The sequence below is a fragment of the Enhydra lutris genome, unplaced genomic scaffold (assembly GCF_002288905.1).
Source record: "Enhydra lutris kenyoni isolate GAN:26980312 unplaced genomic scaffold, ASM228890v2 scaffoldscaffold77, whole genome shotgun sequence".
NCBI classification, from domain to species: Eukaryota; Metazoa; Chordata; class Mammalia; order Carnivora; family Mustelidae; genus Enhydra; species Enhydra lutris.
Window position 1 is genome coordinate 3,830,126 of NW_019154161.1, and position 139,330 is coordinate 3,969,455.

The following is a 139,330-nucleotide window of genomic DNA, read 5'->3' on the forward strand; positions in this document are numbered from 1 at the left end:
CCATCTCGTTTGCTGGCAAATGAACACAGCAAAAATGTCAGCTCTTCACAGTGGTTTACACTCACATAGACCTTAGAAATCTCTTAGTATTTTAAACATGATTTCCCTGAGTGTGAGAGCAACACATGGTTGTGAGGGACAGGGATCAGAGCCTGGGCGGGGCCCTCAGGAATAACCCCCAGGATGACAGCACGGAACCCCGAGGCCACCACTGCCAGGAGCACTGGGTGCAAACACGACCAGCCCCAGTCGTGACCCTGGGGTGTCTTCTGCCACCCCGAGTCTCTGGAGGGGTCCACCTGCTGGCATTTGCTCTGCGGCCAGGGGAGGAGGTCAGGCAGGCCCACCTGGTGCCTCCACTGTGGGCAACACGGGAGGAAGCTGAGGAGGTGCAGGAACATGACAGAAGGAGGAAGAACCCCCCACGATCCACCTGCGGGGGCACAGCCTCCAGCGTCCTCCTCCGCGCACGCGTTTCCAGACAGCTACAAATTGGTCAAGGTCCTGCGGTGCTCTTGGCCCCTTGAACAGTTCTGGGAGACAGATCCTAAGTGTTTCCCCAGCTTGTTGCACTTTCGTCTGAAAGCAGACTCTTTATGAATGGCAGAGCAATGGCCTGAGTGTAGACATCCCACTAGTAAATACCCGTGTCCTGCCCTTGCATGTCTGGGCTATTTCTGTTTTTAATTTCCCAAACAGTGCAACAGCGGACACCTTTATTTGCATCAGGGGCTCTCTGTCTGCTTCTGAATTCCCGCTTTTAAAAAGGCTTTGCCCATTATGGGAAAATACGGGGAGGCTGGAAATAGAAGGGGAAAGTATCCCCCGGAATCCCCCCCACCCGAGAGACCCAGGGGGTTTGGATCCTGTTGGCTTCTTTGCACAAAGCATCTGCACAGACACAGAGGCCGCTTATCACCCATGCATCTGCCCCCTCGGTCCCCTCGGTCTGTGGCGGGGCCCGCCCGGAGCCATGAGCTGCTTCCTTCCATTCTGCACCGCACTCTACCCCCCAACATCCCTGCACACGGTGCCTCTCCCCCAGCTTCCGACTGCTTCCTTAGGGCCCTTCCCGAGAGAGCAATTAGTCGGTCAAAAGGTAAGAGCATTTGTGAGGAGTCTTTGGCACGGGCTGCAAGTTTCCACTTTAAACAAAAATTTTTTTGTTGTTTTTCCCCTAACATTGTTATAAGAGCAAACACTCAGGGAGCGCTAACTCTGTGCTCCGAACTTTCCCCGGGCGCACTCCCTTAATCCACGTCATAAGGCACAGTGAGGTATCATTATGCCCGTTTTGCAGATGGGGCCTTGGAGGCACAGAGAGGTTGAGTAACCTTCACAAGGCCACACAGCCAGGAAACCAGCTCCCACACCCAGGTTCCTGATCATTCTCCCATTTGTTGGTGTCGGGACAGTCAGAGGCAGATCGAGATTTTGCAGTGCCTGGAGCTTTCACCATTTGGGGGAACCCGCTGCAGGGAAAAGGATGTTGCAGACTGAATGCAGGTGCAGGGCCGTGGAAGGAACCCCGGGGGCGAATCCGTGGCCCTGACACTTGAGCTCCAGCATCGCGCTGAGGTGCCCCCCTCCCCGCCCAACTATGCCCTTTTCAAAACATGTCACTGTCTTTGTTTTATGAGGCATCCAGGCGTCTGTCCACTTAACCCCCCTATTGTTCTATGTGTTTCAAAGGAAGTTGCAGACCTGAGCGTGGCCTTCAGCTTGCAAATCTTCAGGAGCTCAGAGTTCAGCACTTTTTCCGCCTTTGATGTAAAATTCAGATGCGCAGTGTAATTTACGTGCAGAAAACCGCCCCCATGTATCTTTGCCACAGACCCGTGTTCCGTCCGCAGGGGAACAGACGCATTTCCCCAGGCGATGGAGCGGCGCGGGCTTCCGGAGGGCTCTGCCTGGAGTCCGGGCTGTGGGGCGCGTCCTTGAACGGCGACGACCAGCCCACCCCCAAGTCCCCTCTATTTGACACAGGAGCTGGTGGCCGTCTCTGGCCATTAAGAGTTTCCTCCCCAGAATGGGTTTCTGGGTCAGAGGCTGAGGCTTAAGGCTCCCTTCGCGGAGTGGCTCTCGTGCTCACCGCAGCGGACCGTCCCCTGCGCCCTCCCCAGCCAGGTGCGCGGACAGCCACTCTCCCATCTGCACATTTATTTTTATGAGGGAATGCGGAGCGGGAGCCGCTCCTTGAAGCCGTAACGTTCCCCAAGATGCGGAAGGAAGTGGGGAGGTGGGGGCCCCGACTTTGGTCTCTCCCTCCCACCCACTGCTTTCATAAACTGCTTGCTCGACTTTTATAAACATTGTGTCCCCGTGAAACGTCTCCAAGGGCCACAACAAAAAAAAGGGAAAGGCTAACAGAACACACTTGTCTTCTGACAGGTGATACCGGATGCAAAGTAAAAAGGCAACGGCCTGGGGGAAACATCTGGAACGTGCAGGACGGACTTCAAGAGCTGTAACAAATGGAGCTCCTCCGCTCAACAAGGTCGGTCTAGGAGGAAAATGGTCCGAAGTTTCGCGCCAGCAGGGAGTTCCGGTGAGGGATACGGACACACAGACTCAACCTCATGGACGGCCAGATGGGGTAAAATGAGAACTGGGAGATCCTACAGCCGGAGAGCTCCGAGCCAACAAGTGGGCTGCTGCGTTGCTGGTGGGTAAAAACCGGCCCGTCGTACGAGAGGATTTCACGGAACCCATCAAATGAGCTCTGCCACGTAGTTGCCCTCACAGCCCAGACATCCGCTCCCAGGTTCCCGTCCTCCGGATACATGTGGCACGGCCCAGTACGACCCTCCTTCCCGTTTCCTTAGATGGGCCAGTGGGAGCCAGAGTCATGTTGCGACACACTCACACCCTCCAGTTCCAAGCATCTGTAAGGAAGTAAGATAAAGGAGCGCCCTGCACACACACACTTCTCCCAGACACGCTGAAAAAAGCCGAATACAGACCCACTACCAGTGTGATCGTTTCCAAGACACAGAAAGGTTAAAGAGCCGTTTGTTCGATTTTTCCATGTACATGTATGGAGTTCAATGGACTTGCACACGGAACATACCAGAATCGTTGCGCCTGAACTGCAGTGACAGTTACTCCCGCAGAAGAGGGACGGGCTGGGCTGGAACACTAAGGCTCCGGGTCACACACGGTGCTGCGGTACCTCAGCACTCGGTATCAGTGACACAGCGGGAATGTGGGCCTTGGTTACTTGGAGAAAAAAGGTTTTTAAAAAAACTCCTTTTTAGGGGCGCCTGGGTGGCCCAGTGGGTTGAGCCTCTGTTCGGCTCAGGTCATGATCTCAAGGTCCTGGGATTGAGCCCCACATCGGGCTCTCTGCTCAGTGGGGAGCCTGCTTCCTCCTCTCTCTCTGCCTACTTGTGATCTCTGTCAAATAAATAAATAAAATCTTTAAAAAAAAAATCCTTTTAAAATTGGTGTAGGGAGGAGGGATCAGTGTCTTCGGATGTGCCTCAGGTCCATCACCTTTCGGACAGAGAGGACTGGCGCCCTCTTGGTGGGGGGGAATCCTCCGCTTGAAAGTACAGTAGGTTTGGGGCACCTGGTCTGAAGCTGAAGCGTTGGTCTTTGGCTCAGGTCATGACCCCGGGGTCCTGGGATCGAGTCCCAGATGGGGCTCCTTGCTTAGCGGACAGCCTGCTTCTCCCCCTGCCTGTGCTCACCCTCTCTCTAATGAATAAATAAAATCTTTAAAAAAAGGACAGCAGGTGCTCGGCGACCATCACAACCGCCCGTCGCCTGTGCAGCAGGACGGCAACCGAGACCTGCCTCTCAGTCACCCGGGCAGAGACGTGGGCCATTTCCCTCACCCCCCAGCTGTGATCTCCACTCCCCCTTCTCGGCTCCCCACCAGCCGGCGAGCCCCATCTCTTCCGCTCCCTTCCCCGAAGATCTTGCCGCGCCAGGCTCTGGTGGAGATGAATGTTCTGGTACCAGCACCCCCAAAGTGCTAGGGAGGGACAGAGAGAGACGCTGCCCCCAGGAGGGGGACAAGTCACATGTGAGCCCGAGGGGTCAGCCAGCGGTGATTTATTGTGGGGTAGGGGCTCCGGCATCCGTGGTGTCTACAACCTGGGGACAGAGGAGAGGGGGCTGAGGGTGCGGGGGCGGAGGAAGGGCCTCATGGCCTCACCCCCTCGACACGGGCCAACTCCGGTTCGTGCCCTTCCATTTCCCTCTGGGGAGCCTCCCCCACCCGGACTCTGGGCTCAAAGGCATCTAGCGTGGTGCCCCCTCCAGGTCAGACGGGGCCCCACCAGGAAGGAGGGCAGACGGCCCCTACCAGGAAGGAGGGCAGACAAGGGCCCCCACCAGGAAGGAGGGCAGACGAGGGCCCCCACCAGGAAGGAGGGCAGACAAGGGCCCCTTCTCCTCGGCAGCTCAGAGGGGTTCCTGCCGCAGCACGGAGCCCCGTCGGCCGGGCAGGGAAGGGGGCGCCACTTACTGGATCTCGCGGAACGCGCGCTTCTCCACGAGCTTCACTTTGTACTTGCGCTTGAACCTGCAGGAGGGAAGAGAGCGGTCAGTGGCCAGCAAGCCCACCAAGCGCAGGGGCGGGAGGTTTCCCGAAGCCCTCCCTCCCCGCAGCAGCCCTGGGGACCCTCACTTGGCTCTCTCCCGAGGCTCGATCATGTTTCTCTTCTGGAAGCTCTTGAAACGGTCACGGAGAATGTTGCCTTCCGGCTGTGGGACACAGAGAGGGAGGCCTCAGTTGCGGGGGCCCACCCTGGCCCTGGGCTGGTGGGGTGATGTGGAGGGACCCCTGGGCTAGGTCCGCAGCACCAGTGGGATGGAGGCTGAAGAGGCGGAGAGCGTGCCGGGCATGCGGCAGCAGCGGCACGGGCCGGGCTCAGACCAACAGGGCGCGCGGCCCCCGGATGAAGTAGAGTTGGCGGCAGCCCCGAGCCGGGCCCAAACCGCGGGGTCCACGGCCGTGGCGAGGCGCCCAAGGCCACCGAGCAGGTTCTAAGTGCGTGCAGGACAAGACCGTGCTGAGCTTTAAGGAGACCTGCCCAGCACTGAAGGGGAGAAAGGTGGGGCCGGGACCCCAGCAGCTGCTTTGGGACCCGGCTGGGAGGGCCTTCCACAGGCCATAGGCTCCAATCATACCAGTGGGCCCCGAAGACCCCGTGCCCTCAGCCCCCAGGCGTCAGCCCAACCGGCCCAACCCTGGGGCAGCCGTGATGTCGCCCATAGCCCCTGCGGGCATGGGGAGCAAGGATGGGTATCATCACTGGGCACGGGGTCTCCCCTACAGCACAACACCCCGGGCGGGCAAATACCTTCAGGGTCCTGAGCGAGTCAGACAGCTCCGAGCTGAGCTGCACGTCGATGTCGGGGGCCTGGTACCTAGAGAAAATGGGCAGGGGTGTTCAGGGGGTTGGCCTCGCCCAGGGCAGCAGGCCCTCCAGAACAGGGGGCTCTGTGGGGAAATGATCTTCTAGGAGGAGGCCAGGAGGGAACCGGGACCCCAGATTCCCGCTCCCCACCCCAAGCCAGGCCTCACTTGAGCCGCCCCAGCCTGCGGGGTCTGTCCGCCTCGGCCAGCCGCTGTGCCCGCCGCCGCTCCCGCCGCCGCGCCAGCTCTGCCAGCCGCCGCGCCACCTGGGCCTTGATCCCGCGTAGCCTGAAGAGCTCCTGGTGCCGGAGCCGGGCCGCCCGCACCTCGGCCTGCTGTACCCGCTGCAGCAGGGCCGGGTGGAGTCAGGGGCCCGGCTGAGCACCGTCCCCTGGGAGACCTCTCCCCTGCTGAAGCCCCTCCAATGCCACCTCCCCCGACTTCCCAGCTGTTTCCCGAAACCACCTTCCTTACCCGTTGGTGGTCTGTAAATCCCACACCCCCAATATAAGCATCAGGGCAGCAGGGACTCGATCTAGAACATGCCCCGTCACATCCTGAGCCCACATGCGGCGGGAGAAGCAGCAGGCTAGAGCCCACAGCGCTCACCATCTTCCGCGCAGCCTTCTCCCGCCGCCGCTGTTGCTCGGTCTTCTTCTCCGCCGCAGCCAGGCGTGTGGGTGCCGGGGAGGCCTCCACTCCTTCGGCCGGCTCCCTTCCAGTCTCGGGCCCCCTGTCCTGGCCCTCACCTGGCTCCCCCTCCCCGTCTGACTCCTCCAGCAGCCCCTGGCACAGCTCCTGGAACGCAGACTCCTGGGGTGGGGGGGTAGCGGCGTGTCAGGGACAGGGTGGGGGGAGCACAGGGAAGGCAGGGGCAGGGCAGGGCGGGCAGGTGTGGGCTCACCTGGGTGGCAGGCTGCTCCGAGGCGGGCAGCGCCAGCCGCCTTTCCAGCTTCTCCGCCTCCTTCTCCCGCTGCAGTTCAACCTCGTGGGCCGCCCGCAGCAGGGTCTGGGAGGGGAAGGGGTCAGGGCTGAGGACCCAGGGACTTACAGACAAACCCAGCCTCCCACCACTGTGCCCCAGGCCCTCGTCCACCCCACCCCACCCCTGCGCTGTCAGGGGGTGTGCCCTCCTCCCGCGCCCGTCTGCTCTGCCAGTTCTCTTAGAGGACGGCCCGATCCCTGATCTCTGCACTCGGTAGTTTTGTTCACGCAAAACGCAGAACAGGCAAACGTGTAAAGACAGGAACGACAGTGGGGGCCGCTGAGGGAAGATGGGGCAGGGGGCGGTGATGGCTGATGGGTTCCAAATTTCTTTTGAGGGGATAAAAACATTCTAACATACTGGTGAGGGCCACTCAGGCCACACAACTCTGCAGAGACGCTAAAAACCATTACATCCCACGCGGTGAGTGGGCGAGTCCTAAGGCGTGGGAGCGCTCTCTGTGACACAGTTCAAAGAAGAACAAGAGACATGGACTGATCTTCCTACGTTCTTCCCCCACAGCCAAGCCAGCCCGCAGGGGATGGCGAAGGCCTCTGCCTGTGACCGGCCTCCTCCCGCTCGGCGTCCTGGAGCCGGCTTCGCCCACACCGTGTTTCAGGCGCGGAAAACTGCTCGCTCTGCTCCGGGTCGGCTAAGGGGCCCATTCGTCATGAACAAGGCGGAAGGGCACTCGCTCGAGCGTCCCACGTCTGCTCCATGATCTCGATCTGTCTCTGGGACCTGTGCTCCCCGAGGCCAAAGAATGTCCCCTCTGCTCACGACACCCGTGCTCAACAGACATCACCGATATACAGTGACTCCCACAGCCAGGTGTCTGCTGCCGACCTAGCCTAGACCTTGGAGAAATCTCACCGGCTCAGACCACTAGCATTTCTTTGAAGCTTTTTGCATCTAAGCCCGTGGACTCCCCGAAAAGTGGCATGGTATGGTCTCATACACCCCCGGGCCTTTGTACACACTGTCTCTGGCACACGCCTGAGAACACCCATTCCCCTCGCTCCCCACAGCAAACTCCTCCTCAGACCTCTGGTCTAAGCTCTGATATCCTCTTCCTCCAGGAAGCCTCCCTGACCCCCAAGGCTACGCTTGGCGACTCCTCTGGGTTCCCTCATCCCCGCCCTCTGGGTCATCACTGTCTGGGAACAGGTCTGTCTCCCGTGCTGGACCATGAGCCCCAGGAGGGGAAGTCGGGGGTCGCCTCGGTCACTGCCGACTCCCCAGCAGCGGGCGGACACAGGAGCCCAGTGAGGCCAAGCCAACCAGGTGGCCAGGCCACAGCTGAGGAGAGGCTGCATACCTGGTGGTCCTCGAAGGACGGGTTGTAGGAGGCTCCAGCTGGTGTCACCTCCACAGCAGGGACCTGGGAAGGCTTGGTGTGCAGGTGCGGCGGCCGCTGGAGGAGGACAAGGCTCATGAAGCCTGGCAGCCCCACAACTCGAGACCGCGCACGCTCTGAAGCCGGTTCTCCAGGCGGGGCAGGTGGCAGAGGCCTCGGCAGGGCCCACGGCCTTCCAACTGGGAGGTGCCGGTGGGTCCGGCGTCTAAGACAACGGACACCTGTTACCCAGCTGCCGTGCTACCCAAGGGAGCCACAGCCCCAGGATGAGAAAGCTCCCTGCGGGGGGCTGGGGGGGCCCCTGCCTTCCTTTCCTGAGAAAAGTCCCCGTGACCCCTGCTGTGGGCACCACCGGTAAAAACACGGCTACAGGGCACCTTGACTCCAGTCCCCGTCCGTCACCCTGACACCTGCGGCGGCCCTGGCAGAGGGCGTGAGGCGGTCTCTGTCATTCAGCGTAGAGGACAGCGGACAGAGGGCTGGCAGAAGCCCCTGGCGCGGCCCGGCCCCTGCCGGAAGCTTGTGACAAATGCAGAAACCCAAGTCTAGCCGGCCCAAATCCGAATCCGATCAAGACCTGTGCCTCAACAAGACCACGGCAGGGATAGGGGGTGGTAGTGGTTGTCCCTCTGGCCTTCGCCCAGAAGCCTGGGGGTAACCCCAGAAGCCCCCGGCCCCCACCCACTCCCCACACCCAACTGCCCACCTGTCGCAGTGCTTCTGCCCCAGGGCGTCGTCTTGGGTCCCCCCCCCACCCTGGCACGTCCACCCACCGCGATCCTGACTCCTCAGAGCTGCTACCGGGACCCCACTCTTCTCCTACGCAAAATCACTAACAGGAAAACTCCAAAACCCAAGCTCCTTCCCACCAGGCCAGCCTCCTCTGAGCTGTTACTCAGCCCCGCCCTTGAACTCCCTAGTTCCCTGCCCAGAGGCCCTGTCCCGGCACAGCCCGCGTGGGGAGGACCTGTCGGCACAGGCCCCTTCTCAGGGAAGCTTTGCTCATCCCCCAAAGCACCCCACCGACCGCCGGCGCGCAGCCCTCTCCTCTGGAGGCACCAGCTCGAGGCCTGGCCCCTGCACGTGCGGTCTTGGCCCCTGGCTGAGACCGAGGCTCTAGGGCCCCAGTGTAGCGCCCACCACCCCCGCCCTGCTCTGACCAGTCGCCAAGAACCCCCTGTGCCACAGTCTCACCTTCACCCCTTTCTTCTTGGTCTGCTCCAAGAAAAAGGCATCCTGGCCAGCCAGGGGACGCTCCAGAGGGTCTGTGGAGGCAATACAGGGTGGCTGCTGGGGGCTTGCCAGTGTGGCCTGAAGGGCTCCCTCCCACCCCTCCTCCCAACAAAGACAGCACCAAAACATGGACAAGGGAAGGACGGACTCTCAGACCCCAACGGGTTTTGAACACCAGGCAAAAGAGCATACAGAAAGGTCCCAAAGCAGAAGGGAGCCAAGGCTAAGGGGCAGGGGGGAGCCCTCAGGAAAGGGAAGCCCAAGACACTGAACTCTGCTGAGGATCATCAAATTACCTGCCAACACCTCCCTCAGACCCTGTGCGCTTGTGCAGCACACAACCTGTAAAACTGTGCATGGCAGCCTTGTCCCCACCCACAAGTAACAGCAGGGGCACTCACTGTCTTTGGCCCAGAGATCATAGAAAGGCCGCTCGACGGTATCTTGGGGCCCGGGCTTGGCTTTGGTAGCAGGAGGGTTGAGAAGCCGGGCCTGTGCCCTGCGCACCTCCCGGGGCAGCTCGCCCTGCTTGGCCAGCTTCTCCCATAGCTGCTCCTTCCGCTTGAGCTTCCTGGCATTGGGGACCTGGTGGGCGAGGACGCTGGGTGGAGAAGTAGCACAGGTAGATAAAGCAGAGGCCTGAGAAAGGGCCCAGCTCCTCCCAGTCGGGCTCTGTACCCCCACTACCCAGCAGCTCCTCTGCCAAGCACCCCGTACAAGGTGCACCTCCTCTGCACTCCTCCTGCCTCTCCCACCCAGCCTCAGAGCCCACCCAGCCAGGTCTGTCTCCAGCCCGGGGCCTCTCCCCTGACCCAAGAGCCAACCACACGGGGGCCTCTGCAGGTCTCCCAGGAACCTCACACATCATTTCAAAACTGACCTCAGTTGGTCCCCACAGCCGCTCCTCCCATACCCCCATCTCAGGAGTCCACCCCATTACCCATCCAACCTCCCCTCCCTCACAGCTATCACTAAGCTAGCCTGCTGGGCCTCCTGATGGCTCCCAGCCATCCCTCCCCTCCACCCCCAAAGCTCCTGGCTGGGCCGAGGCCCTGCACTTGTCTCCTCAGCCACAACACCCCGGCCCCCACCTCATTTCCTCCAACCCACCCGCAAAGCCCCTGTCCGATCCCATCCCTCTCCTCCAAGTGACGCTCACCTGACCTGACCCCCTCCCCCCAGAAGTGAGTGGTGGCTGTTGCACAAGAGGACGAGAGACGAGATGCCAGAGCCCAGCAGGAAAGATGGGTCTGGGGGTGGGGGTTGGGGGGACACTCACTCTTTGGGGGCAGGGACCTTGGATGTGTTCTCTAGGATGAGGTCAACACGAAGGGGTTTCTTGAGAAGAAGTGATCTTTTCTGGCTTCTGGTCCTCTTGTTCAGCTCTGGGGCTGCGAGAAAGGAGAGCAGTCGAGGGCTCGGGCCTCCTCGCTTCCCAAGAGCAACTCCCCACCCCTGCGTTTCGGTCCCACGGCAGCCATCAGACCTGCATCCCAGGGCAGACAAGGAGGCCCCAGGCTGGCCCCAGGCTTCCACCTGGGGAAAGAGGTGCCCAGAGTGTCCAAGCTCTGCCCAGCCCCCCCCACCACACCCATTTCCTGGGCCACCTGGAAACAGCCCTGTGCTGGGAACAGAGAGAGGGTCAGACCCACAGCCCTGCCCTCTAAGGGCTTCCAGACAAGGCAGGAAAACCAGGAATGCTAATGAGAAAGAAGGCGACCAAGGGACACTGAGGCCCAGGGAGCTGGACTCGGGACCCAAAATGGCTGCTTCTCAACACGATGCTTTTCCACCTTCTTTCACCCGATAGTGAAAAGCAAACTCCAGGACCAAACGCACTAGGACAGAACCCACGTCCTTCCGTTTCCTAGGCTACGTCCTAAAGACTTCACTCTTCTGCACTTCCAAATGAGAACCTTACACGCCTAACTCACGGGGTTGCCTGGAAAGGTCATGACTGCAACAGCATGAGGCACCGTGATCACCTGGGAAAACCCGCAGTCACTATTACCTTTCTTCTTCCTCCCTGTGTCCCCAGGACCTGAAACTGAGAGCCACGAGTCAGTCAGTCACGTGTCCCTGGAGCTGCTATGGCACCGGAATGGAGCCCGTAAGCCACGGCCAGACTAACAGGCCACGAACAGTGCCTCTGTCTTTCTTTTTTTAAGCCAAAAACAGAATCAATCAACTGCTTCTCCTCTGTTCCCAAAGAGACTTCATACTCGCCAAGGCAGGCCTTCGGGATTACCCTACCTGTTCCCTGGGGCAGGTCCTGCCTTCCCCTTGCTGTTCACACGCCCATCGGCTCCCTTCTGTGAAAGGTGACCTCTTCAATCGTCACCTCTCACTCGCTAGCTTAGTCTCCTGCACCTCAAAGCAGGTCCTTTTCTGCTCACGGAAAGAGACCCTCTCACGTTCGTTGGAACGGACCCCTGGAATGAACCCACACTCGCTCCCTAAGGGCACCTGCTGTTCACGCAGCTTGCCAGTTGCTCATTAAAGAAGACCCTTAGCTTGGGCGCCTGGGTGGCTCAGTGGGTTAAAGCCGCTGCCTTCAGCTCAGGTCATGATCCCAGGTCCTGGGATCGAGCCCCACATCGGGCTCTCTGCTCAGCAGGGAGCCTGCTTCCTCCTCTCTCTCTCTCTGCCTGCCTCTCTGCCTACTTGTGATCTCTCTCTCTGTCAAATAAATAAAATCTTTAAAAAAAAAAAAAAAAAGACCCTTAGCTTGTTTTCTAGCTCCTGGTTAAAGCGATCGTCTATTTTTGGTCTGTTCTACTTACCCTTGGAAAACCTATTATTCACTCAAACCACCCCTAACTCACCTCTCCCGCACTGTTTCAGCAGTGCCCCGGCCCCGCCTTTCCGCAAATCAAAGAAACCAAATTAAGACCAGCTTCTTCTACTCGTTAAACTAGATCTTAGTCATACTCAAACACGTCTTACTAAAACAGGTCTCATCCTTTCCAGCTTTTCTGCAAGTTAATGAGAGGTCTGCTCATTTGCGTCTGATCTACTCACAGGCAGACCCCTGCTGGCTTCCGTGTGCCAGATGGAGACTCGATGGGAACTGCCAGATTGAAGACTGAGAGCTCGGATACCCCAAAAAGAAAATCTGACTTGTTAGTCTTTCATTCCAGATCCTTTTGTTTATAGTAAAGACCTTTCCTGGCGGATGCCTGCCACCCAAGCCCTGTCAATCATAGAGACTAAGATGGACTATACAGAAGGACCAAGGGGGCACCACCGAAAGCTCTTCCTCACCCTTTTTCTTGGAGCCGGTGTCCACGAAGAAGAGTTTCTCATCCGGGGCCTCTGATATCAAGCCACTGGGAGACAGGAAGGAGAATGTCAGCCAGAGATGTGGAGGCTGCGAGCTGCTAGGGAGGGAGGCTTAACCTCTCAGGGGGCCTGGCTTTCCTCTAGTACTATGCACATTCAAGCACCTTCTTCCCGCCATAGGATTCTACCAGGCTAAGGCCTCTCCCTTAAAATCACAGAACTCAGTACTTAACAGATCACAGCGCTTAAAATATCGTAATATTTAATTCTCAGCATTACACAAAGGTGGGTGCACGGGACGCACTTAGGCTACCATTACTAGTCACTTGCCTGAATTATAATTTAACACTGTGATTCCTGTATCTGGTAACCCAACCAAGACCCCCAACCTCACCCCAGAGGGCAGAGGTGCCCGATACAGACACGCGCAGCACCCCGGATGTCCCCGCCAAGCACGCTCGGACTCGCACCCCGCCTCGCCGAACGTGGCCCAGATCCCAGAAGTCCCGCCCCACGCACCCGCTAGTGCGCTCCTGCAGCCGCACGTCCTCCAGGAACTGGTCAACTTCCAGCCCCAGCGGCTCCTGAGCGAGCCGCCGCCAGCCTCGTTTCCTGTTTCTTGGGCCTCGCCGACGCCGCCTCAGCGCCGGGTCCACCGAAGTGGGACGGAAGCCCAGGAAGCCGGAATCGGCCTCGCTTTTCAAGCACGGCGTGCTGCCACGGCCACTGCCTCCCGGCGCCATCTTGGCAAAGGAAGCATTCGGTCGCCGGCGCCCCAAAGCCGGTTTCTGGCCTGCGCGCGCAGATTTCCCGCCCCCTCCCGTGACCTACTTCCGGTAACCGCAATCTGGGTAAAGTGACTGGAGCCGCCAAGGGGCGGGAATAAAGGGTAAATGTCTCCTCCCTCTTATGCAAATTCCCGTGGGCCTCGGGTCGTGGGTTGGCGGCTCCAGCCCTGAGCAAACACCTCTCCGCCTAGGAAAATTTTTTAAATCTGCGTATATTTTTAGTCTTTAACTTACTATTTATTATTTTTAATCCAGTTGTCTTAAAAAGGAGAATCAGAGCCGTCCGTGGCGGATTCGGCGAAAGACACGCTCCAGTCTCAGAACGTTTGTGTTTTTAGTGTTCTGATCCTAGAATCTTGGAAATCCAGGAGCTCTCCGAGGGCCGTGTTGGGAGCACAGGATCTCATATGCAAAGTGTTAGAAACATACAGGGTTGGCAGTGCAGGCTGGGAATCATGAATCCTGGACAAGCTGCATAGCTGTGCCTCACTTTCCCCATCTGTGAAATAGGGACAATAACGGTACATCAGCCTTATAAGTTTTTCAGGAGAGGAAACGAAATAATAAACCCACAACAGTGTAAGATTGTACCTGGGGCGGGGGTGTCTGAGTAGCTCAGTCGGTTAAGTGTCTGCCTTCACTGCGGTCATGATCTTGGAGTCCTGGGTTCAAGCCCCAAATTGGGCTCTCCCTCTCCCTCTAGCTCTGTGCTTTCTCTCTCTTTTTCTCTCTCAAATAAATAAGTCTTTAAAAAAAAGAAAAAAAGAATGTGCCTGGTATCCAAATGTTAGCTATTGTTACTGGCTCGCCCCCTGAGGTTTCATCTTAGAATCAACTAATCCTTGCTGTTTACAAATAAGGAAGGAAGCTTGTACGCCCTTGGGCTCTGGCAACCATTCATAGGGATCCAGGAAGCCCAGAGAGGGAGGGGGCCACGCCGGGGATCGCACAGCGGGATCCTCGCGACCCGCCCTGGAGCCCCCGAGTCGGGACTGAAATCCGGGATTCAGCGCGCAGCCCGTGCAGCTCCCGAGTGCCCGCCAGGGGGCGCTGGGAGCCGCGAAAGCTGGAGAGCGCGCGTGGGCGGCAGGAGCGCGAGGTCAGCGTGCCCCGGCCGCGGTGGGTGTGGTCGGGGCGTGGGTCCGGGGCTCAGCCCGCGGGGTCCGCAGGCCGAGGCCCCCGGGAGGGAGCGCGCATGCGTGCGCACACATGGTGGTCCCTGTGGACAGCGTCACCTCTCCTCCAGGAGTCAGCTTGTCTCCGGTGTTACGTGTCAGGGGTGGCGTCCCAGGTGGCGCACGCTGGCGGGCCGGGCGGGGGCGGGGGCGGGGGGTGTTGGCGGAGGCACGATGTGCCCGAGCCCGCGCGATCACAACCCCACGCCCCAGGGCTTGGTTCCCAGGCCCCCGCGGCGGGAGGCGGGAGAGAGGGCTGTCCCGGAGGGAGGGCCCCAGAGTGACTTTTCTTCGGAAAATATGTCGGTCTGGCCCCCAGCCCAGGCCTGAGTCATCAGACTCTGCAGCATTGAGTCATGGCCTCCAACCCCCCGCCCCACTCCTGGGACCTTGGAGGGGAGACCCCCCCCCAACCAACCTCAAGCCCTGCCCAGGGCTCTCCTTCCGGGGGAGTCAGGGGGAGAGCGATCCCCGCCCCCCCCCCACCATCCCAAGACAGCGTGACTTCCACGTGGAAAGAAGCCTTGGCTTTATTTGCTCTGTCGGAACGCTGTTCGCTGTTCGGTTCACAGGCCCCTCCTAGGCATGGGGTCGGAGCGGGGCGGGTGGGGGGGGAGCGTGCTGATGGGTGTGGGAATCCCCGAGAGCATCGTGGGGGTGGGCATCATCCCCACCTATGTCACCCTTCCCCATCTTTTCCATGGGGTCCCCCACCAGGGTCAAGCACTAGTATATGGTGAAGGCACCGAAGGGGGGAGGGCAGGACGGGAGGGGTCCCTTTAGGGAGGAGAGGGGAGGGCTGTAGCACCAAGAGCCCCTCCCCCCAACACATCCCCAGAAAGGGGACTAAAATAAAGCCCAGGCGCCTTTATATATGGTAGGGGCTCTACTTAAATTAAGGCTGTTGGCAGAAGGAGCTGTGCCTCAGTCTACAATTTAGGCCACCAGCGGTGGGGAGCCTGGGGGAGGGGGCCGCCAGGCTGGGTTTTCAAACCAGGGCCAGTGGGCAGAGGCCAAAAATACCTCAAAGTGGGCACACAGTCTCGGCAAAGCAAAGCTCCGAGGGGCTTTTCTGTCTGCTGAGAATCCTTATTAAAGAAGTGGGCAGAGGAGCTGAAGAAGGGTCCCTTTGAGGAAGTAGTGTCTCCCCTCTGAGCCCCCAGGTCCCAAGGCCTGAGAACAGGGTGGAGTTGGGGGCCGGATGGGCAAGAAGTGGGGAAGGGGGTCTTTGTGTTGGTTATTACAACCGGATGGCCACTGAACTACGGAGAGAGGCAAGGGGTCCCGCCCAGAACTGGGGCTCAGACTGGTTAGGGCCGGGTGTGTGTCTGTGTGCGTTTGTGTGACGGTGTGGGTGCTCTCTCCTGAGGATGTCAGCCCCCTGAGGGCGGATGCATGTGTCTGGGTTGCTGTCTGCTGTAAGGCCCGGGGCCCAGAACAATCCCTGCCCATCCAAACGTAGTACGTGCTCAATAAATACTTGAATGAACAATGATTGAATCGACGCCTCTGTGTGTGTGTGTGTGTGTGTGTGTGTGTGTGTGTGTGTGTGTGCGCACGCGCGTGCGCGTGTGTTAATGTCCCCGTGATGTGCCTAAGTGTACGTGAGGGTAGGGGGCATGGGCCAGGCAGAGAAGCCTTGCCCCTCCCCTGGTCCCCATGGCCTGGTGGATGGGAGTGGAGAGAGGCCCAGCCGTACAACTGAGAAGGTGGGCAGGTGGCAAGCGTGCAGGCTGGGGCGGGGGTGTGCGAGCAGCCGGCTGGCGTTCGGGGCCACAGCAGGGCAGGAGGGAGGGAGGGAGGGCCGCTGGCTCACTCTGCCGAGCCCTTGTGGCGCCGCTTGGAGGGCGGCACGAGGCGGCGGGGCAGGTTGGCGGGCAGCCCGTGGCCCTCAAGCTTGGCCTCGATGAGGTGGCTGGCCAGGGCGAACTCCTCGTCATCCAGCATGCCATCCCGGTCGACGTCACTCAGCTTCCAGATGCGGCCCAGCACCGAGTTGGGGAGCTTGGTGCCCACCATCCAGGTCTTGGCTTTGGTGCCGCTCAGCTTGCCATCGGCTGGTGCCAGGTTGTAGAAGATCTCATCGTACTTGGATTTGTCCTTGGTCACTACCCACTCGGCCTCGTCGTCCGAGCCCTCCTCGCCGTCCTCCAGGGCCTCATCGGGCCCCCGCTCCACGAATGGGCCCATGTGGGTGCCCTCGAAGGCGCCGCCCTGCACCCCCGCCTCGGTGCTCTCCAGCTCTTCCTGCCGCAGCAGTGGCATGAGCTTGGCGATGTCGTGGGTCAGCATCTCGTCCAGGGCTTCCAGCAGCTTCGGCTTCAGCGAGTGGAACTTGGTGAAGTCGTGAGCCATCAGCATCTCCTGTTGTGGGGGAGGGGGTAGGAGAGAGGAGCCCTGAGAAGTCAGGGGGCGGCAGAATCCTTGGGCGGCAGGTGTTGACGGAGAGGTGCGAACCCGTACAACCCGCCTGTCCCACTCGGACACCCACCGCTCAGAAGAGACTGGGGCAGCGGGGTCCCAGGGGCCCGCCCCCTGTGCCAGGCGCCCCCAGAATCACTGGACGGTGGGGACATGAGCGGCCCTCTGATGATTTGCCAGCTGGTAGAGAAGGATTTCAATATTCCAATATCAGTCCCAGCCCTTCCTGAGCACAGCCCTGGGTCTAGCCAGCCTCTGTGGCACCCCAGGCTGCAGCTGGCCGGCACGCCCACCCTGGTGCAAATCGAGAAAATTCCATTCCTGCCGTTAGTTCCGTCACCCCACTTCACAGAAACGGGGGAGTGTGCCTTGCTGCCAAGTTTGGAGGTTTAGCCTGGGATGGCCAGATTGTCAGGAACTTGGGGGACACCCTGCCCACAGAAGATGACTTCTTCTAGAGCAGCCATGCAGCTGGATCTGTGGTCGTGCTGCTTCTGTCCCGTGGCCCCTCTGAGTCACCTGCACCAGGAGACTCACAGCACAAACCGATCCGTTTCATGGACCACACTGATTTCCAGCACCAAGGCAGAGAAGCCCGCTGATCTGGACATAAAGGGGTGGAGGTTGGGGGGGGTCTGGACTCCAGGGCCTGCCTGCCCAGATCCCAACCCAGTTCTGCCACCTAGCAGCTGTGTGTCTGCAGGCAAGTGACATCACCTCTTTGGGCCTCGGTTTCCACACGTATGAAATGGCTCAATAACATTAGCGCTCCCCTCCCTTGAGGGGTAGGAAAGGCTAAATGAATTCATCTGGATAAAGCGTTCCAGAACCATCAGTGTAATCGTATTAGCTGCTGTTTATCTAGCCCCGTGCTTCCCAACCACAGGAGATGTTGCCCTTCCCCAGTGGACGCTTGGCAAGATCTAGAGACATTTTTGATTGTCACAGCTGGGGGACGCTACCAGCACGTAGAAGCCAGGAGAATATAAACATCCCGCAATGCCCAGGACACCCCAGACCACGAACGCTCTGACCCCAAATGTCAGTAGTGCTGAGGCTGAGAACCTTGATCTAGCCCCCCAGCTCGGTGCCACACACGGGTCTCTAGAATTGTCCTTTCCAGGAGAGGAGCTACATGTGGTTATTTAAATTTAACTGAGTTAAACTAAATAAAACCTAATGGGGCTAGCGGCTACCATACTGGAAGTCAGAGTACAGAACATCTCCATCATGGCAGAAAGTACCATTGGACAGCACCATGCTAGGAAGTGTCCTTAGAGAGACTGGACCAGTAGCTTTCCGCCCCTTCTCCCTCATCCCTTCTTGCTGGCTGGAAGGCATACAGAATGGCTGGAGTTTTGGCAGCCATTCTGTACCATGCAGGGATCTTGGAACTGGAGGCCAGGTATGGGAGGAGAACTGAGATAAAAGGGGACGCTGTCCCTGGCTCTGGAAAGCACCAAACCAGACCACCTTCTAGGACTTTATGGAGAGAAACAAACTTCCATCCTACTGAAGCCACGGTTCCCTGGGGTTCTGTCTTCATTCCCTTGTCCTAACTCACAAAACCGTGCCCTCAGGGAACCATTTGCAGGAGGTGCTTTCCAGAACCTGCCCTGCATCCCTTCTGTTTTCAAGGCCCCACCCTGAAGCCCACAGAAGCTGACCCCTTCCGCCTCCCCTGACACCCCCCACACCTCCCACCCTCGCTCCCGGGGACAACCTCCCACCTGCATCTTCTGACAGTCCGGAAAGTCGCCAGGGGATATGTGATGCTCCAGCTGGATCTTGGCAAAGATGACGGGCAGCTTGAGGATCAGCTGCTTCTTCTTGTTCTCCTTCCCAAACACGGAGGGCATCTCCTTCTTCAGGTAGCTGATGATGTATGCGTGGACCTGCGGGAGGACAGTGTCGTCACCCGGGGCCCCGCACCCAGAGCTCCTGATCTGCATGGCCCGGAGGGGGGCCTGAAAATGTGCATTCTGACCCTTCCAGGTGAGAAGCTGCTGCAAGGGCAGAAGGGCCCCTCCTCTCCCGGGCAATCCACTCCCCACCCCCCATCTACATACCAGCTGGAGCCTCTGCCTGGATTGCCTTGTCCACATTCCTGGACAGCTCCGTCTTTTGACGCCCAGCAGAATCTGGGCCCGGACCCCATCTGTTTTCACTGCTTCCCACCTCGGGGGCCAGCAACCCCATGGCCCCTGGCAGCACCGCCCGCCTGGGGAGACACAGCAGGCCCCCCACTGGTCTTCTGGCTTCCCTTGTCCCTACCATGCCTTCTCCAGGTTGCGGTTGCAGCAGCGGTTGCAGAGGTCTTTCTGATTTTTAGGAAACAACACCAGATCATGAGACACTGCTCCAAAGTCTCCATCTGCTTTTTATCCAAATACCAAATTCCGACCATAGCTGACAAGTCCCTATGGCAGCAATTCTCAAAGCATGGCCCGGGGAACCCCAGGGATTCCCTCCCCTCCCCAGCCTCTTTCAGGGGTTCACATAGTCAAAACTATTTTAATTACAATACGAAGGTGCTATGTGTCTTTTGTGCTCCCATTCCTCCTCCCTGGGTGGCGGGGCAGTGGAGTTTTTAAAGGCAACAGGATTCGTGATACTATGACTGACTGAGTGCAGGAATAGATGTGAAAATGCAGAGGTCTTCGCAGAAGCCAGACATTTAAGGGACTTGCAAAAATGTAAAACCGGGCCAACGTCCTCTGTAATTTTTTTTTTTTTTTTTTTTTGGTTTGGTTTGGAGATAATTTTCGTAAAATCTATGGGACTTAGCCCATGTCCTGGGCTTATGGTTATTTAAAAACTGATCTTCTAATATCTACTATCCCTATTAATTAATATAAATTGAACTATCATAACTCATCCATAACATTTATAATCCACTAACTGCTGCTTACTAATAGTTACATGGTTATTGTTGGTTCAGCGATAATACTAGATGAATATTAAACATTTTCTTCAGTTTTAACTTCTGGTATGGCCAATGTAGACAGATTCAACCCATGTACCTATACAGTCTTTGGGGCGCTCAATCATTTTCAGGAGTGTCATTTGCTCCTGTGACTGGAAGTTTTGAGAACTGCTGCCCTCCAGGATTTGGCTCCTAGTGTTTTATCTCATATCCTTCACCCTTCCCTGTGCCCCCATGTCAGCTTCCTCACCTGCCATCTTTGTACCAGCATGCTAATCTTTTTCTTGCCACAGGGCCTTTGCACATGCCACTGTCTGCCTACTACTCTGCTCTGATTTCCCCAAGCTGGTTCCCTCAGCATCTTTTTGATGTCACCTCCTCACAGAGGCCATCCTATGAGAAGCAGGTGCCCCAACCATCGCCATCCAATTATTTTCTACTGTCACTTCCCTGGCCTCCACGATGTTTATTGCGACCCATCCTTATTTTGCTTATCTGGTGGCTTACTTATTCTGTCTCCTTTCATCAGAATGGGAGCTCCAGGAGGGCTGGGACCTTATCTGTTCCCTCTGTTCCCAGTACCCGGCAAAATATGCACAGAAAGCACTCAAGAAATACTTGTGGAGGGCAGCAATGAACTTGGGAACCTTTGAGCCCCAATCTCCAAAGTTATCAAAAAACAAACAAGAAGGGCAGAATCATGAACATTAGCATTTTTGAGCAGGAAGCTCAGTAATTAACTGCATACGCTTAAATAAAAATAGACTATATCTGGATAAAGACACAAGAAACTCCTCATGGGGGCTGCTTCCAGGGAAGAGGCCCTGCGAGGCAGTGGGGACCATCAAGGCTGGGAGGGAGCATGTTTAACCCAGCTTAACTGCTTTACCATGAGATGGTCTTAAAGGTTCAATGGAAAACATTCGTTTGAAAGTTCTCTTAATGAATCATAGGTTTAGAATGCTAAAAATTTTGGCGGTCCCTGGCTGGTTCTAAAACCTCATGTCCTCCCAACTCCACCACTCTGCGTCCTCCAGCCACCCTGGGCTCCTCCTTCCAGGCTGTTCTGCCTCAGGGCCTTTGCACTTACTGTTCCCTCTGCCTGGTAGGGCCTACCCCAGACCTCCACTCTCCCTCCTTCAGGTCTCTACTGGGAGACCCTCCCTGACCTCCTTAAAACAGTCCCTTGCCAATCTCCTTTCCTCTGCTTCATTTTCCTTCCTGATCCTTATCACATACAATACTGTCTGATATTATAGATTCATTTGTTTAATACCCACTTCCCCAGTAAAAAGTAATTCTACAAGAAAAACAAAACAAAACAGCATTAACTCATTTGTTCCCTGCTGTAACTCCAGGGCTCAACAGAGTGCAGAAGCACGTTGTAGGTGCTTGGTAACTGTTTGTTGAATGAGTATCAGGGGCCTGCCTCAGAGAAGCTCGGTAAGAAGGTTCAGGGCATCTTGGCCTCTTTGGAATCAGACCCGCAAGATCTTGGCCTCAAGTATCGCAAAACAGTGATATCGCCCCTTTTCGCAGCTATCTCTTCAACCAAAGGGCAGAGCCGGTGACTCATCCACTCCCTATACGTACAGACGGGGAAACCGAGGCACCGAGGGGTAGCTACTCAGAGTCCAGAGCGTATGGGAAGGTAAATGGTGTGAACTATTGCTCGATGGCCAGACCAAGTGTGGCGGAATCACACGTGGGGATTGGGTGGGTGACACGGAGCAGCGGAGGGGCATAGGGAGGCTTGGTCATAGTTGGACCCTGTGTGAGGGGCACTGGGGAGCCACAGACGGGTCCGAGGGAGGGAGGGGAAGGAATGGTCCCTAGATGTCAGGGGCCAATGGGGCAGGGGCGTGGTCAGGATGGTGGGCGGGGCCTGTGAGCGCGGGCCAATTGATGTGAGGGGCGGGGCCTAAAGCGGCTCCTCGGGGACCCAGAAGAGGGAAGGCGGGAGGGCGCTGACGGCTTTTCCAGAGAGGAAGCAGGGGAAGGTGCCAGGAAGAGATAAGGTGGGAGGGCGGGCTGGGCCGGGGCGCGGGTCCCGGACTCCGGGGTTTGTCCGGGTTTCCGGAGCCGCCTCCTGCCCGGCGGGGGCACCAGGTGTCCGGCCCGGCCCCGCCCCTCTGTCTCACGGCCCTGGGCCCCAGCTCCAGCCGCTGTCTGCGTCCCCGAGGGGCCGGGGCCCAGGGGTCCGTGGGGGACCAGGGCGAACCAGAGTAGGGCCTCAAAGAGACACGGAGGAAGACAGAGAGGGAGAGAGAAGGAGAGAGCGAGGAGAGAGGGACAGAGAATGAGGGAAGGTGAAGGGAAGAGCCCAAAAGAGAGAACCAATACGAGGGAAAGAGATGGCCGCTGGGAAAGAGGTAGAAATGAGAAGAAACACCCACGGAGAGACAGAGACACAGAGACAGTCCAGAGCCTGGGTGGGGGAGGAGGGAAAGGTGGATTCCGAGGCTCAGAGCTGTCCCTGCTGGGCCGCTCCCTCCCAGGGAGGATTCCTGGGGTGGGGGTAGGCGCCCTGACTCACCCCTTCTTTGCTGCTCCTTAAACCAACACCTCGGGCTCCTCCACCCCCCATAGCCTTCTAGGCCTCCCTGCCTGCCCGGTTTCCTGCCCCACCTCCACCCTGGCAGCCTCCCCTGTGAATGTTCCATTTGGCCTCCAAAATCGCTCTCAAACCAGTGCTCTCCTCCCCCTCCCAAAGCCCTGCTCTGGATCCAGGCTCCTCTCTGTTCCTCGGTCCCCAGCCTCCTCCTTGGTCTCTAGCCTCAGTCTAACAGCCCTTAAATTCCTCTAACAGAAGGCAGCCTGAGTGAGACCCTATCCCTCCTGTAATCCGAACCCTTCCGTGGCTCCCCAGTACTCTCAGGACAAAATGCAGGTTCCAGGCCTCAGCCCTGGGTGGCCTGACTCCCACCTCACGGGGCTCAGATTCAGTTACTTGCACTGTCTACACAGGGTTCAACACTGACAATTTCCCTCTTCCTTGAACTGGCCACCCTCTCATCTCCGGCTCACACACTTGTTGGTCCCACGGTCTAGAATTCCTTCCCCTCCTCATCCTCCCTTTCCTCCACTTTGCAGCTCAGATGCCATCTCCTCCAAGAAGTCCTCCACCCCAATTCCCCCTGGGCTCCCCAGTACCAGCCCGGCCCATGCTGGGTCATCACTGTTTGGGGATGAGTCTGTCTCCTCCCCTGAATTTCCTTGGTCACTGTTGTATCCTCAATACCACCTAACACAGGCTGGGCATAGGGGAGGTTTTGTCAAATGAAGAGTGTTGGTTCAACGCCATTCATTCAATACATATTCACTGAGCACAAACTCTGTTCCAGGTGCTGGGGATACAGCAGCGAACAAATCCTGACGTCTGGTTCAGTGGCGCTTTCATGCAAGTGGAGACAGGCAGTAAACCCAGAAGCCCAGTGAATGGGCAATGTCCGGCCGGGCAGCAATGAATGCTATGAAGGAAACTACAACAAGGATAAAGCAAGACTCAGGGGCACCTGGGTGGCTCAGTGGGTTAAAGCCTCTGCCTTCGGCTCAGGTCATGATCTCAGGGTCCTGGGATCGAGTCCCACATCGGGCTCTCTGCTCAGCGGGAAGCCTGCTTCCCCGTCTCTCTCTGCCTGCCTCTCTGCCTACTTGTGATCTCTGTCTGTCAAATAAACAAATAAATAAATCTTTGGGGGGGGGGGATGGATAAAGCAAGACTCACATGATGGGAGCCGGGAGGGACTTACAGTCATAAGAAGGGAGGGCAGACAGGGAAACGTTCTGGAGCTTTTTGAGCAAAGACTTGAAGGAGGTGGGGAGTGAGCCAAGTGGGAGGGAGGCAAGGAAGGAGGTGGTTTCCAGGAAGCGGGAACAGTAAGTGCAAAGGCCCTGAGGTAGAATTGACGGGAGGCAGGGCAAGGGCAGTTCCTGCCCCCATGCTCCAGCCTTGCCCCCCCATTCCACACACACATGCACACACACACACACACACACATACACACCCCACCCCATATGCTGCTCACCCGCACCAGCCGGGCCCTCTTCACCAGGTCGTTGAGCTTGCGCAGGGCAGCGTGACGTGGTAAGCCCTGGATGTCGCGGAAGAGGTCCTGCTCCTCCAGCTCAAAGAGGCGCCGGTTGTCCGGCACCAGGAGGGGCTGGGACCAGAAGGAGCCGATGTAGACACGCAGCACCTCGGGCGTGCCCACCACCTTGCCCAGCGCCCACATGAGCGCCCCGTAGACGCGCATCAGCTGCTGGGTCTCCACCATGTCCGCCTTGTTGAGCACCACGCGGATCTTGTCTTCGTGGCCCCGCAGGGCGCCGATGGCCTCGGAGAACTCGTCGGAGATCTCCAGCTTGTGCGCATCAAAGAGCAGGATGATGAGGTCCACGCGCTCCGCGAACCAGCGCAGCACGGCCGGGAAGTCATAGCCTGGAGGTACACAGAGGAAGTGGTGGGAAGGGCTGAGGTCAGCCCTGCACCCTCCAGCCTTTCGCAAGCATTCATTCCTTTGGATGGACAGTGGACTGTACGGATGTTCAGGTTGTTAACTTTCAAAAACCTTCTCTGGGCGAAACAGCCAAGGCCCCAAGAGTATCCTGCAGCTCTGCACCCGCCCCCACACCCAGGCCCCAAAATTACCCCATCCCTCTGGCCCCAGGCCCTCAGGACATCTGGCTACAGAGGGCCATCACCTGCCCCCTTTTCATTCATTCCTCAGGCAGGTATTAGTGGCGTGCCCCCGTCTGGATGTACGGGTTGTTAAAATACTGAAGTGTTTCTTAACAGACTCCCTGTGCTCCTATGAACCTCCCCCTACCCTGGGGGTCTTCCAAGTGCCTCCATCACCCCAGCCCCTCCCTAAGGCTTCTGGATCTCCCCACAATCCAGCAACTGAAGAGTTCACATTGGCTCTGGTTCCGCTCTCGCCAGAGGAGATGGTAAATATTTTGAATTTATTTAATAATATTTACAGAGAGTCTTCTGTGTGCCAGGCCCTATCCTGGGCACCCAGAGATACCACAGAGGACACAGAGACAAGTCCTGGCCTTCATGGAGTACCTGTCTCAAGGGGCTTCATTCATTCATTCATTCATTCATTCATTCCTTGTTCATTCATTCATTCACACCCTTCACTTTTGCTGCTCACTCACGTATTCAGCAAGCGAGGCTTAGGAGAGCAGAGAGGAGCCACGGTGGGCAGAGGGGTGTGGGGGAGGACCTGACTTAGCGGTCAGGAAGTCCCGGGTTTGAATTCCACCTCTGCCCAACCCTCTACTCCCCCCAGCTGTGTGAACTTAAGCAAGTAGGAAACCTCTCTGAACTTGTTTCCTCTTCTGTAAAATGGAGGTCCTAACAGAATGTGACTTGGAGGGCTGTTGTGGAGATTAAATGAATATAAATGAGCTAATATATAATATACCAAAAAAGCTTATCTGTAAAGAGCCTAAAACAGTGCCTGTTTTAAAATGCATGAGCTTGGGGCGCCGGGATGGCTCAGTTGTTAAGCCTCTGCCTTCGGCTCCGGTCATGATGCCAGGATTCTGGGATTGAGCCCTGCATCAGGCTCCCTGCTGAGCAGGGAGCCTGCTTCTCCCTCTCCCACTCCCCCTGCTTCTGTTCCCTCTCTCGCTGTGTCTCTCTCTGTCAAATAAATAAATAAAATATTTTAAAAAATAAAATAAGTAAGAATAAATAAAATGGGTGAGCTTTAGGCTTGTCAGTTTATACCTGAATTAAACTGCTAAAACAGGGGCAGCCTGGGTGGCTCAGTGGGTTAAGCACCCCACTCTTGGCTTCTCGGGTCATGCTCTCAGGGTCACGGGATCGAGCCCCCCATCGGGCTCTGAGCTCAGTGTGGATCTGCTTGAGATTCTTTCCCTCCCCCTGCTCTCTCCCTCTCGCTCTCTCTAAAAATAAAATAAATAAATAAATAAAATCTATAAAAAAATAAACCCTTAAAACAAGGAAACACAATCTGGGAACTCGGTAAATGCTCAACAAGTTTTAGTTGTGACACATGTGGGACGCAGTGAAGGTCTCCCTTCAGGAACTGTCCCCAGAGCCATCCCGGTCCTGTTCTCTCATTCAGCTCAGGCACTGAGGACACAGACCCGTCCCCAGAGTGGTCAGGCCAGGGAGGGGGAGCCCAGAGAGATTTAGGAGCCCAGTGGGGGCACTTGACCCCCCCTTGGGGGGGTCAAGGAGGGCTTCTCAGAACAGGGGACACGGTGGTGACCTGGGGGACAAGTGCCACCTGGCAGAACAGGAATCCGCTGCTGACTCCGCTGCCATCGCTGCCTTCTCTCCCTGAATCATGGAGTTGGATCTTCAAAACACCCTCGGGAGACAGGCGCTTTTGTGATCCCCATTTTCCAGATGAGGAAACTAGGGCACAGACAGGTTGAGGGACTGACCCAAGACACACAGGTGGGAGGTGTGGAGCAGGAGACTGCATGGGTCCCTATGCTCTACTGAGGAGCGGGAGCTGGGGGCATCCTGCCGGGTGGGAGCAGGGTCCTTGTGGCCCCTGGGGACTGGATGGGGTTGGGAAGGGGGAATCTGCTTGCGGGGAGGAAGGGCCAGGGAACCAGGAGCTCCTTCCCTCCCCAGCGTACACACACACACACACACAAGCCAGAATTTGGAAAGTGTGTCTCATGCAAGGCGGGAGGAAGGGAGGGAGGTTGAGTCAGCGCGGGAGCGGGAGACGTGGCAGAGTCCCCGGGTGCACAGCTACGACACTCACAGGAACACAGTCGACCGCATACCCAGAGCACCTACTGTGTGTCGCACACCGAAGTGCTTCACAGATTTGACAATGAACGTGAACCCTCCGTGCCACCTACAAGGCTGATGCTGTTATTACCCCCCATTTACAAACGAGGAGACTGAAACAAGGAGATGAGTGGCTCGCCCAGAGCCCGTGGTTTAAAAATAGGAGAGCCCAGATTTGAACCCCGCTAGAGACGCCCCCCTTTGCTACAATCACACACAGAGAGGCAGCCAGCCACGCCTCCCACCAATGCACACAAACCTGTGCACACATCCCGACACAATCACAGCCACAGGCTCCAAGATGTGGACTCCCATACATACCCTTGTGCTCTCTCCGACCTCCCACACACTTGCACACAGACAGACCAACAGACTCTCCTCCTCTTCCTCTACCCAACCTGCCAGGGAAAGAGAGCCCGTTCCCTTCTTTCTCCTCTTCCCACAACCTTGGGCCCCTACCCGGCTTGCCTCACTGCTCTCCCCTCCCGCTCTCACAGGCCCAGCTCCAGGGTGGCGCCCCAGGAACTCCCGGCCCCTCCTTCCTGTCTTCCCCCTCGGACTGGCCGCTCGCCCTCCCATTGCTTCTGCAGCTGCCCCCTGCTTGTCTCCCAGGGGGACCCGCGCCCGCTGGGCAGCGGCCAGGGACACCATCACCCTCCAAGCTCCCGCCCTGCCCGGTGGCCCAGCCTCCTGTCCCCTCTGCCCCACAAGGCAGACTCCTTTGCCCCAGTCCCATGCTGGCCAGGCAGACACTGCAGGGTGGCTGGTGGGGGGGGGCGGGGCGGGGTGCAGATGCTGAGCGGGCTAGGCAGGGTGGGGGCCGGCTCCCCCGGAGGCCCCGCAGGAATTCACCCTCGGCCTCTCCCCCTGCACAGCTGTTTATAAATTCCAGGCCCGGTCTTGGCCTGTGCCCAGATTCCCCCTCCCAAGCCCTGCTCAGCCCCATCTGTGGCCCAGAGGTGAAGCCAGGAACATGCCCAGAGCTCAGGGCCTCCGTGCTCGGCCTCTGCCTCCTCCCTGGGTCTCCTGGGTCTCTCTAAGGCTGCCCACACTTGGGATCTCTCTCTGACTTCGCGTGTCTCCCCCGGTCTCTCTTGATCTCTCCCTGCCTCATCCTCCAGACCAGCCCAGACACAGAGCTGAGGCCTGCTCACACGTGTGCAAGCCCATGCCTCCCCTTGTCCCCTTGGCATGCACAGACACGGAGCAGCACAGCCTTCCACGGGCTCCCTTCTGCCACCCAGCCAGCTCTGCGCCAGCTGACGCAGGCCCATGTCCGAGCAGAGAGCCAGCCGCCGCCTCCCTCAGACCCAGGAGTCTGGGCCCACTCACCCCGGCTCACTCTCTGTTTGGCGCCTGACAGGATGCCTGGGGTGTCGATGATACTGATGCTCTCCAGGACCTGATTGGGGAGCTGGGCGCACATGAACCTGAGGCAGAGGGAGAGCCGCGGGTCAATGCAGGGAGAGGCAGAGGAGGACCCATAAGAAGGGAAAACCAGGATGGCACAGTGGGGGACTCAGGTACAGAGAAGGGAAGAATCTCGAAAGATCGGGACAGAGAATAAGAACCATAACCAAAATAAATAAATAAATAAGTTAATTAATTAACTCAGAGCTGATGTTTACTGAGCACTTATTCTATGCCTTGTGCTGTGCTAATAAGCACCTCATACGGAAGTGGGGACTATGGTTATCCCCATTTTCCAGTTGAGGATAAGAGAGGCACAGAGACATGAAGTCACCTGCCCAAGGCCGCCCAGGTAGAGGGCAGGTGGACTGGGGCAGGCTGGCCCCACAGGCTTCACTGCTCCCCTGGAGGAGGCAGGAAGGGGGAGGAGAGGAGGGAATTGGAGCAGGAAAGAAAGAAACAAAGGCAGGGGTCGGGGGGCAGAGGCAGGGAGATGCACCCCTGCTTCTCAAGCTGCACACCTGTTGAGGAAGGTGTTCCCAAAAGGGTTGAGCTTGCGGAATGGCTTGTCCGGGTCAACCACAAGGGCGTTCCCCGGCACGGTGCCCTCGGTGTCCCCGTGCATGACCGCCACGAAGCAGTCGGTGGTGGGCTCGGGCCCCACGCGGGAGCCTGGCACCTCCTGCTCCAGCAGGTACTGGATGAAGCTGGTCTTGCCCGTGCTGTACTGGCCGGCCACCAGGACCATGGGCTTGCCGTCGAAATCAGCGTCCTCCAGGGCCGGCGAGTGGAAGGCGCCGAATCGGTAGTGCTCCTCCAGGGGCAGCAGCTTGGTGCGGTAGAGCTCCTTGAGGGACGAGGTCACTGTGCGGATGGCCTCGGGCTGCTGGCCCCGGGCACCGCCCCGCTTCATCCAGCTGAACATGGTGGCTCCACGCTCCCCACTGGGCTCGCTGATGGAGATGGGCGCAGGTTGGGGGAGATATGCCTGCAAGAGGGACACAGGGTGTTGTTGGGGGCCTGCCTCACAGAGGAGGAGGAGGAGGAGAAGGAAGGGAGCCGGAAGGTGGGATGGGTGGAGGAGGATGGGAGAACTGGTTGGGGGTGGGGGTGGGGCAGCAGAGAGCACGGGAGGGCAGGAGGTGAGGGTTCCCGGAGGAAGACGGTGATTATTTCAGCTGGAGGAAGAGAAAGAGATGAACGGTGGGATGATGGAAGTAGCAAGACTGATGGTGGGAGACCAAGGGATGATGAGCACCAGATGAGGACACAGTAAACTGACCACGGATCAGCAAACCTTGGCCGAGCTGACTTTTGAACAGCTCCCTTCCAGGCACAGCAAGGATCCCGTGCAAGACGGGCAGAGAGGATGGTGTGTGCCAAGGCCCCGAGCTGTGAACGGCATGGAGCAGGTTGCGGGACACAGGAGGGGTGAGAAATAAGGCTGAAGGGTTGGCTGAGTGCACCCAGGTCACGAGGGGCCTCAGGTGATCCCAAGAATATGAAGATTTCTGATCACCGCATGCCCGCATGCCAGATGCTGCTCTAACTCATTTAATCTTCCTAACAATGTGGTAAGGTAGGGCTATTATTATCCCCATGTTTCTGATGCACAATGGGGGCTCACAAAGATAGCAGTAACTTGCCCAAGATCACTTGGTTAGAAGATGCTCAGTCTGGGACACCAGGCAACCTGACCTCGGGACATGTACTCCTATCGTAGGTCTGTGTTAGAAAGAGAGAATTACCAACTCAGCAGCAACAAGCACCCCCACCCAGACTGTGTTTTCAATATTCCCTTACTATCTTTTCATTCTCTGTAGGATCCGTAGTGATGTTCCCTCTTTCATTCCTGAAATCAGTCATTTGTGTCTTTTTCTTTTTTTTTTTCTTCCTTCATCAATCTAAGCAGATGCTTATAATTTACTGATCTTTCACAGAACCAGGCTTTGGTCAGCTTGGAGTCTCCAAATACCATTTTCCATTAAACAAACAAACAAAAACTGAGCTTCTTGTAGAAATGACTGATTCCAAGGCTGGAGCAGGAGAACAAATGAGCCTGATCAGGTAGTGGGAAGGTGGGCAAAGATGTAAGGGACATGCTACTGGGAAATAGGGACCAGCCTAAAGGAGCTCCCACTGGCCAAAGATGGGACGATTTGAGCATCAAAATTAACTGCATATCAAAAATGTTAAAATCCATAAAATCACAATGATACTTAAAGGAAAATAAATATATAGAGAGGAAAAGGGGTAGAGGGGAAAGAGTGTCAGAGAGGTAAAGGAGAGGCGGGAGCTGGGAACTGGGATGTTGGCAGAGAGGGGCGGGCCTGGGTGGTGTCCTGGGGAGGGAGGGGTCCGAGGGACATTTTAGAGGTAGCTGGACAGGCCATTGCGTTGGTGAAGTAGCAGAGGAGCTCTTGAGTGGGAGGAGGGGCCAAATAGGACAGAGATGGGTGAGGTCAGTAGAGGGAGACTCCAAGGAGGGGATCTCTTCTGGCTGAGAGGATGGGGAGGCGACTTGGGAGTGGGGGCAACTGAGCACGAGGGGAAGGAACAGGGAGGTCAGGGGGCATTGTCACAGGCTGGAAGGAGCTGGAGGCAGACAAGGAGGTTTCACGGAGCGGGGTGCTGGGGACACCGCTACACACTGCGGGGGGTGGGGACTGAAAGTCTTGGGGGCGGCAGGGGAATAATCAGACTTCTAGGCTCCGCGGACCGGGCGGGCTTTGGGAGGCGACAGTGGCGGTCGGGGACCACTCACCGATGGGCGCTCAGGCGGCTGCACCGGGCGGCGGGCTGGACGGGGGTCCCGCGGGGATCGGAGGCGCCCGCGGAGCTGCCTGTGCTCCAGGTCCTGTCCCGAGCCGTCTGAGCCGGGTGGGGCCCAGAGCAGGGAGGAGGGAAGGGAGGGGCGGGGGGGCGGGACCAGGCGCCCCCCCTCCCTAAAGCGGGAACCCGGCCTCTGGCGCCCCCTGGTGGACAGTGGCAGGGCGGCTTCTCGAGATGGGTGAGAGCGGGGCTTTCAATCCCGGTTCAAAATCCCGATCTCTGCCGCTCCTCTTAACCTGGGAATGCTAATATTAATACTACGACTAACAACCACAGCAGCAGCAGCAGCAGCAGCAATAATAATAATAATTTTAAAACTTACCTGACTTCATGAAATTCCTCTTCTCACAACCCATCCTGGCTTCTCTCTTGAGAACTCAAAGTAAAAGCCAAAGCCCTCAATGGGGCCCACAAGGCCCTACGCGCATCCGCCTGTTCCCTCGGCCCTCACCTCCCTCCTTTTCCCCGTGGCTCACTCTGCTCTAACCACACTGGCTTCTTTGCGGGCTCCTCAAGCACTCCAACAGCCCTCCGACCTCAGGGCCTTTGCACCTGCTGTTCCTGCCACCCAAACGGCTCTTCCCCCAGGGATGTGAACAGCTCACTCCTTCTCCTCATTCGTGTCTGCTCCAATGTCACCTCTTCACAGAATCCCTCCCTGATCTCCCTATTTAAGGCTGCCCCCTCATCCATCCACCCATTTTCACTGTTTTATTTTTCTCCGAAGTTCGGATTATTCCATATTTCTCTGCCTAAGTGACTGTCTCCCTAGCAAGAGCACAAGCCCTCCGAGGACTGGGATTTCCAACTGGGTGGTTTTCTGCCATGTCCCCAGGCTAGCACCGTGCCAGACACACCAAAAGGACTCAGTAAATATTTGTTGATTTAATCTTTCAGGATCACTGAATGCCTCCTTACATGCAGATTTATTAGTTAAGAGCATTAGCTCATTGAGTTCTTAGAATGTCCCTGAGAAGTGGCAGTCGTTATCCCCATTTTACAGATGAGATAAATGAGTCCCAGAGAAGTGAAATCAAAAAGCACAGAGAGATCATTCAGGGCTTAGAGCCACACCTGGCCCCTAGCAGATGCTTAAAAAAAATCAGGTCTTATAATCCAGGTCTGGAGCTGAGTTTTCTCTCTCAGCACGGGAGTCAGAGCATACAAAGCCTTGAGTCAAATCCCAGCCTTGCTACTTGCTTGCAAGAGAACCTCAGGGAAGAGATCTTGCCTCTCTGAGCCTCAGTTTCCCCATCTGTCTTGCTACACAGGACCATTTCCTTTGGGTCTTTGTTCAGACGGTGCCTCCTTTGTGAGTCCTACCCTGACCCCTCCAACGCCCCCCACCACCCCAGTTCCTACTTCTTTTTCCTTCCTAGCACTTAGCGCCATCAGCAGAAGAGAGATGTTTCTTATTTTTACTTCTTTCTGAGATTTTATTTTCATGTATTTATTTTCAGTGTGACTTATTTTGAATCTTTCCCTGCAGGAATGTCGGCTTCTCACAGGCAGTGGCTTGGGTCTGTTTTGTTTACTTTTGTCACCCCAGTGCCTAGAACAGGGCCCAGCACCCAGCAGGCACTCAGTTAAATATTAATTGGCTGAATTCAATAAGGTACATAATGGGGAGGGGGGCGCCTGGGTGGCTCAGTTGGTTAAGCATCTGTCTTCCTGGCTCAGTTCGTGATCTCAGGGTCCTGGGATCGAACCCCCGCATCAGACTCCCTGCTCAGCCCAGAGCCTGCTTCTCCCTCTCCCTCTGCCTGCCACCCCCCCTGCTTGTGCTCTCTCTCTCTGTGTCAAATAAATAAATAAAATCTTTTTAAAAAAGGAGTCAACTGTATTCCATAAAGAGGTATATGAATATAATACATTTTATACATAATTATAATATATAATTACAATACATGATCACATATAATGCATAACAGAATATATATTATAAATATTTAATAACAGGCCTGAGTATAGTGGTGACTAACGTTATTACAGCCAAGAGCAAGGTCCTCTTCTAGAATCTTCACATGGGGCACCTCCCTTCCCCCTCAGAGGCAACCCCTCAGTTGAGTTTCGGGAGGGTCCGTGAACTTGGACATGGAGAGAAAAATGACATCTGGATCTTTCGCTGAGATTTCACAGTTTCCATCAACCATGAACAAAACAAAGCACAATGACATCACCGGGACTTGTGTCACTGCCATGGTGGGGAATGTGGCAGTTTTCACCACATCGTGGTTGTTTTGGAGATTCCCAGTGATTGTTTATTTGCCACTGATGAGATCGCCACTAGCTCTTTCTAATTAGTGTCTTGATACAAGAGCTCTTATTACCATGTCACAGATTCATGGTGGGGGGAGCAGGGGCTTTAAATACACTGACAGCTGGATTTCAGGATAATCGGTCCCCTTATCATCTGCCCTGCCTCCTTTTATTTTTATTTTTATCAACATTTTATTTATTTATTTGAGAGAGAGAGAGAGCCCATGAGTGAGAGGGGGGAGGGGCAGAGGGAGGGGGAGAAGCAGACTCCCCGCGGATGGGAGAACCCGATGCGGGCTCAACCCCAGGACCCTGAGATCATGACCTGAGCCCAGGGCAGAGGCTTAAAGGACTGAGCCACCCACGCACCCAGGACGATCCTGACTCATTAAACAGGCTTTGAGCTCTCAGTTACTGGGGCTACTGTCTTGTGTCCCTGGGTCACTGATCTCTGAATCAGGGAGTCTCCGTGTGACAAGTCTCCCTGTGCTCTTACAGCCTCTGGAGCCCTCTTTCCAAGGCACAGGCTCACAGTTTTGTGGGTTTTCCCCCCCCAGCTCTCTCCCTCTTCAGCTGTCAAAACCTGGTGGAGAAATTCTGGCACATTCTACAACATGAAACCTTGGGGACATCGTGACGAGTGGAATAAGCCAGTCACAAAAGAACAGATACTGTCTGATCCCACTGGGGACGTGCTGAGAGCGTCAGAGCCATCAGGCCCGGATGCAGAATGGTGATGGGCAGGGCTCGAGGAGAGAGAGATGGGGTGTGTGGGGTTAGAGTTTCAAGTTCCGAGGATAGCCAGTGGTGGTGTTTGCACAACATGAAGGGAGCTACTTAATGCCACTGGGCAGTATACTCAGAAATGGTTAAAGTGGTCAATTTTATGTCGTGTGTATTCTCCCACAATCAAAGAAAAAAAAAAAAACCAGATGGAGCAAGTGGCCAGCCAGAAGTTAGGGATGAACTTTGGACGCTGTCAGTCTAGGGTTCCAATCCTGCTCTGTGCCCAGGTCTCTTTTTTCCCCCAGATGCCTCAGCTCCAGAAAAGGGGACGCCGTACGCACCCACCCAGCTGCTTCTGGGATCTGGGAGCAAGGGTCTATGAAGTTTGGTGTCCAGTTTGGTCTCCAGTGAGGGGTGGCCGGGGGTGTGGGGGGGTGGGAGGTGGGGTGGTTCTGGCTCCCTCACTGCCCTCTCAGAAAGGCCTTGTTCTTGCCCCCCCCCCCCCCCCCCCCCCGAAGCTGGGCGTGCAGAGGCCAAGATCATGGGCTTGAGGCCAGACCGACTGCGGTGCAGCCCAGCCTGCCATCGACTGCCCCGGGGCCTCAGTTTCTTCATCCGCAAGATGGAGCTATCAGTCCCCACACAGGGGACTCTGGGAGGACCAGACAAAACATCCTGGGTGAAGGGCTTGAAACAGTGCCCACGGTTAAGTGTTCCATAGCTAGTCATCGCTGATCCTCTGCTGGGGCCGCGTCGAGTCAACCTTCCGGAACCAAGACCCCAAGCCTGGAAAAATCACCCGCAAGCTTTTTTGCGCAACCACGTGGGGTGTCCCAGAGCGCGCGGGGATCCAAGGATGTTAAGAACTGCGTTTTCACGTGGGGAAGTAGATACAGAGCTAGGAAGGGGGACCGTCTCTCCCCCCAACCCCACCCCGAGACCCTACATACCAGCTTGCCCGCCACCAACACTCCCAGGGCCTGCAGAGAAACTGGGAGCATCAACCTGGTCCAGCGGCGTCACTGGGCACCTGGACCTTAGCAGGGGCCTCTTGGGCGGGGCGGGGGGGGCGGTGCTCCGCTTCCGCACTCGCCCCACCCGTTTCCCAAGCGGCCGCCGGAGGGCGCTCAGAAAACCGAGTCCGTTCCTGGGCTCGGCTTAGCACCTTCGAGGTGGTTCCCCCCACCTCCCGCCATCGCTCAGCAGAATCATCACCAAGAAGCACAGGGTCCCACACCACAGACCTGCTTTGCTCCCTCCCTCCCACTCTCATCCCCCAGCTTCCAGCCACGTTGGCCTCCTTGCTGTCCCTCAATGCTATAGGCATTCTCCTGTCTCCTTCCCCCCAAGATCTCCCAGTGGCTCCCTCCCTCACTTCATGTATGTCTCTGCTCACATGTCACCTCCTCAAAGAAGTCTTCCCTTCCCACCTGATCCCAGGTGCCTGAATGTGCAGTTACACAGGTTGTCCACTGCGCAAAGCACTCACTGAAGGGGTGAGAGGCCGCTGGAGTCCACCTCACATTCTGTCCTTCAAAACTAAGTGCCCAGAAGAAAGTGGAACTGCTTTCTAGTTCGCACAAAGGCATTCTGGTTTGGGACTAGCCTCATCCATTCTTCTACCCCTTGTTATGAATTATGTCCTCCCCCTCCCCCAAGGAGATGTGCTGATGTCCTAAACTCCAGTGCCTGTGAAGGAGATCTTATTTGGAAATAGGATCTCGGCAGATGGAAGCGAGTGAAGAGGAGAGTATACTGGAGTGGGGTAGGCTATAGTTCCATATGGCCTTTTTTTTTTTTTTTTAAAGATTTTATTTATTTATTTGTCAGAGAGAGAGGAGCGAGAGCGAGCACAGGCAGACAGAGTGGCAGGCAGAGGCAGAGGGAGAAGCAGGCTCCCCACCAAGCAAGGAGCCCGATGTGGGCCTCGATCCCAGGACACCAGCATCATGACCTGAGCTGAAGGCAGCTGCCCAACCAACTGAGCCACCCAGGAGTCCCCATATGGTCTCTTTTAAAGAAGAGAAACCAGCGCCAAAAAAGGATGTAGCCACAAACTAGGAACACCTGGAAAGTGGAAAGTCAAGGAAGGATCCCCCTGCAGCGTTTCTAGGGGGAACATGGTGCTCGTGGTGCCTCGATGTGGGATGTCCAGTCTCCAGAATGGGGAAGAATAAATCTCTGTTCTTCTTCTCTTTTTTTAAAGATGTGTTTATTTATTTATTTAGAGAGAGAGAGCAGGCACATGAAAAGGAGGGGTAGAAGGAGAGAGAGAATCTGAAGCAGACTCCCTCCTGTACGGAGTCCAAGGTGGGGCTCGATCTCACCACCAAGAGATCACTCCACAAGCTGAAACCAAGAGTAGGCGGCTTAACCAACTGCGCCATCGAAGCGCCCCAAATCTGTCCTTGGAGGCCACCCGTTTCCAAGGGCACCCACAGGAAACAGCCTGCTTTTCCTCCCTCCATCCCACATTGTTCACATTCACAGGTGATCCTCATTCTTTGTGGATGCCCTATCTGTGAACTCATCTGTTTGTTAAAATTTATTTGTAACCCTCCCCAAACTCAAAGCACCTTCATAGACTTCACTGTTTAAAGTGCCCTTGTACTGAAACGTTGTCCTGTGTGCAGAAGGGGGACAAAGCTGAGATGTGTCTTATGTAGAACATAACTGTGCTGGGGGCACTTGGGTGGTTCGGTCCGTTAAGCCTTGGCCTTCGGCTCTGATCATGATCCAAGGTCCCAGGTTCCAGCCCAGAGTCAAGCTCCCTGCTCAGCGGGGAGTCTGCTTCTCCCTCTGCCTGCCTCTCCCCCTGCTTCTCTCTCTGACAAATTAATAAATAAAATCTTAAAAAAAAACAAACCCATACGTGTTAGATGAGCTTTGTTCAGGCGTGAGTTATAGTCTGTTGGCCGTGAGCCCGATGTGCACTAATCTAGAATATATTATTAACAAGTTGTCTTTACAGAAATACATGCAACACAAGGTTATGTATGAAAACAACTTACAAAAATGTTGTGACTGGAGGTTTGTAGGAAGCTAGCCCTGTATTTCCTCCAGGAGCGATATTTCAGTATTCGTGAATTCCGAGTCCGCGGAGACCACAGAACCTTAAAGGGGAATGCTGAGAACTCCCGGTTTGGTCTCGATGTTTTCCATCTGGTTTCTCCACTAAGAAGTCAGCTCCACCCGGGGAGGGACTTCCATCTGCCGTGTTCAGTGGCACCCATGAGCCCAGACCAGGGCCTGGCACCCTGAATATGTGTTTAACAAATAATATGTGCAATGAACCCTCACAACCTCCGCCCCGCCCCCGCCCCCGCCCCCGCAGGTAGGGACCCAACCCCCAGACTTCAAACAACTCCCACCCCCTAAAGACCCAAAAGCAACGGGGCTGAGACGGAGTCAGTACAGTTTTAAAAAAAGGATCAGTTTTTAATTTACAAGAGTTCTAAATGTACAGAATTCTCCTTTAAAAAAATCGTTATACACAATAAATACAGTACAAAAAAATTTATCTTACAGTACTAGTTTTGTCTCCGAGATTTCAAAATCTGGCGCGGGTGGCTGGCGACAGGAAGAACAGAGGGAAGACTGGCTGGGGGCGGATGGCGGGGTGGGGAGGAAGACCCCGGTTTCCCGTTTTGGAGGTGCTCGGATTTCAGTCGAGGGGCCGGGAGGGTTCGAAATCTCACTCTCTCTCGCTCGCTCGAGCACACACACAGGGACGTGGGACGCGGAGCTGGACGCACACACGCAGATGGGACACAGGTGCCCGCGGGCACAGCCCTCCGAGGTGGGGGTCTGGGACGCTGGCTGACGCCCTCCCTTCCCTGCATTCCCTTTTACAGCCTGTGGGGGGCGGTAGGGAGAGGCTGAGCGAGGCTCCCAAAGGACCCTCCAGGCTTTGAGCGCCTTTGACGCGTCGATCTGTGTGGCCACACGGACAAGCCCAGTACCGGGACACGCGGGAGCAGTGGGAACGACCAGGTTACCCCCCTCCCTGGCAAACACACACGTGTGTCCCCCCCCACCCCACCTCCCCCACGGAGGGGCGGAGTGTGGCAGGAATCGGGAAGAAATAGGAAATGACACACCGGGATTACCCCCACCTTTGGCAGGGGCACATCTTACATTACAGCCTCCTCCCCTCAATCCACGACCCCCACCCAACAACCCGGCTGACGCAGGAAGTGGGGGAGGAGACCTTTGTGACTCAAATAACTTAGGCAAGAAAAATTGTCAGGGGATCCCCGGCTCGCGTCCCCGAAGAGGCTGAGGTCAGTCGCCCAGATGCCTCCCCGCCCCCCGATGTCCGCGCGCAAACACGCGCACAACTTGGGAGGCGTGTGGGGGAGTTGGGGGAGACAGGGAAGCGAAGACCAGCCCGGTGTTATCTGTTCAACGTCCTGGCGCCGAGGCCACCGTTGTGACTGGAGGGCGGGTAGGCCTCTGGCCTGTGCAGGGGCGCCGGGGAGGCAGGCGAGACGGCCGTCGGGGCGGCGTGGGGATATGGGGGTGCAGGTGTCCGCCCCGGGGCCTGCTGGAGGTTCAGGATGCTGTCGATAGCGCTCTGGAGGTGTTCCGTGAGCGTGTCGTCCTGCGGGCTATCGCTGGAGAAGCTGGCCTGGTCCACGTCAGGCGACTCGGACTTGCGCCTCTTGGCTGGGGGCGCCTCCCAGCCGGGATCCCGGCTGCCGCTGCCCTGCCCGGCACTGGCCGCGGGCTCCGGGGGCGCCCCCTTCAGCATGCGCTGGTACAGCTCGTCCTCCACGGCGGCCAGCTCGCGGATGAGCCCGCTGGTGGCCTCGTCCACTTTGGTGGGCAGCTGCGCAGGGCTGCTGCCCCGGGCCCTGCCGCTCCCGGCCCCCTCCCCGGCCCCGCCACCCAGGGCCTCCACGTTCTCGCGGTACGTCTTCCGGAGGGGCAGCCGGGGACAGTGGGGGGCCTGGGCGGCAGTGGGCTTGCGGTCAGTTGTGGCAGGCGGCGGGTGGTCCACTGTGCCGTTCATCTGGCCCGTGGCAGGGGGTGGCGCGGGGGGCCGGGGTGGGGGCTCCGCTGCCTTGAGGGCTGCAGGGGGCGGGGGCTGGTGCACGGGGTCCAGCGCGGTGTTGTGGACGACCTTGCTGAGCCCGGCTTCCTGCTTGATCTTGAGCTTGAGGCCGATGCGGCTACGGGCCTCGTAGGTCTTGATGGGAGGCCGGTTGCGGGAGGGCATGGGACCGTCCTCATCGGCATCCAAGGAGGAGGCGGCGGAGGAGGAGGAGGAGGACAGGGAGGAAGACGCCCGAGCCCAGGTCACGGAAGGGGAGCCACCCGCCCCACCGTGCCGAATCACCAGCTTGGTTGGCAGGTGCAGAGGCGGCTGGGTGGGGACCCCAGATACTGAGGACGGTGCTGGCCCGTGGCCAGGGAGCCGGTGTCCCTCGGAAGAGGCAGCGATGGAGAGGCCAAGAGAGCGCGAGGAAGACACATACTCGTCTGCAAAAAAGGGGATGGGGGCCGGGCAAAGAACAGCCACGGGGACAGGGAAAGCATGAGACGCCTGGGGGAGCACAGCTAATACGAGCCCCGGCACGATGGGCATCGACCATCTGCCAGGCCTGGGGCCAAGCCCTTGACTCATCAGACTCTCAGGACGCTTTGCTGGGTACTGCTCTACTCAGCAATCCCCAAACCCCCAAACCTGCACGCAGGAGCTCACGCCTGAGAAGGGCCCTTAAAATCTGCAAGCACCCCAGTCCTGACTCTCGTCCCCCGCTTTTCGGTCCTCCTGGGGGTGGTGGAATGTCCCAGCCAGGAGACAGCAGAATGGACACACAGGGACAGAGGAGAACCAACTCAGCTCTCTCCAGTCCCAGAGCCCAGAGGTCAGGGTAGACCTCTGCCACGGCAGGAAGGTGGGGGCGCGGGTGTCGCCCAGTGGTGGAGAAAGGTCAGGCTCAGGCACCCGTCCTCCTGCACCCAGATCAAATTCCTCAGCAGGGGCAGGAGCTGGGGACCCCTCTCCCGCCCCTCCTCTCCCCTCTCCTCTCACCGGGCTTCTCCTTGGCCAACTGTTTGTCCAAGGCAAGGGTGGTCTTCTCCTCCTGAATGAACATTCGGTCGATCATCACCATCTCCGCGGAGGGGCTCACCCTCTGAGGGGGAAGAAGGGCGGATAGGCCAGGAAGGCACGCGGGCAACCCAGAAGGATGGGAGCGGATTCCGAGCTGTCCCTCTTGGGATCAGACTTGCACCAGCCTCCTTCCCTTCCTCCCGGAGTTTTGAGGAGCAGCCCCCCCCCACCCCCACCCAAATGGGCCCTGAGCAGGGCGAGGGGCGAGGGTGGGGTCTCCCAGGGAAGGGGCCGGCGCCCTACCCGGGACTCCTCCAGGAGCAGGAGGCGGTATTTATTGAGCATGGCCTGGGTGCGTTTCAGCAGCTGCGTGGACACGGTCTCAAACTCCTCATCCACTGCGGAAGAATAGAAAAGGTCCCGAGGCACAGACACTGGGGAGTGCGGCTTATCCGGAGCCGAGGAGCCAAGGTCTAGTGGATGCACTGGGGCGGCGCACCTGCTCCCCCACCCCACCCCACGCTAGGGACCAGGGAGGGAGTCCTGGGGGAGTGGGGTGGACGGGGTGGAGGGCTCACCTTTGTGGTAGTCGCTGGGGGAGGGGAGTGCACCCTGGTAGACATGGTAGGGAAGGAGGCGATGCAGGGCGTCCTCGAAGGAGGGGAAGGCTGTCTTGTAGTCAGGGTGCAGGACGGAGCCCTGATGTTTGTGCAAATGTTCCAGGAAACTGGGGGGCAGGGTGGGGAGAGGTCACACACACACACATACACACACACACAGCTGGTGGTGAGGCCGGGAAAAACCAGACCCTGACCCCGACCTCTCCCCGGGGCCCCAACACAGACAGCAGGGAAACGTGCTAACGTGGGCCGGACGCGCTCATTCTCTCTCATGGACGCTGGCGACAACCCAAGGGACCGGGTGCTATCATCATCCCCACTCCGCAGATGGGGAAACTGAGGCCAGGCAGAGTGATGTTCCTCCACCCAAAGCACAGACAGAGTGGGGAGGAGGCTGAGGTGGGAGCCGGCAGAGCCGGAGGCCTGGGTTTGAAACTCATCCTCCTCGTGCTATACCCTCTCCCGCCACCTGGGGTCAGCACATCCTTACTCTGCCTCAAGCGGGTCACCAACCCCAGGCAAGGTGGGAAGGGACAAGGAACAGAGGGAGGGATGAAGGGAGGTTGGTCCGCTGGGTGGTACAATCCAGTTCTCTCCCAGGCTGTTTTCTACCACATCGCGGGCAGTGAGTTACGTCTCTTTATTGTGTGATTCTCTCTCTCTCCCCCCAGATATGCTCATCTCCACCCTGAGCTGAAGACTGGCACCCCCACCACACCACTGGGGCCGGAACCCTGCCTTGTTTCCAGAACCCAGCAGGGCACTGAGCATTTGATAAACACTTGCCGTAGAAGGAAAGCAGGAGAGAGAGAACGCAGGCAGGCACCCAACATGTACCCACTGCCCACCCAGACCCCATCCATCCAGATACCCCTCTCTCCACCAAGCACCCAGCCAGCCAGCCAAGCACCTACCCCAGACCCCATCCATCAAGCCTGCATCCATCCATCCAGCCAAACACCTGTCAATCCGTTTATCCAAATCCACCCATTCAACCACCCAATCTATCCAAACACCCATCTGTCCACCTAAACACCCTTCTATCCAGCCATGTACCCTCCCCAGACCCCCTCCATCCATCCACCTAGCCAAACACCCCTCCACCCCCCAGGCGCCCACAGAGACCCACATTCGTCCATGCACCTTCCCAGACTCCCCTCCACATCCACTCCCCCAAACACCCACCCATCTTACCACAGTCACAGGGGATCCGCACCTGTCACCCTATCGTCACTACTATTCTCACCCCACTCTCTAGAAGGGAAACTGGGGGTCTTTGAGGGATATTATACTGCCCCAAAGCACACAGCTAACAAGAGGCGGCTCCCAGGCCTACCAGAAGGTGCGGGGGGGGGGGGGGCGCACAGCGCTGCGACTCACCAGGCCTCTTTGCTGGGCTGCAGCGCCGGGGTTTTCTTCAGACTGCCCATCTTGCTCTCATACTGCGGGGCAGAGAGGTGAGTGAGAGACAGCACCGCTGAGAGGCCTTCCCTTGGCACCCTGACCCCCCTCCGACCCCGCCTGTGACCAACAGGAGAGCTGGCCCATGTCTCCCCAAGGGCCCCCTCTTCTATCCTGGGATGGGGTCCTGGCCCCAGCTGCCGGAGGCACTGTCTGGCACACTTTGCCTGGCTCCATGGGGCTTGGCTTCCACCTGACTCTTGGTCTGGACACCGGACAGGCTCCCTCCCTGCTCATCAGACGAAGGCCTCGGCTGACGGCCCAGCATCCGGCCCACCTGGCTGTCCAGGTTCCCTCTTTCTGCCCGACTCCATCCATCAGGCCGCTAGAGGGGATCTCACCCCGGAGGCTGCCGGCATTGGGTCCCTCCACCAGCTGTGTTCTTGTCTTTCTGCCTCCCCCTACCCATTTCCCTGCAGAAGGTCTCTGCCTCAGTTTCCCCCACACTGCTTTGTCCCCTCCATTCTGGGCCCCCCACCACATGACTTTCCAGCCCTCCCCCCTCCCCCTGCATGGTCTAGGCTCTCACCACCTCCTTTCTCTTGCCTCCCTGGGCCAATGGTCTCCCCATGTCCCTCCTCCTCCGGCCTCAAGCTCTCCCTGCTCCTGCCCCCAGTGACGGCATCAGGGACCCAGGCGAGCCACTGCTCCTCTCGTCACCCTGTGTCTTGGTGTCTGTGGGTCTCCATCTGTCTCGCTCTCTGCTGTGCGCCCACCTGGGCTGTCCTGGTGTTTGACCCACCGCCCAGTCTGCTTTCTGATAGCCTTTCAGTTGGCCTCCTCCGCCCCGCTTGGCACGTCCCCAGCTCCCCTGTGACAATGCTCTGACCCTAGGTGCCCCACCCCCATGCTGGTGGCCTCTTACCTGCAGCCCGGAGGACTTCCCTGGCCCGGCGGCAGCTGCCTTGGCCACACTCAGGGTCGGGAGGCTGCTGGCAAAAGCTTTGCCCTCGGCAGGAAGCAGGGGAGGGAGGCCTGGGGGGTGGGGTTGGGGGCAGACAGGGCTCAGGGTCACTGGCACGAAGGCCCCTCCACAATGTGACCCCCAAGCCTACACCCCGCTCTCTTCCAGTCCTCTGGCCTCAGCAGTGCCGCTAGCCCTGAATCGAGTGCCCCCCTCGGATCTGGGGCGACAGCCCTTCCTCTTCCACCTTCCCTGTCCTGTGAGGTCTGGGGGAACCCCTCGGGCTCACGCACCCACAGCTCTGCCCCAGCCCGTCCCCCTCCCCCTGCCCGCCCACCTTCAGGCCCCCCCCACTTCTCCTGCGTGGGCTACCTCTCCCCTACCTGCGGTGGCCATGGGTGCCGGGGCAGGGGGATGGCTGGGGGCGGTGGGGGTCCCAGATGGGGCCTGCCCGCTGACCAGCACAGAGGCAGTGGGGCTGGCGAGGGGCCCCAGGTTGGCGGAGGTCTGCGGGGCGGCGGGGGCCCCCCCCGGCCTTGTTCTGGAGAATGATTCCGGACGGCACCTGAGGAGGGGGACAGGTGGTTGAGGAGTAGGGGGCACATACTAGGAGGGGCGGCAGCCAGGCACCAGGGCTGGGGACGCAGAGACAACTGGACAGCTGGAGCGTGGGAGGGCCTCCCCACAGGACCAGGAGGGCAGGGCTGGCGGGGCAGGAGGAGGGCTGGTCCCCGCCTCCGATTACCTGGTGAAACCTCTCCAGAAGAGCCTTCGGCTGGGGCAGCGCCGGGAAGGGGGCGGTCACCATCTGGAAGGTCCGAGGAGGCGGTGGGGGGGGGCACGGCGGGCTCAGGGACCAGGTGGAGGGTGGAGGGGGTGTGGGGGACTTGTGGGGCCCCTGGCCAGGCGGGTACTGGAGCTGGAAGTCGGGGGGCGTAGGGGCTGGCAGCCTGGTGGCCGCCTCCGTGGAGGCCGCGACGGAGGACGTGGAGGCGGGAGGGAGGTGGGGAGCTGGGGGCAGCGGCCCCTCGGGGGGTTGGGATGGGGGGCGCAGGGGGGGCTGGGGTGGGCCCGGGGCAGCAGGGGCCGGGGTGCTGGCAGGTGGGGGGACTCCCAGCTGGTTCTGGATAACAAAGATGCCAGGCAGAGTGGGGGGTGCCTGGGGCGGGGGGCAAGGGTGCAGGGTGGGCTCTGAGGGTGGGCGGGACAAGCTCTGGGGCTGGGAGGGAGGGCGGGAGTGGGGTCGGGAGGGGGGTCGGGAGGGAGGCCTGGCGGGATGTGGGGAGGGCAGGTGGGGGCTGTCTCCCAGAGGGGCCTGGTGAGGTAGTGATGGGGACGAGGAGGGGCCTGGGCCCTTCAGTGGAGCCGCTGCCGGGATCTGGGCAGGGGAGGGAGGGAGAGGGGAGGGGCGGGGGTCAGAACCAGCCTTGGCTCCCATTGCCCCAAGACACTGGGGACCCCAGCCACACCCACCAGAAACCCTCCTTCTTAGTCACCCCTGACTTGAGAGAAAGGACCCCGCCATGGCTCTCCTTCCCACCTCTCGTTTCTGAACTCCCCACTTCACCTGTCTACCTCTGCCCCCCAATCCCACCCCGGCCCCCATCTCTGCCTCACCTCTGCACCTGTTTCCGCCTCCCCCCTCCACCTGCCCCCGCCTCATCTCCAGACATTTCCCTCTGCTCTCACCCCCCTCCCCATGTGCCCCCCCTCCTCCCCCAACCCCCAGGTGAAGGGGAGCTCTGCAGGATTTGGGGGAGCAGCAGAGGAAGCGGCGGCGGCGGCAGGGGGCACCACACCAGCTGCCCAGCGGGGAGGCAGGGGGCTGGGGAGCGCGAGCACAGCAGCGGAGGGGAAGGAGGTGGCTGGAGCGGGGGTGGGGGGCAGCATCCCGGCCACCATCCCCATGGGGCCTGACTGTCCAGGTCCCCCCTACTTCCCCCCCCCCCGAGAATGGACACCAGCACGGATGGAGCGGCTGCAGAAGGCACAGGGCGGGGGTGGGGCCGGGTCCCCCTAAGTGTCCGTGACCTCTGCCTCCCTTTGCCTATGTGGCTGTGGCTGCGACTGCAGGCCTCCCGGGTCCCCTGTGAGCATGCAGCTATAGGCACGTGTATTTGTGTGTGATCAGACTCGCACAAGACATCCGGGCACTAGCCTGTGATCCGTCCCCCGTGACCTTGCTGAAAACACACCCTAGACCTGGCACCTCCGTGCTGATCTCCCACAGAGTCCCGACCTCAGCAGCCACAGTTGTCCCAGCGACTACCAGCCAGCTGAGTCCCTGACACAGGGCGGGGTGGGTACCTTTTGAGGGTCGCCAAATCTATACCCCGGGGACAGAGGAGAAACTGAGGCCAGGGAGCAAAATGGCTGGTCCCGAGGCTCCCTGAGTCCCGAGTCTCCCTCTCGACCTCCAAATTGTCCAAGGATGACTCAGGTTCACAGGCCCAAGGCCACCAAAGCTGCCACGCTCCAAAGCTGGGGCTCTTCACTGTGAGCCCCCAAAGGGGGCCGACTCACGATATCAAGGTTACGACTTGCCTGATGCTTCCAACACCCCAAATGAACTCTGGCAATTCAGAACAAAAGCCCCCAAACCAATCCACCCACAGGCATGCCCAAAGGCCAGCCCCCTCTAAGATGAGATCGGAGGTGCCCTTGGCTCTCGGAAGGGCTGCGGAGGTTGTCGCCGGGACAGCACTCTGGTCTGCAGACCGAAAGGGTCGCATGCTGCTAGACCTGGTAACCCACCTTCTAGGATCAGCGATGAGAAGCACCACGGGGCTCCTCCACTATGGGAGCATTTACAGTCGGGAACGGAGGAAAACAACAGGTTTCGGTAAGGGGAAAGAAGACAGCTGGCCACCTCACGAAGCCCTGGGCAGCGTATGGTGTGGAGAAAGAAACGTGCCCGAAAGCTAAGAGCAATCGGGAGAGAAACGCATGACAGGATCGCAGGACGACCGCTGACATTAGACCGCGCACAGTGGATAACGGTATTGTCTCACGGCTGAATCGGCTGAACCTGATGACTGTGCCGTGGTCAACTAGGAGAATGTTCCTGTTCTCAAAGGCTGAGACGTTAAGGAGTAAAGGAGCAGAACGTCTGCAATTTACTCTGCAATGATTCTGAATAAAAATGTATACGTGTCGAGAGAACGGAAGAGAAAGTGAATTAGCCAGACATTGACGGTGGAAAGATCTGGGCAGCAGCCAGCTTCCCAGGCAGGGGGGTGGGGTGGGGGGCCTGCCGATCCCCACCTCTTCATTATTCGGTCTCCCCTGCACGGTCCCCAGGTTGGTCCCTGGGACCAACCGATTTCACAGAAGTGATTTGATACTACTTCCAAGATTCAGTTATAAAAAAGGGTAGGACTCTCCTTTCTGGTAGATCATTTCCTTTGGGGAAGCCGACTGTGGAGCATGTTACAAGCTACCTTTGGAGAAGCCTGTGGAGGGAAGAGCTGAGGCATGTTCTCCAGCCCAGTCGAGCCTTCCGACGACCGCAGCCCTGGTTGACTAGAATCTCACAAGGGATGACGAGGCAGCACCTGCCAGCTAAGCTGCTTCCAGACTCCTGATCCTTACAAGCTACATGAGAGAAGTTAACGCTTGCTGTTTAACGCTGTTAAATTTGGGTCATTTGTTACACAGCAACAGATAACTAATATATGCACGTAAAAAGTGAACTCCTGTGAGTTCTCTGTACAACGCTGCTGTTTGAAATTCTAAGTGTTTAAAAGTAAAAACTGAAAAAAGTAAGCTCACACTCATTAAAAGTATAGACTAACGCCCCTCTCCCCCAATCACATCAAAAACCCAAAGGATACACTGAGGGTAAACAGCTGCAATTCACAGCACACACAGAGCCCATTTCCATCATATATAAACAGTCTCCAGAAATCACTAAGAGTAACAACTGGTGAGAAAAAGCGGCCAAGGACATGATCGGACAGTGCAGAGAGAAGGAAACACAAGGCTTCGACAGTCCGAGAGACACTCCACCCTCATTTGTAGTATGAGTAATGCCCATTGAAAGCACCCTCTGGAACCTTCTTCACTCATCGCATTAGGAACAAGCCATGTCTCCATAAAGACACCCTCTTCTACCGCCTCTGAAGGTTACTGGCACAATTTGCCACAACTCCAGGACAAGGCAATTCAGCAGCAGCTGCACAAATTACAAGAACACATTCGCTTTGATCCAGCAAACCTGCTTCCGGGAAATGATGTAACAGATGCACGTGCACGTGTAGGAAACGACAGGTCAGCAAGTTGTTTACTACAGCTGTGTGGGGAGGGACGGAGCCCGGACTTGGCTGGTGTGCATCTAAACAGCATTTACAGGGGAGAGGAAGGACACTGCTCTAACGAGATCAAGGAAACTCTTCACATGCTGACAAAGCTCGCACGCAACGTGCTACCTTCTGGACGGACAGAAACGGGAGAGAACAGTAAACCCACTTTTACTCTAGGCTGTGCCTGCGCGAGGAACTGGAAAGATAGACGGCAGCTAAGTAACTGGTTTTCCGGAGGGGCAGGTGGGCTGGGAACGTAGGCACGGCTTTGGGACACTTTCCCCTTTCTAAAAAATTTTTTAAAGATTTTATTTATTTATTTGACACACAGAGAGAGAAAAGCAGGCTCCCTGCTGAGCAGAGAGCCCGATGTGGGACTCGATCCCAGGACCCCGAGATATGACCCGAGCTGAAGGCAGATGCTTAACCAATCCCCTTACTTTAAAAAATGCTTTTTGGAGCACCTGGGTGGCTAGTCCATGAAGTGTCCAACTCTTGATTTTGGCTCAGGTCATGATTTTAGGAGGGTCGTGAGATCAAGTTCCATGTTGGGCTCTCTCTTTCTCTCTCAAAAAAACCCCAAAACTGCTTTTTGATGATTGAGTCATGTGAAGGTGATACCTAATTCTAAAACTTTAAAATGTTTTAATGGCTGGGGAAAAAAAATTAGGCTAAAAGAAAACTTCAGGGGAGCCTGGGTGGCTCAGTGGGTTAAGCCTCTGCCTTTGGCTCAGGTTATGATCTCAGGGTCCTGGGATCGAGCCCCGCATCGGATTCCCTGCTCAGCGGGGCGTTTGCTTCTCCCTCTTCCCCTCCCCCTGCTCATGCTCTCTCTCTCTGAAATAAAAATCTTAAAAACAACAACAACAACAACAACAAAAAACTACCACACGAGGGAACTGTTCGCCAGGAAATTCCAGCTGCCCAGCTAGAGCTGGCAAGATGTGTTCAGATTCATGCAGAATTCAACAGAAAGTGCAGAGGGGTGCTAGCCCGCAACCTGGCGGGGAGCAGAGCGTGCTGATCTGGGGCTGATGAAGCTTTCAGAGGAAGCCTACACAGGCATAAACCCCAAGGAGGCGTGATGGGGTTCGCACTTTCCATAGACTGTCCGGGAAGTGCTTATACCCTCTGAACAAGCCGTTCTATTTCTAGAAATTTACCCACATGTACATGCAAAAGACCCGAAGAGTAAGAGGAGGGTTATTTGTTGACATACACGGGAAACCACCTGGAATGCTCTCCCTTGAGGAGGGAACCAAGTCAGTCAATCACGGTGGGTCCGTGTAATGACAGTAAGACGGCAGCAAACTTCCCAACTCCAGCCGGCCTGGCCTGCGTGGCCTGTCGTTTTGCATGGCCCACAGGCTGAAAGCGGGTTTTACATTTTTAAATGCTGGGAGAGAGGGGCGTCTGGGTGGCTCAGTCAGTTAAGCACCCGACTCTGGATTTCAGCTCAGGGCATGATCTCAGGGTCGTGAGATCGAGCCCCGGGTTGTGCTCTGCGCTCAGCAGAAGTCTGCTTGAGTTTCTCTCTCTCCCTTTCCCTGGCTCTACCCCCATGTGCATTCTCGCTCTCTCTCTCTGAAATAAACAATTTTTTTTTAAGTGGTGGAAAAGAAATCAAAAGACTAGATTGTGATTGGTGACAACGATATGAAATTCAAATTTCGGTGTCCATGAATAAAGTTTTATTGGAACAGGTCTGTGTTTACTCACTGACGTGTGGTCTGGGGCGGCTTGCATGCAAAGCCTAAAATGTTTACCCACGGCCCTTTGTAGTGTTTCCCTGGCTTCCTTTGGTTTGAGGCACTTTCAATGTGCCTGACCCCATTCAAGCACCTTAACCTGTATTAGCTTATTTATTCCTCACGACAACGCTGTGACCTAGATGCTGTTTTCATCCTCATTTGCAGGGAAGAAAACTGAGGCACACAGAGGCAGGGGACTTGGCTAAGGTCACTGAGCCTATAAGTGGCAGAGTTGGGATTTTGGAGTCCCAGTGCCTAACGACTACCCCGGACGGTGGCTTTCAAATCACACCTAGTGTCTGTGAGTAATGGTTCCCGGCATTTTGATGGGTCACGAGCAGCATTTCAAAAGAATAGCAGGAAGCCTGCTTCTCCCTCTGACCCTCCCCTGCTTGTTCTCTCTGTCTCTCAAATAAATAAAATCTTAAAAAAATAATAAAAAGAATAAGAACAGAGGAAACCAAATACAAAATATCAGCGTTCATCGCACACAGTATTATCCTGTGAAAGCTGTTTTGGTGATATGCACATGTACACACACACACACACACACACACACACACACACGCACGCGCCCCAGGGGGTGATGTCGAGTGGGATTCTTGTGCAAGTCAGCGGTCCAAGAGATCTGGCCGATCGAACAAAGCGTGGTTTGGAAGAACGGGACAGTGTGCTTCTGCGTGTAAGGAGGGAGCATGCGCACACGCAGGCTGTCGCGTCTGGCTCGCTCCGAGCTCAGACGAGGGAGGTCTGTCGTGCACAGGATGGCGGTGACCCACCCAGGTGACTCCGTCTCTCAGGCGACACCTGGGAATCTCCAGCGACCGCCATGGCTGTCCCACCTGCAGCAGGGCCTCCGCCGCTGAGGGGTGCTACCATGCTCAGGACAGCCCCCTGACAACACAGAACGACCCGGCCCCAAGCGTCCCTAGTGCCTGTGTGATAAGGACACGGTGGGGCTCCCCAGGGAAGCCCAGGGGGGGGGGGGGCCGGGGGGGGGGGGGAAGGGCCAGAAATTCCACCAACAGAAAGACTCACTTTCCCCGTGTGCCCTTTGTTTGTAAACCCAATTTTTAAAACCACGTCTGGGTAACGCTCTTTGAATCACAACAACAAAGCGTGTGTGTGTATTGTGTGTGTGTGTGTGTGTGTGTGCATGTTTTAAGCCTAGCGTAAGCCACACACAGCAGGCCTTAAGCCTCCTGAGTAGGATGGTCAGTGTTCCCTCCCTGAAAAGACAGTCGGGGCCCCCATCGAGGGCCAATTTCAAGAGCCGGGATATTGACGACAAAACCCATCCCTGGAGCGTGAGCCTGGAGAGGGCAGGGCTGCCTCCCCTGTACCTTCCTGCAAAAGGCTGGGTACAAAGCACGCGGCGGGGGAACGGGGCCTGCGTGAAGGACCCACCTCCAGTCTGGGAGCGGCTCTTGTGCACGCGCACGCGCACGCGCACGCACACAAGTTCGTACGTCGCTGGTATTTATGTGCATCTGTATTCTTCGGTCAATCCACTCACTCACCTGTCCACCTGTCCGTCCGGCCACCCATCCATCCATCATCCATCCACCCTCCCCCACCCCCACCCCTCCATCCACCTGCTTCCCCAACACTCATCAAGAACTCCCGTCATGCCGTGCGGCGTTGCAGGCGCAAAAGGGCCAGCAGGGTGACCACGTGTCCAGCCCGGCGCCGGCCTGCGAGGGGGTGACCAGGATCAGCTCATGGGCACGGCTGACCTTTCCTCTTAAAGACCATCCGCAGCTTCGTTACTACTCTTACTGCAAATGCCAGGTATCTCTGCTCATCGAAACACTGCTGACTCTGTGCAGAGCTGCCGTGAGTCGGTGGATCTACTCCCACTTGGCGGACAGGTAGACCGTGTCCCGGGAGCGTTTGACGATGAGCAGAGCTGGGATTCGCGCTCAGGTATGGCTTTCTCGAGACCTCAGCTGTTTGGCCACTAACCATTCAGGTTCAAATCCAGGCCCTACCAGCAGGGTAACCTTGGGCAAGCTACTTAATCTCTGTGCCTCAGTTTCCTCATCTGTAAAATAAGGAGAATATCTTCCACCTGCCTGATGGGAGCTTTCAATGAGACGATGCTTGGAAAGGGTTCTGAATAGCACTTAAAACAGAAACGTTACGATGCACTTTAGTTTTTACCATGATGCACTTAGTTTTTACCGTGATGCCCTCCTCTTCATGCCTCCAATCCCTAAAGCAAGCTCCAGATTACGGCCCGAATCCTCCAGCGTCCCTCCGTCATTGCCGTGACCACCCTGGTCTTTGAAGCCCCGTCATCTTGACCCACGAGGATTCTCTGGACTTTTTTTTTGCCCACCAAACCATTTTCCAATGAAAGCCAGAGGGATCGCTGAAAATCGTTACCACCAGCCCATGCCACAGTCCAGCTGAAAGCCCTCCACTGGTTTGGCCACGAGGCACTGCCAACCTCTCTGATCCGACCTCCCTCCACTCCCCTCCAGCCTACTTTCCATTCCTTGACATCCCAAGCTTGTTCTTGCCTCAGGGCCTTTGCACATGCTATTGCCCCTTCCCACAATTTCTCTTTCTTGGGGCCTGGGCTTAAATACGCCGCCCCCCTCCCTGAGGCAGTTCCTCCCCACTTTGCCTAGAGTGGATTCCTCCCCTGTCCCCTCATGGGGACCCTGCTCCCTTCAATGCTTTCATCTCCTGGGCTCTTTCCGTGCAGCTGACCCACATCTCCGAGAACATTCTCTCCCTTTGATTGCACTGCGGCATACTCAGCATGGAGCCTCATGTGTTGGGCGGACTCCTGTGAGTGTGCTTGATTTCATCAATAAATGATTTCCACCACTGATTTACCCAGTTCTACAACCCCCTGGTACAGCTGATTGTGGGAGGCTCAGGGAGGGGAAGCCGCTTGCCGGGGGGACCTAGGCCAGCACTGGACCCACTCTAGAGACGCTACTTCCAACATGAGTCACTCAAAGGCCAGGAGACTCCTGACCTCTTGTCCCTCCACTTCTGCCTCTTTCTCCTCCTGGGGGAGATGGCCTGAGGCCACCTTGGCCCCGTGTCCCTCTAGATTGTGTGAATCTGGACCAGATCCTGTTCTACCCCACAACAATAATAATGATAATAACAATTATTTCTTGAGGACTTACTCCGTGCTAGCATATGTTAACTCACTCACTCCTGATAGGCCTCTAAGAAAGTATTATTCCCATTTTCCAGATGAGGAAGTCAAGGTCCAGCAGTTATGGGGAATTGCTCCGGGTCAGCACAAGGCCAGGCACATACTAAGTGCCCTCCTTCCCCAAAGAATCTGTTTAAGGAAACAGGAAACTGGTTGCTTAAGGTCACATGGCAAGGAGCAGAACTGGAGAGTGAAATAATGGCTGTTTAAAGCCAAAGCCCATGCTGCTTTCTGCCACCCTGACCTTGCTGAGGTCATTCCCTCTTCTGCCTTTTACCTACCTCCTCTACCTATCCTTTCTAAAAGAGTATAAAATCCACCCTTCCAGAATAAAAGGGGCTCTCTCTAAACTCTCCTGTGCTTATGACTCATGTGAGACAAAGGCGAATTTTCCTAATATGTAAAGAGTTTCTACAAATCAACAAGAATAGGACCACTCATACCAAGTTTAAAGTTGGCAAGGGGTATGGGTGATGATTCCAGAGAGAACATAAACAGCTCCACATCTAAGAAAACCTGCCCCACCTCATTCACAGTAAAAGAAATGCAAATTAAAACAAACAAGGAGCCGCTTTTCACCTTACAAGACCGGCTAACTTCAATACAGGGGCTAACTTCAATACACCACGGAAGTTATGCAAGAACAGGCACAGGCAACAGACCACTGATCAAGGACAAACCCAGTGGTAACTCCCCAGAGAGCAATCTGGCAGCATCCATCAACACTGCGCGTGCAAATGGCCTCCGACGGACCCAGCACTTTCCTCTTCAAAAACAGTGACCTATGTACAGTCATCCTCCGCGGCTTCACTCATCACAGCTAAAGACTGGAAGGGACCTAACCATCTGACAGCGGGAGTACCGTGCGGTCACACGGAAGAAGGAAGAAGGAAGTACCGTCTCCAAGATGAATCTTTCAATGATCAAAGGTGTAGAGCTGCCTCGTATGTTACCACATTTGTAACAACGGGAGGGAAAGAATCGGTGCCATTCACCTTGTCCGTGTGTATATGTGTGTGTGTGTGCGCACGTACAAGAAACCACCCTCGGGGAAAGCAAGCGGCTGTGGTTCAGGAGAACGGGCTTTTCAGCAAGACCTCTGGTAGCTTTGGATAGGAGCCCTCTGAATGTCCTGTTTACCCGGATATGAAAATTGAGAATTCTAGCAAACACTTGCCTGCCGTGTGTCCCTCTGCCTAGAGTGTGGGCTCCCCTCAGTGTGGCCGGGGTCCTAGGAGTCCATGACTGTCAGAAGACTCTCGGGAACTATCGGGGGAGCGAAGGAGCACCCTTCCCAAGCCAGCAAGACAGAGAGGCAAGGCAGGGCAGCCAGAGCGGGGAGGAGTGAGCGGGAGGAGGGGGCGCAGGGGCGAGGCTCCGTCTGAGCTGGGACAGAGGCTGCTGGGATTTGTCTACCTGGGGGGCCGGCGCTGGGGAAGCCTGGCTGTCGGGGGCCTGAGGGCCGAGGCCAGCTCCTTTGGCGATGGGGGTGCTCGGGGCTGGGTCTTGGGCGGGAGGCGGGGCGCTGACTATGACCGAGGCGGGCACGGAGAGGTGGGGGCCATCTGCGGAGAGGGGCTGCTGGCTCCTCTCCTGAAACGGGGAGCCCGCACCAGGTCAGAAGGCCACCCTGTGGACCCGCGGCCTCCCCGAGACCCCAGCCTCCCCAAGGCTCCAGAGAGCAGGGTGGTGGGAACTGGGCCGAGGGGTACCGAGAGGCTGGGCACAGAGGGCAGGGCGGCCGAGCGCCCCAGGATCCAGGCACCAGGGAGGCCACAACCCCAGCAACTTCGGCCCGGAGCCCCGCCCATCTTCCAGCCGGCAGCCACCTGCCCCATCTGTCTGTCTGTCCTTGTCTTGCCCGTTCTCTGTGATTCTTGTGCCCTCTAGCAGGAGGACGGATGGTCAGTCTGTGAGCCAGTCGGGCCCCCTCCTTGCCTGTGTCAGTCCCTGTCACCCTGTGGCTTCCCCCAAGGGGACACACGCACTGGGCACAGGGGTGCCACCTCAGAGATGCTCTTCCGACCCCGCCAGACCCTCCCCAGTCACTGCCTCCACCGCACATGGTTTCAGCTCCAGCTCCGGCCCCTCTCTGCAGCACACCCCCGTCCCCTGCCTGCCCCCCTCCCCATGTCCCTGCCAGCCCATCCACAGTTACCTGGGGCAGGAACATCTGCAGGGAGTCCTGAGTGAGGATGGCCGTGGTGGCGGCAGAGGGCGGCTGTCCCAGGACGATCTTCTCTGGGCTGGACGCCAGGCCTGGGCTGGGCTGGGGGGTGGTGGCCTGAGGCGGGGCGGTGGCCTGAGGGGTAGGGGCCTGCGGGGGCGGTGGCGGTGGCGGCGGCGGCGGCGGCTGCTGCTGCGCCGGTGGCTGCTGGAGGCCCAAAGGCAGCGGGGTGCTGACCGCTGGGGGCGCCTGGGGGGCTGTCTGCACCGCAAGAACAGGCGTGGCCTCCCCCGTGGCAGCAGGGGTGGCCGGCTGTACCAGCCCATCGGGGGTGTTGAGCATGGCCACAGCGCTGGGGGGCAGAGTGACGCCCTGGAGGACAGTCGTGGCGGCGGGGCCCGTGGGGGCCGGCTGGCTCTGTGTGGGCAGACTGCCTGCGGCCAGCGACACAGGCATCTGGAAGAGTGCCGGCTGGCCCACCTGGATGGGGGCGGCCGAGAGGATGTGAGCGGCACTGTGGGCCCCGGAGTGGGGGGCCAGCACGGGGCCCAGGCTCAGCGGCCCCGCCAGGTTCTGGTTGGTGAGAATGGGGTTGGCGATGAGCTGTCCGCCCGCGTGGGGGGGCCGCGGCTGCCAGAATCTGCCCGCCAACGTTGGTGGGCAGGGCCGAGAGCGTCTGGGGGAGCTGGACGGCAGGCGCGCCCGGCAGCAGGAACTGGTTCTGGCCTGGCAGCATGTGCTGCGCGGGGATGACGATGCTGCTGCCTTGATTCAAGAGGTGGACGCTCATGGGCTTGCTCAGGGCCCCGGGGGGCTGGGGCGGGGCGGCCCCAGTCGTGGTGGCAGGAGGCTGCTTGAAGACGTTCGCCTGCAGCGCGGGTGCGGGGAAGCCCGACAGCACCACATTCTGGCCGGCCTTGCCTGCCGCCATGAAAGTCAGGTTCTGGGGGGCCTTGGGCTGCTGCGGGAGGCCCCCCGCCTCGCCCTGGATGGTGAGCGTGGTGCCCGCCGGGGCGAAGGGCTTGGGCGTCAGCTGGTAGAGCTTGGGGGGCAGCACGCCGGCAGGCTTGGGCTGGATGGGCGTGGGCGTGCGATGCAGGATCACGTTGGGTGCTGGGACCAGCGGTGATGTGCCAAGGCCAGGGGCCACCGCCAGCGGTTGCCCCGAGGGCGCCCCACCGGCTGCCGCCGTGGCCGCCCCTGCCCCTCCAAACACCGAGTTCCCGTTGAGCGTGGTGGCCACGGCCGTGGGGAGGTTCTTCTGGATGACCAGGCCAGCCCCCTGGGGCGAGACGCCGGCAGACGCCAAGGTCACGGGCTCTGAGGGGCCGGCTGCCGAGGCCAGATAGCCGCTGACAGGCACCTGCTTGGCGAGGAGCTGGGAGGTGGGCGGGTTGAGTGCCATGACGGGCTGGCCCACCACCTGGATGGGGGCCAGGCCAAGCGTGGCCGCCGTGGCACCCCCGGGGCTGCCGTTGGGCAGGCCCTGGAGGCCTGGGATGGGCTGCAGGGTCACGTTGCCCAGGCCCACGGGCTGCAGGAAGGGCTGGACACTCAAGGCCTTGTTGACCACGTCCTGGGGCGGCACCAGGGCCTGGTGGGTCAGCACGGTGGGCGGGGCCTGCAGCCCCAGCAGGTCAGGGCCGCCTGGAAACAGGGCCTGGGGCCCAGCGGCCACGGCAGCAGCGCCTCCGGCACCGGCCGGGCCGGCTCCACCATCCGCAGGCTGGAGGGTGGGCAGCTGGAAGGGACCCAGGTCCAGCTCGGCCTCGGCCTCAAGTGTCTGCTCAGTGATGTTGGCCTCTTGGAGGCTCTGCTGGAGGATGTCACAGGGCTGCTCGGCGCCGCCGCCGCCCCCGCCGCCGCCCCCCGCGGCCGGCGACCCCAGGATCGCATCCTCCAGGAAATCTAGGTCCACACTGGGGGCCGGCTGCGTGGGCTCTGGGCTCAAGTGGTTGCCAGATGCTTCTTGCACGTGGAGCTGGAGGTGGGTAAGACGGGAAGGGAAGAGCGGAGGTTAGCGAGGGGCTGGCTCCGGGCACGGCTGAACCCACAGGACCTGCGCTGCCCGAGCAGCACGGGCAGAGAGAATATTCCATCTGGAAGGGGCCGGACCTAGGTTCCCATCCCAGCTCCGCTGAGCCGTACAACCGGGGCTGTCTGGCCTGTCGCCGTCTGTGCACACCCGCAGAACAGAATAAAGCCCGTCCTTTACAAAGCCGGAGGGCCCGTGATTCCGAAGCAACTGGACACTTGCAAATGTCAAATTTCAAAGCAGTCTGAAAACTGCAAATGTCTTCCTAACTCTTCCAGAGTAAAACCTGACCAAAAGTGACGCAGCGCTCCTGGGGAAGGCCACGATTCATCCACATGACGGGACTCTTTTTGACCACGGGAAGGTGAGCGAGCGTGCTACGTGACATTCTGCATCACCCTCCCGGCATCTGGAAAATTCTGAATTCTGAAACGCGCCTGGCCCCAAGGGTTTCGGGTAAGAGACCACGGCTGTGTTAATGGCAGCCGCAGCTACCACCGTGAACTTGGTTTTGTGCGGGCGGCGCTGAGTTGGACCCCCGCGCTGTCCCAGATCGCGATCCAGGAGGAGCACAATCGATACGTGTGTGACCATTTGAGCAAATACCGCACGAGCTATGATTATGCTTAGAGCACGGGACCCTCACTGCTATTCGACCAGAGAACAGATCAAAACTTGGCAGTTTAAAAGGACGGGAGGTCAATCACATGGAGGGCTGACCGCGGTACCTGACACCCACAGGTGTGCAAGAAACCCTCACCTAACATTACGATTATGCCTTCCGTGTTGTCGTTGTTGATAACAAGCTCAGTGAGGCAGGCACTACCCCATCCTCCTTTCCCAGACGGAAGGAGGGGAGTGCTTGGGAGGAGGGGGGTCCCTACTCGGTCCCCAACCCAGAACCGCCTGGTTCTGGGTTCTTCACCGTGAAATGGCCACAACCAAACCCACCTCCCAGGATGGGTGTGACATTTGCTGACCTTACATCCGGGAGAACCTGACCAAGGACTTTACAGGTGTTTATACTACGAAAAATGAACTGTTCCGCATATATTTTTAGAGTTGTGGGCACTAAATAAAGAACACTGAAAGGGACTTGGTGGCACATAGTAAGTATTCAGTGAATCCTAGTTATGGTGACCATGAGGGAGGGGGGAGAAGAGCTGGGGGGGGTGGGGAGGTGGGAGAAAGGAGGTGGGGGGAGAGAAGGGAGAAGCAGCAGAAGGGGAGGCAGAGGGGGAAGGACAAGAGGCACAGGCAGGCATACAGTAGGTGCTTAGTTAATGTCCACTGCTGTCCCCACTCTGGGCTCGGTCATCACCGCCCCCCGCGCCTTGGTTTTCCAGATGGAGACGGAGGTCTGCATTACTTGATCCCCTTCCCCTAGGTCACACCCCACCATGGCTAAGCAGGGACAGGCCCCCAGACCCCCACACTCTCTGCTCCCGAGAACAGTGTCCCCCAGTGAGCCCCAGAGCTGGCACCTGTCCAACTCCCAGGACCCTCACCTCTTCCCGTGGGCAGAGCCAGACCATCCCACTGTGGCTCCCCTCTTGCCCCACACTGCTGTCAGTGACTGACCCCCCCCCATACCCCAACCCTCTGCCTGGCAACAGGCCCCAGGGGGACAATCATAGGCCCGTCCCTCTCACCATTAGGCCCTCCCTCCCTCCCTCCCGCCACCACCAGGGGCAACATGAGCCATGACCTCCCAGAACCCCTGGGCCACTTACCCCAGGACCTTCATAGAAGGCACTTTGGGCTTCCCCGGGGTTATCCAGGAGGTCATCACCATCGAGCTGCAACAAGACCCGCCCCCACCCAAGGTCAACGGTCAGCCAGGCAGCCCGCAGGCCTTGCTCTAGAACAAAAACCAATTTAAAGTTACACTGGACCAAAGGACAAAGACGGGGTCGGGGTGGGGGACAAAGAGTACGGGACACTGCCCCTCTAGAACAGAGGCCCCAAAGAATGGGGCTTGGCAGCGTGTTCAAAACCCAAGAATCTTGCCTTCATGCCTTTGCCCAAGCCATGCCCCGTCTTCCCCCTTCACTTCCCCAGCAGCAGGTCCATTAGGACCTGCCACTGTCACTGCCTCCTCTCAAAAGCTGCCTGTCCCCCCGACTAAGTCACTCCTTCCTCTGGGCAGCCCAAGTCGCCGGTATGCCCCACTGTCTGGGCACCCAGCGTGCCAAGCCACACCCATCTCCACGAGGGCAGGAACCGGGCTGATTCCCGGGGACGTCTCTAGTGCCAGAATAGGGCCTGGCGTCCACACGGATGCCCGCTGAATGTCTGTCTGTAGCGGAGCCTCCCTGGTTTCTCTCTACGTGGACGTCTCCCCAGAACCCGAGCCGGGCACGGCCAACAGCCTTCCTTGGGGAGTCCGCCCCAAACTCCCCACCTCTGGGGACCCAACCCACTCTGCAACTCAGGCCCAAATCCAGGGGCCAACCTGACACTCTTCTCCTTGACATCTCCACCACCAGCACATCTATCTGACTCTGCCCCCGGAGAGACTCCAGAGCCATCGCCTGCCACCCCCTCCCTGGCCCGCCCTGACCAGCCTCAGCCCACTGCACTCGCCCCCACTCCACAAATCATCGACCGCTTCTCCTTCTAAGACTCCGTTCCCCTCCCGGGGAGTGTAGGCTGGCTTGGTGACCCACTTCTAGTGAGTACAAGGTGACAAAAGCGATGGTGTGTGACTTCAGAGACGAGATCATAAGAGGCACTGAGCTTCCTCCTGGCTCTCTCCTTTGGGTCCCTCACTCTGGAGGAAGCTGCCTACCCTGTTGTGAGGACGTTTGGGAATCCTGTGGAGAGGCCGCTGTGGTGAGGCCCCAAGGCCTTCAGCCTGCAGCAGAGGCAAAGGACCATTGGGAAGCACGGCCTCCGGCCCCATATGAGCCTTCAGATGACGGTGGCCCCAGCCAACATCCTGAATGCAACCTCAGGACAGACCCCGAGCCAGAGGGACCCAGCTGAACCACTCCCTGAGCCCCAACCCTCGAAACTGGGCGAGTGCCAACAAGTTGTTATAAGTCCCTAAGTGCTGGGATAATTTGTTACACGGCCCTAGATCACCGATACACCTCCTCGTGGCTCAGCACTTCCACTCTGCCCCACTTTGTTCCAGGCCCTGCGTGTCCTGTGACTTCTGTTCATGACAGTCTCACCACTACTAGTTTTCCTTCTGTCCGGCCACACAAGTCTTCTTTCCGCTCCTCGAATACGGCAAATTTTCCTGCATTTCTACCTGTTCCTCCCCTTCCCAGAGCACCATGGGGGCCTCCATCTGATCCATCTTCAAGGTCGCCTTCAAGGTCACCTCCCTGCCCACGCTAGCTAAAGAAGCCACCACCCCAGTCCCCCATTCGTTTTGTTTTAAACCATTTCCATTGTAAAGGGGACATTCTTATCTCTTATCCTGCTCTGCAGGTTCTGTCCGGGATCCCCTTGTGCAGTTACTGCTCTGTTTACTAAGGAAACGTATAGGGCGTGAGGGCAGGGATTTGTCATCTCTTCTCTTTCCATAACCCAAGGGCCCAGCTCCCAGAAGGCATGAGGCAGATGTCTACTGAATCAGGGCACAGGTCTCTCAGCCCCCTAGCCCGGGGAGGCCCCTGCCAACCCCCACACTCACCTTCTCGGATCCATGTAGGAAGTCATTGAGGGCCTGAGGGTCACTAAAAGACAAAAGGGGAGAGACACTGAGGAGGTGAGGGGTGGGGAAGCGGGGAGACAGGGAGGGCAGAGGGAGTCCGTTACTCACCAAATCACGTCTAGTAAGCATCTCCCATCCTCATCATCCATCGCCACTGAACCGGGGGCGGGGAGGGGGGCAGGAAGGGGGCAAGGGAGACAAGGTTAGATGTAGGCAGCATGTGCCAGGACCCTCCCTTCCAGGATGGCTCCCTGGGACCAAGGTCTCTGGAAGGTCAGACTTTCTGTTCCCTTGAGCCCATGGGTGTGGCTGGGGCTGGTGACCAGCCAGAGAGCACTGCCTTTCCCCTCTTCCCGCAAGTCTTCCTCAGCATGTGATGCCCACAGTGAGGACATCCACCAAGACAGAATGAGCCCTGATCACAAGCAGGCCCGTGCTGAGTGCTTCACACACCCATAAATGGGGCCCCAGAGCCTGTCATTCAGCTCCCAGCCAGCAGGGGGCAGAGCCAGGCCTTAAACCCTGAGTCTGGGCTGCCGGGCCTCCCTGGGACTGGGTCCGGCTCAGAGCGAGAGTGTGACAGGGGTCTGCCCTGCATACCAATGGTCCTAAATGGTTCAGGTCAACTCTGAACAGTACCTTGGAGAATCTGACGAAGGCAAAACACCCTTCTGCCAAAAACGTGCAGGTGGGCCAAAACTGTGACACACACTTTCCCAAGGGCCGTGGGACACACATGCACATCCCAGGGGCCTTGGGTCAACAAGCCCAGCCTAGAGCACGCCATGCAAAGCTGGCGGGAACACCCCCCTGAACACACACACCAGTGACTCTCCCTGCCAGAGCTGGCCATGGGGACTGTCCCTGGAGGTCCTTCCCAGGCTCTGGCTACACTTAGCAGTGGTGACAATAGACTCTCTCTGGCTCCATATCCCAGCCCCACCTATGCTTCCTTCTTCCCGAGTCACCACCAGGTCTGTGACCTACAAGCCCTTCCCTTCCCGAACAGCCCAGGGCAGGGGTGGGGTGGGAGGGGAAGGCCCAGCCAGGGGACAGAGAGGCTAGACCTGCAATGAATCTGGAAAAAATGGGAAAATGGGGAGAAGATCCCACCTGCAGTTGGTAGGGAGGCAGGGGAGTGGTCCAGATGACCCCGGGGGCCCGAGACCAGAGGGGGAGGGAGAGGGAGAGAAGAGTGTTTCTAAGCTGGGCTCTGCCAAGAAGGAGTGTTCCTTCCTCCCCCGGGGGTCACGGTGGGCCCAGGGAGGTACGAGTGCCCCTCCGGGCACGAACTGGGACCCTTGGCCGGTTACCTGCGCTACAAACGAATCATGAAGGGAAGGAGGGGGTGTCCACTCCAGGTCTACGCGGGGCCCCCAGCTGGGGACTTGTGGAGTGTCCTTTTGGGGGCCAGCTGTGGAGAGAATAAGAGGCTGTAAGAAAGTCCATGACAAGAAGGATGGGGGGAAGGAGGGAGTGGGGAGCCCAGGACAGGGGCTGACCAGACCATGTGTGAGGAGGTAAGAAAAGAAGGGGTCAAACTCAAGTTTAAGAGGAGGTGAGACAACACTACATGTGATCCCATGTGTGACACCCACACACAGAGCACGGGGTAGAGCACTACAGTCGTGTGTGCCACGGCAATGTGGGACATCCCATGACGTAATCTACTGACACCTGGACCTCATAAAACACAGTCAATTCTTGTTACCTGAGGCACTTGCATTCCGCACAGTTGCCATGAGCACGTGGCCGTGGATTCTGGGCCCCTGATCCCGGGAGGGGGACACAGGTGGCCTCCTGCGAGCCTTTGCTCACATGCACATCAACGCAGCGATACACAGCCTTAGTCTACTGTGTCTCCGTTTATGGACACCTCATGTAATATAAACTGTTGGTTCGTTAAGTCCGAACCCACTGCCAACAGCTCTGTGACTCAGGCCTGAAGGACGCTCCTCGAACACACGCGCTCTCTCCAGAGGGCGCATCCCGGCCTTCCCTCACTTGGGGACACCAGGGAGCACTTCAGTCCTATGCCGGAAGCTGTTTTCAGCAGCAAACCCCCACAAAGAGCACAGACGTGGAAAAACCACGGCACTCGACAATACGGGAGCTGAACCAAGACGGCTAAGCATGGCCTTGTTCCACCCCGGCGGGCGCATGCGCTCGGGGCCACTCAAATTTTTCACAAGTCCCCGGGGACCACGGAAATGCGTCCGTATTGATATGCAAGTTACATGTGTTCTCGAGCAGGCGACTTCGCAACTACAGAATTGCTGGTAACCACCACAATGATGGTGCCCGCCTGCCACTGTTTTTTGTTTTTTGTTTTTTTTTTAAGATTTCATTTGAGAGAGAGTGAGCGAGCACAGAGTGAGAGAGAGAGAGAGAGAGAACACAAGCAGGGCCGGGGCAGAAGGAGAAGCAGGCTCCCCACTGATCAGGGAGCCTGGCGTGGGGCTCAATCCCAGGTATTCTGGGATCATGACCTGGGCTGAAGGCAGACGCCCAACCACTGAGCCACCCAGGCACCCCTCCAGCACTGGCTTTAAGCGTTCTACCTGTAGGAACCCATTTCACCTTCTCTAGATCCCTGCGAGGCAGGCACTTGGATGAGCCCTGTTCTGCAGATGGGGAAACGGAGGCTCAGAACACCGCCCAACACGCCCAAGAGCCCTCGACTGGCAAAGGGGCCAGGCTGGGGTTTGAGCCAAGGCAGGCTTGCTCAGAGTCCCTGCCCTTAACCACTGTGCTGCGCAGGATCCTCTCATCATGCTGCTTCTCTCCAAAATCTAAAGCAAATATGGCAAAAATGTCAAGATTAGATGAAGCTGGGTGGCAGCCTTTGTTATCATTGCAAGAATGCTTGGAATAGTTCAGATTCGAAAAAGCGAGAGGAATGGGAGCACCCAGGGCTTCCCCTCTTGCTTGGCAGGCCCAGGCCCTGGAAAGATCTAGAAAGGATCCGCCACAGGACCCAGGAACACGGGATCCTGTCCCAGCTAGATCCCAGGTGCACTGCCATGGCCTGGGGGTGTCCACGAGCTCGCGAAGTGGCTTTGCCTCAGCAGCCAGCTTTGTGTGGGGTCTTCCCTCCCCCCTGCACTGAGTTTCAGGTGCGGCCAGGCTCTGCAAACCTTAGGCCAGCAGAATTAGAGCTGGGAGTGGGTGCTTCCTGACCAGGACACTCCACATGGAGCCTGTGGGTGAACGTCCACTGGGAGATTCCTGACGTCTCTGTGAGAATTTTTTTATTTGTGTGCGTATATGTGTGCGTGCACGTGTGTGTGTGTGTGCGTGTGTGCATGTGTTTTAAAGATTTCTTTATTTATTTGAGGGAGGGGGCAGAGAGAGAGCGAGTCCTCAGACTCCCCGCTGAGCGCGGAGCCCGACGTGGGGCCCGATCTCACGGAGATCACGACGTGAGCTGTAAGCAGGATTCTGCGCTCAGCCGCGCCACCCAGGTGACCCCATTCGTGCATTTTCATTCCACCGGGGAACAGCAGAGAAATGAAGGGGGGGGCTTTTAGGCGAGAGGGAAATGCTCTGCCTCACAATGGGGTGCCCGTTCCGTGAGGGTTTAAAATGTCACAGCTCAGATCTGCACATTTAAGTTCAAAACATTTAAATCTGATCTTAAAAAGCTCTAAAAAAACCAAATTGTCACCATCGGGTGGTAGTGGGCAGGGGAGTGGGGAGGGCCGGGTGTGGCAGGAAGTTGATCAGGGTTAAGACTGGGTGAGGGGCACCTGGGGGCTTCATGGTACCGTTCTTGCCGGTCTGTACATTCTGGAGAGTTTCCACAATAAAAAGAAAACAGTATGTCAACAATCAGCAGGTCTGGTACCTTGGCCTCCCGTGTCTCCCATCAGGTTGATGCCAAGAGGTTCAGCATGAGACGACAGGGGCTAGAGAGCAGGGTTCGGGTCCCCACCCCACCAGGCATGGGCTATGGGACCCCGGGCGAGTGACTTTACCTCTCTGGGCCTCCCTGTGTCCATTGGTCAAATGAGTGGAAGTTTAGTCCACATGGCAGCTGCTGGCATCAATACCAGCCTTGACCTTGCTGTTTTGGGAGTTGGCTAGTGAGAAAAGGTCAGGGGCACAGTGGCCCCCAGCTTCCACCCTCTGCCTCCCTGACCCTTGTCTCATCCCCCCCCGCCATGGTCTTCACACTGATTCCCAGGACCTATCCGGGATCTCAGAGGTTGGAAATTGGGAGAGGGGCCAGAGTTGCTACATTTGGAATAAATGCTTCAGATTCCAGCACAGCCGGATGCCAGCGGCTCACGGTGGGTATCGGGTGCCCCCAGACTGATGAAGGTCCTTTGTGGGATGGCGGGGTGGTATCCCAGCCACCCCAGTGCCCACCCCTGCACGGCCACCTGCTAGCTGTGTGCCCTATGACCAGTTACTCAAACCTCCCCCACCTGCCTCAGTTTCCCCATCTGGAAAATGCAGATAAAGGTACATCCCCCCACCCCCCACCGTGGGATTGTTCCACAGGAACGCCATTAATCCTCACACACGGTAAGTACTTTGTGCGTCAAATATCCCGCTGTAACAACTTCAACTGCCATTGTGAACATGATCTCATGGGGCGACCCTCAAAGCTTTCCGGCCCGAGCCCAGAAAAAAGTTGGGGAAACTCGGAGAAAAAAGTCCCCAAGCTTCGGCTTTGCCACCTGCTGCCAGGTGCCTTGTTGTCACCCCGAGCACCTTTGGAAGGCTTTATATACCACCTGCTTCGGCCCTGGGTTGTGCACACGGTCCTACTTAAACCGCCAGAGACCACATCTCCTCGAATCCTTCCAAGCCCGTTCTTACCCCTATTTCTCAGATGAGATAAATGAGGCTAAAGAGAAAGGTTATGGAGAAGCCACAGCAAACACATCCGAGGAAACATGGCCACGTGGGGCTAAGCAGGGACCCTGCAGCCCTCAGTCCAGCAGGCAAAGGGAGGCTTGAAGGACACAAATGAAGCTGAAAGAGAGAATCTGAGCACTGTCTGGATATTTGACAATATTAAGAAACTGTGATTAAGATTCAAAGCGGACAGGGCGCCTGGGTGGCTCAGTCGGTTAGGCGGCTGCCCTTGGCTCAAGTCATGATTCCAGGGTCCTGGGACCGAGGCCCTGTGTTGGGCTCCTTGCTCAGCGGGGTGTCTGCTGCTCCCTCTCCTCCCTGCTCATGCTCTCTGTTGCTATCTCTCTTGCTATCTCTGCCTTTCTCTCTCAAATAAACAAATACATAAAATCTTTTTAAAAAATGATTCAGGGGCGCCTGGGTGGCTCCGTGGGTTAAGCCTCTGCCTTCAGGTCAGGTCATGATCTCAGGGTCCTGGGATCGAACCCCGCATCGGGCTCTCTGTTCGGCAGGGAGCCTGCTTCCCCCTCTCTCTCTGCCTGCCTCTCTGCCTGCTTGTGATCTCTCTGTCTGTCAAATAAATAAATAAAATCTTAAAAAAAAAAGTGAAATATTTAGGGATGAAAAGGCAAAATGTCTGAGATTTTTCCCAAAAGAACCCAGTTGTGGGTGTTCGGGGCAGGGGTGGGGGCAGGCACACAGACCCACGTGCTGACCAATACAGCTGACCCCAGCCACATGTGGCTACGTAAAAATTCAGGTTAATTCAATGGAACTGGGACAGAGGACTTCAATAAGACATTTCTCCAAAGAAGACAGACAGACAGACAGCCACAGGCACAGGCACGCGAGAAGATGCTCAAGATGGTTCATCGTTAGGGCAATGCAGCCGGGACCCCAGACGTCAGCTCACACCCATTCCGATGGCTACTATCAAACACATACAAAGTAAAACCACCCCAGAAAACACGCATTGCTGAGGATGTGCGGACACTGGAGCCCTCGTGCCCTGCTGGTGGGAATGCAGACTGGTGCAGCCACTATGGAAACCGGTCCGGCGGTTCCTCCAAACAGTCAAAATACCACTGCCTCATAATCCAGCAAGTCTGCTCCTGGGTATATACCCCTGCTGCCCCCCTCCCCCACAAGAACTGAAAAAGGAGGGTCTCGGGCAGATCTCAGGGCACCCCTTGTCACAGTAGCGTGCCCCACAATCGCCAAAAGGTGACAACAGCCCGTGCATCCGCAGACAGATGCACGGAGAAGCGAGACCATGGTGCCGACTTACGATATTATCCAGGAAGGACACCCGGACACAGACCCAACACGGATGACCCGGGAGGACATCGCGCTGCCTGCAACGAGCCAGTAGACAAAGAGACCCACGTTACACGATCCGACGTGTACCGTGCACAGAGGCAGAGAGCGGAATGGTGGCCGCCAGGGGCCAGGGAGAAGGGGGCATGGGGAGTTACTGTTTAGTGGGTGCGGACTTTCAGTTCTGCAAGGCGAAGGGTCCTGGAGGTGGACAGGGGCCATGGCTGCACAACAGGGTGAGCGTCCCAATTCCACTGAACTGTACACTGCACAGTGGCTTAAGGTCGGGGGGTGTCCAGCTGACCCAGTGTCACGAGTTCGAGCCCCACAATGGGGGAGAGGAGACTTAGATACAACTTAAAAAAAAAATGGCTAAGGTGGTCAATTTTACATTATGTGGCTTTCACCATGATTAAAAAAATAAGAAAATTTTTAAAAAGGACAATGAGGAGTATCAGAGATTTTTTTAAATTCCCATAAGAGAGTTCAATGATTTTAAGATGTATCCTCAATCGTGCTCACCGTGTTTCGAGTGGCTGGGGCAGCATGGATTGGGAACATTTCCATCATGGCAGCAAGCTCTCTCACTGGACAGAGCTGATCTGTAAGAGGGGCAGCAACTGAAAAGGGATGGAGGTGGCTGTTGGACCGGAGGGGGGCCCCTGTGCAGCTGTTCTCTCTACTTGGTGCACATTTGAAATTTTCCTCAATGAAAAATGCTTATTTTTTTAAAAGAAAAAGACAATTTTTAATACTAAGTAGCGAACGTCTGTCTGATCATTTATTGTCTGTTTTGTTCTCTGCGGGACGCCCGTGCCCGCACGGGAGCGGCTCCATAAATATTTGGGGAATGAAGAAATGAACATACAGATGCTCTCAGACAAATCCATTCATTTGTTCACAGCAGCCTGGTGGAAAGGGCAGTTATGAAGTACGCACGGTGTGTCCAGCCTGGGGATACTCTAATGAGCAAAAGCACACTCAGTCCTTGGCCCTGGGTGGGGAGGGGAGCATGACCCGTGGTTCTCGACCAGGGGTGGCATTACATGCCCCTCTCCTCCACACACACATACCCGAAAGCTATTAAAAATAAAGGTGACTGGGGGCCACAGTTAGTGTGCAAACTGTCCACATGGGAGTGGAGCGGAAGCTTTAAGAGCTGTCTCACGGCTCTGCCTGAGTGCCACAACAAAGGGGACAGACACATGGACAGAGCCACAGCCAACCCACGAGGGCGTGACACGAGCCTTTGCCACTGAAAGCCCCGGAGGAGTGGGGCTCCCTTGTTACTGCACAAACCCAGCCAGAGCCAACCGAGGCACCCCAAAGAGTCCGCACCGCCCCACTGCTTCCCTGGGATCGGCCCTCGTGCTGATGTCACATCCCTGACCCCTCCTGGTCACATGAAGCGGGAGGGTCGCTGCCTTGAGCATTACAGCTCAAGCAAGATGCAGGGACTCAGAGGGGTCAGGACACTTGCCCCAAACCACACCAGTGGCCACAGCGGTGGCCGGGGCGGGGGGTGGGGATATTCAAGATTCGAACTCAGACCCTGTGTTTCTGAAGACCTCATTCCTCACCACCGCGCTATAAAAAGCAGGACAAGCCGGGACCGAAAACCACACGCAGCTCGCGAGAACAGCCCTGACGCAACAATGACAAAGTGTCCTTCCAGAAGATCGTGTGAGTGCCTCCTGCGCTGGTGAGGCGAGCGGAGTTCTGCATTGTCATCGGGAGCCAGGCACGAGCCAGATCGCCCAGCAGGACGCGGGAGTCAGAGTCTGGACTCCAGAAACAGGCTCCTTCGAACTGCCCAGCGAGGGTTTTTAAGCAACCCCTGTGGGGGACGGACAGACAACCAACACTCAAGTCCACAGCTGTCTCCTCCGCCAATGGGGACGGACAGGAAGAGAAACCCATGTGGCAAAGCCCAAGTGTTGTTTTCCAAGCCCCACTTCCCCAGCCCTCCCCTCCCTTACTCACAGAAGCCTGAAGCCGCGCAGGGTAACACTTGCCAATTCCGAGATGTAAACAAAGCCTGCTCTGAGTCAGTCTTTTTTTTTTTTTTTTTCAAAGGACGGGTCACGCCTTGGAGGGTTGTGAAATCAAATGAGCAGGTTGTGACCAGGAATTTTTTTTTTCCTCTTAATTAAATAGTATGGGGCAAAACGGAACGGGACTGCATAGAAAATATTAAAAGGCACCATCCGTGGTTAAGCGTTAAATATCAGTTTGTGAGATTGGTTTCAATTATGTGTGTCTGTATGTGGACGTATTTCCTACTGTGGGTTGAGGTCCAAATGGCTTGAAAATAATTAGACTACACGAGGGGCACTCTTATCCCTTGTATCATGTGTTCATTTTCCTAAGCTTCCTTGTAGCCAGGGCAGCCACGGTTCTGCAACTAGGAAGAGCCAAAGGGCACAGACCTGGGGAGAGTTTTTCTTCCAGTATATAAAGACAGAGCTCCTCTAGGGAGAAAATCCTCTGCTCTCCACTTCCAGCTTCTAGTACAGTTGAGAGGACTGGAGCGGTGGTGGCCATTTTGTAACAATGAGGCAATAAACCTAGGGCAGATAAGCCCACCAGCAGAGGATAGCCATCGGGAGGACAGAAGAAGGCTGGGTTCTTAACAACTTCTCATGCACTGCCCGCCTCTGGACTTAATTCTTACAGCGCAAACCACTATTAGGTTTTCCATTATTTGCAGCCAGACACGACCCGACCACTTAGCTTGCATTTCTAGGTATCTCTGCAACCCACCGCAACGACCTTCTCTAGCTTCCACAGGTCAAGGACAGTCCTCTGTGTGGGACTAACTGTGAGGGCTCAGCAACATGGAACATGGCTGGTGGAAAGGGGATCTGAAAAAGAGATCAGTCTGATTGCAAAAGCAGCCAGACAGTTTTCTCCCTGGTCCCATACTCTTTGCAGCTCCTCCCTCTAAAGGATGGGCTCTGTCACCCACCCTTAGACGTCGGGCTGGCCTTCTGCCTCGCTTTGGCTAACAGAATGTGGCAGAAGTGATGGTGTGTCTTTCTGAGGCTATACCTCAAGAGACACACCAGACTTCTGTTCTCTGCCCAGGTGCCGTGTGATGAAGCCTAGGCTAGCTCACCGGGCGACAAAAGTCACATGCCCATCATCTCCCATCATCCCAGTAGACATCCAGTCAGGTTCCAGAAGCAGAGCTACCTCGCTCGCCTTCAACTGACCACAGACACCAAAGCAAGACTAGAAGTACGCAGCTGTACCCAGTCCAGATTCCGACCACTGGGAGCATGGCTTTAACAGTGAGACAAGCAGACTTCCTGCTAGGTGGGAAGGCAGATGCGGGGCTCGATCCCAAGACCCCGAGATCATGACCTGAGCCAAAGGCAGACGCTCAACTGAATGACGCACTCAGGCGTCCTGTGGCTAATCTGTTAAGCAGCGATAGTTTGGGGGCTGTTTGTTGAGTAGCAGCAGCTCTTCCCACAGCCCTCTCCAGAAATGAAGGACCAACCTTGACCTCACACCTGACTCCATCTGAGTCTTATCCATTCACTCACCTCCCATACCTCCCCGAGCCCTCTCCTCCTCTCCATGGCCACTACTCCTACTCACATCGAGACCCCCATCATTTTTCTTTTCATCTATTTACCCACCCAGCCTGTGCTAACATCCCGCTTGCCCACAACTGACTACACCTGTGGTTAAAATACTCAGACACGGGGCGCCTGGGTGGCTCAGTGGGTTGAGCCTCTGCCTTCGGCTCAGGTCATGATCTCAGGGTCCTGGGATTGAGCTCCACATCGGGCTCTCTGCTCGGCAGGGAGCCTGCTTCCTCCTTTCTCTCTGCCTGCCTCTCCGCCTACTTGTAATTTCTGTCTTTGTCAAATAAATAAATAAAATCTTTAAAAAAAAAATTCAGACACCTCCATTCTGAAATACCTCTAGGACCCAGCAACTGCAGTGTGACACCTGGCCCGCATGGCCACCCTCTACACCAAACCAGGCGCCACCTAATCTGTGCTAATGTTCTACTGCTTGTTACGAATTTTAAATTTATTTTATTTTTATTTATTTTGAGAGAGAGAGTGGGGGTTTGGGGCGGAGGAAGAGAGAGAGACTCTGAAACAGGCTCCACACTCAGCACAGAGCCCTATGTGGGGCTCGATCCCACAGCGCTGAGATCATAACCTGAGTCAAGATCAAGGGTCAGACACTCAACCGACTGAGCTACCCGGGTGCCTTGCTTGTTACGAATTTTAGATGTTACTATATTCATTCATTCATTCATTCAGCACCTCCTATATTTCTGTCGGGCACCGAGAGACTGGAGTGGGCAATGACAGCTCAAGTGCATCAGTAAAAACATCAGTCAAACCACACACAAACTTCATCACCCTTCCTGCTCCATCACCCTCTTCATCACCAAAGCCGAGGTTTGCAGAGCACTTACGAAGTGGCCGGTGCTGATCTAAGTATTCCATCTTCCTACATTTCATTCTCACGACAACTCTTGTACTAGGTGCCATGACCCTCGTGTCCATTTCACAGCTGACAAAACTGAGGCAGACAAAGGGGTTAGGTAACTTGCCCAAGGTTACTCAGTTAGCAGAATGGTAGAGCCAGGATGTGAACCCAGGCCAAAGGGCTCCTAAGCTCGTGGGAACTACGCGGGAGTGCCAGGCTGACAAGCTGCTCCCACCCCAACCTCCAGGGGAACATTCCCTGCAGTGAACTTACAGCGCCGCACTTCTTACGCCTTCTTCCCCTTACGCTGTCCTGAAGCACCATAGAAAACTCAGTTCATATCCCACATGGCTGGGTCCAACACTGAGTGATGAGTTCCTGCAGTGGACCTGACCTACCACAATGCCCAGATGCTGCCCTCTTCCGATTTTTCCCACAGCCTCTGTAGCACATTGAATAGTAGTTCACCCAAATGATAGGTCTACGACCCCAGAGCTGTGAATATGGTCTTCCCCATTTGAAAAAAAAAGGGTCTAGATGTATCCTGGGTATACAATATATATACACAAACCACCATGTACAGTTGCACAGGTTGTTCACTATACAAAGGAATTAAGTCATGGGGACAAGTGCGGCCTCAAATGCAGCCAAGGCTCTGCCCACACCAGGGAGACCCAGAGAAGGGCAACATCCACCTGGAGAAAGGACTCTCTTCTAGTTCACACAAAGGAGACGAAGGGACTGTGCCCTCCCAGAGAAGGCACCTCTTTCAATTCCATTGGAAAGCCCAATAAGAGCTAGCTTGGCCCAGGCTATGTAGCCACTGGCATGCTGTGTCTATTTCAAAGTAAAAAAAGGAAAACAGGGAAAAAAATGTTGATTCCTCGCCCACTCCCACCCCTCTGGGGAAGAGAGAGAAAAAGCAATTTGAAGAGCAATTAAAATCTACACCATCTTTATTTTCAGTGACCTTTAGAGTTCTAAAATCATTGAATTAGTTTAACAACATAAAAGCGTGCCCTATAAAACTTGGATTGCTCATAAAGTGACTGGTGTCTAGTTCCTAAAAGCCTAGTTTAACCAGGTAGTTACACACTAGAATGTTCTGCGCCTCCCCCAGCCCCCCACTTTCTACCATCCACCGCTGTTCTAAATGCAGCTATAAAGCTGTGGGCTTGCCAAGAAAACCAGGTATCTCAAAAGGTTTTACATTTTCTCCTGAACACTGTTTTATAAAAGAACAGAGGAAACTCCCAAGAAGGAGGGAACAGGCAGTGGGGTGGGGGAAGGGAACAAAAGGAATAATTACACTGACCAGACACGGGGCCTCCCGTGGCATTGGGCAACAGGGAAGGCTTCGCAGTCGGGACCAAGTGGAGCTCGGAGGAGCAAAAGGGAAACAAAAACTCCAACAACACTGTGCATGCTTTAGGCCACTGGGTCCTAAACTTGAACCTGCACCAGAATCACCTGAAGGGCTTTTAAAGTAAGGACTGGGGCAGGGCCTGGGAATGAGCATTTTGAACAACTTCCCAGGTGATGCAGATGCTGCTGGCCCAGGGACCACACTCAGGAGAATCTCTGTTCTAGAAGCTTCTGTCTCTTCATTTTCCTCCCAGGGCTCTTGTTCTCATACTGAACACAAGCCACTGGTTCCTAGCCAGTGACAAGGTTGCCTTTCGGGGCAACGGGCCGAAAGAGGTGGCCCATTATCCAAAGCCACTCCCAGCCTGACTTCCTGGTCAACAGAACTTGCATTTGGTTTCATTCAGCAATGTACCCACTCACGAGGATGAGTCACTACAAGGGTAGGCCTTTGCCCTTTGGTCAGAAACATCCTTCCTCAGCCTCTTTGCAGTTAAGTTGTGGACATGGGAAAGATTTTTACATTTGGATAAAGAGAGCCCTACATTGGGAAGACTATTTGCCCCTGCTCCTTCTTCCTGCTTGAAAAACTGATGTGAAGCATGATGACAATGGCTGGTGCTGTGGCAACTATTCTGTACCCTGCAAAAAATTTTCACACCAGCCATCTTCACGAAAGTCCCAGACTGGAAACAGCACAGATGTACACTGCCTGGTAAATGAAAAAACAAACCGTGTAACAGCCCACATGGTGGACAGTAAAAGGGACTACGCCACCATTACCATACAGAAACACAGATGAATCCCAAACACGTCCTGATGGAGCAAAGGAAGCCAGACGAGGAAGACCACCCACAGTGTGATCCCGTCACGTGAAGTTCCGAGTCAGTGACACCCGTGGGAAGAAATCAGAGCTGTGGTGGCCTCAAGGAGGCAGGCGGAGGGACAGAAGGAGGGGGACTCTTCCCCGATGGAAATGTGCTGGATCCGGATCTGGGTAATGAATGGTTACATGAGTAAGATCTGTCAAAATTCATCACGCTGTGTACCGAAGATGTGTGCATTTGGTTGCATGTAAATTATATCCCAATAAAGCACAGCCAGGATATAAAGGAGAAAAAAAAGGCCGTACAATCGATTCTTGTTATTCATGGTAGTTATGTTCTATAAAGTTACCACGATCGCTGAATTAGGGAATCCTGAACTATCGCTCCTGGGGGAAATCAAGGGTTAGGTCCCTGTGAGCCTCTGGTCACATTTCCATCAGGCGATCAATACGTAACCTTGTTTTATGTGTGTTTCCGTTTAAATACACCTTATTTAATAGATATTACTGATTTGGTCCCAAGGAACTCATGGCCCACAGCACTATAACTCATGTCTGAAAGAAGTTCGCCCTGCACATGTGTTTTCTACATGAGGCACTTTCCAACTTTCTCGCCCTAGGCGTGGGGGCATTTTTAAATGGGGAAATCACCACCACCCAGTGCACTGATGTGAAAAACAGGGCGCTAAAGGTTAGACCACAAACAGGACACTCGTTTGCAGTGTGGGAGCTGAAACAAGAAGGCAGGTGTTTGCTTTTTCGATCTGCACTAGGAATGGTCACACAGGGAGACTCGAAGTTTTCCCCCCACCGCTCTGCGCATGTGTGCAGACAACCGAGACAGTGCGGGGAGGACCGATGGCTGGTTTGCAAGGATGAATACAGAGCAAGGGGATGAATTCACGAATACGGCATCTGTAAATAACGAGGCTCTCCAGATACTGATGCATGTATCCCTTACTCACAACTTCACTTACGTACCAATCTCACTTCCGTAACCTGCAGGTACAACGTGAGGTTTGCAACCTTGTAAATGTCCCCAGCTGTTGTTTATAACAGCAAGATACTAGAAACAATCCACTGGTCATCAGTAGAAAACAGGTTGAACAAAAAACGACGGTCTATCCAAACAGGGGAAGACATTTGTTAAAAAAAAAGTTTTTTGTTTTTTTTTTTTTAAATAGGAAAATTGTTTAAGCCATCGCCGGCCAGGTGAACTGTTAATTGCAGCCAAATGTGTATAGACCAAAAGCTACTCCACAGTAAAAGGAAGCGCTGGGATTTGAACCCAGGTTTCATGGACACCGTGGCCTGGATGGCTTTCTGATGCCTGTCAAAACCCCGAACGCCTGAGGATCTGCTGGCAGCGAGCTACTGTCCTCCCCTCCACCCTCCTGCAGTGAAATGCTTTTCTTCCTGGATTCGAGCACAGCTTTCTAATTGCTCATCAGAGCGGAGCTGTCTTCGGGAACCAGCTAAGCCCAGTGGCTCCGAGACACCACGCTTCCTCCCGTTTCTTAATAAATCTGCCATCCTTCCCTGGGTTTTGTAACCAGCACCGTCCGTGTAGAGATGCCCGTGAGTGCTGCCTGGAGTGCTGCGGGGGAGTTGCTCACTGCCTTCCTGCTTCCTCTCCAGTTCCTTCTAAACTCGGTTCCCCACTCAGTGGCCAAAAAAATGATTCCATTTTATTTAAGGTTGTGTCGTTCCCAGCAGCACCGGGGAGGCAGCAGCAAAAACAACAGACGTCCCTGCTCTCCTGGAGGGGACGCTCTGCTGGCAGGAGTCAGACCACAGAACGTAAGACGTACAGGAGAGTGGGCAGCGGCAAGGATAGAGGAGAAAGGTGGCGGGGGAAGGGGGGTAGGGAAGGAGGGGGATGTACTCTTAGAAGTGGTCAGGATAGCTTCACAGATAAGAGGAATTTGAGCATATGTGGAAGAGAACAGAAGAAACGTGGACACACGGGGAAAGGCATCCGAGGCAGAGGGTAGAGCAGATGCAAAGGCCCTGGGGTGGAAATGCGCTGGGGTGCTTGAGCAATGGTAAGGAGATGAAGAGGGGTCAAAGAGGCAAGTTCAAAGGCCAAACGATGGGGGGCCCGGTGGGCCAAGGTGAGGACCTGGACTTTTATTCTGAAGGAGCCCAAGAGATGGGAAGGCTCGCAACAATGTGGGCCACGATCTGACTCAGGTTTTCACAGGATCCCTCTGGCTGCTGAGTGGAAAATGGATTTTAGAAAGTGAGGACGGGGCAGGCAGCCCAGAGGCGAGACGCTGGTGGTAGGGGAAGAAGTGAAAACCGGCCAGATTCTGGATCTGATTGTAAAGCAGCAGAGACTACAGATCCATGGTCCAGGGGCGGGGGGGCAGGGAGAGAGCAGAATCCAGGGCCCTGCAATTTGAGAGGGATTGGAATAAACAGGGGATAATTGAGAGCAGCCATGTAGGACGTGCAAACACAGCCTTATACAAGCTGCCTTGTTTGATCTAGCACCTTCTTCAGTGAAGACATTTCTGTCTAAGGTATTCTGATGGTCCCAAAGCTACTAATTACCTGGGTTAACACACCCTACCCAGGACAAGGGGTGCGTGTGTGTGAGTGAGAGAGAGAGAGAGAGAGAGCACGAGCATGCGTGCTTGGAGCCTCAGAGAGAGAGGGCTGCAGGGGACACACAGGCCGGAGCTGCGCAGGGCCCCAAGCCTTCCTCTCACATAAAAGCCTTTTGTATCTTGTTTTAGGATCTGTCCTCTACCCCAAATCTAAAGAGTTTCTAAGTTTATATCTGACTTTGAATCCGTGAACTATCTTGGGGTATACGATGTGAGGTAGGGATCCAAAATCATCTCTTTCCATACGGAGGACTACTTTTTTGGCACCAGCTCCATGTACTGTGTCTCCCCCTTCCCCACCGGTCTGACCAGAGCCCACCATGTCTCATGATATGCTCACACATGCCTGCCTCTTGTCTTGGGCTCTCTGTTCTGTTCCATTGGTAGAACGTCAATTTCTATTTATTCCCTAACCTCGGAGATAAAATGGATTCAGCTGGACAGGTAATCGATATATGGATTGACACTGGGCAAAGGTGACAAGTGGTCAGGAGAGTGAGGTGCTCAGGGAATGGCACAGGATCCCCAAAACGGATAGCATGATGTCCCTTAGCCTGAGCATACACTCCAGACTAAGTTGACTTATATATCTTACACCATTGACTTTAAACTAATCCTCATAATAGAGATGAAAGGCACAAAAAAGGGCTCAAAAAGAGACCAAAGATTAAAAATAAAGTATAGACACAAAAGCTCACATATCGTACAATTCCATTTAAATGAAATTAGATGGAGGTGATGGTCACATAACGTGTATATATGTACTTTGTAATAAACAGATGACAGCAAAGAGCCCGGACTTTGCAAACAGACCTCTTGGGTTCAAATCCCACTTCTGCCACTTAACTGATGTGTTACCTTGGGTGAGCTACTACAACCTCCTTGTGCCTCAGTTTGCTTCTCTGTAAAATCAGGTTCCAAGTTGCGCCCACCCCAAAGAGTTGTGAGCACAGAAATGGGTCGACACATGCAAATATATCTACACTTAGTCGAACGCTTACCATCTTCACAGCCAGGAGCAGAAAATCAAAAGTACTGTGCCCTCAGTCACAGCGATCAAGGTCAGTATCACCAGTCATAAATCAAGCTGACAGTGTGCAGTACCTTTAATATAACGTGAGGAGAAGTGTACTTCACCACTGTGGTCTTCCTTTCCCAAACCCTAACTGCCAGTCTAATCAGGAGAAAAACATCAGACAAACCCCCAAGTGAGGCACAGTCTCCAAGACGATCGACCGGTACTCCTCAAAACCAACAAGGTCATCAACAGTAAGGAAAGTCTAAGAAACTGTCACCGCCAACAGGAGCCTCAGGAAACATGATGATTAAACGCAGTGTGGTTTCCTGGACGGGATCCTGGAACAGGAGCATCAGGGGAAAACTAGGCAGATCTGAGTATGTTCTCCAGTCGTGGGATGGCAACGGACAGTGCTGGTTTCACGGTAACACCGTACGATGTGAACATTAGGGAAAACCAGGCACGGGCTACACGAAAGCTCTGCACCACTTCTGCAGCTTTTCTGATCTAAAACTATTTGAAAATTAAGACTTTATTACAGAAATAAAAAACCTCAACAGTCTTCAACGAACCTGAAAGTGTTGGGGGCGCAGCTCTGGCCAACTTCCTGAGGCCTGAGCTGCACCTCTGAGGGTCCATTTGAATGAAGGTTCAGACACGCTGGGATGTGCCGGTCCTGCACAGCTCTAGAGCAAGGCAGGGCAGCCCTCGGCCTTCCTGTGTGGCCTTATCAGCTTCTTTCTGTCCCCTCTGTCCCCCTAACCCTGCCCTCTCATCCCCACATGGCAGTTAAAGGGCTCGCATCAGAACCCCAGTCAGACTGCGCCCTTCCTCTGCTCAGAGCCCTCCCAGGGCTCCTGCCTTCCCCAGTAAATCTGCCCCCACTTCCTGTTGCTGTATCTCATCCTCTGCCCCTCATCCACGCCCCTCTGACCACACCAGTGCCCTCGCTTCGCTCTACCACACCAGGTGCATGCCTCCCACAGGACCTTTGCACGAGCTGCTTCCTGTCTGGTAGGCATTTGCCCTTACCTCCTTTTCTTTACTGTCATCCCATCGAGATTCAATCCAATTCTGTATACAGCTACAATCCCTACCCGCCCCCTGGGCATTTCCACCTCCTTGCTTTGCTCTCCTTCACAGCGCTGATTACTATCTGACATGCTGTAAATGTGATTTATCTTATCTGCTGTCTGTCTCCACCAGGAGGGGGTGAATGCTGGGTCTGTTTTGTTCACTTTGTGTAAACTCTGAAGGAATGATTGAGGGGGACCGTTCTCAGTGACCACAGCAGACACTGAAGAGTGTAGGCGCCTGATTCATCACTGACCGGGGCTGGGGCAGGGAGCAGGGCTGGGGGAGACCCATGCCTAGGCTGGCCAGAGACCCATGGAGCTGGGCTCAGAATGGAGGGCTGGCCACTAGGATGGGAGGGAGGCCCACGGGACCCAGAAGAAACCTGTCAGTGTGAGCTGGAGAGGAGGTGAGAGGTCTTGTGGGGGGATGTCACAGCTCGGGTGACAACTGTGGGCTCCTGTGGGCTCCAATGAGCCCGATCTGTGGGGGAGGGTGGTGAGTCTGGGCTTCAGCACAGAGAGCTGCTCAGAGGAGGGGAAGTGAGCAGAAGTAAGCTGGGGTGGAGGTGCGGGAAGGAAGGGCACTCTGGAGAGACAGAGGGCGAGCGAGAGGAAGAGAGGTGGGCACAGCTCCACACGTCAGTGCAGCACACTCCACAGGACCTGTTTGCCTCTCCCACCCTGCGCACCAACCCGGAGGCAGATTACTCCAGTCACAGTCTACACCCGTGGTTCTTGCCCACTCAATGCCAGGAGCCACCACAACTAGGAGGGTGATCAGAACTCTGGGCAAATGTGGAGAATGCCCCCTAGGGGCTGAGAGCACCCCCTGTGAACCAGGTCAAACCCAACAGGACCCCCACGCAGTGCCTCCCCATCTACACTGACTGCACGGGTGTCCAGCATCCAGGTACCATGAAAGAGAACAACTGTTAAGTCTGTAGACTAAGTGTGAAAGAGCTAAAACCAGCAGCAAGGACCACAACCAAGGCTTTCAGTCCTCAACGAGGAAGGATTCTAGAACACATGATGTGGGACATGCAGGCGTCAAGAAGGGAGGGGAGCCTACAGGTAAGTTCTACCTGGTGTCACACAGCCTGGGGCTACTCTCCGTGTAATTCCGCCCTTATGAGTAACGGCAGATGGGGACCAGAGGGCACGTTCTAGAATGTTCACAGCACCCCTGAAATGGAAACAACCTAGACGTCCCACCAATGGGAGGATGTGCAAATGCCCTGTGGTATAGCCACATAATGGAATACTACACAGCAGTGAAAAGGGAAGGACCCATGACTGATCTACTCACACGGAAGGATCTCAAAAACACGACACGGACTGAAAGAAAACACCACCACAGGATTTGATACGTCAGGTACAAACCTAGGCAACACACATCTGTGGAATTATAATGGGGACGGAGGCTCCCGGGGAGGTGGGGGTGCGGGATGCGGAGGTCAGGGAGCAAGGTAAGTCATGCTCTGTTTCTCATCTGGGAGCCGGTTCCATGAGTGCATCCAACCTGTGAAAATTCACCCAGCTGCACGCTTAGGATGTGTGCACCTTTCTGTACAATTCAACAAAAAGATCCCCCAGAAGAGAAGAAAACACTCTCACACCCTTGTCTACTCCTGATAGGATGCAAAATGGAGCAACTGTGTGCCATGCTGGTTGTTCATGCATGTTAAATGTACAGCTACCCCATGGCCCAGTGATCTTACTCCCGACAGACGCCCAGGAGAAGTAAGAACACACAACCGCAGACAAACCAGCACGTGGATTTTCAGAGCAGAATGCTTCCTAACAGCCCCAGAGGTGGTAACAAACCAAGTACTCATCAACGGATGAACAGAGAAACAAACTGCGGTTCATCCGCACAGCCGAGTATTAGCTGGCAAGGAAACAGGAATGATGTCCTGACCCATGCTACAACACAGAGGAATGGAGAAACCGTCATGCAAAGTGAATGAAGCCAGACACGGAAGACCACCTGTTCTATGACTCCGCCCACACATGATGTCCAGAATAGACATGTCCACAGGGACAGAAACTAGATCAGCGGTTGCCAGGCGTTGGGCAGACGGGAGGGATGAGAGGACAACCAAGGGGCTCAGGGCTTCTTTTTCAAGAGGAAAATGTTCTAAAATTGACACTAGGGATGGTTACACAACCCTGCAAATGTATGAAAAAAACATAGAACTGTATGATTTACATGGATGAGTTGTATGGCATGAAAATTTTATCTCAACAAAGCTGTTGGTTTCTTTCCTTAAGTATCTATCGGGAAGTGCGCCTGGGTGGCTCAGTCAGTTAAGTGTCTGCCTTTGGCTCAGGTCGTGATCCCATGGCCCTGGGATCAAGTCCCACATTGGGCTCCCGGCTCAGTGGGGTGCCTGCTTCTCCCTCTGCCTGCTGCTCCCTCTGCTGTGCTCTCTTGCTTGCATGTGCTTGCTCTCTCTCTCTCTCAAATCAATAAAATCTTTAAAGAAATTACAAAAATAAAAGAAGTATCTTTGGGGTAAGGGTGGGCAAAATGGGTGAAGGGGGTCAAGAGGTACAAATTTCCAGTTCTAGAATAATTCACAGGGATATAACACACAGGACAGTAACTACAGGTAATAATATACTAAATATTTGCAAGTCGCTAAGACAGTAAAATCTAAAAAGTTCTCATCACAAGAAAAAAATTATTTCTGTATGGTGACGAATGTCCACTAGACATACAGAGGTGCTCATTTCTCAGTACACAGAAATAACGAATCAATACCTTGCACATCTGAAACTAATATTTCATGTGTCAAATATGCCTCAATATAAAAAAAGAAAAAGTAGGGGTACCTGCGTGGCTCAGTCAGCTACATGACTGGATGTCGACTCTCAGGTTCATGGGATCAACCCCTGCATCAGGCTCTGCTCTGGGCATGAAGCCTGCTTAAGATCCTGTCTTTCTCCCTCTGCTTATCCTCCCCCTCCTCCGTGCATTCAGGTCTCTTTCTCTCTCTCAAAAAATAAAAATTAAAAAAAAAAAGAAAGAAAGAAAGAAAGAAAGAGGAAAAGAAAAGAAAAGAAAAAGAAAAAATAACATGTATGATAGTATTCGTGGACCCTTTATTTCACAATTCAAAAAAGGCAAAGTAGCAAATACGTACTGACCACCTCAAGGCCCCTGTTTATCCTATGTTACACAGTGAAAACTGAGCATGCCCCTGGTCACGGAACGGGTCTGCTTGGAAGCTGGGCTCCCAGCTCTCTCGTGGCTGGTTCCTTCCAAGACCCCACTCTGTGCCCAGAGGGAAGCAAGGAGGAACCAGCATGGGGGGCGGTTGTGGTGCCTGGGACAGACCTTCCGAAACTCTCCTTTGAGCTTCTGCTACAGCAAATGCCTCCTTCCGCTTCGCTGAAAGCATCCGTTCATTCACTCAAAATTCACATTACACCTGAATTTCTTGGATGTTCTCCCCACTGGTCTCTCTGTCCCCACCCCACCAGCATCTGGTTAGAACCTGAGTCTGCTAATGTGCCTCGTCGGCTGAGAACCCTTAGGTTCCTGTCTCAGTCACAGCAAAAGCAAAGTCCTCTCTGTGGCCCACAAGGTCCCATTAGATGTGCCTGTCCTCATAACCTGCTCTCTCCCCTTGGTTTGCCCAGCTCCCACCACATGGGCCTCCTCAATATTCTTCAAACACACCAGGCACCGACCTGTCTCAGGGCCTTTGCACTGGCTCTTCCCTTTCCCTGGACTGCTTTCCCCCCAAACCTTACACAGCCTATCCCCTAACCTCCCTCAGGTCTCTACACAAACGTCAACCTCAGTGACCTCACCTTTCCTGACCACTCTATTTAAAAGTGCAGCCCAACCCCCTACACCATGAGCCCTCTTCTCCTGCTTTACCTTTGTTAAGAACACTTACTGACATCTGACATAGTAAATATTTTACTGGCTTATCTTGTTTACTGAAGATCTCTGAAGTAGACACTTGAGAAATATTTGCTAAATATTGGGTAACTGTGCACAGTTGTGCAGGTTGTACACTGCACAATCCCCCCGGCCCTTCTACTCCCACCCCTCAGGGAAGCAGTCCCATCTTAGGACACTGTAGATTTGTGTATACATATGACCACAATTTTCTGGCAGATGGCAGAAAAGGGTCATGAGAAAGGGGCATCTGTTTTTAGTTCCACAAAAGCACCACATGGGCTCATGGAGGCCTGAGTTAAATAAATAGGCAAACTGCTGCTTCAGATGCAGCCAGAAAGCACCACACACTCCCAGACTCCGTGGGCTGAGATCCCCCCCTCTGCTATTCAAGGATCTGTCTGACCTTGGGCGAGTTACTTCTCTCTGCACCTCTGTTCTACTTTGGGTCTACGGGAACTGTAACACCCCCACGATACGGGTGTGAGGCTTAAACAAATCAATATGTACAGAGTACACGACCTGCGGCTCAGAGGACGTGCTGGAGAAGCGTGCACTATTATCACAGCAGCTATTGTTCCCAAATCCCCAGGCTCAAGCTTCGAAAAATACAACCCCGGGTGGGGGGTGGGGACCAATCTTAGATGCAATGAGCTTCTGCCTGGTTTGTGCTGGACTGAGCCGTCCCAGGGCGTTGGGTTCGGAGCCACCTTGAGGGGCTCTGGGGATCCAGCCCTACTCTCCGAGGTTCTGATCTCCTCCCAGGGACAGTGGGGGACACTGGTGTCCACATAGTGGGGTGGAAACCCCAGCTCCAGGGGCACAAGCTCTCAGCAGGCATCCCTGACCCGTGATGTGCCCGCCTGGCCAGTTCCCAAAAGGCCCCTAGACTGAGCTCAACCTCCAGAATGTTCCTCCTGTCTTTAGCTCTCAACACATACGTCACTCTACTCAACTGTGTAAGAATGAGCACCCCGAGGGCAAGGGGGATAAAGCAGATCGATTGGGAGGAATTATGCCAAAACTTACACTAACGAGGCTACGCTACTCCAAGTGACAGAATTACGAGTCACTTTTGTGTTCTCAGCATTTCTAGAACTTGTATACTCCAATGTCGGCGCCCCCCTCCTTTGTTCCTTCTAATGATCTTGTACTGGCTTTTTTTTTCTGTTGAGAAACTGTGTTTTGCTTTCACTTTTTATCGAAACCGCATGCCCCCCCAAACACACGCGTTGTAAGTCCCACAGATCGTCCCTGAAACATGCCAGCTGCTGGGATGGGACCAAGATGAGCTCAGGCCGGCCAAGTGTCCCTTTGACAGGAAGAACCTCAGGGTGGTCAAGGGAGCAGGTTCCGACAATCCCAAGCAGGGATCTGTAACCTGAGTGTCTGAATCTCACGAGGAGGAACCAGAAGGCAACGGAGGTGCCTCCTGCAAGACAACTGTTCTGGATCCTTCCAAAAGGCACTGTCACAGAACACAAAGAAAAGCTGAAAAGAGCCTCCCAACTGAAGGGAAAGAGATAAGACAGCTAAAATGCACTGTGTGTTTCCAAACAGCATCCTGTGGGTGGTTGGAGGGGGGGGAGATCCAGCTCTTCGGGGAGTTACTAGGACAACTGACAAAACCAGAATACAAAGACCTGTAGACCAGATAAGAGTGCTGGGTCAATGTTCAACCAGGAGCACCTGATCAGTATCCTGGGCTTACGTAGGAGAATATCCTCCGTCTTCCGAAACACACATCAAAGTGTCCAGGGCCAAAAAAGCACGCGGTCCTGTTCCTAATCTCCAACAGCTTAGGAAAAGAAAGAAGAGCGTATGTGTGTTGTGTGTGTATGTGTGCAGTTCTGGTCGGACTGGCCCATTTTTCAGATGAGAGCACTGAGACTCATGGGCAAAACAACTTTTGTGCCCCTGGCCTGCAGAGCAAAAGAAGAGGAGGGTGAGGAAGGAAACATGATATAATGCTACACGCTGGTGAATCTGGAGAAAAATTTCTCTGCATTTGTTATTTTTTTTTTTAAGATTTTATTTATTTGACAGACAGAGATCACAAGTAGGCAGAGAGGCAGGCAGAGAGAGAGAGGGGGAAAGCAGGCTCCCTGCTAAGCAGAGAACCCCGTGTTGGGCTCGATCCCAGGACCCTGAGATCATGACCTGAGCCAAAGGCAGAGGCTTTAACCCACTGAGCCACCCAGGTGCCCCTGCGTTTGTTATTTTTTTTTTTTTTAAAGATTTTATTTATTTATTTGACAGAGTGAAATCACAAGTAGGCAGAGAAGCAGGCAGAGAGAGAGGAGGAAGCAGGCTCCCTGCTGAGCAGAAAGCCCGATGTGGGCCTCGAACCCAGGACCTGGGATCATGACCTGAGCCGAAGGCAGCGGCTTAACCCACTGAGCCACCCAGGCGCCCGCGTTTGTTATTTTTAAAACCTGTCTAGAGATTTGAAATTTTCTTCAAAATAGGAAGTCCAGCCGGCTCTGGGGCCACACTGCTTGGATCTGCCCCTGGCTCTGTCTTTCTAGGCTGTGCAACCTCAAGTCAGTGACTCCCCCTCTCTGTGTCCCCTCTTCTGCGTCTATAAAATGGACCTCACAGGCCAGCAGTGTTCTGCGTGAACATGAATAGTGGTATTTTACTGCCAATCTACATTCCAACGGGGCTTAAAGAGTCTCACCATCACCCCTGTGTATCCTGTGTTTTAGGATTTCATGCGTCCACACACCAAAGACATCAAATGCTCAACGTTGTTACCACCAGGAGTGAACCAAGGCCACAAAAATGGATGCCTCCTTTGCTTCTCCCTTATCTCTCTGTCCATGGACACCTACCGGGGGGCTGGCCCCCGTCTGGTGCTAGGGAGCTTGGTGACAGCACTGTGGACCATGAGATAGGGCCCTGGGTCCTCGGACATGGGTGCTCCTGCAAAGCCTGGACCGAACCCCATTCAACTATGTCACTCTGACAGCCACTCTGACAGGACACTCTGAGAAGCCCCTGATACAGATCTGGTTTACACAGAGTCCCTCTGTGGCCAAATTTTAGAAAGTCAGAGACGTGTTCTGTAAGAGACACCCAGGTTTCCAGCTCTTCTTGAAAAACTGGAATATCAGCCCTGGAACGAGAAGTGAGTGGCGCCCGAATGACCCCTTCAGACAAAGGACAGGGGTGCAGTGACACAAAGAAACTGACCACCCGATAAAGAAGATGACAAACAACCCGATTTCAGAACGAAATAAGATCAACAAGGGGCACAGAAGCCAACAGAGAGGTTCAACCTCTGTAGTCAGCAGGCAGATTTAAACTGCAACCATAATGAGACAGCACTAGGTACCCAACAGAATGTCTAAAATGAAACGGATGGATGCCAGCATGCAGTGGCTAACAACGTGGACGGAGCCACTGGAACTCTTCAGCCTTGCTGGGGGTGACTCAAACCATCACAGCCTCTTTGAAAAACAGCAGGGGCAGTTTCAACTCCCATGAAATACATCCTTATCTGCCTCAGTCCTTCTACACTGAGGTATTTACCCAAAAGAAACGATAGCATGTGTCCACACAGAGGTCACCACATTAAAGTTCACGGCAGCCACCCTGGTCAGGGCCAAATGCTGGAAACAACCCAAAGGTCCACCAACAAGGTGAGCGGATAAACAAATCATGATCTCCCGGCATGATGGGAATCTGCTCAGCCACGAACGGGAGCCAACGACTGACAAAGCCATCACAGATGAAACTCAGAATCACTCTGCTGAGTGGCAGAAGCCAGAAGATGGAAGAAGAGTCCATGCTGTGTGAATCCATTTATATCAAATTCTAGGAAAAGCAAATCAAATCTGTTGTCACAGAAAGCAGATTTCACTGTCTGAGCTCAGGAGGCGGGGAGCATTGACTGAGAAAAGGCAGGAGGGACTCTTTGGGAAAGGCAAATGTTGTGTCCTGACTGTGACAGTGGTTTATAAGATGGTACCATTTGTCAAAATGCAGCCGATAGTACTCTCAAAATGGATGCATCACATTGTACATAAATTATATCTCCATAAAGTTCATAAAAAAAAAAAAAAAAAAACCCAGACTCCAACTGGTCTGTCTGGTTTCAATCCTGGCTCCATCGCTTACTTGCTGTGACCTGGGGCAAATGTCTTCAATTCTCTGTCTCAGGGCCTTTGCACTTGCTATTCTTGTTGCTGGGAACACCCTTCCTGAAGACCACAACAGCCCTGATCCCCTGGCTTTCAGGTCTTTGCTCCAATGAGAGCTTTCTGGGGAGGGCTAGTTAAAATGGCCACTCACACCACCAGCCCTCTCCTCTCACTTTTCCTGTTTTGCTTTTTCCCCACAGCACTCAGCACCTTCTGAGGGGTCCTAGAGTGGGTCTCCCCACCCTCCCAAGAGGCCAGCTCCCCAAAGGCAGGGAGCTTCGTCTAGTTCATGGCAGTGCCCCCTCCTAGCACACTGCGTGGCACATCGGAGCCACTCTGTAAAAAACTGTAGAAGTAAACAAAGGGATACATATTACTCCCACATGGGGATGTGAATTGTAAACAATGATAAAGGGGAAAAGTGCACCTCAAATGGACAATCAGAGAGGTGAAGACACTGACTCCAGGTCACTCAGCAAGTAAGGCAAGGCGTGGAGCTGGGGTCCTCCCAGCCGCCCCAGGGCAGTCTGACTCCATCAAGTGCCGTCACTGGATCCTGCAGTCTGCCCCAGGGGAGAGCGTAATCGAGGATCTCCAAGAGACCCAGATTTCATCCCCTGAATAACAGGCAAGAGGGATTGGGGATTTCTGTATCAGAAGACTAGATCCTCAAGACCAGGCACTGTGAGGCTGAGAGACCAGGGCCAGATTGGAAACTGATCAGAATTCATGACACACACGGGCCCCCCCCCCATGAAAAGGTGCCCTACATTATCCGCCGTCAGGGCCTCGCAAATCAAAACCATAATGAGCCACCACTTCACACCCACTGGGATGATTATAATAAAAAAGATGAAAAAATTAGAGTCCTCGTGACTTGTTGATGGAAAAACGTAAAATGGTGCAGCTGCTGGAGAAAACATCTGGTGGGTGGGTGGTTGCTCAAGAAGTCAACAGAGACTCGGCGTATGACCCAGCAATTCTGCTGGCAGGCGTACGCATCCACGCAAGAGGGAAAACACAGGTCCACACGTGCGCTGGTGTGAGAGCATTCACAGTGGCACGACCCGCAACAGCCAGAAAGCAGAAACAGCACACGTGCTCCTTGACCACTGGATGAGGAAGCCATAGGGGGCAAATCCAGTGGAATATTATTCAGCCGGGAAAAGGCAGGCAAGTACTGATCCACCGCTACAGCGCGGGAGAACCCAGAAACACCACGCTGAGCGAGGAAGGCTGGGCTAGAAAGACGGCATGTTGCAGGAATCCACTTACATGAAATCCCCAGGACAGAGGCAAATCTACAGAAATGGAAAGCAGATTCGTGGCTGCCAGCAGCTCCCAGGGGAAAAGGCAGGATTTGGGGAAATGAGGGCACCATCCGAGAGCATGGGTTTCTCTCTGGGGTGATGGAATACTCCAGAACTCGATGTGGTGATGGCTGCACGACCCTGTGACTATACTAAAAAAGCCCCACTAAACTGTGTACCTCAAAAGGATGAATTTTATGGCATGTCAATTACATCTCCATTAACAAAATGTAAAAAGCAAAACAAAACAAAAGAAAGCACACGCCTTGATGATACCAAATGATTTTAATTCTCTCGGATTTGGTAATGTCATGGTGGCCACGGAAGAAAATGCGTATTGTTCTTTAAACACATTCTAAAGTCTGTAGCATTGAAATGACAGGAAACCTAGGATTTGCTTTAAAATCCTTCAACAACAACAAAACAGAGATCAATAAAGCCAGCGTGGCCAAATCTGGATATATGTGGAACTCGGGGATATAAGTAACAGGAGTTCATTACGCTGCTGTCTCCACTTTCCGGTACATGTGGAAATTTTCATCATTTTGGTTTTTTTTTAATTTGCTCCCAGCGATTCTAGCTCTGGGATTTTAACTTAACGGCTCTACTTGCGTTCACGCAAATCAATGCTGCGCAGTTACTCACGGCCGCCTTGTTTGTAAGAGACTGTAGCTAACCTAAGTATCCAGCAAAAGGGCACTGGTTCAGTAAGTTAGGGCCCTCCAATGGGATGTGATGCAGCTGTGACAGGCCCTGAAGTCAGTAAGGTAGAACCTCCAGGACATATATATATATTTTTTTAAAGATTTTATTTATTTATTTGACAGACAGAGATCACAAGTAGGCAGAAAGGCAGGCAGAGAGAGAGAGAGAGGAGGAAGCAGGCTCCCTGCTGAGCAGAGAGCCCGATGTGGGGCTCGATCCCAGGACCCTGAGACCATGACCATGAGCCAAAGGCAGAGGCTTAACCCACTGAGCCACCCAGGCACCCCCAGGATATGTTATTAAAAGAAAAGAGCAGAGCAGTGTTTGAATACCCTGTTATTAGTGCCTTAAAAAAAAGTGTGTGTGTGTGTGTGTGTGTGTGTCCACACACCTGTGTGTAATGCTCACACATGCATGGAACATCTCTTGGGAAAGACTAAAAACTATAACCATTTTACCTCCAGGAAGAGGATAGCTAGGAGTCGGAGGGAGAGAGGGAGACTTCTCACTAGAAATCTTTAAGACCATTCGAGTTTTGTACTTGAGCATGTATACCCACCGCTCCCAAAAATACATAATAAACACATACATTTTTTAAAAGCCCTCAAGGAAAGCTGTTTCCTAAGTGTGGCTGTGTCCCCACACATCCCCCCTGGGGTTGGATTAGAAGGATCAGGTTGTCCCTTCTGCTCCCTCCCTTGGGGTGGGTAGCGGGCACCAGGCTGGGGCCGAGGCCTCCCTCCAGGGAGAGCAGAAACAACCCATGGGCCCACCCAGGGCTCCCCAGGAACGATTTCCAGACTCATATTCCCTTGGCTGAGGCTGGGGAGAGGAAGATACAATACAAAAAGAACTGGAGAAAAAGAAAGGAGAAGAAGGAGGAGGAGGGCGAGGGAGGAGGGGGAGGAGGAGGCCTGAGCGCCTGTGAGAACAAAACAAGGACAGGCCTGGGCAGGAAGCCGCGGGCAATACCAACCCCCACCTCGGCAGAAGAAATGGCCACCAAGAAGCTTTATTCATAAGCAACAGCAAACTGGAAAACAATCCAAATGTCCATCGACTGATGAATGGAGAGATGCAGTGTGGTAGGTCCATACAACGGAATGTTATTCAGCCATAAACAGGAGAGAGGCCCTGACACACGCTCACAGCACGAGTGAACCTGAGCACATCATACCAAGGGAAAGCAGCCAGACACAAAAGGCCACATAGTGTAGGATCCCGTGTATAGGAAATGACCAGGGCAGGCAGATCTGCAGAGATGGAAAGTAGATTACTGGCTGCCCAGGGCTGAGGGGTGGGGGGGCGGGGAAGAAATTAGGTACAGAATTTCCTCCTGGGTGATGAAAATGTTCTAGAACTAGATTGTGGTCACAGTTGCACAACTCTGTGAATATACTAAAAACCACTGAGTTGTCCACTTGAGAAAAAAAAAAAAAAAAGGAGACATTTATGGCAAGCAGATAGCTCAACTGTGAAGAAGAAAATGAAAAGAGAAAAACAACAACAGTGGGAATGAACTAGGGATGAGAGGCAACCGTATGGACGGACCTTAAGAATGTTCCGTTGAGTGAAAGAAGCCAGGCGCACAAAAGGCCACAGAGCGTGGTGTTCCATGAAATGTAAGCTTTACATGAAATCTCCAGAAAGGCAAATCCACAGAGACAGAAAGCAGATTAGGGGGGTGAATGGGGCTGGAGTGGGGACAAAGAGGGAGTCATGACTTCATGACTGTGGGATTTCCTTTTGGGGTGATGAGAACGTTCCAGAAACCGGAGAGTGGTGAATATCCTAGCCAGTGGATGGTACAACTTTAAGTGGATGAGTTTTACAGTATGTGAATTATGCCTCAATAAAGCTGTTTAAAATTTAAAGCAAGGGGAGAAAAAAAAGAGAGAGAGAGAAACTGGTCACGTGAACCCCTCACCACCCCAACCCATTCACTCACTCGGGGGATCTCCCATCACCATGGCCCCCAACCCCCCAACAGGCTTGGTTAAGAATGGCAGAACCGGGACTCCCACCTCCAGTCCCAGTTGTATTTCCTGGGACCCCCGTACATGATGCAGAGCCCCCTGTCCCCCCACCCCTGGAGCCATCCTGGGTTGCTTTCATTCCATACCCACAGCTAGATGGAGGCGCCACGACAGTGGGCACCAAGTTTTGGCTTCATATTCTCCTCCCCCCACCAACCCGAGCCCAAAATGGGCAAGACGACATAGAAACCACAAAGGAATGTGAAATGTGCGGGGTTTGTAGAATTTCCTAAGTGCAAAATGCTGATTTCAGAAGCACAAACGCCTTTATACAGCAACAAAACAAAACACGGACACTTTCATACTTCGCTAGAAAGTAAACACACACACAGGAAACCAGCCTTGAGGGACAAGATCAGAGGGAACCCCCCTCTCCCCACTCCCCATCTACCACCACCTGCTCTTTCTGGGGCCTCAGGAGGTTAAGTTGGTAAGAGGTAAGGTTTAGGTCTGATATCAAGTAGGGAGGAAGGAACAACCACATTGCTTGTAAGCAGTTCTTTTTTCCAGAGCTCCTGGGAAGGGTTTTCCCAGCTCCAGTTTCTCTCCTCCCCAACGGGCCCCCCCACTTTGTCCTTCCAGCGCAATACTCGCGCTTTCCCACTTTGGGGAAAACACCTTTGACTCATTCCCTCCACAACACATACTTAGTGAGCACCCACTGTGCCCTGGGAGACCCGTCCAGTAAAGAGGAGCACCATACCTTCGTAAACAAACTGATCTATAACCTAATCTCTGCTAGCGGTGAATGGCTAGGAAGCGATCATAATACAGGAGGAGGGAATGATGGGGAAGGGGAGGTTTCTATTTTAAAATGGGGTCCTGGACAGAGGCGACATTGAAGCAGATACTGGAATGAAGTAAGGAGAGAGCCATGCAAATACGTGGGGCAAAGCACCTCGGAGGGCTGAGGGAATGGTGCAAAGGACCTGAGGCAGGACAGTGCCCAACAAGATCACTGTGTGGTGAGGACAGAGCATCAGTAATGATGTTAGAGAGGGAGTTGGGGAGGGGAAGAGGCATGGGAAGGCCTGTGGATTTTGTTCTAAATGCTCTCAAACTGGGGTTGGGACCCATGGGGCATCAAGGTGGTCCTCTCAGGAACCCAGAAGTTGCCCATACAATTCAAGTCAAACAGCTAATCCAGATGCCTCATCTGCTAGTACTGAGTCCTTCCCATCCAGTCCACTGGCTACGCTAGCATCAACAAAAACACACCCACTGGGTGAAGGCTGTTGCATGTTCCCCCAAAACCAGGTTTTCCTCCTAGGTGCACTGTGGGACTACATTTCCCAGCATCCCTTGTAGCTGGGTGTGGTCACATGATTACACTCCGCCCACAGGAAAGCAGGCGGAAGCAACATGGGCGCTTTCCAGATCTGGCACATGATCTACTCCGCCATACTTCCTTATCCACGGTGCACCCCACAGACTCAGGGGAGGGCAAAGCCACAAGAGGGAAGGCATCTGATTCTTCAGTGCCTCACAAGAGGCTGGCCGACCAGAAACACCCTCGCTGGTCTTTAACATGCAAGAAGAAAACTTTCATGCGAATAAGGGCTAGTTGTCACAGCAGCTAGCAGGACCCCTGCTGATTCACACACCCACCTAACAAAGGCTGGTCAACTTGGCAGCCTGCTCGAATAAAGAACCTCTTGCAGAAGTTCCAGAAAGGGAAGAAAGGAGGGGGGAAACTGAGTCTCTACGTGCCTTGGGGTCTAAGAGGTGTGCCCAACTCAGAAGAGACTAGAGCAAAAGTTCAAGGCCGCACCCAGGGCCCAAGAGTTTGTGTCAGCAAAATGCTCTCGGCCACGTCAAGTTCATATTTGGAAAAGAAATGCCAGTTCCACGGTCAAGGCTCAGCCTCCATCCCAGCCTGACACCACATCAAGGATGAGAGCCCCAATTTATAAACCACAAGGACAATTCCCGAGGTGCCAGGCCACCCCGACACCCTGCACAGTAGCTCCCTTTATCCCACAGATGAGGAAAGCTGACACCCACAGCTGCTAACCCAACAACCGGAAGTACAGGCCCCCAAGAGGTGGGAGCCTAGAATAGAAGCACCTCAGTGATGCCAAGGACAGTGCCTGGCACACAGGAGGTGTGTAGGGAATACCTGTTGAATAAATGAACAAACATTTCTTATTTTCCCTTTTTCCAGATGAGGCAACGAGGCTCAGAGAGGGCATGTCACTGACTTGAGGTCACCCAGCAAATGGGTGAGGGGACCAGGTTATGGGTCAAGATCCAACCCCAAGCACTCACCCTCCCTACTCTGCCAGCCTGCTCCTAATGCCCCTCACCCCCAACCCAGAGCCTGAACCGGACCAGCTAAAAGCCTCAGGGCCTTTTCTCAACTGTTCTCAACTGTTCTCAACTCCCCCACCACCCCCGCCCCTAGTACATTTTCCTTCAACTCATTCACATCCTCCCAAGTTCCTTGCTCACTAAGTATTCATCCATTCAGCAATTAAGGATGAAGACGCATGCGTGCCAGGCTCTGTTCTGGAAACTGTGGGGGGCGAATGAAGGGGGAGGACAGCCATGAACAAAACAAAAATCCCTGTTTACCCAAAGCTTACGCTTTTGACCAGGGTTAGGGCAGAGACACAAAAGGACAATGTAACCTATCATACTACATATTTACAAATTAAATTTCCATGTATTTCATTTCTATCTATTAAATAAAAATGTAGGGTGCCTGGGTGGCTCAGTGGGTTGAGGCCTCTGTTTTGGCTCGGGTCATGAACCCAGGGTCCTGGCATCGAGCCCCGCGTCGGCGTCTCTGCTCAGCGGGGAGCCTGTTTCCCCGTCTCTTGTCTGCCTTTCTGCCTACTTTTGATCTCTGTCAAATAAATAAATAAAATCTTTTTTAAAAAAATGCAACATGCACTCTAAATTATATCTATAAATGTTAAAATAGAAATGCCATGTTATGTACGGAATTAGTTCTATTAAAACCGTTTACAAATATTGTCAAATACTGATATATATAAAAACAGTAAAATATCAAATAGATGGTAAGTCAGAAGTTGCTAAGTGCTATGGAGGAAAAGCAGAGAGACAGAAGGACCAGGGGTTTGGACAGTTTTAAATAGGGTGATGAAGGCAGGCAGGTGGGAGGAGGAGGGACCCAAAGAACAGGGGGACAAGCAAGTGCAAAGGCCCTGAGGTGGAAAAGTCAGGACATACTTCCTGACTTGAGGAAGGAGGCCAGTGTCACTGAAGCAGAGTGAGCAAGGGTAAGTAGTTAGTGGAAGATGAGGTTAGATTGTAAGCCAGGGACCAGACTGCGTATAATAACAGCCAAACTTGCATATGAAACAACCCCAGTGCCCATCCATAGAAGAATGGATGAACAAAACGTGCTTGATGGAATACCACTCAAGACTCAAAAAAGAATGGAATTCTGATCCGGGCTGCAAAGCTGATGAACCATGAAAACATGAGACCAGGTGAATAAGCCAGACACAGAAGGACAAACACTGTAGGGTTCCACTTAAATGAGGTGCCTACAATAGGCAAATTCACGGAGACAGAAAGGAGATTAGAGGTTACCAGGGGCTGGCGGGAGGGGGAATGAGGAGTTCCTGAGTAATGGGTACAGAGTTTCTGTTTGGAATGATGAGAACATTCTGGAAATGGACAGGGATGATAATTGCACAACACCGTGAAGGTGCTTAGTGCCACTGGACCGTATACTTAAAAAAGGTGAATGGTAAATTTTATGTTAGGCGTAACTTACCGCAATCACAAAGCAGCTGATGCTGTACTCACACTGCGTTGGCTATATTGGGCAATGCTCTAAAAGCTGCATGGATCTTAATTCATTTGCTACCCCAATGACTCTTTTAGAGAGGAACCTTCTAGACCAGGGCTGCCAGAGAGAAATATGATGCGAGTCACATACGTCATCCAACATTTTCTAGCGAAAAGAGCATGTGAGTTTCAATATGTTAATTTAATTTAATTTAACTAAGGGGGAAGGGGGCGGGGGAGGGAGAGAACCTTAAGCAGGCTCCATGCTGCCCGGCATGGGGCCTGACACAGGGCCTGATCTCACCATACTGAGATCCAGACCTGAGCCGAAATCAAGAGTCGGAGGCTCAAATGACTGAGCCACCCAGACACCCCTGAATATGTTAATTTTAATAATATAGTTTATGTAACCTGAAATTTACAACCATGATCATTCCATGTGTCATCAATATAAAAACATTAGTGAGGTCATTTATCCCCCCTACCCACTTCGTGCTAAGACTTTGAAATCTAGGGTATATTTCACACTCGGCTCAGCTAGTGTTCAAGGGCACATGTGGCCCGTGGCTGCTGCACCAGACAGAGGAACTCGGGGCCACTGTAAGGACTCTGGCTTCCCCTGGGAGTGACAGGAGCCACAGGAGCGACATGAGCAGCCTCAGGTTACAGCAGGGTCCCTCTGGTCATCTGCGTGGGGGTTGGGGTGGTGGGAGCACTAGGAGGAAGAGAAGCAGTGGTGCAGGTAGGAGGTGACAGGGGCTGGACCAGGCTGGGGGCAGTGGAGGTGGGGGTAGACAAGGCCAGATGCTAGAGACATTCTGCAGGCAGAGCTCCCTGAACAAGCTGTGGGACTGACCAGGGACAGAAGACAGGAGAAGAAGAAACCACCAATTCGACAACGTGAATATACTTAACACTACTGAATGGTACAGTTCAAAAGGTTTAAGATGGTAAGTTTTATGTTATGTGTTGTTTCCTAGAATATAAAAAAAAAATCCAATTTAGGGGTGCCAGGGGGGCTATGTCGGTTAAGTGTCTGCCTTCGGCTCAGGTCATGATCCCAGGGTCCTGGGATTGAGCCCCAGATCTGTCTCCCTGATCAGCGGGGAGCCTGCTTCTCCCTCTCCCTCCCCCTCTGCTGCTTCCCCTGCTTGCATGCATTCTCTCTCTCTCTCTCAAATAAATGTATAAATAAAATCTTTTAAAAAATAGATTTAAATTTAAAAGAGCGAGAGAAGAGGTGTCAGAGATGCTGCTAAAGTACAGAGCTCAGGCCACTGGGAGCCTCGTGCTGCCACTGAGAGATGGGTGACAGCCGGGAGGGAGCAGGCTTGGTTTCAGTTTTGGTTTTGGGATGGGTGGGAGGTGGGGAGCTTGGTGCTGAGGACATTATATCTGGGGTGCCTAGTAAACAAGCCGGGGGGGGGGGGGTTCCGCAGAGGGGTACAGGATGGACACACAGTGCCAGAAACCAAGGGGACAGGGAGGAAGATCCCCGCCCTGGCGTGCCCGCCCTTCATCCCCGCTCCCTGACATTTACCGGACTTGGCCTCTCTCGCCCAGTTCCCACAGATCTGGCCCCGCAGGGAGCATCGACCTCAAGGGCAGGCTCCCATCCTCTGGCCATCACTCCATCCCCCACCCTGCCTTCCTCCCCCAGTGCCAGCCGCAGCCCGACACAGACTCCAGGCTCGGCAGGCTTTCGGAGAACGGGTTTCCAGAAGCCTCACCACCCACTCGTGCCGCTCACCCTGCTTCCTCGCCTGCAGACCCCGTCAAGGCTTGACACGCCTGCTCATTAGATCGTCTAGCAACGAGCAGAGGAACGCAAGTAGTAAATATAATCCAGCAGACGGCCGGAAGACGCCGAGCTTTCCGTGCACTGTGCGACCCCCACATGTGGTTGGGTGGCTCCCGATCGCTCCTTCCAAACCCGTGGGGTGAGATGTGCCCTGAAATGCAACTTTTTGGCTGCCTCTGCAGGCGGATAGCGCGCACACACATCTCTCCTCAAACACCCTCGGCTCCTTGGGGGCACCCTGGGATCGAACACTGATCCTTCTGCGGCCAAACGTGTGAGCAGTCCCAAGCGGCATGACAAAGACGACCAGGAACAGCCCGGCTTCAGGTCAGGTCCCGCTGCCCACCAGAGGCTGTGGGGGTGCCACCGTGGGCGTCGCTGAGCTTGGGGTTGGCGCGTGGATGGCACATGGATGGCTCGCCAGCTGTCCTAAGTGGGGAGGCATCTTCATGTGCCAACCGGGGAGGCTCCCCAAAGGCCCAGAAGGAGGCAGCCCATGGTTTCTGGGTCGGACAAACCCAATTTCAAATTCCCGCTCTGCCATGCTCTTGACCGCCGGCAAGCGGCCTCATTTCCTGGGGGTCTCGGTCCTGGGGGACAAGAAAGGATCTGGCTGGTGCCCTACAGGCCTTGAATGAATGCTGGCGACAGCGCCAATGAAAGCAAGAGTAAAAGGGGCTCAGCTTTACCAAGCCTGACTGTGGCCCTGGCATGAACCGTGCTCTGTGCTGATAGCATCTCAGTGTCGAGGACCCTCTCGTCATGCTCCTAGGAGGCAGGTAGCGTTTACTTCTAGCCTTTTTTTTTTTTTTTTTTTTCCTGAGAGAGAGAGAGAGCAAGTGGGGAGGGGCAGAGGGAGAGAGAGAATCCCCGGCAGTCTCCAAGTACAGCGCGGAGCCTGATGCGGGCCTAGATCTCAGAACTCCAAGGTCACGACTTGAGCCAAAGTCAAGAGGGGGATGCCCAGCCAACTGGGCCACCCAGGCGCCCCTACTTTTATCCTCTTTTAACAGAGATCTGGAGTAACCTGCCCGAGGAAGGAGCAAGCTGGGACCCCAAGCCCAGGTTTATCTGACGTGGGCCTTAAACATTGTCCAAAACTTGGGTCAAGCCCGTTGGGTCCACCTGTTCTGATGCTGATCTCTCCCCTACTCTGGTAACAAGCTAGTCAAACACCAACGCATGTACTCTCTGCCCTCCCGTGAAATCCTCCCAAACAAAGCTCCACAAGGGAGGTACTATTATTTTACCCGTCGAGAGCACCCCCAGTGAGCCCCCGCACTGTTGGGGAGCCCACACATGGAGTCCCCAGACTGCTACAGGACGTCTCCTGGTCCAGCTAGCTCGAAGGCCACCTGGGACGTGCCAGACCTCCTCCACCATCTAGAATATCTTCAGGCCTCTCCTCTCCTTTTTTGGTTCCTGTGAAAGCTTCTCCTTCCTTTGAGCTCAGAGGCAGTTCCAGAAGCTGGCCTGGGACTCAAGGACTGAGAATAACGTAAGCAACAGGACCCGGGCCGTTTCTCACCAGTGTCCCTAGGGCCCGGCATGGGCCCTGCATGGGCCTGGCACCAAGCAGCCACTCAATAAATCCCGGCTGCTGTTTGCAAGGGGTGCGAATGGTAAAGCCTTTCTGGAATGCAATTTGGCAGGACTCGCCCAAGTCTACATGCACACTTCCCCCTGCCTTAGCAATTCCTCTTCTAGGAATCTGGCTGGTAGAAACACTCTAACACAAGTGACTGCAGAGGGAGATACAAAAATGTTCGGTGGGGTCACTCCCCAGCTCAAAAGCCTCCCATGGCTCCCACCTTAGTAAGAATCGAAGCCCACACGGTAGTCCAAGGCACAGAATGAACACTCTAGAGCAACAAAGAGGTAGCATGAATCAGCTAATAATGGAGAAAAGACGGGAGACTAAAACACACATTTAATCTAACAGCAGCAGGGGATGAAAAAAAAAGGCACCAAAACACATAGGCAATAAACAGAAAACAAATGGCAGGACAGGATATTTAAATCCAGCCACCTCAGTAAGGACAATAAACAGAAGTGGTCTGAAGGGGGCTGATCGCGCCGAGCAGGTTCCCGTGACGGCTGAGCACGTGACATGTACCTAGTCCAAACAGAGAGGCACCATGTGTAAAATACACACTGGAGGGGTGCCTGGGCGGCTCAGTCCGTACAGTACGCTACTCCTGACCGCAGGGTCATGAGTTCAAGCCCCACACTGGGTGTGGAGTCTACTTAAAAAAAAAAAGAAAAAGAAAAAGAAAATTGGAATCCTCGTGCATTGCTGGTGGGAACAAGAAATGGTGCAGCCACTGTGAAAACTAGCAGTACTTCCAAGTTCAACACAGAATTCCCACAGGATGCAGCGGTTCCACGCCCAGGTGTACGTCCAAAAGAACCCAAAGCAGGGACTCGGATGTACATCAACGTTCACAGCAGAGTACTCGCCACAGCCAACAGCTGGACACAACCCAAATAGCCACGGAAGCATGAACGGAGGAAAAATGGGGTGTATACAGACAACGGACTATTATTCAGCCTTAAAAGGGAAATAACACCGATCCAGGCTGTAGCACGGACGAGCCTTGAGGACATGACGCCGAGTGAGAGAAGCCAGACACAGAAGGATGACTACTGTATGATTACTCTTCTGTCAGGTGCCGAGGGAAGGCAAATTCATGGGGACAGAAAGGAGAACAGAGGTTCCGAGCAGGTGGGGGGAGAGGGCGTATTTAATGGGTAGAGAGCTTCTGTTTGGAACGAAGAACAAGTTCTGGAATGGACAGTGGTGATAGTTTCACAACTCTACAGACAGACGTGCCACTGAACTGCAGACTTAAAAAAACAGTTAAAATGGGGGGGGTGTGCGTGGGTGGCTCAGCTGGTTAAGCATCTGCCTTCAGCTCAGGTCGTGATCCCAGGGTCCTGGGATCAATCCCCGAGAAGTACGCTCTCGCTCTCATAAATAAATAAAATCTTTAAAAAATATACTTAAAATGGTAAATTTTATGCTCCATGTATTTTACCACAATAAAAAGACTATAAATAGCTCAGTGACTTCTACATTGATCCCATGTCAGTATAAAAGTATTTGGGATATATTAGATTATATAAAATATACTCCCTTTAGTTTTCCATCTCTTTCTACCATAGCTACTAGAAAATTTAAAATAACACGTAAGGGGCGCCTGGGTGGCTCAGTGGGTTAAGTCTCCAACTCCTAATTTCGGCTCAGGTCACCATATCAGGCTCATGAGATCAAGTGGGGGGTGGAACCTGCTTAGGATTCTCTCTCTCTCTGTCCTGCCCCCCACCAAGCACCCTCTAAGTAAATAATTTAGTAATTAAAATACAAGAAAATAATGTGTAAGTGGCTAGCATTTCATTTCTACTGGACACCGTTGGTCTCAACACTGCAACCATCCAATGGACATTGTTAGACTGCAATGGTATCTCCAAGAGACACACTTTCAATGTAAAGATACCTATAGGCTCAGAGCAAAAACTGGAACTTAACTATAAAGGGCATCCTCAGAGCAGAGGTTAAATAATTTAGGGAAAGCTTCTTAGCTGCTAAAAGAATGAGATTCTAGACTACAGACACGGAACCAACTCTAAGACGTCTGTTCAATTTAAAAAGTAAGATGTAGGGGAATGGGGGGGCAGACGAAATAAAAATGATTATAGTATGGTAACTACACTTCCTGTAATGAGTGGTACCTAATGTGCAGAACTGTCAAATTGCTACATCGTACTAATACAGGTTGAAACTCCTAGGATATTGCACGCAGACCATACTCCAAGTGGAGAAAGAGGTTCAGATCAATGAACACATAAAATAAGGTGTGGAGGAATCCACATAGTCTGTGCGATCAAAGGGACAAAAAACGTAGACACGAAGAAGAGCCGCGGATGAACCCCAAATTCCTCGCACAGTCTCCTGTGGAGAGGGAAGGAAGAGGGGGCGGGGACAAGACGATCCACTAAGCAGTGTTGTTACTTACATGCCTTTCTTCCTTGTGTAATAATTCATACACGGCCGCCCTCAAAACCCCAAAAGCTAAGAGTTAAGGAATCCCATTTTAGCCTTGGGGCCCCGCGTGTCCCTCCCATTTGCAAGCGCCCTGGAAGCAAGTCAGACACGGTCCGGTCTGGTATCTGCCAGGCACCATGCTGCTCAAGTGTGTGGGTCCCCCTGGCCCAAACCCGGGTCGTCCCCTGCTCACCACCCCCCCGCCCCCCCGGCCCCGGAGCAGCAGTGGCCTCAATAGGGAGCTTGTCAAAAACCAGTTCAGGTTTGAGAAACTGGATCTCTGGCATGTCCCAAGCTGCCTGCACCAGCAGGTCCAGACTAAAGGCTGACTGGTGACAGTCACAGCCCAGAGCAGGGACAGCAACAGCCAGGAGAACTTACAACGGGCTTAGGAGGCACCTGACCGCACATGAGCTCAATCTGACTCCACGGAGGGTTCCCCACCCCCACCCCCGCACCCCCCCCCCCCAGGTATTTCCCATCTCTGACCCCAGATCTCCGGTTCCAACCTTCAGAGGTCTCTGACAACCATCCTTCTCCTTTCTTCCTGACTCCCTTGGGGGCACCGCCAGGCGGCCGGGGGTGTTTCACGTTACCCGGTGTGGGCTCCCGTCTGAAATAATCAGCATTTCCAAACACCCACCATGCCTACCCGGCACTGCCATGAACGTGGGGCTGCTGCCGACGGTGAGGTCACCGAGCCGGAGGGCTTGCTGACTGATGGGGAAACTGAGGCTCAGAGAACTGGTGGGGCCGGGGGCAGGGAGCTCTGGTTCCCCATCCCCATGGGTGGCTCCAGGCCAGCGCTGCCTGCAGTCCTGACCCTCCAGCCCTTCAGGGCCCGGCTGACTCACACCAGCTCACAAGCAAGCTCACACACACATCCCCCATCTGGAGGAAGCTGGGCGGCTGCCTCGCTTATGTTAATGAAGACACCACAGAGGGTAAAAAGGGAAAGAGGAGGGAGGGATGGAGCCCCGCTGAGCCCAGGCTCCCGATGGCTCAGCTGAGGCCCAAGCTGGATCTCAGGGCAAACCTGGGGAAGGTTGAGGGTAGTGGTGGGGGGGAAGGGCAGCTTCCGGGACTGTGGCTTACTCATGGGGGGGGGGGGGGGGAACCGGGGGGGGGGAAGGGTCCGGGGGGAGGGCGCGGGGGGGGGGGGGGGGGGGGGGCAAACCACGGGTGGGGGGAATCCCCACTCTGCCCATTAGCAGCTGTGTGACTGGGCAAGTCACTTCACCACTCTGGGCCTTGGCTTTCTCATCTGTAAAATGGGGACACTCACTCACTTGCCTCTGCAGGTTCTCTCGTGCAGTGAGTCAGTCCTGGTAAGGGGCCTGGACTGGTGCCTGGCACAGTGCTGCTTGTTAGGCCTGTTGCTACATGGACAACCTGGGCAAAGCTCCTAACTGGGTCCACATCCCCCGAAATCTTTGGCCCGATGCTGCGATGTGGTATCAAGTGTGCGGTTCTCTGGGGAAAGGTCTGCGGTAAAAGGTGACTCTCCTGTAATGAGTGGCGAGCAGGAAGGCTGGCCCCCAGCCACCAGCTGGCAGTACTGTGGGGCACCCCGCACCCCACCCCGGCCACCTCTGCTCCTGTCCCCAGGCAGCCCCACACTGCACGGACCCCTACCCCCAAACTCCTTCCCAACTGTACCACCTTTCTTCTGCCTTTACACCCTGCTCCTCACCTTCTGACCTTCAAGAAAAGGTCACTCCTGAGCCCCACCCAGTACCACCCCCTCCTGCTCTTCTAGAATCTTCTTGGCTCCTTTCCTTTCCTCTCCTGAGACTGAGCCTGCTCAGCTCCTAAAAAGAAGATCCAATGTGCTCGTCCCAAGACCCACAGGAAGGTCGCCTGACCCTCACTGGTTCAAGAAACCCTGATCACAGGCTTATTCTCAGTCAGGTGCTGGGGAGGAATCCTAACCCGGGAACGAGCTCAGTGAAGTGAAGGCAATGGGCCGGGGTTGACAAGGAAGGCTTCCTGGAGAAGGGGGGATGTAAGCAGAGGCCTGTTGGACACGGGAAGGAGTTGGGGAGGTGGAGGGCACAGCAAGGGCAAAGGTAGGGAGGCAGGAACAAGCTGGGGCACGAAGAAGGCAAGGGGAAAAGGTCAGGGAAATTCAGGCCACCAGACCAGGGTTTTGTCAGAAGAGGGAAAGGGCAGACCTACCTGAGGGCACTAGGGAGCCAAAGAGTGCAGTAAGATTTTATTTTTTTAAAGGTCTGGCTGCTAGGAGCTCTCGTCTTCCTTCCATCCATCCATCCATCCATCCATCATCCATCATCCATCCATGACACCATCCTTCCCCTTCCTCTGGCTCTTCACCCTATTCCTGTCTGGGTTCTGCCCCTACCTATTTCTCAGACCCAGGAAGCCCCCCTCAAGTCCATTTAAGCTAAGACCTTTCTGGAAGCTCTCCCTTTGCTCCTGAGACGGGATGGTGCCTGATCCCAGCCCTCCTCTTCTCATCCTCTGTTTTGGCCACAAAAGTTCCACCAATACACAGTGGAGCTGATTCTCCATTCACTCCTGTCCTCTCCCTGGGGAACTGTCCCCATCCCAGGGAATGATCACTCAACATCACCGTCTCTCACTCGTGACCCCAACAGCTCATCCATTCTGTATCTCTCTCCCCTCTGCATCCCTCCACCCTCCAAGAGGGTGTTAAAGCAGTTCTCCTGGGGTCTGGGAATAGCCTTGAGCCCAAAGCCTGCCCTCAGAAACCCCCTCCTCCAGGAAGCCTGGCCTGATGCCTCCTCCTGACCTTCCCAAGCTCAGGAGCATCCCTGAGAGGAATCTCACCTTGCAGGGAGGATGGATGAGTTTGTGGCTTCCCTGGAGATAACGTCCCCCTGCTTCGGAAAGGTCTAAATGAGACAGGACCATGGAAGGGAAATCGCAAAGGGCTGGCCATGGTCCAAATGTGCCCCCCACGGGCTCCGACTCCTGCTGGAGAGCACACAGGGACCACAGATAGGGCCGTGGGGAGGCAGCGATGGCAGGATAGACAATGTGCATGGAAAGGGCAACCGGGGTGGCTGGAAGACCCATGGCTCCCTGTCCCAGGGGAGGGAATGCAGGCTGAGCCCTGCGACTCTGAGAGGTGGCCTTCCTGAGCAAACTGGGGCCCTGAGATGAGCATTTTTCATAAACACCTCTGGTGATTTGGAAGCAGTTGGGTCACTGCTGGAGAACCAGCATATGGATCCCAAACACAGGCTCTGACCTCCCCTTTCTCTATCCCTGTGATACGTCCACCATTCAGCCAGTCACTCAGTCAACAAACATTGGGGCTCAAGTGCATGCCAGGAGCTCAGAACACGGAGCACACTGTTTCTCTCCTACTGCAGTTTAGAGTCTAGGGAAAAAGCCAGGCCTGACGAAGAGCTCACAGGAGACCTACTACATCCCAAGCGTGTTACAGCGCGGGGGGCGGGGGGGGGGCTGGTCAGTGAACTGGGAGGGTATCCCCAGACCAGGGTGCTGGGGGCCCAGGCAGGGTAGCCAGAGGAGGGGTGTTCGGAGGCTGAGACTTCCTGAGGGAAGGGGGGTAGGGTCTCTCTCTGCTGAGAGAAAGAAGGTGACAACCTTCCCGTGCATTCCTGCTCCGTGAGCGAAGGGAAGGCCCACGACACAGCTGAATCTGAAAGCCATGCCATCGGGCCAGAGACGCTTAGCACAAAGGACCTCACACCACAGTGTGTAAAATTCGAGAAGAGGCCACGTGGATCCATCTCGACGGATACAGGCCAGAGCCATCGAGTGGCCATGGGCAGGGGAGGGCAGCGAGAGGACTTCTGGCCCATGCTGAGAACATTCTGGATCTTGACAGGCGTGTGGGTGACACAGGCGGCCACGTATGCCGAGATTCACTTTGACTCCACATCTGATCACATGTAAATTATCCTTCGATGACGGGACATTGGGGGGGACATCACTCATACATATGTACGCATCTTTCCCTGAACACAGGAGGGAGGTCACTGGGCACATTCTGGGGACAAATCAGGCCCTTGTGTCAAGAGCTTGCCAGGGGAGGGTAAGGAGCTTAGAAGGCCCCTCACCCAGCCTGGGGGGGTGGGCACAGTGTTCGAAGGATGGGTAAGGTCCTACAAAGGACAGGAGGGAGGTGTCAGTGCAGCAAAATGTCACAACCCCTTTGTGAGGCAGGAGCTGGGGGCATCTGCCTGCCCAGCAGGGGACAAGAGGCAGCATCCATCCTCTGGAAAGGGGGCTCCTGGGAGCTACCACTGCAGGTGTCCTGGGGGGATGGGCAACCCTTTGCCTCCAGGTTGCAAAGCACTAGGGACTCCCTCCAGGGCCGCAGGGGTCATGAATGAGGATCCGGGAGCCACAGACAGACCTTTTCCTCTCGCTCTGCTTCCAAGCCAGCCTGGGGCCTAGGAGACCCAGGCTGGTAAGGAAGGGGGTCACCTGGAAGTCAGCAGCCCCCTCTAGCTCCTCCAAATATAAGAAGCACTCCAAAGGGGACGTACAGAGAGACGGAGGGGTCAAGAGGAGGGGACCGAGGCGGCTGAGCCTGGCCAGGGCTCCAAGGACACTTCCCCTGACTCTCTACCCTAGAAAGAGCATCTGGTTACCCAGTCCAAGTGCACACAGAACGACTAATGGCAGCGACTGTGACAATGACCGCCGCCAGCCGCTGAGCCCGTCCTCTGAGCACGGCGTGGGTAAAACGCTTTCCCGTGCGCGATTCACAAAACGGATGCCAAGGCTCTCAGAAGAAGCTTCTCTTATTATCATGCGCTCCTGTTGCTCCAACCTGGGTTTAGAGATAGGAAATAACTTGCCCCAAGTCACAAGGTTGGAAGGGGCAGCAAGAGGACTCAAACCGGGACAGCCGACCCAGTTGCCCTCACCTCCGGGGTCACCCTGTCCATCACCCTGCCACTGGCCCAACTTCTCTGACTCGCCCATTACAGGGACATTTCTGCGCCGAACGGCAGAACGGTGGCCCACACTGGACATACTTGCGACAAATCCCAAACCCGAGTCATCAGAAACACCCCCGGGGTCCAAGCCCCAGGGTAGCCAAGACCAGGACCTCACCAAGGTCCCAAAGAAGGGAAAGCAGAGAAAAGACAACCCGCCAAAGCCCATTCCCCGCCACCGGTGTTCCCAACCTGGGAAATGGGCTTCATGCCTCCTCCCTCACAGAACAGGACAGATCCTGGAGGCGCTGGAACAGATTCTGGACCCCAGAAACAGCAGTACCATCAGTAATATAATTGAAATGATATAAAGTCTAGCATTTGCTTAAAAGTATCTAGCAGAAGAGAACAAAAAAAAAAAAAAAAATGCACAGTAGGGGGTAGGGTAACAGACAAAAAGAAAGATCAGCAGAAATCTGCTGAAACTGGTGATGGGCACAGAGGGGCCAATTATGCTTGCCACTTTTGATGGGTGTTCTAAAGGGGCGCCTGGGTGGCTCAGTTGGTAGGGCATCTGAGTCTTGATTTTGGCTCAGGTCATGATCTCAGGGTCATGGGATCGAGCCCTATATGGGGAAGGGGGCGGCCCACGCTCAGCAGGGAATCTGCTAGAGATTCTCTCTCCCACTGCCCCTTCTCCCTGCCTCGCTCTCTCTCTCTCAAATAAATAAATAAATCTTTAAAATGCCAATATCAATTGCCCGCGGTTTAGGGGGGAAGCAGTATGAACCTGGGTATCAGATCTCCTGGGAGACTTTCCTACTTCTCTTAATCACCATCATCATCATATTTTTTTTAAAGCAGGCTCCATGCCCGGTGTGGGACTTGACCTCATGACCCAGAGATCAAGAGTCACATACTCCCATCAGCTGAGCCAGCCAGGCACCCCAGCGCTAACATTTTTTGACCCCTACCATGTGCCAGGCACTGTGTTCAGCACCGAATGTCCATGAGAAGCCGGAGGCAGGTCTCCTGTCATTCATAGTCTTTCTGTTGGGGAAACTGAGGCACGGAACAGGGAAACCCAATCCGTTCCCAGGGTCACGCTGCCACGCCTCATGCCAGAGCAGTGTGCTCTGTGCCCTCTGCTGCCATGCGGCTACTATGCCAACACTGTTCCCCATGTGCCTTCAGGGAAGACAAGGAAGACCTTTCAGAGCCCGGAAGTCAGCCGGGGTCCCACAGCAGAACAGTTCATCCCAGTGAATATAAAGGCAATGTTGGTTGCTGGTTTCTGAAACCTATGCCTGCCCAGCTCGGGGGAGCACGGCCCCCATTCAGCCCTCACAGCAACCCTACAAGGGAGCCATCGTGGGCCCATTTTTCAGAGATGGCAACCGAGACTCAGAAGAGGGATCATTTGGCCTGGGTCCCACTATAATTAAGTGGAAAAGCAAGCCTTCCCTCCCCTGCCTGCCAGTTAGGGTTCACAGCCAAGAATCTGGCAGGTCCCCACCCCAGGAGAAAGAACTCCCGAACAAGGACAGTTAACACCACCGAGGACTGATAAGGCTACCTATGCACTCTATGCATGTTGTGTGTGTAACCCTCAGAACCTTCTGAAAGTTGGCACTGAGATGAACCCATTTAGTAGAGGGGAACACGGAGGCCCAGAACCAGCAAGCTCACCGCCTGCAGCCATCTGACCAGCAAGAGGTAGGAGCGAGGATTCGAACCCACAGACGGCTGGCTTCCGGAGTTCATGCCCTTGACCTCCATACCAAGTGGGAAGCGCACAACGCTGGCCACGGGCGGAAAAGAAGACGCCAGGAGGTGACAAGAGGCCAAGACACCCAAGCAGGAGAGGAACGACTTTGTCCAAGCACAGCTGCAAAGGTTACCTCCAAGGAAAAACTAAATGGCAAACCGCAGACTCTTAATCCAGGGACCCCCACCCCCAGGAGTACATCGCACGGGAATACCCAACTCCCACGAAGACACGGGGATGCTTGCTTCCAGCCCCGTGCACTGGGAAACGCTTCCGCATCTGTGTTAAGGACACGAGGGTCCACCCACACCACGGAATACCGCGCAGCCAAAAAAAAAGATGGACGAAATCCTCCCTCTGCTGCGCAGCCATGGAAGTAAAGGGAGAAAAAGCAACGTACAGGGCAATGGGGAAAGCATGTGAAAGAGATCTTTTTTTAAAAAAGATTTTATTTATTTATTTAAGAGAAAGAGAGAGAATGAGCGGAGAGAGGGGCAGAGGGAGAGGGAGAAGCGGGCTCCCCGCTGATCATGGAGCCCAATGCGGGACTCGATCCCAGGACCCTGGGATTGTGAGCTAAGCTAAAGGCAGACACCCAACCAACTGAGCCACCCAGGCACCCCAAGAAATATTCTCGAAGACATACACACGATTATAAATGTGTGTGCACAGAACATCAGGACTGGGGAGCTGCCTCGGGGTGGGGAGGGAGAAGGGAAAGACTTACTATGTATTTTGAATGTCTCTCCTGTGCCACTTGATGGGCGGTGGGGGGGGGTGGGAGAGACAGAATGAAGCTGCTTCCTCCTTGGAGTCTTCGCAGACCACCCAGACAGAATTACTCAAATCCCATAGCCGTGAACCCAGCCCTGGAGACAACACTTGCCTCCAGCCTCCCCCTGGATGGGGTCCCTGGCACATAGTAGGCCCTCAGGAAGCTTAACTGGAAACCATTAAACGAACAAAAGCATTCTCCCCTGTCTCTCATGCCAACAGATCCCACGCCATCATGAAGCCACAAACTTGGACACGAAACTAATTGCCACCAAACGAGAAATGTCTGAGAAAACTCTCTCCACTGGGGGACTCTTGCGTGTCACCGAGATACAAAGGCTTCAGCCGATGGGGACAAAACCATAATGCCTGGTACGCGAGGCAGGGGAGGATTCGGACGGAACGAGTGAGGAGGGAATCCTTGGGGACAATTCAGCCAAACATCTCCCATGGGTCTCTGGGTGAAGCGTCCTACTCTGGGGAGCCAACTCCAGCAGCCTCTTCGTGCTCCAACAGGGGAACAAAACTCAGATATGAAGAGGGAATTACTGGGGAGCAATTCATTCTGATGGTGGGGGAACTGTTTCCCTCCCGGACGTAGCTCAGGTCAGTTGTTTCCATGGAGCAGGTGCCTGGCAGGGGAAGGACCCAAAAGAGACCAGAGCAAGATAACTATGCCCCCTACCCCTCTCCCGGCCGGGCGGGGCAGGGAAAAAGGCAGCCCCTCACTGCTTTCCAAGCCCAGGCCCGCTGGAAAGGAATGCCATGTCTTCCTGTTTCCAATTAACTTCCCCCCCCCCCACCACCACCACCAGCGGCCCTCTGCATTCTTGAGACCAAGAGTCAAGACAGCCACAGGGGAGAGCTGGGAGTCCTGGCGGGAACTCCACTAGTGGCTGGGCCTAGGGCTAACAGACAGCCCCCCAGAACCTGGGGAACCCCACCCCCACCCCAGAACCTTCCTACCAGGCTTCAGTGCTTGCCGCTGACCCCTTCCACAGCTCTTGGGGGTGGGAGGGGAAGACCCCAGATCCCGAGGGAAGGCTGGGGAAGGCCCCAGAGGCCTCTGGGAAGGAAGTGGGGGGGCGGAGCCCAGGCCTGTCCCTCTAGGGCCTTACTCATGCTCCTCCACTCAAAAAAAAAAAAAAAAAAAAAAAAAAAAAAAAAATCAGTTCCTATTTTCAGGAAACACTCAGGCTCGAGGGACCAACCTGGATGTTTCCCACAGCCCCTCTCCTCCTGCCCCAAAGGAATTATTATGCCTCAGGAAGGAAGATATTTACACATCAAGGACGGGACAGCCAGATAAGGGACCAGGGCTCTCTCCAAGCATGGTCTTCCCGAGCTCTGATGGCACATGGGGAACTCCTCTCCCACTCTCTTCCAGTGCCTGCAGTCTGGGTTGGGGTCCCCTCCCAGCCAAGGAACATGCTTTCCCCGGGCTCAGTTTTCTCATCTGTAAAATGGTGAGATCATCCACGTTGCCCTCTTCACTGGGCAAGGGGGGGGCCTCCCCAGCCCCTCTCCCTCAGCAACGTCCCCCCCATGTTTATTCAGCCCCAGTCTGTCCTGAAGGGGAAGAGTCCTGTTCAGAGAGCTGGCAGGGGGAATGTCACTGATTTTCAGATGGCCCTCACCGCTCCTCCTCCCCCCTCCACCCCCAGAGCCACAGAGACCTCCTCCAGGCCTTTTGCTACTGTCCCAACATCCCTCCCCATCCCCTACAGGCACACCTATCCTGTCTGCTGAATGACAAAAATAACACGTTTGGATAATTCCTTCACCCACCTCAAGGTCATCTAAGGGAACTCTAATTACCATCACCTGCAGATGAAGAAACTGAGGACGAGGGACTCAAGGGACCCGCCTAAGGCTACATAGTAGGACAGGGGGTGTGCCACCAGCCGCGGGGAGGATGGGAGAGAAGGTTCTCTGCCAGGGCACCACGGAAGGTGGCAGCACAAAGTGACCACAAAGGTCCCCAACAGCAGCTCGGCCTGCCTGCTGGTGGGGCTAAGTCCCAGCTCAGCAGGTGGAGGAAGAGAAGGATGATGGTGGGGCCAGTTCCCAGGCGTCCCCCCGGGCCCCCCACCCAGCCAGGCCTGTGGCACCCCTTCCCAACCCACACACCCCCAAGTCTCAGTTCTTCCCAGTAAGCGCTCTGCTCCTAGCCACGTGTGAAATGATTCTGCTCTCACCCCTTCCCAAAAACCAGCAAGGAGCGGAGGTGAGGGGGGAGACACCAGGCGACCAGACACACACACACACACACACACACACAATAGTTCCTTCCAGGTTATTATTACATTTGAGACCCAAGTCAAGTGAAATCAACAGTACAAAGTCCCAAAGAGGGGTACAGGAGAACTTAACAGTCTTGAGCTCAGTTGGAGAAACCGGAAATGGTTGCAAATTGGCACTGTGTGACCCTGGGCAAGTCACTGAACCTCTCTGAGCCTCCATTAGCCTATCTGCAAAGTGGGAATAATCATTGCCCCTATTTCCTTCCGGGGCTGTGGCCAGTGTGTAGCAGAAGCCAATCCATAAGGCTCCCTGAGGTAGAGAGATGTTATTTCCGGCTTCTAGGAGTGGGGGATCTACAGGGGAGGGCACGGTAGGTAAGTCCCACCAGACATAACAGCACAAGGGAAGGGGATCATTCCTGAACTGTCCAACTCCCCCTGTTCTCACACCACCCCACAGGTCAGAGTTGTCCGAGCCCCTTATGCCCACCCCGGGTGAAAGTGCACAGAGAGAGCGAGCGAACTATGTCCCCGCCACAAGCGCCGGCAGAAAGGAGGTGCAAAGGAAACGCAAACACTCGGTCCATCCCCAGATGGTTATTATTCTATCCGAGGGCCGTGTGACAAAAGGGGCTGATTGTCCGGACTTGAGGCTGGGCTCGGACTGCAGCCCACAGCCTGGGAACACCAGAGGGCTGGGACCTGTCACCCCAGCCTCCCTGGGAGAGCTGACACGGCGGCCTCTGACCCCACCTCCCAGGAAGTTCAGCTGCTCAGAACCACAAAGCAAAACAAAGGGGCGCGGAGAGGAAGGAGCCACCGTACCTTCCGATCAACCGCTGGCCCCAGAGCTCCGAGCCCCAAGGCCGGAGGCAGAGCCCGAGCAGGAGACCTGGCGCGGCTGCTCGCCCGGCTCTCCGCTGGCCGCAGACTAAGGCCCGGGCAGCCCGTGGTCCCTTGTCTCCCCGCGGCCGCCCGTGACAGGAACCGGGGAAGCAGCCGAGGGGCAGCCAGGGATGGGAAAACCAGATGGCTCCATCCCTCCTCCCTCCTCCTCCATCCCTCCCTCCGGGTGCCCGCGGGCCTAGCCGCCCTCCGCAGGGGCCCGGAGAGGCCGCGGGCCCGGCTCGTCCGGGCTCACCCCAGGGAAAGGGTTGCCTTTGTCTAAAGGTCACCACCCGAGCGCGGTGCCTGGGCTGGGCCTGGTGCCTCCCATTCCCAGGCCGAGAGGGTGGAGATGGGGGGCCGCCCCAAATCTCGGGAGGTGACAGGGGTAAGGCTCCCCTCCCTCCCTTCCCCCTCCCCGTAACGGCCCCCTCCGGGACCAGCCAGCTAGCGGGGGAGGGGGTCAACTCCCTTCCTCGCTGGGGGTTGGGGGACCAAGTCAACTCCTTTCATTGTTTAGGGGCGGTGGGGAGGGGGAGACCCAACGGCCTCCTTCCGTATCCATCCCTCCCCAGCCTGCCGGAGGCCCCGTTTCTTCGCGGCACCCCCGGCAGGGATTTGGGGAGGGGGCGCAGAGGACGGCGAGAGGGGGAGATGAAGGCTCGCCACCTCCGGCCGGGAGAGCACCAACCGCTGCCCCATTGCCCTCTTCTTCTCCGAAAGGCGGGGAGCAGGGTAAGGGGAGGGGGCCCCTGGGCCGGGGGAGGGGGGGGGTCTCCCCGCCCCTCCCCCCGTGGAACGTTAGGTCTCGTTTTTCCGCCGCTCCATTGTATCCCCGGCAGCCGGCGGGAGGGCCGGGGAGGCACCGGGCGCCGGGTTTGGGCAGGGGAGCCCGGGGTGGGGGGGGGGTCCCCGCAGAATTGGGGCGGCGGTGATGGTGGGAGAGACGCGGGGGGTGGGGGGGGCTGCCGGGGGTGGTGGGCGCCGAGTAGAAAAAGAGGCAGCGGGCGCTGCGCCCCGGTTGGGGGGCTGAGTGTGTGAGTGTCGGGGGGGTGGGTTCGGCCCCGGCTCCGGCTCCCCCCACACACACCCTCGCCGCCAACCCCCACTCCCCCCTCGCTTTTGCGCCCTGTCACAGCCCCGACTCGCAGGTAGAGAGAGTTAAGAGATTTAAAGAGAAATTGCTACATTGTGAGAAACTCACCCTGATGTTTGAGCAGCCGTCGGCGCGGGGTCTCCGAGACGGCCCCGCACGGGCTGCAAAGGGAGGACCCAGAAGGGGCCGACCGGCCGGGCCGGTCAGCGCACTGCCTGATCGCATGGCGGCCGCCCGGCAGCCTCCGCCAGGGCCCTGCCGCCGCCCCGCGCCGCGGCCCGGGCGCCCCGGACCCGCGCGCGCTCCGGGGAGGACCCCTCGGGTTTGAAAAAAAAAAAAAAATTAATTAAATGCAAAAGAAAAAAAAAAAAACCTTGTAGGTTTTGTGTCCGCCCCCCCTTCCTCCTCCTCCTCCTCCTCCTCCTCCCTCCGCCCTCGCCGGGGGACGGGCTTGGGGGAGGCCCCGCCCCGCGCTCCGCTCACCAGCCCCGGCTCCGGACGCCGAGCGGCGGGCCCGGGAGCGAATGGGAGGCCGAGGACGCCCCGGGGGGGTGCCTTCCGCGCCAGCGCCGCCCCCTCCCCAGCCCTAGTCTCGGGGGTTTGGGGTCGCGCGTTACCAGGCTCTGGTAGAGTCGGCCGACTGCGGCGCACGGAGCTCCGGGTTGGGGGAAATGGCTGAAGGGATTCGCGCTCCCAGATCCCGGGCGCCGAGCCCGCTGGGGAAAGGGGTGCCGTACGCCCGGGGCGCGCGCCGGACGCGGGGGACAGTCGCCGGGCGGGAGGACGCGCCCAGGGCGGGTGCCGAAGTTTCGAAAAGGTAGCGGGAATAGAGGATAAAGAGGGGGCGCCTCGCCGTTGGAACCACGAAGGAGCCGGGAACCGGAGCGAAGAGGGTGGAAGGCGGCGGGCAAGGGGGTGTTTGGGGTGACCGGCCGGGACCCCGGGCATGGCTTGATCATTCACCTCAATCGGTCTTTGCTGACCTGCGACGGCCCCGGGGTGGGGGAAACGCGGGGTCCAACTTAAGAGCTTCCTCGAGGCCTCCCGGCCCGCGCCGATGGGATTCTCAGAAGCCCCAGGACGTCTCGGGGTGTTGGGTCCGTTTCCGCCCCACCAGCCCGTGAACGCCTTGCGGGCGGGACACTTAGATTCCCGCGTTCGTTCAGGGAATGCTCGGTGGGCGCCTACTATGTATCCTGTGCGGTGCTGGGGGCCCAGCGGGGACCCAGATGGCCCGGACCGGCCTGCCCTTAAGGGGTGCACAGGCCTGGGAGACCTCTCTATAGGTCTTTTAGTACCTTTGGTCTCCTCAGTGCTCTAAAAAGCTCCGTGCACACAGAAGCTGCTTAATAAATGTGTGTTGAATGAATTAATGATGGAGAACTGTGTTTTAAGTTTTAGTATTTATCCTAGTATCTTGGTGGTACCCTTCATATTTTTTAAGATATCACAGAGGTTAAGGGCCCTGACTCAAACCGGTGAAGCCCGCGGTTCCCGTTCTGCGTTTGCCGCGTCCTTGCTGTGTGACCTTGGGCGAGTGACCTAACGTCTCTGTACCTCCATTACTTCATCTCAATCAGGCCTCACTTCACAAGGTCGTTAGGACCAGATACGCCCTTGTGGAGATCTGCACTTGGTAGGAAGTGCCAGATCAGTGCTGACCATCTGTGATTATTATGTAGAAAGTAAACTTAATCAGCTTTGGGTTACCGCAAACAGGAGACAGTGGTGCATAATCCATAATAATAATAAGTTACGAAATAATCCGTAACTTATATTGGGATCATACTGGAAGTATGAGACTGTTTGGAGAAGGGCCATATACACTTGGACTTGTGCAGCTTGCCCTTCTACTCGCTGCGATTGAGCTCTAGGGCCAAGCACAATGTTTTCAGACCTCAGTAGCACCCACTAGGAAGAGACCTCTAGCCACCGCCACTAGAAACCTTGAATCCCAGTTTACAGCGTAGAGAAGTAAATTGGCTTTGAGAGGGGAAGTATTTCGGGCCAGTGTCACACAACCAGGAAGTAGGACCTGATTTGAGCCGGATGGACCTTGGGTCTGTCAAAGCTGCCAGCCCCCACTGGGAGAGCTCAGCACTTGAAGACTGGTTAAAAAGTTAGTAGACTGCAAAAAAAGACCTAACTTCACTTACCCCCCTGCATTGCACGGCAGGGGGACACTGGTATCTGCACACTCCCCCCCGCCCCCAAGAACACTGCCTGGTTCTCCATGCTCAAGAAAGGTCTTTAGAACAAAGAGAGAATACCCAAACTCCCACAGACACACCTGACCTCTTTGGAAGACAGTCTTGAGACCATGCCACTTGGAATGGGCCTGGCTAGATGTGAAGGAAGCCAAGAAAAAGTCAACCCCAAACCTAGCCACGGCTGGCCAAGCCCTGGGGGGATCAAATGTCCAAGGCCAGTGTAGGGGTCATTATCGGCCCAAACGAGAAGTGACCTGCTGTCTTTTGGGGATGGTACCCATCACCCCTTTGAGAATCCCACACAAGTCAGGAGTTCCAGGTTAAGGGCTAAGTTGGTGGTGAGACCCAGATAGGTTCAGCTCCTTGTGGGAGCCAAGCCAGGACACCCTGGTGTTTGTTCCGTCACCAACTGGCTCTGAGTCATCAGATGAACTTGGGGTGAGTCACTTTTCTTCCAGCTCCTCCACTTTATCCTCAGTCCAATGGGAGTGTATAGTCAGACACCGAGACACCCCCCCCAGCATTTTATCATGAAAATTTTCACACGTGGGAAAGTGGTGAACACCTAATTATCCACCACTGAGAGTGGACCGTCAGTGTGTCACTCCGCTGACTTTATCACACATCTGCATCTGTCCTTCCATCAAATCCGTCTTATTGGTCCATGTGTTACAGACATCTGTTACCTCCCCCTTAACTCCGTTAACCAGGTAATGCTAACTCCCCACTCTGATCAATGCTCTGATGAGCGGAGTAACCCTCTGGGCCACGTGCTGGCTCTCTTTTAAACCTCAATTCTATCCTCTATTTCTGTGAAGGAGAAACAGATTCAGAGAGGGTAAGACACCAGATCAAGGTCACAGAGCTTGGGATTCAAACCCAGCTCCGTGTCCCCTGGGTCCGAACTTTGTATGAGGATCACAGAGAGGCTGAAATGAAACAAGGATCCCGAAGGTCATAGGGACAAAGCAGTGTACAGATGTGAAAGATGAGGACCAGACCTATCCTCAACCAGCAAATAGGCTACATCTCTGTGTTCTGCTGCCCCTCTCCACCCCTCTCCTCCCCTCTCCCCACCTCAGGGTCCTTGCCTCCCAAGTTGGGACTTAATCCCATATGGGTCACAGTATCTCCTCTTTCCTAACATAAGGCTGGGCAGGTGACAGACACCTCATAAACGTTTGCTGAATGAATAAGGGGGTCCAAACAAGTTTTCTGTAAGGAAAATAGCCTCTGTAGGCCCTTGTGGCCCTCCCAACAATAAGCAAAGCCCTAGACATTGGACCTGAGCTTATTAAAACGCCACAGCCCCAACACAAACTTGGATTTCTGTCCTTCATCTCAGCACTTAATGGGACTGTTTTCATTATAACCGAGCAGCTGAAAAGGAACAGCAGGAAACCCACTATTGGCCATGGAAGGGTCCAGTACATTGGAGGACTAAGCCGCCCTAACCCAGGGTCTTTTTCCACTTCAAGCCCACTGGCTGCAAGTCCTCTTTGCGTTGCCAATCCTCCAGCCAGGACAGCTCTCCCCGCCCCACAACGCCCTCTTGCCCAATTATCACAGCATTTTCTGTCTCATCCAGTCCCACTGCTAGTCCTTCCTCGCCCCACCCTCAGCTCTGCCAACCGGATCGCAATCCCCTTTACCTCTAACTGAGAGGCCTGCCCCTCCTACCAGACCTGCAGTCCAGCTCCCACCTTGCAGGACCCTCACCAACGTCTGGCCTGATGGCCATCTCCCTACAGAGAAGGGGTGGGTTTTCTTGGGTTTGTCCCTCTGAAAGTCAAAACCCGGGCCCGTTGCGGCCCGTTGCGGCCCCTCCCTCGCACGGGCCGCTGCAAAGTTGAAAACTTCGCCAACCCAAGTTCTGTTTATTGATCTGGGAGGTTGCTGGTGTTAATGGGTATTCTTGGTTCTCGTTTCACCCTTACACTTAACGATTCGTGCACTTTTCTGTATGTATGGAACACTTCAGTAACAAGAGGGAACAAAACAAGAAGCCTTGCCCGATTCTAAAACACCCTGCGGTCCCTTCAGGTTTCGTTTCAATGGGGTTTGAGGAGAGAAAGTTTCCATCAAGGACCTCTCCAAGGACCCGGGTTTTAGCCGCGAGGCGAGGAAAGAAGGGGGAATCAGAGGGCACTAACTCCCACCTCTGCCCTCTGACCGCGCCCTTTAAATATGGCTCGTACAGGGGGAGTGCGCTGCCCCAGCTCCGGGCTTTACTGGTCCGCTCGGAAGGCAGACGCCGAGAGCGAGAACGAAATCAGGCAGCTGCGAGCCCAACCCGGACTAGGGTCCTCAGCGCGGCAAGTGCGGGGGGCGGGGTCTGATCTCCCATTGGCCCACGCCTGGGGCGGGGCCACCTCTCTGTCCCACCCCCAACCATTACCGGGTTCATTGGGCCTCGCGCCGGCTCGGGGAATTATTCATCGAGGGGCGGGGCCTGGGTTTGTTTACACGCTGCCATTGGCTGGATTTGAATCGGCCCGACTGCGGGCCGGCCGCGGGGCGGGGCTTCGGAGGGCCGGGGCCCGCGCCTGACAGCTAGGACCTGCGCTGAACGCGCCGCGAGTGCAGTGGGGTTCGGGCTGTGGGGGTACCCTGGGCAGATGCGGATAGTGGCGGTGGGCAAGTTGGAGCTTCCGCTCATTTCTCGACAAATGCTAATCAAGGATCGGGTTGGGGAGCATGGTTTTTGTTTTTATAAAAACGCCTGAGAGGTGGGAAAAAAACACAGAACAACACACGAACCAGGAAACAACCTAACTGTCCATGGATGGGGGACTCGTTAAATAAACTGTGGCCTGACCCATAATGGGATACGAAGTAAGCCTAAAATGAGGAAGTCATACCCGAATCGACACAGCACAAGCTATGTATCCGGTCAAGAAAAAAAAATAAAAAGCCAAAGAGGGGAGCAGAGTGTATAATGATTCAAAAGTGGGGGCGTGGGTGAAGAGAAATACAAGCTTTTGCTTCTCAAAGGCACAGAATATCTTTGAAAGCGAAAACAAACTGGTAACAGCATTTGTCCCTGGAGAGGAAGACAGGATGGGGGAGGGTAGATCTTTCTGTACTTTTGCACAAAAGTTCGAACCTTGTATCATCCATTCAAAGAAATACATACACTGTCAACAAAAATACTGAGTTCTGAGAACTCTCCCTTTGCACCCTCCCACCTTGCCCCTACTGCCCCTGGAGAAACTCTTGACTTGGCTATAGAGGCTGTGGGCCCCAGACCTGCACCCCCTGTACCCTCACAATGGCCTTGGGGGTTGGGGAGGGCCTGGCTGGGAATGAATGTCTTCAATAAGTCCTGAACCACGGCATAGCCAGACCCAACGAAGAGAGTGCCTTTGTTGCTTTAAGCAATTTAGTAATCACCCCGGGGATTTAACATCCTAAGGGGCTGCCTTAGCTGTGCTTGGGGGACCATGAGGAGAAACAAACCTAACCAAGCCCTTCTAGGAAAGAAGCATAAGACAAATCTAGGAGAGGCCCTTTAAGAAGGGTAGTCAACCTCACTGATAAACCCCTTCTGAGGTTGTAGGGATCCACAGACTGAACGGGCAGAGGGGAGCCCTGTCCCTGGTTTTGACTTGCATGAAAACTCCCGTGTTCTGGGAGATCTGGAGAAGAGGATGAGAACAGCTTCCGGCAGCTAATGAGTTTGGGATGGTTACAGTTCTTACCTGCGAAGATTTCCTCTGTATAAATTTCGATGATCCGGGGTTTGTGAAACATTTAGTTTGCCATGATAGTCGCCCAAGCCTAGAGTGAAAATTTGCCCATCTACAAGATGTAGTTATGGCCAATCCTGGTGTTTAAAGTCAGTGAATGCCCGATCAAGTCTTAGCAGATCGGACAGTCTAATATCATCCCTGGTGTACACACATGGAAACTGAGTCACAGAGAGGTTACAAAATTGCCAAGATCAGGCTGCGTGGGGACTTGAACCCAGGCAGCCCTGCTCCAAACCTCATACTTTTAACTGCTTTATTACACTTGCCCCTTAAAACTGTTCTGTCCTCATGGAGGTGAACTGTTTTGCATCTATCTTCTGTAGTAGAGAGTTTTATTGTTTTTGTTTTTAAAGCTTTATTAATTTATTAGAGAGAGAGCATGGGGTGGGGGCGGGGGGAGGGACAGAGCATCATCACCATCACGGGGGCCCGATCCCACCAGGACCATGAAATCATGACCTGAGCCAAAATCAAGAGTCGGATGCTTAACCTAATGATCCACCCAGGCGCTCCTGTTTTGTTTTTAATAAAAGAATTCCAGGCGGTTCTTTCTAAAATTCTACACTAGGGCAAAATTTTTTTAAGTACCGTTCACAGAGAAAATGTTTTGTCCTTGGCCCTTTTACCCATTAAACATTTATCTATTGCTTACTATGTGCCAGGCACACTTCTGTGCCTTTCATACACATCAGCTCACTGAATCATTGCAATAGCCCAGAAGTCAAAAGTGTTACCACTCTCCTTTCATGGATGGAGAAACTGACATACAGAGAAGTGAAATAAACTGGCCCACGTCCCCACATCTCCCTGCAGAAAAGAGAAAAACAAGAGCAAGGAGAATGGGCAGGACATGGCTGGAGAAAGAGGAAGGTGTCCAAAGTTGCCGAGAGAGAGGAAAAAGTGGGGGCTGACAGGTCGTGATGTCAGGGATCCTGGCATTGAAGCCCACATTGGGCTCCATGCTCAGTGGGGAGTCTGCTTGGAGATTCTCTCCCTCTGCCCCTCACCCCCTCAAATCAATAAATAAATCTTAAAAAAGAAAAAAAGAATGGGAGCTGAGATAAACCTTTGGATTGGCAAACGTGAAGAAAATGGCTTTTAGGGGAGGTGGGATGGGGCGGGGGACGGGAGCTGTGGGTAGTTTGCAAAAGGTGCCCAAAGTCAGCAGTCACCAGGGAGATGCAAATCAAAACCACAGTAAGACACTCTTCCACTCTCAGTAGAATGGCCATGATGAGAAAAGGGGACAAGAACAAGTGTTAGCAAGGATGCGGTAAAATCAGAACTTCCATACACTTCTCATCGGTAAAATGGTCTAGCCAAGAGTTTGGTGTTTTCCTCTGTAACCGGCACACAGAATCACCATAGACCCACTTCCAGTTATACACCCCCAAATAATTGAAACCACAAGTTCAAACAATAATTTGGACAAGACTGTTCATAATGGCACTACTCACAATAGCCAAAAGGTGAAAACCCATGCATCCATCAGTAGATAAATGAATAAACAAAATGTGGTGAACCCATGCAATAGAGTAGTATATGGCCCCAAAAAGGAACCAAGTGCTGACACCCGATATAACGTGGATGCACGCACGATGAAAGTATCAGGCTGGGCTCCTGGATGGCTCAGTCGATTAAGCTTCTGCCTCCAGCTCGGGTCATGATCTTGGAGTCTGGGGATCGAGCCCCGCGTCCAGCTCCCTGCTCAGCAGGAAGCCTGCTTCTCCCTCTCCCACTCCCCCTACTGGTGTCCCCTCTGTCGCTGGGTCTCTCTCTGTCAAATAAACAAATAAAATCTTCAAAAAAAATTAAAAGGTTAAAAATTGTAAAATGCAGCTCAGAAGGAAAGCAGTGGTGTTGAGCACAGACGGCTTTAAAAGTAAGTCACGTGGCGGTGTATTCAAGGAGAGGAGCCAGAAATAGCTGGAGAGGGGCCAGATGGAGGGAAAGAAGGGGGGCATCGGGGGAGGTGGAAGGGAAGTGGGGTCCAGTCAGTGCACCTGCTCTGGAGGGATTAGAGAGAGCCCAGGGCAGACCTCATAAAGCTCTCCCAGGTCTATGGAGGATACAGACCCATCCCCAGTGTCGTCAGGGCTGGCATGGGGGACGAAGGGGGATCTGGGAGCCCGGAGCAGCTGCCTGCCCCAGCCTGGGTTCAGAAAGTCTTCCTGGCAGAGGAGAATTGATAAAGAAGAGTTTGATAGGAAAACATAGTGAGGGGAGGAATGTTGATTTTCTGGGCCCAGAGTGGAGAGAGAGCCCAGAGTTCCTAAAGCACAGATGAGACTTGACATTCCCGATGGAAACGGTGCTAGGGCTCCCTAGTGCCCTTGGCAGAAGGGCTCCACACCCTGAGGCAACTCAGCACTGTTCTTTCAACACAGGTTCCCTGAGCCCCTGCTCTGTGCCCCACCCTGTGCAGGCGATGCTGGGAACACCGGTGATGGTGACAGGCCCAGCCCTGCCCGACCCCCAGCAGGGGAGGGGTGGGAAGCGGGGAACAGACATAAAGCAAACTATTCCCCAAGTGATAGCTATTAATTAGCCTGGTGGCTGCTGTGGAAGGTCAGGCAGAGTTAAGCCGGCCCCTGGGGACTTCTCAACTTCTGGGATTCCCAAAGGACTATTTCACAATTTGTGCAGAATACCGCATTTACTGTTTATATTTTTAATTTGTTCTTTCAACCAGCTTGGTTTTTTTTCTTCCTCAAATGGGTTCCCATGGGGCTACCTTAGGCTCATCCTAAGCACCAATAGTCATGAAATTGCAGGTGTGTTGGACTGGTTCCTTCCTCCCCCCCATGGCCCCGCCTCCAGGGCATGCATTAAAATAAACGCATGATCATGAAAATAAGTCACCTGGAAATGATCTCAAATGCTACTTTGGGAGCCCAGGACCTGATCTCCAGGGATTAAGGGTGACCTTCCTGCAGGAAGTCAGTTGTAAGCTAAAACTCCAAGGTGATAGAGTTTGTCCAACAAGTGTGGAAGGGAAGGGCAGGTACAAAGGTCCAGAGGCAGCACTGGCAGGGTTAGAAGTCAGGTCAGGCTGCTGGAGTGTTGGAAGCTTAGCTGAGCGAGGCCAAAGGACTCTGTGTAGGTATACCATGGATTTGCGGTCTGATCCCAAAGACGATACATAGTCATTGAAAGGCTTGCTGTCAGCATCGTTACTTTTAGTCACTATGCAATTCACATACCATCAAACTCAGTCGTTTTAAGTGTACAATTCACTTTTTTTGTGAATTCACATTCACAATTTAAGTGTACAATTCAGTGGTTTTCCTTACATTCCCGAGGCTGGCCAACCATCCCCCTTCCCTAGTTCCAGAACATTTTCCATCACCCAACAAGAAACCCTATACCCAGCAGCAGTCACTCCCCATTTCCCTTCCCCACCAACCTTAGGCAACCACCAATCTGCTTTCTGTCTCTAGGGATCTGTCTGTCATGGACATTACACTTAAATAGAATCAATCATGCAAAGGGGGCCTCGTGTGGCTGGCTTCTGTTACTTAGCTAATGTTTTCCAAGTTCACCCATGTAGCCGGGATCAGCAGGTCATTCCTTTTTATGGCTAAGTAATATTCTGCTGACTTGGTACACCACATCTGGTTCCCCCAATCAGGTAATGGTCATTGGGGCTGTTTCCACTTTCTGGGTATTGGGAATAACGCTGCTTGAAACATCTATGTACAAGTTTTTGTGACAACACAGGTTTTCACTTCTCTTGGGTATCGACCAAGGAGCGGAATGAATGTTTTTGTTCTTGTTTTTGTTCTTATTTATTTACTTATGTGTTTTTCTTATGGGTTTACTTTGGGTTTTTCGTTTAGATGTTATTTATTTATCTGAGAGAGAGACAGAGAGAGCACGAGCAGGGGAGAGGAGCAGAGGGACAAGCTGACCCTCCACTGAGTGCAGAGCCGGACATGGGGCTCAATCCCAGGACCTGAGATCATAGCCTGAGCCGAAGGCAGATGCTTAACGGACTGAGCCACTCAGGCGCCCCCCTGTGTGGTTTTGTTTTGTTTTTTAAAATAGACTCTGCACTGTGCTCAGAGTTTGAACTCTTGCCCCTGAGATCAAGGCCTGAGCTTAGATCAAGAGTCCAGCACTTAACCGGCTGAGCCACCCAGGCGCCCCCTGTGGTCTTATTTTTCACCTGAAATAAGATCGAACTATAGAAAACTAGCAGGAAGGGTAAAAACTCTTCCCTCGATTCATTAGTCAATCACATTTTGCCACATTTGCTTTATGTCACGCCTTTCCGAACATTTGAGGCGACTGTGCACCCTGTGTCCCTTGATCCCCATAAACGCCTTGGCATGGAGCTACAGAACAAAGAGATTCTCTTCCGCAACCCCAGGACCATTACTGAAATCAGGAAATGGAACCCTGCCACACTGTTTAATCCACAAATTCAAATCTTTCCACTCATGTCTGTAATGTCTCTTACAGCAGTATGCTGCCTGGTCCAGGATCTCGCCCCAGACCCTGCCCTGTTCAGGGTCACATCTCCGAAGGGTCTTAGGAAACGGGGAGCCTTGATCAGCTTCCCCCCTTTGACTGTCATAGGGGGAGGAGATTGGAGCAGGGAGAGAAGAGGAAGCAGGAGGAGAGTGAGAAAGCGGTGCTCACAGTCAGAAAGAGAAATTGAGGAACCAGATGGATCTCGGTTCAAACCGTGACCCAGTGATTCAATGACGGTGGCCTTGGGCAAGTAAGTGACTGAACCTCAGTTGTCTCATCAGAAGAATGGGACCAACCCATAGGCTCGCTGTGAGAGCAGAGCCCTGGCACCTTGGAGGGAGCCAGCCCCCGGCGCTTCCTGTCATCCCCATTCTTTCCCCGCCAATTACCAGGGCTCGGAGCAATCCCAGGTGCCCCGGATCTTCAGACGTCCTCTTTGGCTCCTCACAAAAAACAACGGGCTAGAAGCAGGTATTACCATCATCCCAACATTATAGAGGAGACGTGTTCGTTCTTTCCGGCCGCTCTAGCAGAACACCCCAGACTGGGTGACTTCCAACCAGCTGGAGTCTCTTCCTCACAGTTCTGAAGGCAGGTAAGTCCAAGATCAAGGCTCAGGCAGGCTCGGCCTCCAGTGAGGACCCACTTCCTGCTTCATAGACAGTCAGCGTCTTCCTGTGTCCTCCCGTGGCAGAAATGGGTCTCCTGTATGGGGTCATTAACTTCATTCAATAGAACTCTACCCTCATGACCCTACCACCTTTCCACCCCAAAGGTCCAGCCTGCAAATACCATCATTTTGGGGAGGTGGGGAGGTTTTACCCTATGGATTTGGGTGGGTGGGGGGACACACAAACATTCGGTCTACAGCAGGAGGAAACTGAGGCACAGAGAGGCCACCCAACTAGTCAGCAGCAGAATCAGTATTAACAAGCAGACCACACACACCCCCCACCCATATATGTGGTTGTTGCCAGTCTAGGCAAGAGAAGATGACGGCCTGGCCCAGGATGGAGATGTGGGGATGGAAACAGAGGACTGACCCCCCGCCCAGGAAAAACAGTGACTGACTGGGGAGGGGGCTGAGAAAGCAGAAGTCTAGGCCGAACCCCTCCCAAGCACTGGAGGAGAAATACCTTCTTGAGGGAGATGGAAGGAAATGAGAAAAGGTTGGGAAACCAGAGGAAGCCCAGTCCTGAAGTATGTCCTAGGGCCTTCAGCGTCCAGGGATGGGTGGAGGTGTGGTTGGGGGCTTGGGGAGTGAGGAATGAGACATAGTCCCCAGAGGATACCCAAGGGACTCACAGGACAAATTGGAGAACAGAGTGAAGCCGGAAAGCAAGGAGTGTTGGGCAAAGGGTCTGTGGCAAATGGGGCTCAGGCCTTAGCAAGCTCAGAGGAAAGAAACCAAGTCAGAAAAAGCAAATCTCTTTCTCCCCTACCCCCAGGCCACCCTTACGCACCCCTCCCCAGTGCAAGCCCTTTGCTACGGGACTTTGTGGCTCCTCCCACAAGAGGTGAGCTCTACCTCTCCATGCCCTGACTTGGAACCCACAGCTCCCTCTGGCCAGCGGAATGCCCCAGAGCAACAGACATGGGTCCCAAGATGAGGCCCCAAGATGTCTGAGAGTTGCTCCTCTCTCTCTTGCTCCTTTGCCTTCGCCACCAGAACGTGCCTGGGCTAGCCTGCTGGATGGATGTGAGGGGGATGTAGAGAAGAACTGAGTCATCCCAGCCAAAGTCATTCCAAACCAGCCAGCCTCTAGCTAACCTGCGGGAGGATGGCAGACGCAGGAGCGAGCCCCACCCAGCTCAGCCAAGCCTGGCCTGGATGAGCAGAATGGTCCACATGAACCAAATATATGTGAGAAAAAAAAATAATAAACAGTCGTTGTCTTAAGCCACTATGTTTTGAGATGGTTTGTTAGAGAGCTGTAGCTGACTGATACAAGGGACAGACTAATTGCTGAGATAAAGGTGTGGGCATCCCCAAGACCCAGTACTTTAGGCTTTATTGAATGACCAAGGAAATCCAAGATTCTCTCTTTCCTTCAAAATTCCCCTCCAAATTCTTATTCCAATATGCAGGTCTCCTCTTTCCTCTAATAATACAGTGTATGCCCCTTCTAGAGATGCCAGATTAACACTTTGAGAGACAACTGTCAGAGAATGATGGCTTTGGAGCTCATGCCATCTATGAACTGAGAGCTATTGTGACCACTTAAGTAAAGGACCAGTGGTCTTAGTTTCAAAGGGACTAACGGTCTTGCTGAATTTTGGGCAATGAGCGGATAGGTCCTGGTGGAAGGGAGGCCAGCACCAAACTCAGCCACCCATGTCCCCTGTATGAAGATGGCCTTGACCCATGTCTCCTTGGATGCGTCCCTTCTTTTCAGTGGGGAGTTTGCTTCTCCCTCTCCATCTCTCAAATAAATAAATAAAATCTTAAAAAAAAAAGCTCATTCTGCAAGGCATCCAATGACATTGACTATCATCAAACAAAACAGAAAACAGAGCAACCCCTCTTCACTTAAAGGATTGTAAGGGGAGGGAGCCGAAATGACCCACAACACGTCTCCTCCCACGTGCGCCCCCCCCCCCATTAATCAAAGATCTTCATGGTGGCTTCTTTTGACAACAGTCTAGTGTTGAAGAGGGCAGGCTCTGGAAGGAGGCCTCTGCCTTTGTTTCCCACCTCTGCCGCCTACTGGCTGTGTGCCTAGGGTAAGTCACCCACCTCTCTGTGCCTCAGTCTCCCCATTTGTAACAACTGTCCTCTCAGGACGGAGTGGATGTGCAGGGCTTGGGGACAGTACCTGGAGCTTTTGTGTCATTCTTAGTGATAAGCCCCGTCCGGTAGGGGACACAGGAACCAAGATAAGCCTGGGCCCTCTCCTCAGAGAGGGGACACATTTAGTGTGTAGTTACACGGCGAGTGATTACAGTTAAAACCAGAATCTGAGCACCTTTCCCCATCACTGTCCCTACTGAGTCCAGGCCGCTGTTACTGCCTATATGGCCGGTTGCGATGGAATGTTGCTCCGGGAGAGTGATGTTAAAATCACTGGGGAAACTTTGGTGGGGAGCTGGGTGTTCACAGTCTCGAGGCATCCCCTCTCAACTACGGGCTACAGAGGAGAGGCTCCTTGGAAGTTGAAATCTGTCTGTGATTTTCAGGTCCCCCTTCTGACCAGGGTGGAGATGTTCCCATCCGCCTTTTTTTTTTTTCTTTAAGATTTTATTTATTTATCTGACAGAGAGAGATCACAAGCAGGCAGACAGAGAGAGAGGAGGAAGCAGGCTCCCCACCGAGCAGAGAGCCCGACGCGGGGCCCAATCCCAGGTCCCTGAGACCATGACCTGAGCCGAAGGCAGAGGCCCAACCCACTGAGCCACCCAGGCGCACCCCACCATCTGCTTTTTAGCAAGGACCGCAGCAGGTGGAGGTGAGGCAGGACTGTCCTGGGAGGTGGAGGTAAGGGAGAAAGACAGGGAGAAGATGGAGAAGCTGATGTCAAATAGGGAGAGAAGTGGAAGGAAAGGGAAGAAGAGAGGAGGGGAGGGAGAATGGGGATAACTTTGATCCAGAGGGGACGGAAGCCGGGGCTTGGGGGTTGAAAGGGAGGGGGCACAGAAGGGGAAGAAGATGAGGGGCTTGTGCACTGGGGATGGGCAACAAGGGAATCCGGCCTCATGACTTCAGTTTGCCCGCAGGGAAGTGTGGGACAGGGTCATCAGCTGGAGGGCAGGTGGAGGAGTGTGGGAGGACTGCAAGGACACCTTCCTCTTTTGAGCAAGCAGGCACCAGAGCCTATGGCGAGGATACCCTGTGCCTGTGTGAGGTCTGTGATTTCTCCCGTTCAGGTCAAACCCGTTGGGCTGGCTGGGTGGTTTCTTCCCGCCACGTTCAGCTGGCAGAGAAGACAGATGGCTGGTGTTTGGCCAGGTGTGTACTGCCGAAGAAGAGGGAGCGAGGAGTGTGGAGGTGCTTAAAGGAAGTGAGTCAAACATGAAGAAAGGGGAGGAGGGCTGAGTCAAGCAAAGACATGAAGAAAGGGTTGCGGAGAGGAGAAACCGGGGGTCAGGGTGGACCCCTCACTCCTTCTGGAAAGGCTCTTTTTCCTTGGCTTCACTGGGTTTCCTTCCACTTCTCTGCTTCCCCCCTGCAGTGTCCTCACTGACTGACCCCTCCAATGCCCTACGCTTTTCCAAGTGCAAGTCAGCCACCTCGCCTCCCCTTTCCTGTGCCTTCCAAGGGTTCAGTGACCACAGATAACTTTGATCCCAGAGTGAGAAGCACTGTCCCAACCTGTTGGAAAGGTGGTCTGCAGGCAGGTGGGGGAGTGGTGGGAGGTGAAAGGACCATGGGGGCAAGCCTCTCCACCAATACCCCAGAGAGAGCACAGGGAGGGTCTGACTCCAGAGATGGGAAGGTTTCCTGTGGTCATTGCAGCGACTTCCAAACCTGGCTATACACCAGAGTTGCCCGGGCAGCTTAAAAACCAAAAAATGCTGGGGTGTCTGGGTGGCTCAGTCAGTTAAACGTCTGCCTTTGGCTCGGGTCATGATCTTGGGGTCCTGGGATCGAGTCCCGCATCGGGCTCCCTGCTCAGCGGGGAGTCTACTTCTCCCTCTGCCCCTCCCCCTGCTTGTGCTCTCTCTCTCAAATAAATAAATAAGAAATCTTAAAAAACAAAACAAAACAATGCCCAGGTCCACACCTGCTCAATTAATTCACCATCTCTGGGCCTGAGACTGGGCTGGCCCTCGGACAGTGCACTTGCCTCCTTTGCCATTCTGTTTGGGGTTGGTTGTGCAAAATTTGGTCACACCAGGGAAGAAGCTATTGGAAGGTGATGATTTTTCCTCCCCTCCCAGATTCTCCTCTGCGATTATGTATAATCAACCTCGGGACAGCTCTCATTATCACCCAGCATATTATTAATATTAATATTTTTAAAAATATTTAATTTATTTATTTTAGAGAGGAGGGGAGGAGCTGAGGGAGAAGGAGAGACAGAATTCCAAGCACACTCTGAAGCCCAACATGGGCTCAGTCCCAGGACCCGAGACCACGACCTGAGCCGAAATCAAGAGCTGCACATCCAACGGACTGAGCCAACTGGGCTCCCCTCAATATGAATATTTTTTTAAAGATTTTATTTATTCATTCGACAGAGAGAGATCACAAGTAGGCAGAGAGGCAGACAGAGAGAGAGAGAGGAGGAAGCAGGCTCCCCACCAAGGAGAGAGCCCGATGCGGGGCTCGATCCCAGGACCCTGGGATCATGACCTGAGCCGAAGGCAGAGGCTTTAACCCTCTGAGCCACCCAGGCGCCCCCAATATGAATATTTTTAAGGTGAGATATTCGGAGGACAATTGAGGAAATCTGAATGTGGACAATATATTAGATAGAAATCACTGAATGAGTCTTAATATGCTCATTTATCTTCCGGTCAAGCCTGACCCAGAACCATACATGGAAGGAAAGTACGAGAAACGGGGCTCCAACAGAGCTAAGCTTCACGGTATGAAGCCACAGCAGACCCAGAGGAGCATTTTTGTAAATGTCAATCAGATTGTGCCCCACCCCCCATGTGGCCCTTCCGTGGATGTGGTGTGAGCTATCCGAACCCCTTCCCAAGGCCCAGCAGGAGCCATCACCTGCCTCCCTAGACTCAGCCAGTACCCCTGACCTGTTTGCCCGAACCACCCCAGTCGGCTTGGAATTCCTCAGACCTCTTCCTGGTGTTATGACCTTTGGACCTTTGGACTTGAAGTTCCCTTTGCCTGGAATTTGTGCTCTGCACGCTGCATGACTCTTTCAACCTCAAGTCTCAATTCACATGCCACCTCCTCCGAGAAGCCTTCATGGGTCGCACTACCTAAAGCAGCATCTCTCAGCCTTCCAGGTGAACATGAATCCTATGGGAATCTTTCTAAAATAAAATGCAAGGCCTCCTAAATCAGGGGATCTGGGATGGGGCTAAACTTGTGCCTTTCTAGCAAGCAGCCGCTGCTGCTGGTGTGCACACCCTGGTTTGAGGAGCGAATGATCTAAAGCTGTGTGTTTCTTCCTTTTACAGCTCTCACTGTACCCCGGAGTTAACTTGTTTCTTTTCTTGCTGATTTACTCCTACGACACAAGAACCTGAACCCAGGAGGCCACAGAGAGGGTCTGCTTGTTCACAGCAGCGTCCTGGCACAGAGCGGGTGCTCCGTATTCATTAAATGCCTCACTGCAGGGGACTCAAGGATACAAAGAGAGGGTCCCCGACCAGAGGATACTGAAGGGTAAACTCATACTTACAGTGAGATAACGGAGGTGTGGCAGAGTACCAGGAAGGCTTACCAACAGGTCATATTTCTTCTTAATTATTTTTTTAAGTAAATCTCTACATCCAACACGGGCCTCAAACTCAGAGCGCTGAGATCAAGGGTCACACGCTTCACCAACTGAGCCTGCCAGGCACCCTGAGGAGGGTTATTTTTAAAGGCTAATCTTAACTTTGATATTTATTCTTTATTATTTTATCTCTCTCTCTCTCTCTCTCTTGTTTTTAAGATTTTATTTATTTATTTGAGAGAGAGAGAGCGTGAGCAGAGGGGAGGGGTAGAAGGAGAGGGAGAAACAGTCTTCCCCGTTAAGCAGGGAGCCTGATGCAGGGCTCAAACCACCCTGAGACCATGAGCTAAGCCGAAGGCAGATGCCCAACTGACTGAGCCACCCAGGCGCCCCTCTATGTCTCTTTTTCTCTCTGAAGTCTCTCAGCCATAAAGTTGGAAAGGGTTGTCTTAGCCCATTTGGGCTACCAGAGCAAAAGATATTATAATCTGGGTAGCTTACAAACAATAAACATGTACTTCTCACAGTTCTGGAGGCTGGGAAGTCCAAGGTTACAGTGCTGGCAGAGTTGGTAGCTTTTCCACTATTATCTCATGTGGCAGAAGGGGTGAAGGAGCTCTCTGGTGTCTCTTAAAGGGGCCCTAATCTCACCTGGTGTCTCTTAAAAGGGCCCTAATCTCATCAGTGAAGGCTCAGCCTCCTGCTCTAATCATGCCCGGGGTCCCACATCCTGATACCATCATACTGCCGGAGCAGGTTTCAGCAAAAGGATGGGGGGGGTACAAACATTCAGCCCAGAGCAGGGTGGGTCCTTTTCTCTCATCTCCTATGAGGTTAGCCCATTACTGGAGGCATAACTGGACACTTAGTAAATACGTGCTCGAATCATGTTTATTCATTAAGATGGCTGAAGGTCAAACTTGAAAAAAATTTAATAGCAAGTGATGGTTGAGCATTGTCAAAGGCAAATACCACGTGATCCTCTGTTAGTGCAATATCGTTGGTTTCCCCTCTCCCCTGCCCTCAACCATCCAGTTCATACAAACTCCCAGATGCCCCCATACACAAATCCTGGGGGAGAGGGGAAAGCCTTGGGTCCAGGAGTCAGGACAAATGCACCTGGCTCTGTTTCTGCCGTGGACTTGCTGTGTGACTTGGGGCAAGTTGCTTGCCCTCTCTGGGCCTCTGTTTCCAGATCTGTGCACATTAAAAATGTTGGACCCAAATGGCCTCTCTGCTCCTTTCCAGTTCTATGTCCTATTCCATTTTCCTAAACTGAAATAAGTTTTCTCTGGCGGTTTTAGGGGAATTCTGAGGCTGTGCCTGGGAAAAGAGGACATGTCCTCAGGGTGGGAAGGACCCTGGCCTGAGGAGCTGACCCCCCAGAGTCATGCTGCCAGCCAGCACTACGAGAGGAGATCAGTGACATACATTCAATATGATTCACTGAGGGCTTTCTACCAGTCTTCCCATTTCCCTGAGACCTCCTACTTGAATGGATTGCTGTCCTCAGTCTCTGGGGCAGAAACTGAGGTTTGCCTGAGGCCCATAGAGCCTGTGGGTCAGGGCCTGCGTTCAAATCCAGATCTTTGCAGCCTGACTCATCCATTTACTAAGTTCAACTTTCTGGGCCTCAGTTTATGCATCTGGAAAATGGGGGTAATAATAGTTTCCGCTTCAGAGGGTGTGTATAAGGACTCAATGAGTTAATATATGTAAAGCATTTCAAAGATAGAGCACGGGTGATCCCAGATCTCACGCCCCTTCTACCAGGCATCCAGTCTCTGGTGGGAGGCTGTTCTTCCCCTACCCTCTGAGCCCCAGTTCAGTCCTACCTCCTCACTCACCCCTCTGATCACCCGCTGTGCACCAGGCACTACGTTTGGTATCTTCACATACGTGTTGCAAGACTTCTCTTGATTACAAGGGGATCATAACCAGGGACCACAATCACTGGAAAACGTTACTTCCTTTAATGCTTTAAAATTTCATTTAACTTAGCTTTTTATTTTTATATTTACTCTATTTTAATTTAAATACTAATAAGCTTTAATCCAACGGCTGAATAGTAAGTTCACTTTCATGAGCACATTTTCATTTCATTTCAATCAATATTTCCAATTTAATTTTAATCAATGCACCTAAATTAATACACTTTAATTTGACAGTATGATTTGATGTAATTGTAATTAACAAGTTTTCATTTATTAATAGGTTTTTGCTTAATTAATAAGTGTTAATGTAACTTTAGTATGTTTTAATCATTATTCATATATGTTAGTGTAATTAACGCATTTTGGTTTCATTTAGTACATTTTATTTAAAATTTTAAAATTTTGTAGAAAGTTGAAATCCTTACTGATTATGCTGACGTCCTCCTCCATCCATCTCCCATCCCAGTCCCCTCCTCGGAAGGAATCACCATCATTTCTCGGTCCTCTGACAGCCTTGTACGCATTCGCAAGCATCTAGCCCCCCCTCCCACCATCCCCCCACACCCCTGCCAGAGCAAAAACAGTATCTTCAGTCTTAGTGGTGACAGGTTCTGCTGGCTGCCCACCCCAGGGCCATCCCCGCCTCGTCTTTGCTTACAGAACTTCAGTTTTGTTTGGGGGCAGTAATCCCAGGACATTGAACCTGATTAGCCCAAGCCAATCAGCTCTGTCCCATTCCTCTTGCTTTCTCAGCCTCCATGCCCCTGTGTTTGGATATATGACCCTTCTTCCACCCCCACCCCTACCCTTTCACTCCCCCACCACCTCCCTGCTCTGTTCAAGACCGCTTGGAGGATTTCCGAAAAATGTGAATCAGTTATCTACCGCCACTGTAATGCTGCGTGAAAAACCACCACCCAACCTCAGTGGAATGTAATATTAAGCATCGATTGCTCATGCCTCCGGAGTCTGCTGGGAATAAGCTAGGTGGTTCTGCTGATCACCGCAGGGCTCATGTGCATGTCTGGTGGCCAGTGGATGCTGAGCAGTGGACGCTGGATCAGGCTCCTAGAGCAATTTGACTCTGCTCTACGTGCCTCTCCTTCTCATCTTCTAGCAAGCTAGCCTGGGCATGTTCCCTGGTGATGGCAGACGTTCGACAATGCAATCTCACATGCCCAGTTCAAACTTCTGTTGGTGTCACATCTGCTAATATCCCATTGGCCAGGGCAAGTTCCATGCCAAAGGGCAGAGTGGGAGGGCACTACAAAGTCCACAGCAAGTGCACAGGGAGAGGAGGAGAATAGGGCAGTAGTTGTAATTTGCCCCAGCAAATCTTCCTGCCTAAAAATATTGAGTCTTTTAAGAAGACAACCGTTCGCTCTTGCTCTTTGTCCTTCCCACTTGGGACAATGGAGTGAATATGTGACGTGGAGAGCTACAGCAGCCACCTTGTGACCATGAGGCAACAACAAGGAGGATCAAAACTGCTGGTACTCTGAGAACAGCACACAGCAGAAGGATATGCAAATCTGTGAGGATATGCCCGAGCTGTGGAACCAGGTCACCTACATCCAGTAACTGGTAGTTGAATATTCTTTCTTCTTACAGATGAACTCATCCTAACGGAAATAGTTTGATTCCTGAGCTCTGAGCATGCCCCTTATTAAGAAACACCTACCTCTACCCTGCCTCTACCTCAACACTTGACATTCATATTTTCCAAATATAACCACAACACCATCTACCATCCTACACTCTTACAATCTCTGACAATGTGACTTTTGCTTGCTTCCTATTAACAGTCAGGTTTGTATGTTCCTTCCCTTTGGATCTGGGAAGGTTTAGGACTATAGCAGAAGTGATGTGTTATCCATTGAATTATATCCCCTCCCAAATTTCTCCACTGAAGTCTCAACCCCCAGCATCTCAGAACAAAACTTTACTTAGAAATAGAGTTAGGGTGTGGTGATACTGGAGGAGGGGGGGCCTCTAATCCAACATGACCGGTGTCCTTATGAAGAGGAAATATTTGGACACAGGCATGCACAAAGGGAGGCTACTATGTTAAGGTGAAGGCAGAGGTCAGGATGATGAAGAAACAAGGAGCACCAGGGATGTCGGCAAACCCCCAGAAGCTGGGAGACACACAGGGACAGATCATCCCTTCCTCTTGAGGGTTACCCTACCAACACCTTGGTCTACCCTCTCGACATCTTGATCTTGGACTTCAAGCCTCTGGAATTTATAAGACAATGAGCACATTTTTGTGGCTTAAGCCACACTCTTTGTGGTCCTTCCTTACATCAGCCCTAGAAAACTAATACATGGATCCATGGGACTTTTGGGGAGTGGTCATAAAAAGGCAAATAATATTTGTTTAGCTCTCTTGGGATGTGGCCTTTAGAGCCCTGAGCTGCCATGTACGAGGTTCCAGTGTCCTGGGACCGCCATGTTGGGAAGAAGCCAGACCACATGGAGAAGAAGTGTTGGTGTTCTGGGCCAACAGCCTCAGCGGGTCCTGGTCAATGCCAGCATCAAACACCAGACAGCAGTGATTAAGCCTTGGAGACAACTCCAGCCCACCCACCATCTGACTGGAACTGCATGAGAGGCCCCGAGCCTGAATCCAGCCAACCACCCCCCACAAGACTTGTGAACAAAATAAATGATTGTCATTATTTAAGCCACTGGTTTGGGCAGTTTTGTAATTCGGTAATAAATAATCAGAACATTGGCTAACTCCTAGACTTCCTTTAAATGTCACTCAAATATCCCTGGCTAAGAAAACCTTTCTTGACCCTCCAGTCTTGACCAGATTCTCAAGGCACACCCTCTCCCTCTCATGGGCGCTCAGTTTCTCCTTTGTAGCGTGTGTCACCATCGTGATCAGCTGCGTGATTATTTGTTTAATGTCTGTCTCCTCTGGGGGCTGTGTGGGCAGAGTCTGACAGACCTAGTTATTTACAACTCCAGGACCTAGCTCATTGGGTCCAAACATGTCCAAAACTGAGCTCATGGCTGTCCCCCACTCTGCCATCTGTTCCCCACCTCCCGCTAGCACTCCCCTCTCTGTGGCTGGCACTACTCCTCATTCACCCAATTGCTTGGCTCGAAAATTCTGGAATCAGCATTGACTCATCTCATTCTCTGTCCTCAGCAAATCCTCTACCTTCAAAACCAGCCCTCCCCTAGAAGTTAGAAGCAGAACTTCCATGGGACCTGGCAGTTCCACTCCTGGGTGTATGCCCAAGAGAATGAGGACAGGTGTTCAAACAAACACTTGTACGTGAATGTGCATAGCATTGCTCTTCCTAGTCAAAAAGGCAGAACCAACCCATTGTTTTGAAGGCTCATCCATGTTGTAGCACATATCAAGCCTTCGTTCCTTCCTATTACCAATTAATACCCCACTGTATGGTTCCACTGTGTTTGCTATTCACTTAGCAGCTGATGGCCATTGGGTTGTTTCCATCATTTGGCTTGGTTGAAAAACGTTGCCATAAACATCTGTGTACAGATATCTGTATGGACATTACTAGGGGTTCTTAAATAGGCAAAAGTGACAACATCAGGCCATGTTTTTAGATGAGAGGAGATGATGGATCTCGAAAGAACTTTCGGTGGCAGGCGCCATAGCTAATCAACTTTGAAATTCCAGGTCCCAGCACCGCGGTGACTGGGGGTACTCGGTGTATGATGGCGGAGGGCACTGAAGTCCAGAGAGGGGTGCACGAGCCTATAAATGACTTCAGAACCATAGACTATTTGCATATCAGAACTCCTTCTGGGAGCCGAGCATCTCGCAGGCTGCCCCTCCCCCCCAGTGGAGAAGTTGTGGGGGGCTGAGCTAATCTGACGTCACCATAGGTGTCGAGACTGGTGAACAAGGAAAGGATGTTTGTGTTGTTGCTGTGGGTTCAAATTGTACTTTGGACCTATTCACACAGGCACGGGGCTGGAGAGGAAGGAGCCTGGATTAGAAACAGAAAACAGGCTCCAAACCTTGCTCTGTTCTTGTATGGCATAGACTTAACTCGGTAGCCTGGGATATCGCATGCTGTACAGGGCAAAGGGGGATTTAGCCCTTGTCCCTGGCTCCTAGGAGGTAAAACCTTTAAGCCCTTGGTCTGTCTGGCCTCAACCAGAGGGTTTTTGTTCACCCGCAGTCTTAGCTCACCTGGAGGTAGCTTGACCTCTGGAGGAGCTGGAGACTGAGGTCAGGCATCCAGGAACGCTGCACGCTGAGGCTCAGGGGAGCCTTCCTGGTTGGCAACAGCTCATGTCTGTTATCCCACATCGTGCTTGGGAGAAGTAAGCCCTGTCTGCTCCATTGCGAGGGACAGCTGGGAGCTCGTGCCTGGTGTCGCTTGGACCCAAGCTCCTTTTACTTTTTGCCTCTCCCTTCTACTGTCCCATGGTAACCATGAGTACAACAGGCTTGCTGGGTTCTGCCATCCTTCCAGCCAACCGTTAAGCCTGAGGGTAGCCTTGGGGACCCTTGGAGTCCAGTCCAGTCCTTAACCTGCTGTGTCATCTCTTCCCATTCACACCTGCCCATCCCACCACCTCCCCATCCCCAAGCCCTGTGAGAAAGCGCGGAGTGATCTTTTCCCCCCTCGGAGGACACTTGGCAAGGTCTGGAGGCAATATGCTTGTCGCACTGTGGGACAGACTGTGGGGAGAAGGTGCTCCTGGTCTCTAGCAGGGAAAGGCCAGAGATGTGTTTCAAACATTCTACCATACACAGGATAGCCCCCAAAACAAAGAAGGACCTGACCCCCACCCCCGCAACGACAGCAGCACTGAGGTTAAGCGCTCTGCTCAGGGAACTCCCAATGGCCTACGGAACACGGTCTGCAACTCCTCCACCTGTCGCTTTCCGTGCAAAATCTCCCCTTCCATGAAACAAGGTGAGTCATGGTACTTACATGTCGGGCTTGGTGGGAGGATGAAGTGAGATTTGCATATTAGAACGTCGAGAGGAAGGCTTGGTCCATGACACGCACTGTTGAAATGTTTCTTGTTACGACTGCTGCTGTGGTTACTATTTATTATTATTACTATCGTTGTTATTGTTATTATTAAACCTTCAGTCTTGGAGCCTCAGTTTGCTGCTACCAGATCTAAGTCTGGCCAGTCTTTGAATTTCCCAGCCTCATTTTCCCTTTCTTACCCTTTGTCCAGGGAGATTTTCCTTTTTCCCCCAACCACACATCCTCCGCGGACATGTTTCAGCCAAGTGTCTGGTACATGAGAAGCAACCGATAGTTACTGGGCCCACTGATTCCATAATCCACTGGTCCTTTAAGATGCAGATTAGGTCTGGGACTTTTTTCCCATTGGCTTCAGTCAGTCCTCATAACATTGTCTTTCCTCCTACAGCCCGTGGAAGCTCAGCTCCTCTGTTAGCAGTTAAGCAAATGCCGCTGGTGTTCTTTGAATGTTCTGAGCGGCGCGATGTCACATTGGATTATGACGGGCAGGCGTGCCCAGCTCTGCATGGTTACAGAGATACAAAGATGAATAAGAGTGTCTTCACTCTTCAACTAGATTTTATGGTCAAGAATGAAGGTACTAAGGATTCTCGATTTATCCTCTCAGTTGACAAATACTAAACACCTGCGGTGGTAAAAAGGATGGGTTTATTCCTGCGTCTGCCTCTTCCAAGCTGTGAAGACTCGAGCAAATTATTTAACCTCTCTGAGCCCATTTCCTCATCTGGAAAATAGGGATGATACTAATATTCCCATGTTGTGAGGGTTGAGTTAATACAAGCAGAGCTTGATAAATGCTTTCTATTTATATTATTCATTATAATTTGGGGGACCAATGGTCAAGCAATTTCCAGTTTTTGGAATTGAGGAGCTTCGGGAGGATATGGGGTTTTCAGGGCTAAAATCAGGAAAGTTCTGGGCACCTGGGGTTGAGTTGGTCATCCTGATAGAATCCTATATTTTTAATAATAGTATTTATTATTATAGATGATAATGTCTAAAATAGCTTATCTTTATTTATTATTACAGATGATAAATGTCTGCTGAGTGATGCCAGACCACACTTTCAAAGAGCATATAGTCTGGGAGGAGATGCAAAAGAATGACAAAAGTAACACAAAATATTTAATAACACGTGAAAAAGCTAGAAAGTTTACTCAAATAAAAATACCTACCCTAGGAGGCGCCCCAAAGAGTGTTTCCTCGAGCAGAGAGTCAAAAAGTATTTGTTGAATGACTTGCAAGATGGTCGAGCACAAATGGAAGGCTCCGTATTTATCGGGTCAAAGAAGCTGTTCTAGTCCCCTCCCCGCTTTTTTTAAAGCCAGAGGAATGGTGTTCTATTCTCATGGACTTGGATTTCCATGGCTAAATATTAAGAAGCAGGATGTTTGCTTGCTTTCCCCCCCCCCCCCTGGCATTAGGGTTGTTCAAGTCCTCGTTTCAGTGAGAAACATCTCGCCAGTATCCCCAGGTACTGTGTTTCAGGGTAGGGGAAAGCCAGTCATTTTGATCCTGCAACAGCCCTCCCGCTGATTCATTCGCTCCCCAAAGGTGAATGTGCACTGCGTTCAGAGCGTGGCCACCCTTCCCTTGAAAGTGTCTAACAGAGCACCCCCCAGTGTTAGTAGATTCTTGGTACAAAAATAGTGATTCTCCAAGTGTGGCCTCCCACCCAGTAGCAGCCACATCACTGGAGAACTCATTAGAAATTCGCATTCTCAGGTCCCACATCAGACCTCCTGAGTCAGCCCTCCAGGCTCACTTTTGAGAAACACTGCACCAGACAGAGGAAGCCAAAGGAAGTCTTCTGTGAAAGAGATGTAGGGGTGCTTTTTAACTCTCTAAAGCTTAAAATACTGAGAGATTCAGTTTTTATTTAATGACTTTTTAAAAAAAGATTTTATTAATTTATTTGACAGAGACAGAGACAGGGAGAGAGGGAACACAAGCAGGGGAGTGGGAAAGGGAGAAGCAGGCTCCCCGTGGAGCAGGGAGCCCGATGTGGGGCTCGATCCTAGGATCCCAGGATCATGACCTGAGGCGAAGACAGAGGCTTAACCTACTGAGCCACCCAGGCACCCCAGTGTGTTCACCTGTTTTAATGTTAAACCTATTTCTGATGAACAAGTTAAGTTATAGGGTTAAGCACTTCACTCCTTGTATGGCTGGATCTTATTCCATTACTTGGATCTACCATGTTTAGCTTATCCATTCATTGGTCGTTGGACATTTGGTTGTTTCCACCTTTTGGCTATCCTGATGAGTGCCCACAGGGGCTTTTTAAGGCATCTTTATCTGGGAGGGTCATCTTGACAGGAAATGCTCTCCCACACACAAACCATAAACATAAGTCTCCACTAGAAAATGGGGACAAAAGGCCATCCGCCCAGATGCCAGCCTCTCCGCCAGAGAGAAGACAGCCATTCTGAGACGGGCTCTAAAGACCTTCCACCCTTTTAAAAAAAAAAAAGATTCATCTGATAGAGACACAGTGAGAGAGGGAACACAAGCAGAATGAGTGGGAGAGGGGAAGGCAGGCTCCCCGCCAAGCAGGGAGCCTGATGCAGGGCTCGATCCCAAGACCCTGAGATCATGACCTGAGCTAAAGGCAGAGGCTTAACCCACTGAGCCACCCAGATACCTCACTTTAACTGTGAAAAAAATGAAACGTCTGTCCTAAATTGAAAGCAGGTGCTTAATTCCTGTCTTTGCAAATGGATCCACATCTTCCTGCCTCAGGGCCTTTGCACTTGCTCTTCCCCCAAATATTTTTATAGATTCCTTTCCTCACTTCCTTCAGGTCTTTGCTCAGTGTAACTTCACCAGAGAGACCTTCACGGACCTGTATCAAATAGTACCCTCTGACAATCTCCATCCTCTTTCCTTATTTTTAATTTCCACACTGCATTCTAAATGTATTTGCCTGTCCCCAGTTAGAGGTATGCTGTTTAGTACCGGAGCCACTAGCTACCTGTGGCTAACCTTGAAATGCAACGTGTCTGGAATGAAATGTCCAGGGTTTAAAAAAAAAAAAAAAAAGGCAACTTACTAAAAATTTTGTATTGGTTACATGCTGAAATAACCTTTTGGGTTAAATTGTATTATTAAAGTTAATTTCACGTTTTTGTATTGTTTCATTAGGACAGCGCTACTGCAGAACATAAGCTAGAGCAGGGTTGTCTGTCTGACTCAGACGCAGCTCTAGCTCGGAAAGAAGCTCAATAAATATTTGCTGAACAAAGGACTCCAAAAGTAGAATGCCGGTCTTTTTCTTCTCCTCTCTGTTCTGTCTACCCAAGGGATCCATTTTGGAAATCAACTAAACTTTACTGAGGTATCATTTATGCAAACGTCACCCGTTTTAAAAGTGCACAATCCAAGAATTTCTAGTACATCCACCCTGTTGCACAACCATCGCCATAACTCACTTTTAGAATCTTCCCATCACCCCAATCCGATCCCCTCGTGCTCAGGTACGGCGGATCCCCAGGCCCAAAACCCAGGCAACCGCAAAGCTATTTTGTGTCCTAGGATGTTCAGCGTTCACTTTCTAGGGTATGAATTCCCGTCTCCGCTATTCCAAGGTTCAAACTCCTGGACCCGTCAACTCCCTCCAGACACTGCTCACCCCGTTTCCACTCCTCCCTCAACACGGCCCAGCACCGAGCCGGACTCACAGATGGCTGGGAGCCGCCACGTCGAAGCGGGGCAGCCCCGCATCGTCCCAGCCCACTGAAGGGCCGGTCTCTGTGTCTCCCGCTCGCGCAGCGACTGCCTCGGGAACACAAGAGGCTGCCTCGCTGGGCTCCACAACCCGACCAGGGAGGCCACCGCCGCTCGGAGCGGCCGCAGGGAGCCCGAGTACCCCGCCGCTGCGTTCTAAAGCCGCCCTCCAGGAACAATGGCCGGGGCCGCCGTCCTCCCGACCTCCCGGCCTCCGTGTGGGTGCGGGTGTTGGGGGGCCGGCCCCTCCCCCCGCCGCCCCTTCCCGGGCTCCGCCTTGACACTCTCCCGCCCTCAACGGCCCTCCTCGCAAAATGGCGACCAACCGCCTCCTTTCCCGCCCGCCGCTGGTCACCTGACCGCACCAAAGCCCCGCCCCTCGCGGGGCCCCGCCCCTCGGCGGAGGCCCAATAGCTGCGGAGATTTCGCCGCCGGGCGGCACGCGCCGGGAGCCCGGGCGGCGCGAGGGGCGCGCGAGGCCGCCCTGGGCGTCGCGAGGCGACCCGCAGCCACGCACGCGCGCCCGCGCCGCGGGTGAGCCGGCCGCTCCGGGGGGCCGGCCGGGGTGCGCGTGCGCGCCCCGCCGGCGGGCAGCGCGAGGGAGGCAGGGGGCCGCTGGGAGGCCCACCAGGCGCGAGGCTCGAGGCCGGCGCGCGAGCCCCCGGGGGCGGGTAAAACCCGGTTGCTGCTGCCCTTGCCCCTTCCCTTTCCTCCCTACCCCCCCCTTCCCGCCCCCCCCCCCCTTTTCAACCCCTCCCCCCCCTTTAAAATCTAATTCGTTTATATATTTGTTTTTTAGGGGGTCCATCTCCTTTTCGAGGAGCGCAGCAGGCGCCGCGGGCGCCCCTCACCCCGCGTCACGCACGCACCTTCTGCACCCCAACAGCTCCGGGCCCCGCTGCACCCCCGCAGCCACTTCCCCCTTGGAGAAGACTCTCCTCCGGGGTCCCTGGTCCGCTGCATCCCCTTTCTTTCCTCCCCCGCCCCGCAGGCCCCAACTGCCCCCTCACAGCTCCCCAGCTCGCGCCTTGGGGCCCTACCGACCTCCGCACTTTCTGCACCGAGGCCTTGCATTCACCCTAGCTTCCAGGCCTTCTGCTAAAAATCCCCTTTTTTCCTGAATAGGGGACCAAGATTTGTTTATTTTTAGGATCTTCCAGCAAAAACAAAAATCTCTCCTCTCTTCTTTGATTATACCCCTCGCCCTCCTTTTAGGAACTTCCTCTAGCAAAAAAAAAAAAAAAAAAAAAAAAAAAAAAAAAAAAAAAA

The 139,330-nt window shown here is 54.3% G+C and overlaps 3 protein-coding genes across 6 annotated transcripts; all 3 read right to left on the bottom strand.

Moving 5' to 3' along the window:
• Positions 1-4,042: 4,042 nt before the first annotated feature.
• On the bottom strand, positions 4,043-12,996 carry LOC111160755 (NOP53 ribosome biogenesis factor). 4 transcript variants are annotated; one of them, XM_022524087.1, is made up of 13 exons: positions 12,745-12,996; positions 12,208-12,272; positions 10,223-10,334; positions 9,345-9,544; positions 8,905-8,975; positions 7,672-7,767; positions 6,273-6,377; positions 5,978-6,181; positions 5,537-5,712; positions 5,313-5,379; positions 4,637-4,713; positions 4,475-4,531; positions 4,043-4,101 (listed from the first exon to the last, which is right to left on the bottom strand). In XM_022524087.1, exons 1-13 carry the CDS (start codon positions 12,966-12,968, stop codon positions 4,095-4,097), a joined length of 1,461 nt encoding a protein of 486 aa, XP_022379795.1. In that variant the 5' UTR covers positions 12,969-12,996; the 3' UTR covers positions 4,043-4,094. The 4 variants fall into 4 exon arrangements, with proteins under 4 accessions (XP_022379795.1, XP_022379797.1, XP_022379798.1 ...); XM_022524089.1 differs by lacking the exon at positions 4,043-4,101 and having other exon boundaries at positions 4,471-4,531; XM_022524090.1 differs by lacking the exon at positions 4,043-4,101 and having other exon boundaries at positions 4,471-4,531; positions 10,223-10,328; positions 12,745-12,991.
• A 2,709-nt stretch (positions 12,997-15,705) lies between these two features.
• Positions 15,706-30,588, bottom strand: LOC111160656 (EH domain containing 2). The gene is made up of 6 exons (XM_022523896.1): positions 30,497-30,588; positions 28,254-28,720; positions 27,655-27,752; positions 23,564-23,976; positions 18,340-18,504; positions 15,706-16,552 (listed from the first exon to the last, which is right to left on the bottom strand). Exons 2-6 carry the CDS (start codon positions 28,655-28,657, stop codon positions 16,001-16,003), a joined length of 1,632 nt encoding a protein of 543 aa, XP_022379604.1. The 5' UTR covers positions 28,658-28,720; positions 30,497-30,588; the 3' UTR covers positions 15,706-16,000.
• A 6,397-nt stretch (positions 30,589-36,985) lies between these two features.
• On the bottom strand, positions 36,986-110,815 carry LOC111160666 (BRD4 interacting chromatin remodeling complex associated protein). The gene is given in 17 exon segments (XM_022523929.1): positions 36,986-39,033; positions 39,590-39,692; positions 39,914-40,008; positions 40,189-40,337; positions 41,611-41,672; positions 42,557-42,666; positions 42,979-43,126; positions 43,128-43,160; positions 43,341-43,973; positions 53,245-53,421; positions 53,987-54,616; positions 54,618-55,976; positions 57,764-57,829; positions 59,677-59,719; positions 59,806-59,851; positions 61,011-61,111; positions 110,728-110,815. Coding segments are annotated over 15 exon segments (4,737 nt in total). The 5' UTR covers positions 59,847-59,851; positions 61,011-61,111; positions 110,728-110,815; the 3' UTR covers positions 36,986-37,945.
• Between the last annotated feature and the right edge of the window lie 28,515 nt (positions 110,816-139,330).

Coding starts and splice junctions, on each gene's coding strand:
- LOC111160755 (XM_022524091.1), bottom strand. CDS start 12,968: ATGGCGCCGGGAGGCAGTGGCCGTGGCAGCACGCCGTGCTTGAAAAGC. Junction 7,768..8,904: donor CCAAGAAGAAAGGGGTGAAG/GTGAGACTGTGG, acceptor GTCCTCCTCCAG/CGGCCGCCGCACCTGCACAC. Junction 5,713..5,977: donor AGAAGGCTGCGCGGAAGATG/GTGAGCGCTGTG, acceptor GCCCTGCTGCAG/CGGGTACAGCAGGCCGAGGT.
- LOC111160656 (XM_022523896.1), bottom strand. CDS start 28,657: ATGTTCAGCTGGATGAAGCGGGGCGGTGCCCGGGGCCAGCAGCCCGAG. Junction 27,753..28,253: donor GGGAACACCTTCCTCAACAG/GTGTGCAGCTTG, acceptor CCTCTGCCTCAG/GTTCATGTGCGCCCAGCTCC. Junction 16,553..18,339: donor CGGACTGTCAGAAGATGCAG/GTGGGAGGTTGT, acceptor CCCCCACAACAG/GAGATGCTGATGGCTCACGA.